Source organism: Cygnus olor, chromosome 16 (assembly GCF_009769625.2).
Source record: "Cygnus olor isolate bCygOlo1 chromosome 16, bCygOlo1.pri.v2, whole genome shotgun sequence".
NCBI classification, from domain to species: Eukaryota; Metazoa; Chordata; class Aves; order Anseriformes; family Anatidae; genus Cygnus; species Cygnus olor.
The window spans coordinates 3,310,778-3,424,296 of record NC_049184.1 but is presented as its reverse complement, the minus strand read 5'-3'; the positions used below and the strand labels follow the sequence as shown (position 1 = coordinate 3,424,296).

At 47.8% G+C, this 113,519-nt stretch overlaps 4 protein-coding genes and 1 long non-coding RNA gene across 28 annotated transcripts; 1 reads left to right on the top strand and 4 right to left on the bottom strand.

Annotated features, from left to right (window-relative positions):
• Positions 1-3,273: 3,273 nt before the first annotated feature.
• On the bottom strand, positions 3,274-9,969 carry SLC32A1 (solute carrier family 32 member 1). 2 transcript variants are annotated; one of them, XM_040576030.1, is made up of 3 exons: positions 9,677-9,969; positions 6,119-6,963; positions 3,274-5,423 (listed from the first exon to the last, which is right to left on the bottom strand). In XM_040576030.1, exons 2-3 carry the CDS (start codon positions 6,494-6,496, stop codon positions 4,236-4,238), a joined length of 1,566 nt encoding a protein of 521 aa, XP_040431964.1. In that variant the 5' UTR covers positions 6,497-6,963; positions 9,677-9,969; the 3' UTR covers positions 3,274-4,235. The 2 variants fall into 2 exon arrangements, with proteins under 2 accessions (XP_040431964.1, XP_040431965.1); XM_040576031.1 differs by lacking the exon at positions 9,677-9,969 and adding an exon at positions 9,534-9,550.
• A 14,279-nt stretch (positions 9,970-24,248) lies between these two features.
• On the bottom strand, positions 24,249-31,554 carry LOC121079182. The gene is made up of 3 exons (XR_005824920.1): positions 31,018-31,554; positions 30,709-30,869; positions 24,249-24,644 (listed from the first exon to the last, which is right to left on the bottom strand). It is a non-coding gene; the product is annotated as an uncharacterized LOC121079182 (long non-coding RNA).
• A 10,924-nt stretch (positions 31,555-42,478) lies between these two features.
• Positions 42,479-83,203, bottom strand: ARHGAP40 (Rho GTPase activating protein 40). 21 transcript variants are annotated; one of them, XM_040575709.1, is made up of 16 exons: positions 83,080-83,106; positions 82,753-82,852; positions 59,302-59,504; positions 54,730-54,950; positions 53,366-53,441; positions 52,612-52,763; positions 51,812-51,977; positions 51,367-51,554; positions 51,162-51,239; positions 50,732-50,891; positions 49,913-49,995; positions 48,909-49,115; positions 48,500-48,640; positions 46,717-46,877; positions 45,652-45,707; positions 42,480-44,960 (listed from the first exon to the last, which is right to left on the bottom strand). In XM_040575709.1, the coding sequence occupies exons 3-16, from the start codon at positions 59,480-59,482 to the stop codon at positions 44,854-44,856; spliced, it is 1,977 nt and encodes a 658-aa protein (XP_040431643.1). In that variant the 5' UTR covers positions 59,483-59,504; positions 82,753-82,852; positions 83,080-83,106; the 3' UTR covers positions 42,480-44,853. The 21 variants fall into 21 exon arrangements, with proteins under 21 accessions (XP_040431626.1, XP_040431643.1, XP_040431639.1 ...); XM_040575705.1 differs by lacking the exon at positions 83,080-83,106 and adding an exon at positions 74,525-75,843 and having other exon boundaries at positions 82,761-82,961; XM_040575706.1 differs by lacking the exons at positions 82,753-82,852; positions 83,080-83,106 and adding exons at positions 74,525-75,843; positions 79,026-79,933.
• A 270-nt stretch (positions 83,204-83,473) lies between these two features.
• Positions 83,474-89,962, bottom strand: ADIG (adipogenin). Of its 3 annotated transcripts, XM_040575715.1 has the most exons (6): positions 89,726-89,962; positions 89,340-89,438; positions 88,127-88,142; positions 86,118-86,252; positions 85,953-86,029; positions 83,474-84,787 (listed from the first exon to the last, which is right to left on the bottom strand). In XM_040575715.1, exons 2-6 carry the CDS (start codon positions 89,406-89,408, stop codon positions 84,473-84,475), a joined length of 612 nt encoding a protein of 203 aa, XP_040431649.1. In that variant the 5' UTR covers positions 89,409-89,438; positions 89,726-89,962; the 3' UTR covers positions 83,474-84,472. The 3 variants fall into 3 exon arrangements, with proteins under 3 accessions (XP_040431649.1, XP_040431650.1, XP_040431648.1); XM_040575716.1 differs by lacking the exons at positions 88,127-88,142; positions 89,340-89,438; positions 89,726-89,962 and adding an exon at positions 88,313-89,019; XM_040575714.1 differs by lacking the exons at positions 89,340-89,438; positions 89,726-89,962 and having other exon boundaries at positions 88,127-89,017.
• ACTR5 (actin related protein 5) lies at positions 89,917-101,750 on the top strand. The gene is made up of 10 exons (XM_040575713.1): positions 89,917-90,012; positions 90,808-91,281; positions 92,094-92,323; positions 93,167-93,336; positions 94,177-94,394; positions 94,719-94,901; positions 97,453-97,575; positions 98,109-98,248; positions 99,640-99,772; positions 101,145-101,750. Exons 1-10 carry the CDS (start codon positions 90,004-90,006, stop codon positions 101,400-101,402), a joined length of 1,938 nt encoding a protein of 645 aa, XP_040431647.1. The 5' UTR covers positions 89,917-90,003; the 3' UTR covers positions 101,403-101,750.
• Positions 101,751-113,519: the final 11,769 nt, after the last annotated feature.

Genomic DNA, 113,519 nt, shown 5'->3' with positions numbered 1-113,519 from the left:
TGTGCCCCCAGTGCTGGTGCTGCCCGAGCCTCCTGTCCTGCTGCAGGCGGTGCGGGGACGCTCGGTCCCCGGCTGCCTCTGCTGAGCTGCCAGCTCCAGAAGCTGGACAGAACCTAAAAACAACCGGGGCTGCTCCTCGCGGGGCCCAGGAGTGAGCTGGCAGGGGGCTGCGGGGGCAGCAGTGCTGGAGGCTCCTTCCCACCCTGTCCCATCATGTCCCTGCCCTGGGGCAGGCACATTTAAAGCAAGAAACCTTTCCACCTGGAGCACTGCTTCTAGGAGTGCCGTGCTCCTCTCTGGAGTTGCTGGGATTCCCCCACAGCTGAAAAATGAGTCCGATTTAGGAAATGCGAGCCCGATTTAGGAAATGCGAGCCCGATTTAGGAAATGCAAGCCCTCCGCTTCCAGCTGCTGCCCTGGGGCCAGAGCCCCTGTGCCCACTGACTTTGTGCCCAGCAGCAGGGGACGACCCCTTCCCAAAACCTCTGCATTTCCCAGAGTGCCTCAAGCCCTGGTGAAAAGAAGGGAAAGCCACAGAGGAAGGAGAAAGGAGCCCGGCGTTACCTGCGGGGAGCGCGGAGCAGGAGTCCTGGCGCGGGGCGGCAGCAGCTGCAGAAGGCAGCACTCGCCTCCCTCCCTCCCCTTGTTTTTGTTTTGGTGATTCGGTCTGAAGGTCGAAGGAGAAATCTGCAGGAGTGGCCTGCGGTAGGAAGTAAATGATTACCCGGCCACGAGGGGACGAGGGGACGGGGGAACCGGGAGCCAGGTGGGAGAGGAAATTCCCTCCCTGGGGGATTAGAGGGCAGCTCGCCCCTGGGAAAGTGCAAAAGGTGAGAACAAGGTGCTCCTGGCTGCAGGCTGTGCCGGGTCACAGCGAGCCCTGTGTCACCTCCGCAAGGCCAGCAGCAGCACCAGGGAGCTGGGAGAACCCCTGGGCATGGGCAGGACCCGCTGCTGGTGCTCCAGCAACACATGGGGCTTGGCAGCAAGGCAGGAGCACAGCAAGGTGGAGCCGCCCTGGAGCCTCGTCTCCATGGGGCAGGGGCAGGGACAGGACGGGGACATCCCTCTGGACAGGAGATCCAAGCCAAAAAATGAAATCAGAGCTATTGCCCTCTATCTGGCCTTCCCCCATTCACTCCCTGTCCCTCTCCCTTTCCCTCTGTGGGTGCCTGGCACTGGGATGTCCCCAGAGGGGTCACCACATCCCTGGGTGGGCACCTAGGTAAGGCTCTGCTGGCTGGGCACACTGCTGGAGTCACTGCTGGCCACTGGCAGAGCCTCCAGCTCCTCACCTGAAAGGCTGAAGCAGCCTGAAACACGTGCCTCGAACCGCTGGAGGTTCAGGGGGTCAGGACAGCACAGGAGAGGTCACCGAGTCTGTGTGATGGGGACACACAGAGCCACGGGTGTCCCTCGCGTGCCCCAGCACCAAAAGCAGCACGAGGCGAGGAGCAGGCGGAGCCCCCGCGCCTCCCCAGCTCCCCCCGATGTTCCTGCCTGGTGGCACGGCCATGAGGACAAGGGGATTTGACACTGCCCTCGTGTCTCGGGAACTATCCCAAACAGAGGTCCCCGTTGTGCTTGAGGAGCTGCGAAGACACGGAGCGATGAGGAAATGCTCCCTCCCGGTGCAGAGCGGCCTTTGTTTCATTCCTTTTCAGAGTGAGAAGGTCCAGAGGGCTGCTGCAGCACACGGCCAGGAGCTGCGGGTCTGCAAACAGAAGCCATTTGGAGCAGTTCGTACTTCCCCATCCCGATGCTTTCCCAGGCGATTCCTCCTTTAAACCCGCTGCTATTTCGGGCTGTGCTTTGCTCGCCCCGCCGCATCCCCTGCGTAAAGGCCGCGTGTCCCCAGCAAGGCCGGCTCCAGGGGAGCTCCCCCGGCACCAGCAGAGCACCGAAGGCCTGCTGCAGCGGGCTGCGGGGGCTGCCCGCGGGCGCACCCCCAGTCAGACGGGCACACCAACAGCCACGGGCACGGTGAGAGGACAAACCTCTGCTTATTGCCTCGGCTCGCTCAGCGGGCTCGTTTTTCCCCGAACTCACCGCACGTCAGCCCTGAGTGCGTGGCAGCACCCGGCAGAGAGACGGAGGAAAGTGCCTGAACCGACAGCAAGACAAAGCCCGGGGGGATCGGGAATAATCCCCGGGCTCCCACAGCTGGAAGCTGCGGCGAGGCAGAGGCTGGGTGGGATTCCCCTGGGACCCGCAGGGCCTGGCGGTGCCTCTGCCGTGCAGGGCTCGGGGTTTGGGGGGGTCCTGGTGGGGTGCTGCCTGCTCGTGCTTCCCTTCTCTGCATCCCAAGGGGCGAGCAGAGCGAGGAGCCCTCAGCTGCTCAGAGCAAAAAATAAAGAAAAAAGGCACAAATCGTCTTACAGCCCCAAATGCACTCAAAGCAGGAGCTGGATTTTTTTTTTTTTTTTTTTGGCTCACAAGTTAAAATATAAATATATGCTGAATTAGGTTTAAAACCTAATTGCAAAGGTAGAACCTCCGCAAAGGTAAAGCTTCCAAAAATGCTTTCCATCCTCCCGTGCCCCTTTGGCCCGTGACGAGGCACAGAGAGGGGCAGGACGGCCCGGGGGCACCCCGGCCACGTCCCGCAGCCTCCCGCAAGGACGGGGCGGCAGCTGCGACCCTAAAAAGGGGGAGGTGGGGAGGAAAGGACCCCAAAAGCACCGCGCGGAGAGCCGCAAGCCGCAGCCGTGCGGCAGCCAGCCCCCGGTACCGCATTGCGGGGCTGCCCTCGGCGGGTGGAGGGGAGGGGGGCACGGCTCGGCTCGGCTCGGATCGGCTCGGATCGGGTTGGATCGGATCGGATCGGGTCGGATCGGATCGGATCGGGTCGGATCGGGTCGGATCGGATCGGATCGGGTCGGGTCGGGTCGGATCGGATCGGATCGGGTCGGGTCGGGTCGGATCGGATCGGATCGGATCGGGTCGGGTCGGATCGGATCGGATCGGATCGGATCGGGTCGGATCGGATCGGGTCGGATCGGCACGGCTCAGCACAGCTCGGCACGGCTCGGCTCGGCTCGGCTCGGGCACGTCTCGGCTCAGCACAGCTCAGCGCGGCTCGGCACGGCCCGCGTGCAGCGCGGAGGCAGCTCGGTTCGAGCCAGGGCTGCTCCGAGCCCCGCATTTCGTTTCGCTGCCTTTATCTGTTTGCAAGGGGCTCGGGCGTGTTGGGGTTTGGCTCCCTGCGCCCCCTTCCCCATCCTCTCAGCCCGCCCTCCCCTGCCCCCTGCTCAGCGAAGCAGGCCAGCCTCTTCGGATAGGTTTTCTCTTTATTGTTCGATATATTTATGTACCACATTATAAGTTAAAGATAGACTTTTTTTTTTTTTTTTCTGATATACATTTTTCATCTTATTTACCACAATTACACCACACGTACATTGGAAACAGCTCCACGGATCTGGTAGATTGCACAGAATGAGTTTTGTCTTAGTTTTGTTTCTGTATCCTGAACGACGTCAAATCCAACAATATATATATTTTTTTTCTTTTCATAATTTAGAAATAACAATTGTTAAAATGAAACAAAACAAAACAAAACAAAATCACCGAGAAATGGACTCCGGGTCTGTGATTTCAACCAGAGGCAAAATGTGATCGATGGGCAGCGCCGTTCCTCGGTGTGAGTCCGGGTGGAAGAATTAAGCAGTCCCGGCATCGCTGCGGCCACGGTGTAAATGCTGCGGTCATCAGCCGGTGCGTGGGCTTGCTGGGCTGGTCACACAATCCAGGGCTCATTTACTTCTCTCTCAACCGGTGTAAAATAAAGGAAGGTCCGTGTTCCCAGCGCCCGCAGCTTGCTAGCTTGCTAGCACAAAGCCCCAGTCCCATTGGATCGGCGCCTGTTTCACCTCCTGAAGCACCGAATTGCAGAGCTGTGAGGAGCAGTAAAGCTGCGATCGGTTCCCGACTGGTCCTTCGCGGGGGGCCAAGCTTCAGGCAACTAGTGAGGATATCGGGATGGGGCACCACGTATTTTCCTTTAAAACATTCTAAATAACAAAAAAATATATTTAACTCTTAGCTTATTTAAAAAGATGGCAGGGCGAACACTGTCTTCTCTTATCTCATTTAATTTGCAGATTTCTATGACATAGAATTTGTTGGATGCACGTAACGAAAATAATGACTCTCTTCATTCAAGGGATGCGGATTTTTTTGGCTATGCGGATGTTCGATGCGATTCTCTTCCTGCAGCCAGCTCTGGCCCTTCCTTAGTCTTCCGCGTTGGTTCTGAAGGCCTCTATGAGGCCTTCCAAAGAGTGGATGAACCCCGAGACGCTGCAGATACCACCTATAACGAAAATGGCGACGTCGAAGAAGACATGGTGCCACAAGAGCTTCCTCCACAAGAGTTTGAGGTGGAAAAGACTGGGGAGCAGGAAGCAGAGCCCGGCACCTGTGAGGCTCCCGGTAAGACCCATCAGGAGGGCAAAATGTGGGACATAGATGGCCATGAGCAGGGTGAAGACTACCAGGGCACATCTGAGGGTGAGTCCCCAGGACTTGAGCCGCCCGTCACCCCCGTAGCAGTTGGGGAAGAACGCCCTGTTTCCATCCTGGAAGAGGGATCGCTCCAGGACTTCCACAGCTGCAAAGAATGGCAGGGGGTAGGAGAGCAAGGCTTTGGCCACCAAGAAGATGTTGACTACTGCCCTAATGGTGGATGGCAAGTTGTCTGTGATGACCTCCTTGGTCTCATCAGCCCAGGTCAGATAGGCGACCAAGGCAAAGAGTCCCTTAAGGATGCAAGCTGCTATGTGAGTCCAGTTCATCATGCAATGGAACTCCTTGGGGTTCTGCATGTTCCCCTCCAAGGAAGGCAGAAAGATCTGAGAGGTGTAGCTGAAGACGATGATGCCAATGGAGATGGGGAATTTCTTCACATCAATGTAAAACTTGACTTTGTCCCACGCCCAGTCGCGTGCCCTGGAGAGGCAGTAGGCGATCACCAGGATGTTGATCACAAAGTGGGCCAACGTGCAGAGCAAGCTGAACTTGGAGACTGCCTTGAGGTTTTTCAAGAACGCACAAGGCAGGAGCACGGCCGTGGCAATGATGGACCACGACTTCTGGGAGACAGGCAGGTTGGGGAAGCTGTTGTACATCAGGTTCCCACTGACCACCACATAGAGGATGCAGGTCATGACCAGTTCAATGATCTGAGCCACGTTCACAATTCTGCCTCCGAGCGTGGGGAAGCGGGGCGCACAGCACGCGTTGGCTATGTCCACGTAGGAGTCTCTCACCCTGACTATCTCCCCATCCTCATTCTCTTCATAAAGACAGGCAATAAGGATTTTCCCAGTGTAGCAGCAAACCACTGCAGCGAAAATTATTAAAAAGAGTCCTAGGTATCCACCATGAAGGATGGCATAGGGCAGGCCCAGAACAAACATCCCCTAGAAAGAGACAAAATGGAGACCGTGTTGCTCGTCTCACCGAGGGGACCAGGTGGGCGCCTGCACCCAGGCACCCGCGGCCACAGGCACACGCGCGTGCACGCACACGCTGCCTTGCTCACACATGGTGACACCAACGCAGCCGTCCCACACGCACACCACACAATCACGGCCATGCACGATCACACACAACCCCTTTTTCTCTCCGCCCACGCAATATCCCACACAGCCACACGTGTGTCCTCGTGCACACCCACATAATCACACCCCGGGGTGCCCAGAGCAAGCAAGCACGGTTGGGCTTTGCCCAGATCTCCACCCTGTCTGTCCCCAGCCCCTCCCGGTGCACCTAGACCCCTTCACCCGCTGGCACTGCCCCAAAGCTGGGGACACACATGGGGGGGTGGCCCGGCCCCCCCAAAGCGCATCCCCCCCACCAGAGCCTCCCGATCCCACCCGCTGCAGGGGAGGTGGGCAACAAGAGGAGATGCGGATTTGGGTTTTTTTTTTTTTTTGGTTGATTGATTTTTTTTTGGTTGGGTAGGTGGGTTTTTCCGTTTCTTTTTTTTTTTTTTTTTTTTTTTTTTTTTTTTTTTTTCCTTTTTTCCCCCAGGGGTGTTGCGGTCACCCCGGTGCGGGGATGCGAGCGGGGGCAGCGCGTCCCGGTGCCGGTGGCAGCGGGTGCCCGGGCGTACCTGGATGGCGTTGGTGACATTCCAGCCCGCCTCCCACGCCGTGATCTTGGGCTTGCCCTGCCCGGAAAGCTCGGAGCAGACCCCCGCGTCCTTGGAGGCGGAGGGCGGCAGGGGGCCGGTGCCGTCCCTCTGGTAGTGGATGTCCCCCTCCAGGGGCTGCTCGCCGCCCTCCTCGCCTCCCTCGCCCTTGAGGATGTCCATCTGCAGCCCCTGCCGGTGCTCCATGTCCAGGTCGTCGCAGTGGGCGAAGCCCACCGCCTCCTCGTCGGTGGCCGCCTGGAAGCCCATCCTGGCGAACATGCCGCTCATCTTCGCCTGGGACTTGTTGGACACGGAGGTGGCCACGTTGGAAAGCTTGCTGCGGAGGAGCGTGGCCATGGCGGCCGCTCCGGACCCGGCGGTCGGACGGACCCGACGGGGAGGGCGGGCGGCGGGGGGCGGCCGGGAGCCGGGCTCCGGGAAAAGGGCGGCGGGGGCGGTGCGGGGGGGCTCTGCCGAGCCGCTACCTCCGCTCCCGGGCGCGGTGCGAGCGGCTGCGCTGCGGGCGGCCCTGGGGCATGCCCCCGCGGCGGGCAGGTGCGGGAGCGCAGCTCCCCGCCCGCTCCGCGCCCCTCCGCCGGTCCCCGCGGCCGGGCTCTGCTGGGGGGCGGCGGCGGGAGGCTGTGGCCGGACGGAGGCTGTGCCCGGACGGAGGCTGTGGCCGGACGGAGGCTGTGCCCGGACGGAGGCTGTCCCCGGACGGCTGCTGTCCCCGGACGGAGGCTGTCACCAGCGGGCGGCTGTCACCAGCCGGGCAGCGCGAGCCCCTGGCAGAGCGCGCCGCGTCTCCATCGCAGTGCGCCCACCTCGCGGGGAGAAGAGAGGGGAGAGGAGTGCTGCAGTTCTGGGGGAGGTACCAGCGGCCCCGGCCAAGCCCAGCCTCCCCCCCGCGGCACGGCGACACCCACGCCCGCCGGGCCCCGCCAGCAGCGCCGCAGCGCGGCCCCCCCCGGCCCCCAGCCCCCGCCGCCGCGCCCCGGACCCTTCCCCGCTCAGGTACGGGGGCGGCCGAGGCAAAAGGGCCCCCCCCGAAGGGGCGGACAAAGGGGCTCCCGACCGCTCCTTAACGGAATTTTCCTCCCCAGAAGCCCTCCCTTTTATTTTCCCTACCCAAAATTACGCGCGGCCCCTTTGGAGGCTGGGGGCAGCTTGGGCAGGGGAGCCCCCAGCAGCTGCGGGGCACGGCGTGCCGGGGGGGGGGGGGGGGGGGGGGGCACCGGCGTGCCAGCGGTGCGCCGACGTGCCAGCGGTGTGCCACCGGCGTGCCGATGTGCCAAAGTGCCACCGGTGTGCCACCGATGTGCCGAAGTGGCACCGGAGTGTCACCGACGCGCCAGCGGGGTGCCGAGCCCCGGCCGGGTTCTCTTTGAGCTCCCCCCGATCTGAGATTCAGAGATCTCAAGGCAGAGATTCCCCTTTCTTCGAACAAACACGCCGGCAGAGCGCGGCATTTTCGTTTCGCCTCCAAACGCCCGCGCTGGTTTGGCACGGAGGAGCCCGGCCGCGGTTCTTTGTTCGCGTGTTTCCGAGGTGCGCAGCCGGCGCGGCGACGGGAGCAAGGAAGGGGGGCCCTTCCCCAAAGGGGGGCGGCTGGCTCGTTTCTTTCTCTTGGAAGGTAAAAAGGAACCTCCGCTTCAGTGGTTTTATTTTTTAATTACGGAAGAAGGGAAAAGCCAGCGCTAAATTATTTCCTAATATCGGGGCAGGGAGAGGGGGGGGATGCGGATGCAGGTGGGATGCGGCATCGAGCAGAGCTTCCAGAAAACGCCCTGAATACCCCCCTTTTTTTCTTTTCTCCCCCCCCCCTTTTTTTTCTTTTTTTTTTTTTTTTTTTTTTTTTTTTTTTTTCTGACGGAAGGAGGAAGAAAATTGGGTGCAAAGCGGCTGAAATGCGTCAGAAAGAAACACCCCCAGTGAGGGTTTCTCACGGGGCTCTCTCGGCCGCTGCTTCCCCCCTGACACCGGACCCCAAATAATACAAAAAATATTTTGTAAAATGTTAAAAAAAAATAATAAAAGCAAGGGAAAAGAAGACGGCGAGGCACGGCGTCTCCCTGCCTTCGCTGTGCGGGGGAATTATCACATATCAGTGCACAAATAGGTCGACAAAGCAAAAGAAAAAAGAAAAACCAAAACCCAAAAAACTCAACGACTGCGACGATGAGCACCTCGGGGGTTAATTCAACGATTTTGTTGTTGTCGTTGCTTCTTTGTTTTGTTTTTCTTGTTTGTTTGTTTTGATTTGATTTTGTTCTTAATTTAGCCTAAGACGAGTTCATTGTAAAAGAGGACGTGAAGGAGACCTATTTCTAGGGGCTGCAGGGGGCATCAGGGAGGGGGGAAAAGATCAAAACGAAAATTCACCCAAATCGCCGTCTGGTGCGTGAATATTCCCTAAAACCGCCCTGGCGCAACCCCCCCACCCCTCCCCTCGGCCCTGCCCTGCTGCAGCCGGGGGGGCTCCGCCGCAGCCCCCCGCAGCCCCCAGCACCGCCAGGTCCCGGGGAGGGGAAGGGGACTCCGGCACCGCGCCTGGTGGGGGAGAGGGGCTTTGGGAGAGGGGATTGGGGAGGGGGGTTTTAGGAGGGGGGCTTTGGGAGGGGGGTTTTAGGAGGGGGGCTTTGGGATGCTCACTGCGTGGTAAGGATGCGTCGGGCTCCGGAGGCACCTTTTTAGAAAAAAACAATTAAAAACGAAAAAAACAAAACCAAAACCAGAGAGAGCCCCCAGAGCTGGGGGAGAAGCCCCGCTCCGTCGGGGGGGGCTGCCCCGGCCGGGCTCTGCGACCCCCCCCGTCGGATCGTGCCTCCGGGGGAGGATGCTTGGGGCGGGGGTGCCGGGGGGGGGAATCTTCACCTGATCCCCCGGCAAATCCCCTGCCGAGCCTTGGACACCGAGACAATGCTGCACGGGGAGGGGGGGGGGGCGGAGATGCAGGGGACGCGCGGGGGTGTAAGCGATGCCGAGGGGACAGGAGGCGCAGGGGACCCGAGGGGTGCTGGAGGTGGCCCCGGGGTGCCCCTGGGTTCAGGCTCCCGCATTTCCCCGCCGGGGGCCCCCCCCCCCCCGTTGTGGGCCCCCCCCCCCAGCCACAAGCCCCGGCCCTGCCGCCCCTCCTGCCCCGGACCCGAAGGAGAAGGGGAAGGAGAATTTCTTCGGCAGCGCCTGGAAAGAAAAAGCAACCCTGAACTTGGAGCAGCGGCCAGAAACGGGGGCAAACCGCACCGGAGGAAGGGGAAATAATAATAATAAATAATAATAACAACAACAACAACAGTAAAATGAAATAAAAAAAGAAAACAAAAGGGGAAAGAGGCAGAGGAAGAGAAGGAGAAGAGAAGCGCGCAGAGGCGGAGGGGAGGGCTGGGGCATTTACCTCTGCTGCTTGCCCCATCGCTGCCCGCGGCTGGAGGGGATGCGGGATGCGGGATGCGGGATGCGGGATGCGGGGATGCGGCCGCGTCACTCCCGGCTCCCCCTAACTCCTAATTACCCCGAGCAGGATAAACCGAGGCAAACGTTATCCAAAGGTTAGCGGGTCTCAGGGGGGCGTTTGAGCTGCGAATCCTTTCAGAGGAAGCGAAAAGGAGAGCGCGCCAACAAGCCGCAGCCCGGAGCCGCCGAGGGCTCCCCGCCGCCCGGCGCTGGGGTTTTCGGGCACCGCTTTCCCTGCAGAGATGGGGCTGGGGGTCCTGACCCTGCTCGGGGGGCTCAGCCCAGCTCCTGGGGGGTGCAGCTCCCCGAGACCCTCCCCACGCTCCGGCAGATCCAGCCGGAGGCGCGCCGCTGCCTTATCTCCCCAGAGCAGGCTCGGGGGCTCGCGGCTGGGATTTCTGATTAACCAAGTGAGGGCAAAAGAGCTATTCACGCTCAAAAAATCGTTTGAGGAGGGCAGGAAAGGCCAAGCTGAGCAGGCTGCCTTCCCGCAGCCCGCACCGCCAGCCCCTCTCCGGGCTGCGGGCAGCAGGGCGCAGCGGGGCGGTGCGGGAGCAGGACGGGCAGCCCCCCGGTCAGGGACCCCCACCCCAAAGGAATCGTTCCTGCACTTTCTGGGGGCTGTGTTCTTCCTCAAACATAGTGTCGCAAATCCTGTCTGAAATTTAGATGCATCCATATGAAAAAGGGGATTTAAGGCAATTCCTGCGTGCTCAGCTTCATCCCCCTCTGCAACAAGCGTGGGTGTCCAAATGCCCCCCGATTCCTGCACAGACTCCATGCTTACACCACAAAATTCCCCCCCCCAACACCCTGTCCCCCCAAACCCTGCTGCTGGGCATCACAGCAGAGCTGCCAGCCGCAGTGCCAAGAAGGCCGGGGGGGGCAGCTTCTCCCCAAAACCCTGCCAAAATCCTCCCCTGGCCCTGCTGCCAAAGAACCAACCCACCTGGCGCAGACCTGGCGCAGGTCAGCCCGGACACGCGGCTTGGAGAAGCGACCCCAACCCCAGACACGTGCCTGGGTACCTACAGAAGTGATGGCAGAGGCCAGAAGAGGCCCACCTCACCTCCAGCTGCCGCTGGAAGCCCCCCCTGCATTTATTGCCCCCCACCCCAGCAGCAGCAGCGAGCTCCATCCCGGCTCCTCCGCCCCGTCCTCCCTCCGGCACCGCGGGGGGAACTCTGACAGGATAATGAAGAGTTGCACGGTGTACTATAAAAAGGCAATTAGACAAACTGCTGGATGGGGACCAGCTCCCATGACCTAGTTAATAGCTCGGGGAATTTCAGGAGGGTAGGGAAGGAAAATGGAGCCGTGGCAGCGCGCTGCGCAGGGCGAGCGGGGCTGGAGGAGGAAGGGCCGCAGCCGGCAGCCCCGCACCCCTGAGCCCCGCCGGGAGAGCAGCCCCATGAGCATGGAGCTGACAGCCCTGCCCCGGGTCACACCTTTCCCTTCTTGCACATTTTCAGACCTTGCTGTCTGGGTATTCAGGGTATGAGGTGAAGATGCTGCACGTGGTATAAACGCTCGCTCACGCTGCTGCCTGCTTCGTATCTGGGGTCTTGGGGAGGCTGAATTCATTCACAGGATGGTTTCCAAGTCAGAGACAATTAATTATAGGCAGAATTATAATTGCAATGGAAATGCATGATGGAATAACATCCAAAAGGAAAATCTCCAGGAGAATGCCCATAATGGATGGGTTGGATTTATTTTTTTTCTTTTACTGAGCACAAAATGGCTGCCTAAACTGCAGAGACATAAAACAAAGAGCAGGCGAGGGGCTGGGATACCATCACCACAGATTAACATGGTTTGTGGCTTAGCCCGGGAGAAAATCCACCTAAAGAATCCGTAAAAACTAAATAAAGGCTTCTTGATCTGACCTCAGTGTTTGCAAACAGGGATCTGTAAGAGGGAGACAACCTGTGCAGGAATTTCTGTGACTGCCACTTCCCAGAAGAGCCGCGATAAACCCTGATCATCTATAGACTAAACATTTATTATCATCTGACCACAACATGTTCTTAATGATACTTCCAATAAATTGGGATTAAATTTAACTCAGAGTTTGGCTTTATTGTTGTCATAAAAATTAAGTGATAGTCATCGGTTACTTGTGATGCCACATTCCCAGGTCTCTACAGGAGCAGTACTGGTCCCATGAGCTTAGCAGCACTTTCACTGACATAATATACAAAGCTCCAACACTGCCCAATTAAATATGCACGTACGTACACGCACTTGTGTTTTACAGAGATGATTACAGACTAGGGAAGAGCATACTTCGTGTGTGCCAAGATTTTCATTTCAACTTTTAAATAAAAAGCCCTCCTCTCCTGCAGCTGTAGGCTCCAAGTGCTGCTTTTCAAAACTGAGTTATCCCGCTCAGCTCTCTTCCCGCAGCACAAAGTTGAGCTTGTCTAGGGACTATTTTGGGTGTGATTTCAAACTGAGTCCCAATGGCTGCAGCCTGTTGTCACAGACCCTGTGGCCGTGGCCACACACGTATCCTTGGCCCCCTGCCTCCTGACCCCAGCCCTGCTGCCCGCAGCAGGCTCAGCTCCTGGCCAGCAGCACCCAGCCCCGGCCTGGATCTGGCCCCGCTGCCCGGTCCTGCACCTGGGAACTGAGGCTTCAAAGCACGGCAGCAAAACTGCTGTAATGGACAGGGGCTGGTCTGCAGAGGCAATTCCTTCCCGTGCAGTCTGTAGTCAGATGATGCCCCAGTAATGAAGAGGTTTTTGTTTGGTTGGTTGGTTTTTTATCCTATATATTTATCATATGATTTAAGATGATTTTTTCTTCATTTTTTAAGGCCGTGCAGGCTCTGATGAAGGGCCTTGCAGAGCAGAGCGGCAGTGCTGGCAGCTTGCTCGCCTTTGGGGCTCAATTTCAGCGAGGTCCATCCCCATCTGCTCCTTTGGCTTCTCCATTTCGTGCCCGGTTCCGACAGAAGCACAACAACCGCACGGGCAGGCACCCGCATCTCCTGCCAGCACCGTCCCGGCACGTCGGGCTCATGGCTCTGAAGCCAGCTCCGCAGCCCCGCACGACCACGCAGCCCACATGCAGAGGTTGCTGTTTCCAAACCCGCAGCCTCCACACGCTGGTGTCAGCAAGTATTTCTTGCTAGAAGCCAAAAATAAAAGCCATGTAAGGGAAGCAGTCAAGGTCAGGGCCGCGCAAGGCGTAAGGAAAAGCAGGGAGCGCAGCGAGGTGCGGCACCGCTCCGTCCGAAGGGAAAGGCAGCTCAGCCCCCCATCAGCGCCACCACGTCCTGCTGCTGGAGGGGACGACCCGAAATGTTAGGCTGTGCTGGAGGTCACCAGTCCGCTGTGGGCCTGCTTCCAGCGGGAGAGATTTGGGTGCTGGTGGGCAAGGGCTGGGGGCTGCACTTGGCTCCTGCAGCGTGGGCAGAGCACCGCTCTTAAAAAATAAAGCAAACATCAGCGTCTCGTTTTGCAGAAAGGTTCCTCACACGTTGTCCTCTTTCATCTCACACGGATCCCTGTGATCTGGGTGATCTGCAGCACTGGGGAACCCGCAGGGCCCCGGGACAGGTCGTTCAGCAGGATTCCTGCAGCAGAAGCAGCCATTTCGGCCCGGATCACCAGGGCACACACAGGTTTTGCCTGATGGCAGCCTCCACACCAACAGGGGCTGAATCCCAGGCCTGTGTCTTTATCATAAGGAGCATCCACGTTATGCTTTAGCCACTGACTGATTCCATTTGAAATGCTCTTTTCTTCCAGCCTGAAAACCATTATTATTATATTTTCTTGGGTGTCAGTTTTTGGTTCTGTTTGTTTTCTTTTTGTGGTTTGTTTTTTTTTTTTGGTTTTCTTCTCTCTCGCATTCATTCTATTTTACCTCTTCAAAAGAGCCAGTACAGCAAGGAGCCTGGCAAGGCAGCACGGAGCCCCACCGTGCTCCCCGTGCATTTCTGCTCCTTCTCGGTGAGAGAAACCCCGGGGCTGATCCCAGCCCCCTACAGCCATTCGGGTCACACTGTAGGTTTCAGAGGGGTTTCACCTTCCCGTGCTGTTGTCCTTCCATCTTATCTCACACCACAAGTTCAAATGAGGGGGAATCCTGCTGCCATCGTTGCTCTTCCCCCACCGCTATCAGCATCGCTTTCTCCCCAGGGGAGCTCTGGGCAGGAGGGGACGCACTGCTCGTGCCCCATGGAAGAGGGGCAGAGACCCCGATGTAACAAAGACCCAGATGTGCAAGTCTGGATCCCAGAGCTGCTTTGAGGTGTCCGTGCGTGCTGCTGTGGCCCGGCTGTGTTATCCCTCCTGCAGGCAGGCGCCTCACAGCGCCAGCACCTCTGTGAAAGCTCCTTCCCTGCCCTGGCACCGGGGCTGCTCTGCGATGGGATCCTCCGAGGCTCCAGGCACTGCTCCTGCCCTGCATGGTGATCTGGGGGTCTTCGAATACAGCAGCCAGTCTTTGAGCCGTATTTATGACCTTCCATTCATTTACACCTTGGTTTAGACCTCTGCAGATGCGTACTGGAATATTCATTGCCCAGGGGAGCCTTAAGAAGGCACAAAGCCCTTCAACTTTGAAAAGACAGCAGCCCATAAACTCGAAGTATTACTATCAAACGGTTGTTAGAGTAAACCTTTTGGCATCATGACAGTATCTTCTTTTAATAGAAAAGTACTTCTTAAGCAATTTAGTTAATTTGATTTATAAAAAAATAATAGGAATTTGGAGAGTGTAAAACCTCAGGAAAAGAACAGCAGGGAAGACAGCTCTGTGATTACTTCCCCCTGCACACACACAAATTATGGCTGGGATAAATTAGCTTTAAAGTTACTGCCACTTCTCCATGGAGCACCTGAGAAAACTGAGTGTGAAGTGCTGCGAGCCTGGGAAAGGAGAGGATGTGCAAACTGAGTGCAACACCGTGGTTTGGGAGCTCCCTCCTGGTACTGAACTCCCTGATGTTTGGGTTAATTCACTGACTAAATGTGGTTGTGCTGGGTGAAGACCCTGCGGACCCGGTCCCTTCCCACCACCACTTCCCCACCCCAGGAGGTACTGCTCAGGACATCCCCTGAAGGTGCTCTCTGACAGGCAACTGCAGAGGAGTCCGAAGCTGCCAGCTCTGATAAATGGACGTTGAATTATTTCTGCCCTTCTCTCTCTCCACTTTCACTCAGGGCTCTGCTCACTGGGTCCTGGTCACTGTGACCTTGCAAGTCCCCATGGCACAGGCAAGCCACTAGGAGAAGCACCTCCTGAGTCAAACCTAACATTGGTTCAGATCATCGCCCTGGTTCTTCAGTTCTGTTTGTACCCATCAGTCAAAGCTTTCTGAGGAAATTCAACCTTAAAATGATTTTTCCCTTAACCTTCCCCATAGGAAGCCACCTGGGAGAACAATAAAGCGGTCACCTTGAAAACAGCTCGGACAGCAGCTGAACAGAGGTTGGGCACCAGCCCAAAGGTGGCATCCAGCTGCGGTGCCAGCCGAGGGGAGAGCAACCAAGGAGCGAACATTGTGGGTAGAAACTTCTGGAAAGCCCAGCTGCCGAGCAGGCTGGGGCTGCAAGCAGGTCGCCCACGTCCCCTGGAGCTCAGGTGGTGCCCGGCAAGGAGACAGAGGTGTCCTCAGAGCTGTCACTGGGGCTGAACGCAGGGAGAGCAGGGAGATAAGTCAATAATTGGGTAATCAGCAGCCTCTTACTTTTCTAATGAACCCGTAGGACAGGGATTTCCCCCGGCGCCCTCCCTCTCCTTTCCTGGAGCTCATCTTTCACTTTGTCGTGCAATTCCCTGCTGGCCAGCCGCAGCCTGCCACGCTCCCTTCCCATTACACACTCGGCTGAGCCGAGGACGAAAGGGCCCCGGATTCCGGCGAGAAGGTAATTAATTGACTTTCCACTCTCGTTGCTATGCGGCAAAGGTGGAAGCCGCAGCAGCTACAGTTCATCTCTAATCCTGGAGGATTAGTCGTGAGCGGCAGCGTTACGGAGGCGATCGGCTGGACGTGGCGAGGGACCAGGAGCCCTGGGTGGCATCAGCCACGTGTGGGTACCTGCAGAGCTCCTCCTGGGTGCCCTTTCTGCCTTAAACCCCCAAGGTGGGCGGAGACCACGGCCCCTGAGCCATCCCTTGGCGTGCTCCAGGCAGAAGCAACACCACTGTCCAAGGCTGTAGGCAAAATCCGCTGTGGCTCTCCGCATCCCCAGCGAGCACCTTCCCTTGTGCGAGCAGAGCGCTGCGCCTCCCAGGGCACGCCAAACCAGCTCCCTGGTGCCATGGAATAGGGAATTCTACCAGAATTCCTTAAACGGTCATTCCTCAGCTTAAAACATTAAAGATAATTCTCTGTAGCAGAGACAGGACGGCTCGCATGTGGAAAATTATTCGTATGTTGGAAATGTGTGTGAATTTCAACTCTAAACATAGTGAAAACAATTGTGCTCTCTTCAGCAGCAGTGATGAGTAGCTGTGCAAAAATAGACCAGTTCTGGTACTGGAAGAGCTATTAACAAAGGAATGCTTTCCTACTAAGCTTTATAAAGCTTGTAGGAAACCTGAGTAAGAGAGCAACTGTTTCATTAATCACGCAAGAGAACTTATTCTCCCAAAGCTATGCATTTCTCTGATGATCTGCAACTCTGCTTTGTCAAACACCTTTGAAGCCCTATTTTAATGGTGTTCAGCCCACCTGCAGCACCCAGTCCTCCCCATCCACTGTGCATCTGGTGCTGCATCCGTCCACATTGCCATTAAACCCTCTTGAGCATATTTGTGGTTGAGATCTAAGGAGACCTGATAAGGAAGGGTTACCTAGGAGGGGAGGTGCCAGCAGACCCAGGGGTCTCCCAGCCGTGCAGGGAGAGGATGTGCTTGCTGGGACAGGTGAGACTCAGAACCCGAGGTGCTATTTGGGCACGTCCATCCACATCGGGGCTTCTCCGCATGCTGGGATTTGGGGAATTCACTGGGGCTCCCCCGAGCAATCAGCGGCTGCCCCCTGATTTCTCACTTCCCTGCAGCGTGATGCCTCTGGCCCGCCAGGACCTGATGCGCTATTTGCCTGAGAAGGTCAGCAGCAGAGCAAATATTTGCCTTTCCTGTGTCTCATTCAGGGCTTTCAAAAAATTAAAGTTGTATTTTATGATCAAATCTGTATCTCTCTCTCTTTTTCAGTTCCTTTTACTGTCAGGCAGTCTCCTTTGATTTTCAACGAGCAACAACGCAGTGTGAGAACACACAAACACAAAATGTGCCAGGTTCCAAATCTGCATCCTAGTGATAGCACCAAAAAGCATCATTTTAACCTAATATTTCTGGATGTCAGCATCATCCTACATGCAGTTGACATGGACTGAAACATAAAGTGACCTGCTTGGGAAGATGCTGCTGCTGCCCCGTGGAGCAGGAGGGCAGCCAAGATGACAGCAGTGTTACCAACGAGGGGCGCGGGGTGTCCGAGCAGATCAAGAAGTCACCGGTCCTGGGGTGAAATCCGCCACCGCGAGCCTGGGGAGATCCCCGTCTGCTTGCAAAGTCAGGGCCAGCCCCAAATCTACGCCGCCTGTAAAAGTGCGAGGCTTGAGCCTGAGTCTCACCCGGCTTCAGTCCTGCACAGACCTGAGCACAGGAGGCACGCACGCGGAGCTGTGAATGCACCTCAGCTGCTGCTGTGCCCCAACAGCGCCAGGAGCAAAAGCACACTGCTAAAGGTGTCCGCTGACCGCGTACGGCCAGGTCAAGGCAGAGATTCATCTTCACTTTTCTGAAATCCCCACAGAGCCTTAAAAGCAACATCCTTCACTATTCTTTGAGCATCGTGAATAACCTTATTCATCCCGATGTGCTGTTTACCCTGAAACCTACTGAAGGTGACTGGCCAGCAGCTGGTTTTTGTGATCCTCACAAACCACGTGGCTGCACAATCGGCGCTACAGCAGCAGAGAAGTGTGCAGGCAGTAACAGCATCCCATGGAGCTATTTTCAGATGTTCCCAGCCGCCCTCTACATCACCACGGATGAGGGATTTCTGCTTGCATCATCAACAACATTAAATATATTTACCTGCATAATAGCTGTGCTTCCCTCTCTCCTCCCCACCAGTTTGCTATCAGGAATGGCAATACGGCTCCGAGATGCACTCCAGAGATACTGAAAAAAATTTAAAGCTAAGGTATTTTGCTGTTTGAACATTTAACACCTCACACAGATTTCAGCAGCTTGGAATTTACAGCCCACTGCAACCCGAGGCTGAGAAGAGGCATTTCTGAATAGGCACACACCCTGCTGCAGGGCACCGTGCTTGGGGGAAGCAGGTTTATTGCCCGAGCCATAACCAAATGAATTGTTCTCTAACATGTGGAGTTGACAAAATGCCTGGGTATGCCCCATATGTACATAAAACTGCTATATATACAAATACAGTGGCTATGGTAGACTTCATTTTATTTTATTTTTCCCCAGGGAGTGAGCTGGTCTGTTATGCCCCTAAATTCTCCCTGGGGCACTTCTCTGTTTGCTACTGGGCAGATAGTGGAGTTGCAGCCATTCAACATCCACCAGCGGCCCCCTTGCTCAGAGGTTCACCCTGCTTTTTTGGGGCCAGTAACACTGAGCAGCAAGCCCCGACTCACGCCGTTCAGCAACTCCAAGCCGAGCAGGTTCGGGGCTCTGAGGCCGGAGCATTTTGCCGTGCTGCTAATACGCCGCGCAGGTGTTGTAGGGACGGAGCACCAGACGCGCGGTGTACACAGAGCAGGGGGCTGCGATGATGTAGATAGCAGGCCCAAAGCAGCAGGAGCCAGTGGGGACTCGTTCCTCGCCTTATCTCCCTCGCCCAGCGGCCGCCGTCGGCTCGGCCGTTCCCCGACGGCAGGTCCCACGAGGACGCGGCCGCCAGCGCTGCCGCCCGATAAGGGACCACGTCCGCGTGTCGCGCGTCTTTCCCTACACGCGTCGCGCAGCCACAGCAGGCGTTGTGCCTTTCTTAGAGGTAAGGAGATGCGGAAGAAAGCAGATGCAAACTAATTCTAATTAAAATGCATGGGTTGGCTCCCGGTGTCACGGCATTCACAGCAGAGACCAGCCGAGGCCGCCTGATATTTGCACGCTACAGTGTAAAGTGCAAGATTGTGCTGAATGCCATGGGGACATTCAGGGAGGAGCAACACAAGAGGTACCCCAGGAAAAAAAAAAAAAGGGGGTCTGCACAGAAAATTCAGTGTATTTTGTTCCCTGTCCCCATATTATAACATCAGGGATGGGGCTTGGCATGGGTGTTTTGAGGCGCTCCGTGTGGAGGAGCCCATCCCCGAGAGCAGCAGCGTTCCTGCCCTGCCTGCAACATGCACCTGCTCTGAGCTGCGGCCTCTGGTTTCCTCCTGCAACTGTATTATGCTGTAAGTAAAAAAGCAAAGCTTTTTAAGGTATTACCCCTGCAGATCCTTATGGCCACAGAGATCTCCATCACCACTGACTCAAACAACAAAAAAACGCAAGGTGAGGAAAGGATGGTCAAGTATTTGTAGCTATGGATGTACAAAACCCACAACCTATGCACATAGAGGCATGGAAACGTTTATCTGCCTACCCAGGGATATTTACTTGCCTAAGGTCATTAGGAGTAAGTTTAAAATATCCCCTGCTATGGGGGATCTGGCAAAGAAGCTCCCAGCAGGTCATGCAACGGCCAGTGTCTGACTGACAGGCGTGGAGCCGGGGTGGAAGCACAGCAGTACTGGGAAGTTGGAGGTGCAGGTCCCAAAGGCGAGCTGATGGCAGGGGAAATGCACACTGTGCACCAGTGGGACATGGTCTGCCTTTCAGGAATCTCCTCTGCATGGGGAACAGACTAAAAGCAAGCTCTGGGCATCAAGTTAAAAACAGGAAAAGCTCTGGACAAATCAGACACGCCTAGGACTTCTATCTGTAAACAAGAAAAGTCTGGATCATTTTTTTTATTTTTTATTTTTTAAAAGGCCATATAAAGCTACATTTTTCTTATGTCTCAGCATGTCTATTGAAAAAATAGGAACAGTAAACCTTATTTTATTCACAGATTTGGGGGAAAGATCATTTAATATATATATATATATATATTTTTTTTTTAATCTCTGCCTTTAAGTCACTGTGCTTTCAGTGTTTCTTTCCATGCACCCGAATCTAATCCCATGGCAAGAGGTGGGAGAATGGCTATAGCTTTTAGTGGGAGCTGGATCAGGCCCATCAGGAATTTCAAACCTTGTTTTTTTTGTGTGTGTTTTTTGTTTTTTGTTTTTTTTTTTCTCCTGCATTTCAGGATTCTGTGTTTAAGAATTGGTTATTTTCCAGCCTGCTAATGTTTTCAATTACACGAAGCCCAATTCAATATCTCTACCTGATTGGGAGACAGCAGGAGCTGGCTTTTTGTGTTCTGTGACCTAGAGCTGACTCCATTTGCTGCCTATCTGACTAACTAGTGAAGCAGAAAATGCACACAATACAGCACAATTAATGACAGTCTGAAAAACACACCAGATCCCAGCGGAGAGGAAGAAATTAGGCTCTTGCACAGTGAAGGAGTTTGTTGATGATGTTTTTCTATTTATAACGTTTTAAAGGGCAGGGGGGTGAGCTAGGCTTAGCGGAAAATCCTTTTTTTTTCCTTCTAAAATTGGCTTAATTTTTTTAAATTGAAGATGATGATTGTAAAATTCACACCAGCTGTGTGGCACTGGAGAGTGCCAAGAGAGGGGAAAGGGTTTCTGTGGCCGTAAACAATCGGTCTCTCTTAGCAAATACAGCAAAATATTTAAATCTACACAAAGGAAAAAAATTAAAAAGAACCTTCAAGTGATGTACCTTGCTATTACAGCATACTACCATTAAACAGGAATTTATTGCAAAGGCAGGGTAGTTTGGCCCCCTTTTTTTCTGTCCCCCTACCTGAAGAGACGAGAGGTGTTGGAGGCAGCAGCACCGACACTACGCTGGTGATCTCTGTTCTCAAAAAGGCCACTGACAAGATGTTTTTTTCCTGCCGGATCTTAACTTGAGCTGGAAATTGTCTTGCATACTAGGCTCCTTCACAGGCACCACGGCAGACCCAGCACCGGCAGCACAAGCTGTGTCCCTGTGACGAGGATAAGGTGAGCAGGACCTGGGTTATCCAAACGAGCGGTAGCAAGGGGAAAGATGCGTGGAGGTATCTCAGTGCTTCACATTTGTAAATCAGGAATTTGGTGCTGATGTCCCTATTTTCACTACCCTTCTATTCCAGGCTGCTTCATACGTTTTTTCTGTTCGTTTTATTTTTACGAAGGGCAAATCCTACCCCTGGGGATGCCAGCAGGACACAAACAGTCCTTACCAACCCTTTTTAAAGGCAGGCTGCCACACTTAGAGAGTCAGTCTAGAGGTCCTCTTGATTTTCTGCCAGAAAGCCGCCACGCACCCTCCTCTCCCTCCCGCACGTGGCCCCTCAGTGCAGCACACGCCGAGCATCTCCCAGCAAAGCCAAAATACAGCCTTCCACCCTACACGCCTCTTGTCCCCACATCCTCCTTCCCTCTGTGCGTGGAGAGGTTAATAGTCAGTGAGAGAATAAACAGCAACGCTTTCCTTTATTTTCGCTGTGCAGCCACAAGCTTCACGCACTGCGCAGAGGCAGGCGCTGCGCTGAACATAGAAGTATTTGTTTCCCCACAGCCTGCTTGTCACAGCCAAGAGAAAAAAAACAAACAGATTTTTCCACCACTAACAAATCTACCTGCAGGACGACTCAGTAGGACACAGCAGCAGCATCCCCACGGTACTTAGAGAACGGGGCATCTTTATGTAGTCAAACCCACAGGATTTTAAATGGAATTCAGCAACTTAGGTTCAAAATCCAAGCTCTCTTGGCTGTAACTGCAGACTTGAGGGACTGAATCACTGAAAAAATCAGGTCTCAAACCGGTTGTGAACCAGGAGAACAGGAGCACCTGTGTGACCACAGGTGGCTTAAGAGCAACTTCCCAGCACTTCATTCAAAGGAAAAGAAGATGCAGAGGGGGGGAAAAAAAGCATCCCATCGCCTGGTTTTGTGTATGATATTAACATAGCCCTGCTTGCGTGCTTGAATAGCTTTTGAAAAATAAATAGTCTCCAGCTTAATACCATTCACTTTAACACAAACAGGTTTTGCTCATCTTTTCTGGCGAGCAGAGGGCAAGCACTCAGCACAGGGCCAGGCCAGGGCTGTGATGAGCAGGAGCACACCTTTTATCCTCCTGGATTTTGACAATTGCACACTTGGGCACTGAATTTCTAATTCTCTCCTCTTTACAGGAACCCTGGAAGTTGTTAATATAGTATTACATTATGTATTTAAATGAAAAAACAACAACAACAGAGAAGGTTTCAGAAATTCCCGTTCCCCCACAGATCACGACTGCTTTTCTGCACTTTCCCCCTGTTTACTAGGGAGACTTCTCCCTGGATCCAAGTGGCAATAAAAGGCCTTGAGAGAGCTTGCAAATGGATTCTAAATTGATGCATAAAAGCTTCTTCCCCCTCCCCTAAATGGGAGAGGCTAATGAGTTTTAATTCCTTGGAAGGTTAGCTACTTTGGTAGAAAAAGGATTTTCCATTAATAGCAAGTCATCTGGTTTGCAGACTGGTTTCCTCTCTCCATGCATGTCCTGACCAAAAAGCATTTGATTAGGACTGCATTTAATCATTCAAGAAATTACATGGAGTACTGCAGGAGCAGGTTTTACTTCATAAATGTTCAAAAGCAAGGACAGGGAAAAGAGAATAAGCATGTTAGCCAGAAGCCAAAATTTGGGCACATGTGCTGGCACTCTGGTACACAAGCAACCTTCATATGCCTGGAGCAGGATGCTAAAAACCAACAAAAGCAGCTTCAGAACCATGAAAAGACAGCCAGGCTCCCACACTGAAGCCAAGAATAATCATTTTTTCAGGAGATAACAGGGATAGCCACAAAGAGCACTGCAAGGGGGCACCGAAACCCATTTTGGCCAAACGTGGCCCACGTAAAGATGGCCCATGCAAAGCATCAAAGCCCTGTCGCTGCCTTTCTCGCTCCATTTCATTCTGTGGGGCATTCACCCCCATGCAGGGACCCCTCGCCCTGCATCCCACGGATGCTGCAGCTCACTGCTGGCCAGAGCAGGATGCTCACAAGAAGATTTGCAAAGGGCAACGTCTGGAATTGGTGAGCTGTGGAGAAGCAACGCGGTGTGGCCCCGACAGATGCTCACCGCTCGGCATCTCTCATGATGCTCTGTGCATGGGGACAAGGCAGCGTGTTGGGTGCCAGCCGCATCCCCGCGTAACCACGGAGCAAGCCAGGGGAGCTGCAGGAGAGAAAACCAAAAAGAGAAACCTCAGGAGTGAGATTTATTGCTTGGTTAATAATATCCTTCCCTTCCCAGTGACCCCAGGGAAGAAAGAAAGGGCTGAGTGGCTTTATCTTTATTCAGTGCCGTGGTCCTTCTGGGACACTTGACCATGATTGCATCATTTTCAGTGTCAGACTCGATAACGCACCGATTGTGTCTTCACATTTTTCCACGGCAGAGAACTCCCCTCGCAGCCGGGATGGTTAATGGGAACTGACGGGCTCCCGCGTCCGCCCGCATGGCTCCCTTCGGCTTCCTGCTGTAGCACATTAACACAACAAATTAACATTGTAATTGCCTTTTAACTATTTACTGCTGTAGAAAAGGGGAAAGGAAAAAAAATAATAAAGAGACCGACCACAGGCAAGGACCCAGGAGAGAGCTTAGGCAAGCAGGTCGCAGTCTGCACCTCTGTTTATTTCTATTTATAGCCAGCCATTAAACTGTGCTAATAAACAGCCAACCACAGGGCATGGCAAGTCCCTTGCTCAGGCACAGAAGAAGCAGCGAGTTAAATATATTCAATGTGCTCAGCTCACAGAACCCGTGTGACTGCTACCAAAATCACAGGGATCTAATAGCAGCCTCAGCGCCTTTCAATTAGGTCCATTCATGCAGCAGCAGTGTCACTGCACGAGCACGCACATTTGGCGTACGTATATGTACGCCCAGCACGCAAATAACAGGATAAATAAAAGAGGGCGCATTCAAAGAAAAATACCCGGTACCGATGACTCAGATTTAATCAATTATTTTGGAAAGGGACAATTCAGAGCAGTTCATAAAGCAATTCATCTGGGAGAGAAGAGCGCTTTTATCCAAACAGTGGCACGACGCATCTGCCACCGATTTCTCCAGAGCAATAGCCTCAAGAAAAGCGTTTATCGTAACTCTCCCTCGCATACAGTCGATTGTGATGCCACTTTCACATATACACAGCAGTTTCTACGGAGGGTTGAATCAAGTCCTCACATAACCTCCATGTTTAATCAGATTATCCGATGAAATAATACAGCCTTAAATGGAAAGTCTGCTACTCCCTCAAGCATTTCTGGAAAAGCTTTCATTGCTTGTTCTTCTGCTTAAAACATACAAGCAACACTGTCTTCTGCCTCTATTTTTAGATACCTAGACATCCGTAAAACACCCATCACTTTGACTTCTAGATGCCAGTACCTTGCACTCCTCATCAGATTACAGCAGCCAGAAGTGTCACGTTAATCTATAACTAATCTATAACTAATCTATAACTATATCTAGATCTATAATCTATAAAGTTGCAGGGCAGGCAAAACAATGACTACAGCTTCTTCTCCGATTGTGAGCAGACACGGGAGGAAGAAGTGACTGCTGATGACAAGGTTTCTCTAAGAAAGAGAGGGAAAGCCCAGCAGGGTGCCAGGCGGGCTGTCCAGAAGCACAGCAGCACGTACCCAGCAGAGAAGCGACTGCGGAGCCTGGGTGAACACCGGGGTTCCCAGTACCTTTCTCACAGCCGAATGACAAGATGCTACACCATAGGCTTGCTTTTGGTCCCTCCTTGCCATGAGACCAACACCAGAACCGAATCCGCCCCTCGTGGTGCTCCATTCCTCCCGGCTGGGGATGCTCCAGGCTCGAGTCTTTCCAGCAAGGACATCCAGGCAGGGAAGGGCCTTTGATGAACCCTGAGCAGAAAGCGTTGGAGTTAGCAAATCTCCGGGTGGATTTCACAGGTGGAAGGTCTCTGCAGAGCTCTGCCACAGGGAGCGCGTTATCGAGCTGCAAACCCTGCAAGGGCTGTAACACCTCTGGTTATTGCACCCCACAGCCCCTTCTCTGGGTAGACACGTTGCCTTGCTATTGATTTACAATTTAATCCAATGTCTCCAAATGAGTTATTTAAGCAACGATCCAATAGGTCACAAAATATGACCAGGAAAATGGCTCGGAGGTGTTACGGCACTGTGGTCTCTGTAGCGGTGAGGGAGCAGCGCAGCGGTCCAGCACCGTGTTTAAGCCCACACAAACACCACGTGTCAAAACACGGCATTTTCCCAAGGGCAAAACTGGGGAAAAGTGACACAATCGGGACAGCGCACCGAGCAGCCTGGTTCATGGCTGTGCTCACATCCCAGGCCAGGACCCTGTGGTGAAGCTCCCGTGGCGCTCAGCGCTGCTGCCCGGAGCTCTCCCACCACACCCAGGCTTGGGCATGTCTGGAAATGCTGGAAAGGGCCCCAAAATGCAGCGCTCAGGCACTGGTTTCCACCAGACCCATACAAACCCAGTTACCTGTATAAGCTGCTACAGAGTAAAACCAACAAACCCCCAGCCACTTTTCCCCATCCCTGGCCACTAAAAGGCAATCACAGATGAATTCATTTAATTAAAATATCTATTCTGTTAATTTTCTCCTCCTTATGACCACACAGCTCAGGTAAAGCAGGTGGGAAGCACCCCCCTGTACCACCACGCTCGGACAGTCCCCAGCTTCCAATGCTTCCTCCAGAGGGCAATTGGGTAGAAAGGGGGACGTTTTGCAGTCATTAAAATTTCATTTCATTTTTAACCGACAAGCTGCCATCTCAAAAGCTCCCTTGCGAGCAGGGGACAAGCAGCCTGCGGGGGAGAAGCAGGGGGGCTGCAGGAGCAGCCGGGATGCTGTTGGAGCCGGGGGGGGCTGGCCCCTTGCCAGCCTGCTCTGCTGCCTGAAAAATAGCAGAGCTAATAACCTCAATTACAGCCCGGCCTCTCCGGGGGTAGGCGACGATGCCTTTGTTTATCTGAATCCCGATGCAAAAGCAAAGATTGTTTTCTGTCTGTGGGGGCATATGGTGTACAGATGCTGGAGAAATAAGCAGCCCGCAGAAGGTCAGTTGTGCTTTCTTCCAAAATTCACCCTAGACGCTAGCAGCCTTAGTATGCCTTCAGTTCTCCCTTGGGCTCCTGTTTTAATTTGGCAGTGAGTTGCCTGGAAGGTGGCTACTGATGTGTCAGCCTCAGCTCCCCCAGCCTTAGCCCCCAGAGCTGGACTCTGACCACATCAAGGGGGGGGCTCTTGGTGACCCAAGGGTGACCACAAAAATAGGTGGAAGGGCTTTGTCAAGAGGCCTGAAGCTATTCTGTAACAGTATGTGGGGCTTGATTATCAACATACTTATTTTGTGACTATATTAGGTGGACATAGATGCCCAGAAGGAACAGGTAGAAAGAAAACAGCCATGACTCTTGAGATACGGCCCAACAGAGCCGCATCTCAATGGATATTCGAGACTTCAGCAGTGTTGGACCTCTTGCAATTTTCCTCCTTATTTACACACCTAGAACTACATGGAGATGTGATCAGGAACATTCCAAAAACCACAAGAGAAATCCAGAAGGATCAGCTAGAGAAACCACCTCCTTCACCATCACATAAAGGACCAGAAAATGGAGCATGCAGCATCCACACAGGGATGAGAAAACACAGCACGCATAGAGGAGAGGTCTGCCTCTGTCACCATGAAGAAAAATCAACTACGCAGAGTCTTCATGGAAGAGGACAGTAGCTATAAAATCCTTTGTCATATTTAAGCACTGTTCCTGCTGATAAAATGAGCTGTGCCTCCATTCACGCACGGCTTCCCTCCGTGTGTCACTGGACACAGGGCCCTGCAGGCTCGGCCAGGCGCTGGGATCTGCCAGATGGTCCATACGGATGGTCCTGCACCGCAGCTGGAAGGTGGTGGTTCACTTTGCTGCATTTTTTTTTTTTTTTTTCAATATAAAAAGCCACATGAAGGGCTATTTCAGTTAGAGGTTCCCCTCAGCAAGCCCAAGCGTGCCATCCACTGTGCTGTTGGCAAAATGCCTTCAGTTTGCATGTGTATAAACCACACTGTGGCTGAATTTATGTAACTGAAGTTACATTTTAGCAATTCCCTTACAAAGCAGAGGCAATCAGTCAGCACTTGTGGACATGTCACATGCCAAGTATACGCCCTACATACACACACATGACACAAAGATTTTGTTTACCTGCAGCAGCATAAATCCAAAGAGACATCTCATAATTCCTGTTCCCACTCGGCAGAGGCAGGCAGACACACGACTTCCTCCTGGTAGAAGTCAGTGAAAACATACAGCGCAGCCTGGGTTTTGGCAGCCCAAAGCTTGATGGAACGTGTTAGCAGGGTGTGGGAGATGTATTTACAGAGATGGACTAAAACCTGCCACTCCTCGCAGCGAGCGGGTACAGCGAGGTCATGCTGCCCACGTGTTTTGTCTATGGAAAGCCAGCACCTAACAAGCAATACAACGGCTCACGCTGGATACCCCTGCCTCAGGCGAAGAGTCAAATCTTTTCCTAGCTAAGAGAGCCTTGCAATTTAACCTTTGCCTGATTTCACACATGACTGGCTCTAAAAAAAATATTAGAGAACAACTGTGAAAAGAGGAGGAGGGAGTTAGGGTACTTCTGACCTTGTCTGCTTGCATTAAAGCAAGGAGACACGATAGGGGGAGGTGGGTGTCTAGCACAGCCACGCTAACCCCTGCCATGGGCACAAGCTAGCCACCCACAGAGGCATGCTGGAAGTTTCACAGACGTACAGGAGGAGCCACGGCCTTGTCTTCCCTGTGGGGCTGACCATCGCCTGAGCACAGGGCTCAGCCACGCCGCTGGAGTCCTCACAGCCCGGCACCTCAGCCTGGGCCTTCTGAATTCAAAGCATTTTTCCTTCTTTAAGGACATTAAAAATGCACAAACGTGGAGCTGGCAGCTTACCCTGCACATATTACTCGATTTTTCAGTAAAATCACATAACCACTGAACAAACGCTTGGGCTCATCGGCCACTCTCCCTCGACAGCTTCTCCAGTCCCAGGGCCCCAAGTCCTCCTCTGCAGGAGGAGCTCACTGTTAGCACTATTCCTGCCACATTTTGGCACTGTGATGACAGCTGCGACATTAACGGCCCGGGCAAAGGCATGCAGAGCAGCAGCAGAAGTTGGAATGGCCCCAGGAACGCAAAAAATACAGCGGTACCAGGGCCAGCTGGAAGCAGCACCACAACGCTGTGGTACAGGTAGGCCCGGCCTTAGCGATGGAGGCTGAGAGGATAACGGTGTGCCCCATAACGCTGAATTTAAGTCGTTGTACATTTAAAAATAAGGTTTGGTTAAATGGCTGTGTTGCAACTCAATTAGCACATTAAATAGTGCTTCGATTTTTAAGCTTTGGGAAAACAGAGACAGTAAAGGATGCTTTCTGCCCCCCGTAAGATGAGAGGGAAAGGCAGCGGGGCCACTGTGGCTGTTTCTGGGGGATCTCTGGGCTGGAGGCCGATGGGCAGCTGGCAGTGTCCTCTGTGTGCCGGGGGAGATGAAGCGGGAGCAGAGCACCTTGTGCAGCTGATGGCAGCAGTCCTCGGATCAAGGCTCACAGGGGCTGAGGACGCGGAGCAGAAAAAGATTTCCCGGACAAAACAGCTCGTGACACTGAGTGGTTCTGAAATTTGTGGAAAGCGCCCTGAGACTACTAAATAAAAACACGTCACCGAGATCATCTCATCCTTACAGAAAACATTTTTGTTCTGAACAGAAAGCAGTATCTCCCAATTTTGAGCTCAGATAAATTTGAAATGTAATTAAGTTTTCCAAATAACTCCTCAGCTACTGCTTACAACCCTAATTATTTAAAAGCATATATTTGTTCTTGAGAACGTCTTTAATCTTGCATGTACACGCCCATACATTACCTTTATCAATAAAGAGACACAGATTTCATTAAAATCAAGAATTAATTTTAAGCTGAAACAATCACTCATGAACTGACTGGAAGTTTATATGGAACAGTAAACGATTGTATGGGCCTATATATATTTCATTTTTAGCCTCTTAAAAAGTTGCTCTACTGTGAAATTTTGAAGTAAAATTAAGCAGTTTATTTGTATATCTGTGCCACTGTACAGGCGTGCACTGCTCAGGCTTGTGGATACCAGATAACCATAAAGAGGCCTCTACCACTTTCTGAGTTTCTTTCCAAGGTTGTTGTACACATTATTATATGTTATTATAGTCCAAAAAAATTAACCAAATTTGATATCTCTTCATATACACACACACTTCTGCTAAAGACCTTATAACCTTCACAGACCAAAATACACCAAAGGAATACTTTTATCCTATTCTACACATGGTATCAGCGATGCTCAGAGGATACTTCCAGGGTTGTAATGACACCTACAACCAGACCAAACAAAGCGCAGCCCCTGCAACTTGCCCGTCCCACCTAAGCACCCACCACCAGGCTCCCCTGCTCCATGCACCAGCACTGCTGGGGGGTGCCCTGGCTCTCAGCTCTCAGCTCCATTTTCTTCCCCTTCATTGGCATTTCCAAGCTTTCCAAGGGAAGCCCCAGCTCTAATAATTCAAGCCCTAGCCCTGCAGAGGCTCCAGCTCAGCACCTACAGAGAACATGGGGAGAAGGGGAATGGCTTTGGCCATTGCTTCTCTTCTGTGTCAGACGAGCCCACCTGCTGTTCACCACTAACAAAAGGACAAAGAAGGAACCCCGCCAGCTCCTCAGCCCTGCAAAGCACTGCAGCCTTTAGCTGTCAAGGAAAGCACGGAGGCAGTCTCCAAGCCCCATGCAGGACCACTTTCCCCCAGCCAGCTGGGCAGCAGAGGGGCTTTGCATTTCAGACGGAGCATCCAGCTCATTTTGTGTAATAGCCCTATGATTTAGATATCAAGGCCAGGCCAATGAGGGCTCAGCAGCAGCAATCACAGTATTTTCAGCCATCTAACCTAGTGCAGAAGCCCTTCTGTAATTCCCTCTTCCTAGCACATTATCTTTAATCATAGGCATAATAGAGGTTCAATTTGAGCCCTCAGCTGCATTTTGTTCCTTATTATTCACAGTGCTGTATTTTCCTCAGCAATAAACAATCTTCCCCCATTTCATTTTGCATTGATCTACCTCAAAGTTCAAAGAGGTTTTTTAAGGTTTTTACAGCCCTACGTGGAAGCTCCCGGCCAGTAATGAAGATAGAAACTCAGGGCTTTTCCCCAGAAAATTGAATTGCACAAAGCAACTGCCAGGAGAGTACCCACTTTCTTTGTTCCTTTTCAGAGAGCAACCCTGGAAATTTGATAATTATTTGCAGCCATTTGCCAACACCTGTTTCCTCCAAAGCCCACCATCAAGGGTTGCTCCAGCATGTACACTGGCTGGTCAGCCTGAAGCCTGCTCCAGCCCAGTCCCAGAGGAGCGGGCCCACCTCCACGCTTTATTACCCTAGATCTGGGATTCACTTCTTTCCTCCAGTACCTCCTCCAGTACTTTCTGAACAAGCAACATCTTTAAGTGATACTAGTAGTCTCAACCATTTAAAAAGAAAGTTGCCAAAACATGAGATTAATCCAGCCTGTGTAAATACACAGTTTTCCCTTAATTGACTCTTTAAATGCACCTGTGTCGATGCAGGCACCACAGCAATGTATCAGCTTGAAAGACTGAAAGGTCTACTCCCCCCTAGAGGCATCTGGGCTAACATTTAATAAATTACAATCATGTTTTCCTTTTCTGTTAATATTTTCATTCCAAAGGTCATTTAACACACAGACACACACACACACACACTCACAAAACACAGGAAGATGAAGGAAGCTGCTTGATTCCCCCGCTTGGAAATCAGTCGCTCCATCAGCGATGCAAATACAAAACCTTTGTATAAAGATAGATCTATCTAGCAGTGAGCACACTCACCTGGAAAAAGCATTTGACCATCCAAGCCACAGGAGCAGGTGGGCCCACTTCTCCAGGGGTACACGAGGTTACCGAAAACATCGGACTGTCTTAGCTAAGCTGGGTGCTTGAGCTCAGCACCTTCATGCTGCCCTTCAGTCACCAGCCTTGGACAGGAGCTCCTGCAGCCACCAAGAGGGACCAAAGCTTACGGGGACCCCGCATCCGCTCTGTTGCCCCAGCTGGTGTCACTAGCAAGGGATGCCTGGTCCCAGCCCCGCCACTGCCTGAGCAGCACTTGGAGAAAGGGAATATTAGTTATACACAGACCTTAAAGCTTTTGATGAGGGATCCATAAATGGTTAATTCGCTGCCTTAAATATGTAAGGAGCATAACGTTATGTCTTACTACCATCATATTAGGCTGAGAAGGTCTGTGTGCTCCCATCCTAGAAGGTGTCAGAAGCTTAATATTAATTAAATAGCAGATTTAAGGTTATTGCTCATAATCACAGCTGTGATCTGAATTATTGCTTGATGATATTCCCCTTTTGCTCGCTTGCTGCTTTTGATTGATTATTTGCATTTGCTGGTTTATAATGGGCATCTATTGCTTTGAACAGAGCCATCCTTTTTGATTCTAACTGCATTACATCCTCTGGTCAGATGATGGATTGGACTTTTGAGCAGACCATAAACACCAGCCCATTCTTGCTAGCGCGATATGTATCTATATTCCATATTCGCTCTTCAGCGTATCCTGTATTCAATCATCCCTATATTCATTTCTCCTGATATTATTATTATTAGCCTTAGGGAACTTGTTTTATAGGCTATTTAGTTTGAATTAAGCATGTATGTCAGTCATTTCTTGTTTCTAAAAACACAGACTATAAATGATAACATTTATGCCCAGATTCAGCTTTGGACTAGTTTCCAATCCTTACCTATATCTAAGGTATTATTATCATTACTATTATTAGTAAAACAACTGCTAGATTCTCAATCAAAGACTTCCACGCACATTTCCACAGGCTTTTTAGTAGATTCATTAGCACAAAAAGGAATTTCCAGCTAACACTTTCTTGTTTAATCAGATGTGGTCTCAAAAGAAAAAGGCTTTTTGCCATTTTTTTCCCCTGTATGGCTCACTGCCACCTCCCAAAAATAAATTCTAGGATTGACCAAGATACTGATATTTCATCCAGGTTCATCTTTGTTTCAAGTACGTAGAGATTCATTGAAATTGCTATTTTTAAGTTAACGAGGTCATCTAGGAAAAAGTGAATATGCAGACACTTACTGTGGTAAGGGACTGACCACACTTTCATCCAGCTTGAACAAGGTCAAATTAGTGCACTGTTGGTGTAAATTGAGTGCACACAACCTCAGACGACCACGTGCACAACTTACAATGAAATGTTCAGATGTATAATCAGACATTCCCCCACCCTTCTTCTGAAGCAGCCTTATTACATTCTAAGGCTTTGTCCCTTCCCACAGGTTTGGTAGCAAAGCACCCCTCGGATGACACGACCCTCAGATTGTTCCCCATCATCCCTGCGCTTTCTTCTCCCACAAATGACTCACAGAAACATCTCTGGGGTTTTCTCAACTCATCGGCATCGTTTGCAAGAGAGGGGAGCGTGCTGTTGCCTGCTGCTCTACACCCCTTTGGAGCAAGGGTGAGTCACCATCTCCTAATTTTGGCTTGAAACCCACAGATCATCTAACACTACTGAAAGCAGAGCAGTCACGTTGCAGGCACAGCCCAGGGAAGTCACTCCCCTGCTCCTGCAGTGGGTACTACTCAGCCTCAGTGATTTCTCTTTACTCTGACTCGCAATTTTTTTCAGGGTGCTATCCACATCTTGTTTGTTTTGGTGGCTTTTTGTTTCAAGTTTCCAACTCATTCAAAATCACAATGCATTTACAGCATACCCACTTCTGGAGGCATTTACTCTAACAGGACAGTCCTTGGACTTCTGCAGCGTGAGCTGGCGTGGTTTTGTCACATACCATGGGACAAAGCCCTGCATTAGTCAGCCGCAGATCTACAGGACAAGCAGCCCAAAGCGCAGCAGCGGATTATGAAACTATTTTGTCACATCTGCACTGGAAGATTAAAAGCTGTCAAATGATTATCATCTTGGAAATAGGTTCTCTAGCAAAGTGAAGATTGAAAACAGCTGGGACTGCATCATCTGAGCCAAGCACTGTTAAAACTGGCAGACTATTTGCTTTCTCTGCTATTTTTAAGTATTATCCAGCTACCTGACCAGATACTCTGGTTTGCAGGGAAGCCTTAAACCAGGTACAATTTTTCAGATAGAGATTTTCTTCAGCCTTTGGTATGCATTAGACAGGATATTTGGGAAGGAAAGACAGACAAAAAAGTCACATCCTCCAAATCTGTATTGAAAGCAAAGCACCTGTGAGCCAAAACATGAGCTAGAAAGAAAAATTTAATCTAGATGACAATTCTTGCTCTCTACGTCTCCATAAGCAGTGGTATCAAAGCAAAATGACCACCCCCCACACATTGGCAGCATGCCTTTAAATCTAAAGAATTAAAATGAAGCCAAAAAATCGTCAGCAACTTGTGCTCCTGGTCACCAGATGCAGCAGCGGGCACCCCTGCACGGCATACCACGATTCAAGCCCTTGCGTATGTGGGGACTTAGTCAGTGCCCTGCAGCCGAGCACATCAAGCGATGACTCAGAAATGGCTTTGAGAGCAGAGGCATCCTGGGGGATAGGACTGCAGAAGTACAAGGCATCATGTTCTCTCCGTTTAATCCTTGCTAATGCAAGCAAGCTACAGGACTCAGTTTATAACGGTAGCTTTAAAAATAATCCTTTAACCACCAAAGCAGCAATATTTGTCACAGCGTATTGCATTTGCATCCTACTGTAGGTATTCACACGTGTATATCTGTACCCAGAGACGGGGCACGCAGAACAGGAAGAAATGGGTGCACTGAGCAGCCGCAGTGGAGGGATGCGAGCTCCAGCTGAATTGTGTTCATCTCATTAACCTGCCAGCTGTAGCACTCTGATGATACAGATATTTCCCCAAGAGTCCTGATTCATTGGGTCATAGAGATCAGAAGCTTTAGGATATTGGGAGAAAACAGGGTGGTAAAGATATTTTTATGCCTGACCTGTCTTAGAAGGTCAGGATTTCAGGGTTTGTTTCTTTAAACATCCAAGTCCTGATCTCAGAAACAGCCTTGCTGAAATGCTACAGCATCAAGAGATCCCATTTTTAGGTACTCATGCTTGTAGGGTAATGATACGCCAAGGGTCACAGGCAGACAGTCCAATATAAAAAGCATTATTTGTGATAACATAAATTAAAGTCATGAACTGGCAGTGATGGACTTAATTAGAACTCCTTATTAGCTCTAATGGACGTATCTGGGGGTTTGCTCGTTCCATTATCTACACAACCATGGAAGAAAGGGCCCCCATAACTCCAGCATCATCCCATCTACCACTGAAGCCTCTGTTTCGTATCAGGAAGTTCACACATTGAGGTCTTTCACCTGGTGATGAACTAGTCTTGGTGCAGCTCGGTCAAGCTGGAGAAGGGGAGGGTCAGCATGGGAAGCCTGGTCAGAAACGTGTCACAGAGCAGAGGGAGCAGGTTCCCAGGCCCTGCACAGTGCCCACACATCACATCTCCCCACAAACACGTCACACCACACAAAGGTGCTTCAAGCTCCGTGGCACTTCATGCAACTCCTGCAGAGCACGTCTGTTCTCAGATCAAGGAGCAGAGTGGTTAACCACAAGGTCCAAACCCACACCACCTCTGGCAATTACTGAATCTTCATTCTCCATTTGTGAACAGCTCCTTCCCAGTGCTACAAGGATCACAGGCTATCATGAGAGAGGATCAGAGCAGAGACTTTGTCCCAGTCTTTGTGTCAAGCCTGTGCGTCCCGGGAGGAACGCGGACGGGAGCATTGCAGATACCTTTACTGGCAGAAGTGACAGCACTGCCATGCTTCCTGGATCTAATTCCTTCAAACTGTGAGGAAATAGATTGTTTCAGGACTCAAACTGCTTGAAGGGAACAGTTGTCACCATGATTTTCAACATGAGGATGTTACAGGAAGACAGAGGATGTCTATTCACAGCCTCCTAGTTGCAGTAATTAGGAGGAACTATCAACTCCACATCTACCTGGGGCCTGCTGCCTGCACTCATGAGCTTTATTGAAGTATACAGACACATAAAACATCTCATGAATACCTGGGGATTCACAGTGTGAGCCTTCTAATAATTGAGCACTCAGAAACATTATGAAAAAAAGTTAGGACTCTTAAATAAATTCCATGCTGGGCACCTGATTTGTAAATGTTGTGTTCAACCAAACAAAAAGCAGAGCCACCCCAGCCTCCTGCCTGCACAGCAAAACCTCTCGGCTGGGTTCAGAACAAGTGACAGACAACTTACCCACTCAATTACTCACAGAAGATATCCAACAGATACGTGCTAAATATTAGGGAGTTAGATAACACTTTAATTAAGCTTAATATTTTGAATAACATGGAACCATTTGTAGTAATTTCATATTCCATAGAGAAAAGAAAAGGGTGTTCTCTACCAAGGAATAATCTGAAAGGAAGCTTCATTAAAAGAAGCCAATTTCCCCATCCCTGTATATTTATGACAAGCTGCCATTTTTTTTATTGTTTTTTAAGTTTTACCTTCTGAAGCTGCTACCCCAAACATGGTAGACACGGAGAAAAAGACCTTCCTGAGCTACAGAGCCCCAAATTTCCATACATGGCGCAGGAGACAAAGCAAAGCAATTCATCTGGGTTCTTCAGCACGCTTTATACCTCAAAGGGAGATGATAAAACTCAAACCCACCAGCATCTGTGCTTAAATATCCATAGAGAGAAGCAAGAGATAGGTGAACGTTGTTACACATTCCAGTTGACCTGCCCAGTGTCCCATATGGCTTGTACAAGGTGTTTTCAACAAACAGCATTAACTCACTTTGTTTCCTACAAGATACCAATTTCCAATATTTTTAACAAGTCCTTTGAAACATACTGTGATGCTTGCATTTATTGCTTGAATAGGTCTGAGGTCTCAGGTGCAAAGCACTGCCTGGGGGCAACATGCCTCTTCACCAGGAACTCGATTACAGGAAAAATCCAGACCGATACGCGGAAGAACTGTACTGTTACAAGAAAGAAAGCTATTTGGACAAGAGATGAGCAGAGTTTTGCCATACACACCTCCAGATTTTCACCTATTGCCAATAGGTCACCAGGGAAATATTGATTTATAATAAGATTCAGCTTCTCAAATGGGCCTTTATTTTGGTGGACCTAAAAGCCCCATTATTCCACGCACTTTGGGCTGAACTTGCATATGTTCTTTTCTTCAAAATGAGCTCTCTTCTATGCCAAACCTGCCATCCTGCCTTATTTATTATTGACCCGTCACAGTTTGGAAATGTAGCTTAAAATAAATGAGCCTGAATGCCACTGGCTCTAGAGTTATTAAACTGCCTGGCATTGAGGAAATTGCTTTTCATAAACATCCTGAGCTCTTCTGCTTTTTTCTTAAAGTGTTTAATACACTGAGAGTCCAAGTTAATCTGAATCAGTCTGCAGACTGAATTACTAATGAGAATGGAAGATGTATTATTGTTCAATATTGAAAGACCCAAGTTAAGGGACGGAGCAGAGAAAAAAAAGTTTCCAATATACAAATAATATTCTTTCTTCTTGCTGTCACTTGACCCACTAGGTAATCCGTAAAAGAAAATGCCTCCATTTTCTCAGTCAGAGGGAGCACGCAGAGGATGGTCATTCCAGGTCTCCTCCATCACAGATCCCAAATCTCACTGCCTACCCCAGCACCTTTCTGCAGAATGGCAATACGGATGTTAAGAGCTGATCACAAAATTAATATGGTGATTTCCACAGTGCCATACACAGCCTTAGACATACAGTAACTGTTCTGCAGCTAATTCCTTCTTTGACATCTTTGGTGGTATTCAGGAGTGCCATTTCTGTGCTAGCACCCTCTGGCACACAGAGAGGGGTGTACAACGGGTGCACAGGCTTGGTTAGAAAGCCTGGTATGTTGTTGGGTGAATGGCAAGGGGAGCACGGGCTTCCCTCTGCCAACTCAGCAGGGGGACACCAAACCCAGGCAGATTCACCAGGAATGCCCACCGGATCCCTCAGCAGCCCCATCCCTCTTTCAGCTCGGAGCTGCTTCTACCCAATATACACCAAAACTGAAGTTTAAAAAAATGAAAGGAGCAATGAAGTTTCCAGTCCTCATTCCCATTTCGAGCCCCGGCAAGACAAAGGGATGAACACCAGCTGAACGCACAAACAAAACCTGGACGTCCCAGCTTCATTCGGCCTGTGAGTTTGCACCTGCGCGATGCTAAACGAGGCCAACACCGCCGCCATCTCATTTACGAGATGTAAAATCTAGCCAAGCTCTCGTCAGTAATGAATTCCTGTTTGTGGTGCCTCTAAATTGAGGGGAACGAGCACTCCTCCTTGCTCGGGGAAGAGCAGAGCCGAGGCCCTGTCGGGGTTGCTACGCAACCGCGGCCTGCACATGGCTGATAACACTCGGGCATTATTTCCCCGCCTGACTGCGCCTCAGAACAAAGCCCGGCTAATGAAGCTTTCAGGCGCTCTTGGCTCTGCCTTTGACGGCTCAGCGCGGGTTTTCCTTGCGCCTGTGTGACAGGCACAGCAGCGACTCGATGTCCCCTCCAGCCACAGACGTCTCCGGAGCTGGACGGAGGAAAGGCCCAATGGAGAGGGCAGGGTTGGAGAAGAGCGGCAAAATGCCCGGCCCATAAAAACCCGCGTCCAAAATGGAGGGCAGCCACACATGCTGTGAAACAAGGCCCTCAGACGATGGGCCATCAGACGGAGGAAACGCCTGATGGAGAGCTTTTGCTGGGTAGGAGAAGAGCAGCAAAATGCCCAGCCCATAAAAACCTGTGTCCAAAATGGAGGGCTGCCAGGCACGCCACAAAACAAGGCCCAGGCCACAAACCAACCAGGCACCCTCTGGTGCCCATGTATCCATCACACCTAACACCCTTATTACACCGCAGTGGGGTACGGATACAGCTCTGTTGCAATACATTTGACCCCAACTTTCTTACGCAGCCTACGTATAACAAATCCCTCTTCTGCTGAACAAGTAGGTGCAGCAGGAACAGCTGTCGCTGTGAGCAGCACCAGCTTGCCCCCACACAAGCAGCCAGCTGATGCCGAAGCAGCCACATTTTGTAACTGGGATGGTTTCACCCTACACCATTGCCAAACCCTCACAGGGACAGCTGCTTCCCACAGAAGGACCTACTTGCGCCCTCCCCATCTTTGTATTGATGGTCAGAGCCACCCTGTACCAGTTTGTTTTACAGCAAAACACAGGGAAACAAGGAGCAGCTCCTTGGCCCTCCAATGTCCTGTCTGCTGTAACAGGACTGCCTGAAATATACTGCAGATGCCAGATGGTCCTGGAGCGACAAGGCAGCGAGGAAGAGCTGACAACACATGCAACGTGAGCCTGCCAACGAACCCAGACATACCTCAAAAGCTTAAAGGGACAAATCCCTGCAGCCGAATGTTTTCTAGACAGCACATGACTCCACACATTGGGTTTCACTAGGAAACAACTGAGAGCTAAGTCAGGGCATGAATTCAAAGCCAGGTCACAATTCTGCACCCTGTACTATTTCAACCCACTCGTGACATGCTAGTGGCAGCTTAAGTGATGCTGGCATGAGGCAGGTGCCTATCCATAAATCCAGAGCAAACCTGCAGCTGCAGAAAAGCTATTTTAATTCTTTTTCTATGTGAGCAACTGCAAGCAGGTACCAGTTACCTAGGAGAAGAGGGGACGAGTTCTTCCCACACGAGGGCACTGTGAGGACGGGTCAGTGCAAGAAGCCCTGGCCAGGGTGTGAAGAAGGTGAGCTGGGATGGGAGCCCCAAACCCTCGGGTTGCAAACCGACACAAAAAGCAATACATTGGCAGGTATATGACAAGCACAAGACCACCTGAGGGATTATTCTTGCTCTCCCCAAAGTCAGTTTCTGCACACAAGCAGGTAAATCGCCCACAGAATCCAGCATACCCCTGCTTGAGGTTTGGGTTTAACAAAACCCACCTGGCTGTTCACCAGCCGCGGCTCTGCCTTGCTGGGCTGAGCAGAAGAGAGCACAGCACCAGTGCTTTTTGTCAGAGACAAAATTATCTAACAAGAGATAATTATGTGACATTACCACTGAAAGCAGCGTGTGAAAAAGCTTTGAGCCTGTGTATCCTGAGGTCTGCAAACCCCTTTTTCTCTACCTTTGTGCTAAATAGGTCTCATTTAGCCCATTTGTTCTGTCCCAGCCAGCAAAGCAAAAGTAGGGTTGATCGATTTGTTAATTACTGTAATTTTATCTTAAATACAGACAGCTGAGTGTTCATCAAGTCACAAATTCGCCTGTTAGTGAGAGACCTCCCCCCAGCTAAACAATTAGGGATAATAGTAAGTGGCTTATAATAAATGCAACCCACAACAACGTGCTCCAAGAGCACAGCGCTGAACCAGGAGGGCTATTAAGGAACCCCTGGGTCTATTTCTCCTTTTGAAGAAAACAATGCAATATCTTTAATTGTCTCTCTTGAAACCCTGAGCCAGCTCTGCTGGTTTGTTATAAGTAAAATGCAATTATTCCACTTTTTGACTGCCTCTTGTGTCCAGAGACTGGCTTACTACAGAGCCATCAGCACAGACAAGAACACGGCTTGCACTGACAAGGCACATACAAATTGCTGAGACAGGAGGTGACACAGGTGGGTTACGTACAACCCCACACCTCGGGACCTTTAAAACTCTGAGAAAGGCTCAAAAGATTCAATTTCAGGTACCTTGGTCTTTGTCCTACATCCAAGAACACTTTCTGATTGCTAACAATAAGACACCCTCCCCTAAATGTCATCTTTCCCCCCAAAAGCACAAATCAGTTGTAATTTCCATACATCTAAGTTGGACCCTGGCTGTGGCTGAGCCTGTGCTTGCACAGTGAGAACTGGCCCCAGAATTTCAAATCTGGGGATATGGCAGCATCTTTTCCCCCTGTAGTAATCACTGTGCTAGCACACGTCTGTCCACAACCATGCTCAGAGCCAGTCTCAGCTGCCAACAGCAGAGGAGCTGCTGTTCCTTACTTGCTGAAGACCTACACCAGGTGCAAGACCGTGCTGCATTAAGGCAACATCAGTCTGGGGACTCCCAGCATCCTGCCCAGACATCCATTGGTGCTGGTGCCCTCCAGTACTGTTCATGCTGCTCCCGTGATCACAAGCAGTCCCTGTACTCTTTAGACTTTGTTCCCAAACTTATGGGGCAACATGAAGCATATGCAGTCCTGAAGGCTCACGTCACCCTGGCCAGCACTGAAAGAGCAGGACAGCAAGAGCTGGAGGCAAGGGAAGCCTGCCTTTAGTTTTGAGCCAGCAAAGGATGGGGAAGCACTGGAGCAGGTTTCTAACGCAACCTGACAAGAACAAGGTTTGGGGCGAGCAAGTAGAGCTCATGTGCATCCACAGAAATTCCAAATCCAGGGATGGGAAGGGAGAAAAAACAAAAACCCAGTTACAAAAAGAACCACACTTACAGACATATGCTTACAGCCTCCATTTCTATTGCTGTTCTTCCTCTTTTCCTCCTTCATCCCCTAGTTGTTGTTCACTCCTTCAACGACACCAGCCAGGCAAGTAGGGACAGTCAAAAACATCGCTTCAGATTTCCTTCCAAGAACTAAGAATAGAAAAATAGATTTTCTTCCCCCACATTCTTTAGACCATGCCTTAGAAAGAGCTATGGAACAAAATAGAGTGGGAAAACTGCTTTAACCCCTTCAAGCCCATTGGGTCCTACTTTGGGCCATGCAATGGAGAGAAGCACTTTGGCAGGCGAGGTTGCCTGCCTGCCCTGGACAACAAGGAACTGGAAAGGGAAAGCCTACCTAGAGCTGCTTCAAGAGTTTGTCACCAGAAAGAAAGGCTACAAGCCTTAGTCCACAGGGGATAGAGATGTCTGGGGAGAACATGGGAGCTGATCCTGCCAGGGATGCCACAGCCATTTCCTGGCTGAACCATCAGCGCTACCAGGCATTTTCTTTTATAATAACTTAAAACATTCAACTATGTCCTCCTCTTTCCTTCCCCATGGGAGAAAGCAGATTAGAATTAGGTAAATCCATCTAGTGAAAAAAGGAGCCGCCTGCAGAGGGGCTCCAGCCACACAAGCTGTGCAGAAGAGTCAGGACACTGATGATCTGCCCAAGAGGAGAGAGCTCCAAGCACACATCCACTCCCCCACTTGGTTAAAAACATGTCGTGATCAAATTAACTTTTTCAAGATTAAGACATGGCTGTGTGCTGCAAGAACCTGAGTTATAGGCATATCGCTATAATCATACACGTGTATATTCACATTGGGCATTACCCTGCACACAGCCCTGGTGTATAATCGGAGCCGGATAGGATTTGGAGAAAACCTGAAAGTTTCTTTCTCACAGACACAAGCCAGCAGACAAACACAGATGCTGTTTGCTTTGTTGTCACAGACAAACAAGGAGCGCACTAAGGGAAAGAAACAGATTTAATCAAATGCTTTTTTTTTTTTTAGGGCGGGGCATTGTTTACAACTACTTGCTGTCATTTACTTACTTTGCTCCAAGAAGACTATTTAGTTGTTCTCCCATGGTGTTTCCCTCCAAGTGCTGAAGCTTCACTTGTTCCTGTAAAGATCCCATAATTCTGCAGAGCTTTTGCCTGAAGCAAATTGCTTATTTTAAAATGTGGTATTTCAGTTCCACTTCACCTACAAATATGGTTAACCAGCATTGGCAAGATTCTTTTATGCTATGCCCTGTTATCTCAGCACACCCGACTAAGTTGCATACAGGATAAATACTGGGCTTTTGTTCTGAGCAGAGGAGATAGCTGTGTAATGATCAATCAAAAAATGCCCTTGGGGATGGGAGAGATTAGCACTTTGATACTACTGAAGATGAATGGGTGAAATGAGTTTGATAAGCTGGTGTTTTCCTCAGATAATTGCTTTGAAAGCTCTCTAAAGCCACTCAGATTCTCTCTTCTTTCCTTTTGTTTCAGGACAGGATAGCAAGTCCTGCTGGCCTATTGGTAATACTGGACAGGCTGCTACTGTTACCACTTTTGAACAGATATAAGTGGATTTATGCCCTATACCGTCACTTAATATCGAACACTAAAGCGTAAGCCATAACCTAACCACACTTTCAGACTAGATTCCTGTCTTGGTGAGCCGGGCCGCTCTTCCAGGCATGCATGTAACTGAACTCAGCTCAACAGAGAAGGGACTGACAGGATTTTGAAGAGGGACTTCCCATGGCACTTGAACATCTTCCCCTCTTTAACAAGAGCATTTCATTCTTCAGAAGGTGCTAATCCTTAGTGCTCATGAAGGGGCCAGCCGTCAACTCATTGTCAAGAGACCAGCTCCAAACATTCCTCTACGCTTTCTGAACCCAAGACTGACTCCTCGTCCTCCTCCTGGATTGCTATTTCACAGCTACCCCACAGGATCATCCAGAGAGGAACTTTATCTGAAGCTGTAACATGAAAGTTGTCTAGCTCATGTAGACTCCAGGTACATCCATCCCTCTTGAGGCACAAGGCAAATTCTGCTGGAGTTCACAGACTGCTGCCATTTGCTGTGCTAACTCATTCCACTAATGAAACTAGAGCCAAGAAGTGTGACTGTATTTTTATTGTCTCATTGATTAAATGAATTTTAAATACAGAATTAAAAATTTGTAAAAAAAAAAAAAAAAAGTTATTAAAAGCCAACATCCAGAAGCAGGTTGCACATCAGTGACTGTTCAAAATTCATACTTGTTCTTTGGTACAAAGTTTGGGAAAAAAAATTAAAAAGTACAGCCATCATCTGGAAAGAGTTTTTTTTTTTTTTTTCAACATTACCTTTCATATTTGAGAACTGGTATTTGTCATGTGAGATCCTCCAAGCCTGTTTTTCACAGCACTTATTCACATTGTTTGGTGTTCAAAAAAAGACAAAAAATTCTCATTCGTAGAAACTGTGATGTAGCATTCTTCGCCCAATACATTAAAAATAATCTAACGCACAACTGGTGGAGAAAAACGCAATGTTTTTTGATTCGTAGAGATGCAATTTAGCTTACAAAGCACCTTTGAACTGGAACAGATTCTTCAGTCTTTCCTACAAACACCTTGGTGAGTTAGGTATTTCTCAGAGAATGAGATCTCTGGTGTTTGCCCTTTGCTAAGCTTCATCACTGCAATAAAGATTTCCAGAAGTGATGAGTGAATAGGTACCTTTGATTTTTAATGCCCAATTTTAAAGCAGCTTGATCTTTTAAGAGACACAGAGCACCCATCCTAAAGGGCAACAATTAGGCCCTGGTAGGCACAATTTAAAGCCCTATAAAAAAGTTATCTCCAGAGGTCTTGATGCTGGGGTTCTGGGTTGATTTTTCCCCCCCACACACCATTATAGGTTCTTAAAAAGATAGCTATGAAGATAACCCCTTGAATCAGTGCATCTGCAACATCTCAACCAAAAAAAGTAGACTAATATATGCATAATTTCACGACTTCAGCATCACTCATACCATATTCACAGCAGGTTAGAAAGAATACAGACTATGGCTCACCTGCTTCTCAAGGATCTTATTTCACCAAGAGAATTTAACCACGCAGACATACTACAGAATGAAGTGCTCGTACAATACAAATAAGGACTTTGAGAAAATGAATAGGAATAGCCAAACAAAGGGGGGTAAGGTGGGCACAACAAGGGAGGGGAAGGAAAGTTCAGACTGCAGTAGAAATGAATTCAGTTAAACATCAGAAATAATACTGGAGAGCTTGTCACTAGTGCAGCTAGGACTTGGCAAATGAAATACTTTGAGTATATGCTTGCAGGGCAGCCCTGCTTCTGCCACATGAATAAATATCCAACAGTGTTTAAAAACAGTATAAAAAATGTCAGGATTTTCAGAAGGTGCATGTTCCACCACCTGTAACTGCATAGTAGGTTCCCTCATGTGAGGTATTTCAGCATCACTGCAAAAGAAAACAATATTTCTGCACTCCTCTTCCACAAGCGAAGTCTCATTTGAACTGAGGTCAGACGATGATTATGTAATAATGCATGGTGCAAGTGCTCCACTCTCCCCTTGACTCTTCATACCACAGCCACCATGCTCTGCAGGATGAAAATGTGTGGTCGGAGTGGTAAAGGGCTCAATTTAGTACCCACTGTAGTGACCAGACAGATATAGGCACAGACCTCTTATTTGAGCCACTGCACATCTTAGGGTTCTTGTTTCGTTTTAACAGTCATGTTCACACAGAGCCTTCCAGGTCAGATTACTAACCTCAAATTCACTTCAGAGTATTTCCTTGGTTAACTGTTGATACGTAGGTTTTCCAGCAAAATAAATGCCTCTGTTTTTTTCTTGTGTTGCATGTATGTTTTTAATTGTAGCTATTAAATACAAGATGTCAGCTTCACATCCCATCTGGCCTTTTTGGAAGCATCCCTTTCCATTCTTCAAAGAAAGTAACAGCATCTTATTACTGAAACCCAGGATCACAGCTTCTTCTGGTAACGTGCAACAGTCAATAGTGGATCTTACCAAGAGGATTAGTACCGCTGTAGCATGTAACTCTCTCTCCTCCAAAATGTGGATGTGATCAAAGAACAGCAAATCCAGAAGAAACAAACGTGTTCTACCAACTTCAAGAGATGTTTCTCGTCTTACATCCCCCATCTTTGTTGTATAATTGCTGTAGCTTTGCAGGGTGTTTTGGGGGGGCTTTTTATTTCATTTAAGAATAATCATATCCCTGCAAATTCGGCTACGTAAGGATAATTGGTGCTGTTTATCAATTCCCCTGTTTACATGTGGGCTATTGTACTCACAGCCAGCTGTCATGGAAGTAGTAAATAAAACTTTTTTCCTTCAAAGACACAAGCATTGTCCAGTCTGTGACTATACTGGGAACATCTCCATGGCTTTCTCTTGCCTTCCAAAAGCTTCAACCAAACTTTGTTTTGTTCATGCTCTCTTAGAACATCCGAGGATATGATGGGTTTTGCTTAATTATCCACTCAGCATGTGGATTGATATGATACAAGTCTAAGAGGTAAGTGTCTGGGTCCAGACAATGTTCACCTATTCAGAACAAGAAATTCAGAAAAAAACATTTCTTATATTCTTAATCCCATAGTTACTACTTTCCCCCTGAAGACTGGTACTTGTCCACATTCATATCAACACTACAACCATTCAGAAGCGGTTAGACAAATCTGAAAGAGTTCTAGTTCTTTATGTTAAAATGAATGTGTATTTCTTAAAACCACATTAAGGCTGAGCTTCAACTGTGGAAAGGCAATCTAACTTTCATACCCAATAACCTTAGCTCTTGAAAAGCATTTCGAAATGCATTTTGAAATATGTTAGCGATCAAATCCAGTAGCTAGACCAAGTTGTATTTGATATGATGGATTTTTCCTTCTACAGATGCCATTATGAGAAATACTGAGAGAAAATTAAATCACTCCAGTAGACAACGATCTTCAGAACCAGTTGTAACAGGACATAAGAATTCCTTTCCATTTTCAGACCCCCCAATCTGCTGTTATATTATTTAGATTTCCTTTCCGTCTGATGGCACCACCCTATTGATAGAGGAAAGCTCTGACAGTTGCTGTTTGCTGTTGGTGCGGTTAACCCACATTTCTTCATTTGCCTTTTAATTTCTGGAGCCCCCTCCAAATCGCCTAATCATTATGACTCCCTCCTATTGTAAGTTAGACATAAAAACTGGGTATCAAAGTTATTTTCAGTTACCACCCAGACTTACCAATATTGCCTCCCACTTCATACAGGAGCAAGTTTGCGCACTCCGTTGAGTTGTTACTATAGAAAGGAAAGACACACTAAAGTTAACATAGCTCCATGAAGGGCAGGTTAGGTAGTTCAGCCATGTTTCTTCCAAAGGAATCGTTCACAGTGCAGAAGTCAGCAATGGTCAAGGAAGCTACAACGCTGCATAGTACAGCAACCTTGCTGATTCTCCTGAACTATGTGGTTGTTGGCAATGACACCCAAAATTGTACAAAGAACAAGGCAGATATTCCTTACTTGTAATGAGAAGTGCACTGTATACAAACACTTCAACAGAAAAAACAAAAGGCATAAATACCAATTCTCACTGTCAGCATTCCTCTACAGTCAACAGCCTGTCCAAGAGAAGCTCATCTGCAGGAAGACTTCAGAGGCTGTAGGAGCTTGACTGAGATACTAGTTCCCAGCTGACCCATACTCAGCCAACTCCCCATCCACCCTCTTGGTCTGGGCATCTCCTGCCCATGGACACAGTCAGGAGATGCACTAACATTTCACCTATTGAATACTGCATACATGCCTGCGGGGTTAGGGAATTGTTTTGTTCATTTTGGGGATTACTTCAGCAATTCATCATTGGAGCATAGGAGGGAACTGTAGAGCTTATTTTAGCAACCCCCTACATGAACCTATGCACATTGGAAATACTGGTTCCATGCAAGTAGCTCACACAGGTGATGCTTTTCTCCAGGAGAGCTAGAGAAGGTTTATTTTGCATGGTCAATGTTATTCCACCACTTCCCTTTCTCTCCAGCAAGGCTTTGCACATACTGTTGTAGTTCATTTGCCTTCCAGCAGATGAGGGGACCACCACCCTCCTGCCAGCCTGAGCACAGTGACGGAATCACCCAGCTGAACTACTATTTGTCTGCCCCACCCAGCACACCATTCCCAAAATCTAGAATGGAAAAGCAGACAGCAGTTTCTAACAGTTCCCTGCTGCACCAGAAGACAGAAAACATAGTAACTAGACCACCTGCCTTTTTTTTTTCCCCCAAATAAGCAGAGAAAAAGCATTTACCACTTGAGGAGGTTGACTGTGTTAACAATATTCCAGCCATTCTGGCACAAGTTCTTCTGAAACTGCCTCAAGACATCAGCAACTCTGGTTGCATTGTTCAAATGCACCTCTAGTGAATCCTTCAGGAGAAGTGAAGCATGGACTTTCACAACCTTGGAAGGCTGAACAAGAAAAGCAGAAGAAAAAAGAATAAAGCACTTCAAGAAAGACTTTGTCATCAGCTAAAACATCAAGTTTCAAACTAGATTGGAGAATGTGAAGAATGAAATTTACCCAGCCAGGTATTCATAGAATTTATTTTTCTTATTCCACATACTAGCAAATGGAAGCTTATAAAAGCATCAAAGTGAGCATTATAAACAAATTATCTGTGCATCAGTGTCGTGATTGGGGAGAAAAACACTGGTCTCGATCGGTGTGTGCTGGTGCTCTCTGCTGTTCAAATACAGTACTGGCACTTGCAGGTTTTGATGAAATTGGGATTTGGCAGAATAAATTCAGAAAAAGTGTTTTTCCACTAGCATGATGGACTTCTCTAGAATTCGTTTAAAAAACAGGAATATGGAATAATATTCCAACAGGAATAATGTTTAGACAACTGAACAGTCTTACACGGACTACTGAATTTTAGAACAAAAGATAATTTCAAAAAAGAAGCACTGAACTATTACAGAAGAGAATCTGAGTGCTGTTTTGTCAACTGTTCTCATTAACGCTTTCATGAGCCAATTTTTCAGAATTTTTATGCAGAACAAAGAACCATTCTAACTGGGTCTAAACCGAAGCATGTTAATTTTGCAATTCTAGTTCTGCAGAAACAGTGCTACACACCACTAGGAAGCACTGTTAGCACAATCCTAAGTATTCAGTCATCTGTTGGGCTGCCTAAATTGTAGTTATCCTTTCTGAAACGCAAGTGCCTTTAAGAGTGACAGGCATACATAACCAGACAAATTTTAGGTGCACATCTCAGTAGCCCAACTGGTACAGAAAGACGGGGGATGTACTGGTTTATGAGAATACAAACTCTTCTTCAGGTATGCAGATTTAAGCTCTCCATGTGTTACTCCTACCTGCAGGCTTCGTTTTGCTCGTGTCCTTAGATTATCCCGGCATCACCACCACTGCTATGTGATACCTAAAATCCAGCATTGTGTAATGTAACCTACCTGCTACAGACCTACATTAATCAATTAACCACGGTAACCAAAAAAGCAGAATGACTGCCGCTTTGATACTCAAATGGGTCCGGTAGCAACATCTGTTTAAAAGTCTCAGCCAGCACCAACACAAGAGGTGAAATTGAGAAGTTTCACCTCTCTCCTTCACTTTGTCCCATACAGATCAGCGGCATTACACTGCAAGATGACTGAAAACGTACTTTCACTTTACTGTAGTAGTCTAAATTTTTTTGCTTTAAGTTTACTAAAAGAATTCTGACTTGATCCTGGTAGACATGTCTGTCAAAACACATGGGACACCTAAAGCTATGTCAATTCTGTTCATGTGAGGTTAAATCCAGCATTTCTGCTCCTGGTCTCTTCCCCCTTCTCCTGTAAACATGCAACATCTTAACAGTATTTTGTAGTTTCAGATTTAATCAATATGCTTGCTGTTAGGGTCTGCTGTTGCCACAATCTGGCTAATAGAGCTTGGGATGCTGCAGATTGTTCTCCCTCTCGCTCTGTAAAAAGCATCACTCTTTAGACTTTTTCAAGTTCTCATGAAAATACTATAATGGGAAAGTATTTGGCACTTGTGAAAGAGACCAGTTCTATCTCACCTCTGCCTGGTTCTTTTCCACCTTGTCTTTATCAGCATGAATCTTCCGCAACAAATTTTTTATCCGTTTGTCACAGAACTGGTACCTTTTACTATTGCTCTCGTTGAGTTTTCTCACTTGAGCTACCAGAAAAGAGGAGACCTGGGCAGGGAAGAAGGGAGAAAATAGGAATTAAAACAAATCAAGCAGAGGTGAGGATACCGTTTAGAATCCTTAACATTGCTTTATGAAGCCCCTTAAGCAGATGAAATATCTATATACCTTCAAAACAGGTAATCTTGGAATTCAGACAGAAGCTTTGCCAACAATCAACTCGTCTGAAATTTCCAAGACTATCCCATTCCCTACCCCAGTTCCATCCAGACCAAGGCACTGCTATACCATACTGCAAAACACCTGTGCAACTTACTGTCCAGAGCAAATCCTGGTAGTGGATCATCATCCGCACAACATCGGCTGCCCCCTCTGCTAGCTGTTTCTCCTTCCCTTCAGGGATCTTGTTTGGCAAGCCTTTGTGCATGAACAGGTTTGGCGCCATGACTGTGGAAACGTTCCAGAGATTCATTTTGTTGTTGTTCTCCCTGGCAACCACTTTGCTGAGAAATTCAAGTAGAGCCTGAAGAGAGGGAAAGAGACTTAAGATATTAATTCCTAATAGTACTTAAGAAACTAGAGTGACAATTGCTGGAGAGATCATCTAATCAGCACCTTTTCTAGATATTCATGAGAAAATCCAACTCTCTAGTCAGGAAGTACAGTGGCCAAGTTCTAATAATAGAATAGCAACAAATAACTACACCAAGCAGGGAGATGGTTTATCCAGCGTTCATGAATCAGAAGAGACAGTATGTGTAGGAAATAGGTAAGTTCTTATTTCTGGACTGGTGGCAATTTACAAACTCCAGTTCTAAAAGTTACAGAATCCAAAGCCAACCCTCTTTTCCCCCAGGATCCCCCAAATCTATTCGCAGATGTCAAAAATGAAACCCTTTGGATCTATTTTGCCTCACACCTTCAACAAAGTTGATGAATTTCTCCCATATATATTGTCTATGGGTGCACTAAGATAAGACCTATACATCTTCCACTCCATAGCGAAGTTCTTTAGTACACTGAAAAGAAAGAACATGTTTCTGAAAATGGTGTAAAAATCCCCCTAGGACCACATATATTCCTACTGCTCTTGCTTTTGTACCCAAAAGGCAAACTGTGCTTACAGCTTACATTCACTTCCCAGCCTGTAGATTTGCTTACTCCCCTCCATCACGCGTTTCTATGCTCAAATCAGTGAAGTAAAACCTCCTAATCATCCATTATTTACACTCCCCTTTACAAAAGCTGATAGAGTTCCTTGAACAACAATGTGGAATGAGACCATGTTTTTCCAGTTAAATCAAGAACAGGTAGACTTACCTTTAGTGTGTTTCTGTTAGGCTCAGGCAGGATCAGGATCAGGAGGTTCAGAGCTTGCAGTCTTTGCTTCAGGTCTGGAATATCTAGAAAGGGAAAGACAGGTTCAGGCTTCTGACACCATTCTTTTTAAGAATGGAAATTGTGTTCTCAAGTCACGTAGATTGAGAGCAGGGCTAAGGCAATTCCTTTTTGTAGCATTTGTCATCTGTAAAACAAGGTCTCAAATCCTAGAAGTAAATCAAGCTCATACAGCCTTTATGAAGTGAATCACTTTTGTTCCAGATGATTGATTTTTTTTTTTGAAGACTTGCTGGTATTACGTGTACTCTAGTAGACCCCACCACCTATTTCTTGTCCAAAAAAAAAGTTGCACACACAGTTGGCTTAAAACATTCAAGTCACCTATTGAGGCACAAACCTCAGAATAAGACGCACTGTCTTACACTGCTGCAGATGGTCCAAGACCATGCACCCTGGCCAGTTGCCACAGCTCAGTCTGCATGTACTTTTCTTTTTTAAATTAGGTTCTCCTAATTCACATAGTAACCTTGCAGCCTCAAATGTAGTAACATAACTTATTCAGGACAGTGTTCCTACACAAAGATTTTGTGTACAACCAAGAACTAGTGACTAAGACATTGAGGCTGTGCATAATAGTATATATAACACCCAGCAAACTGAGTTTGACCATCTATAGCGAGTATCATGCTCTGTATTCCCAGGAAATCCACTTGCTAACAAGAGACCTGACAGGAGAGCCCAGGACTAGAAAAGTACAAACCAGCAAACTGACACTAAACAGCCCAAAGAGGGACTCACTTTGTACAGCAGCAAAAGCAGGAAGATACTCTGCTGTCAGCAGCGGGGCAGGCAGCTCTCTTATGAATCTTTTCAGTAGCCCAGATACATCATTCTGGTGGACTTCATCCCAACGGAAAAGGCCGGTATAGAAGTCCCTTTCTAGCTTCTGTTCCAGACTCTATATAAAAAAAAAAAAAAAAAGATGGAATTTATTACATGCTTCAGTAAGCAAATACAATGGAAATTCTATAGCTGAACACTAGGTCAACCCATCAAGTCAAAAGACCACAGATACCCTCAACGACAGACATTCCCAGATCTCCCAGTAATGGACATTTCTAATTGTACAGGGAAGGGAGACAACTCAAATTAGACCTTATTTCGAGACTTGCTTCAGCAACATGCTCCCTGATCACTACCAATATTTTCAAAGGTAAAGAGCTCATACCTTGATTCTAGTCTGGGACCCAGAAACTCTCAAAATGCCCTCTGTCTCAAGTCCTCTCTTTTCCAAACAAGATAGCAGCTATTAAAAGGGGAAAAAAGAAAGCTCTTAGGTACAGAGGGTGAGAAGTCAGCCCTTCCTTATCACAAGCCTAAAAGGCTTCCCAGCTTCGAGGAGCAGAAGCATGAATGAAATCGAGAAAACTTACTGCCTGGAGTAACAGAGGGACCTTAGTGTTGGGAAGCAGTTTTTGGTCGTTTTCCAGCAGAGTGTTGAGTGGAACTCCAAAGAGTCTTTTCTCTACAACAGAAACATGTTTTAAGTCTGTACCACTGTTAATACAGGTGTCAGGGATACTTCCAGCACTACAGACTAAGATAGCACATTTTATAAGTTCTGGAGAAAAAGAGAAGAACAGGTAATAGGACAAATGTACACGATAGACGTAAAGGTGATAGTAGGTCTTGGTATCATAACCCAGTGATTCCAGAAGAAATAGATAAATGCAAAAACACTTGTCACAAGGTTTCTTATCAAAGACCTTCCTTGTTCTACCACTCGAAAACCAAATTCGTAAGAAGATCTCAACTAAAAAAGGGGGGGCACAAAATGAGGGGAGAGAAAAAAAACAAAAATCAAGAAAACATACTAACCTGTTGTTTTCAGTTTTGCTGCCTTGTTTCTCTTCAGCTCAAAGCCTAGAACATCACAAAGAGCTGTTAGTTCAATAAGGGCCAGCGTGGGGATCTTCTTCATGTCCTGAGCAGATAGATCTCCAACCTTGGTCACTCCCAGTCTGCCCTTGTGGATTTTAAATTTCTAAAGGAAAACACACACACACACACAAGGTTCAGTACAAGCTACTCTACTGATCCTAGTGATTATGAAGTTCTGTTGCATTTTTATCATTCTTTATCATTAACTAAGCATTTATACATTCTCCTATTTTCAACACTAGGCAAATAAACAAAACTACTACTACTACTCAATTCATAGTTCAATATTCCCCTTTTTCAGCATTACTCTCCAAATATATTGGAGATCCCAGTTTTCTAAATTAAAGAAAGCCTGATACCCATCCTAATCTAAGTGAACTTTGGAAGCAGTCCAGTACATTTTCAGAGAAGAAACTGTTAGCATTACAAGCAAGAAAGTCCAGTTATTCTTTTTTTCAGTGGCAACAACCCAGATCCACATCCAAATAGCTACAGATTCACACACAAGTACTATTTCTTTTGACCCCCCACTACACAACAGTTATCCTTGTCCACCCCTGCAACGATAATTGCATTACCCATCCAAAAACCCCTGCCTAGTACAGGCCTGTTACAACACTATCTATGGAGGACGTTTCCAAGAGTTGATCATACAATTGAATCAAATGTCTTGCACCCATCTAGGCAAGAAGAGAAGCTAATTAAGCTCTAACATGAAAAATTCTTCCTATGCTTACAGTTAGGGCATTTCCATCCTTTATTCTCCTGGATTCAGACAGGAATGATCCTTTGAGCAGGACAGCTGCTTGCTCTGAGTAGGCAATGTCCATGTTGAACACCTCCTCTTTTCCAGAGTTTCGAACTGTGCAGGAGTAATCCTGGGTTTCTGCTACAGAGGAGAAAACACCTTGAATTTCAGAAAGCTAAAAGGGTGAAGCTTAGAAAACAAGTGCATTAAAACAGCCATTTAAGACATATTTGGAGTCAACTGCTTTTGGGAAAGAGAAAAAGGATCATATTAGCATTTGAAAAGAGTGCTGTCATAGCACAGTGAGCCTAGCTTAAAGCCTTAACATTACAACTAAGAACACCAGGTCAGTAGTAAGACATGAACATGGCTTTAAATTAAAGGACATACCTGTGGCTAACTTCTCTTTATGCAACTGTGTATAGTGCTTATAGGATTTCACTATATGATCTTTGTTTTTTTAATTGCTTTCTTGAAGATTGAAGGTTACCACTGTGTGCTAATTCCTAACAACAGTAGGCCCTTGAAAAGTTTACTAAATTCAGCAAATTTTGTAAGCTTGCATTTAAAAGAAAAAAAACACACACAAACAAGGCTTTACCTAATAGTAACAGCTAGTATTAGAGATAGAGCTGCTCAAGTTCAGAGTCCAGATTAGCCTAACTTCCCTTTCAGTTCCAGCCCCACTTCAGATCCTACACCCCATTTCCAATCCTACTGTGCATTTGAAAATTCCTTCTTACGTTTCTGAACATTTGAAGTCCGTAGATTGTGCCACAACTGGTCTGGGCTGGACTCCTCTTTCTCTGCTACTGTCTCCTGAAAAGTAAATCAAAACATTCTTACTTACACAAAGCAGAACAGAAGTCATTATGATGACACCCTGATTTTGGTAGAAAAACAAAACAAAACCAAAAAGAACCAAACACAAAGAACACCTGACATTGCTTGCTACTCTGAGAAAATGCTGCTGAAGGTCAGGACTCTAAGACTGTTCTGAAACTAAGAATTATTAAACGAATAACAATTAGGGGATTTGACAAGCAGGTGAAAAACAGACAACTTTCACAGATGGTATTTATGATGAATTTCCACACCATGAAAGCAAGACTTACTTCCTCACGATCAGCAGCCAATTTCTTTTTTGTTTATACATTGAGGGGCTAACAAACAGCGTACCGAGCAAACTGCACAGGATCTAGTCACACACCAGCACCTAAAAGCTTCCCATTGCAACCTTTATGGTAACCTGCCTCTTCAGGTCTAGAAAGAGAAGTGCATCTTTAAAGTATAAAGACACATTTGGCAGTCAATTCCACTAATGAAAACCTTCCTCTTGCTAGAACTAGTCAGAATACAAGAAAGCATATTCTGTTACCAGAAGTTAGCAACTTTCTCAGAACCTGTTCATGACATGGAGTTGTGGACAGATGAATGAAAGCTAAAAGGAACCTGTGCAAAGTCATTGCAGATGGACAGAAGTTAATCTGTACCGAAGATGTACTATATATTTAGAGTAGGCATACAACTGATGAGCTTACCATGAAAGCAGAACCACCCCATTTAACATCTGTAACTAATTCACACCAGAACGTCACTTTATCAGATTGGATTTAGTTGCTCAAATTTTCAAGTGCAAATAGAAGAAACCTAGTGAGTGGGCATTTAAGGTTAAGAGCTAAAAATCTTCATTCCCATATGACAGAGCATACAACAGATTTCTATTTAACATGTAAGTTTAAAAACTTGTTGAATTTCAGTTGAGGAACTTAAGAAGAACTTGCAGTTGGAATAAAATGTCACTGGAATAAAGAAAACACAAGAGGGCTCCAAATGATATCAGAGCTCCATGAGGCTGCAGTGCTGTAGGTGCTACACAAAGTGTTTCTTCCGACAGTCTCTAGGAAGATTATAGAACTGCATGTTCTGTAGTAATTTCTTCTCAGTCCTGCAACCTGGATGCAGAAGTTCTGCAATCTCAGCTTCATTTCAGCTTAAAAGATGAAGCCACCTATTTTGGAAATGGAAGCAGCCCTAGGTGCAGCAAGCTGAGGCTGCTACCACAGTACAACAAAACCTTTTGGGAGATTCCACTCAATCAACATACCCCAGAGCCGACCACTCCAAAAATGTCTCGAACATCACGCACGGGATGCTTGTTCTTCCTCCTCCGAGACCGGGAGTAGGTATCTAACCTTCGCTGCACAGCAGCGGCCTGGGTCTTCGTCAGGGTGGAGAGCAGCACCACGTTGTCGTTTTCTGAGGCATGGTCCGTGATGAGGTCTGACAGGCCCGCGTCCTGGAGCCACTCAGCTTCAGCTTCTCCCTCTGCAAGACAACGGACGAGAAGGGGGAGCAAAAAGAGAAAGAAGAGCAATGTGAGTTCTTGAAACATCAGAAAATCAGAAGCCTGAGCCATTCCCTTTCCGGAGTGGCAATGACTGAGAGTTACATCTTTTGTGAGAAGCCCAGGCCACTCTTGAAGTCCTGTTCCCAGGTTAGCTGGCCGAGTACCAGGCTTGAGCCAGACAAGAGACAGCACTTCAGGCAGCTCTAACTGTCCACACACTCCTTTTTCCTCACCTAGGGTGAGGAGAAAAAGACTATGGAGATGTGTGTGCTACCAGGACCCTGGTAATACACGTGCTGGGCAGAAGGGGCACAATAGTGACTGTATGGCATTAGCACGAGGACTGCAAGAGGAACTGAACCCAGTGGGGGCTTTCACAGGATATGGGAGGAAAGGCAACTGTACTTGCTGAAGTCTGCCTTCACACGGACTATCCATGCAAAGGGGAGCTGTGGCAGCAGGCACAAGTACACCAGTACGGTAAGTCAGAGCAAACAGCACTGCCTCCCTGGGCACAAAGGGTCCTCTGACAGCATACAAAAGGTCTGTGAGAAACCACATAACATCTAACACTGCCCATTTGCCTTTCATACAATTCCCAATCATTTGGCCATTTCTTTTAATTATTATTTATCCATATGCATGCCTCAGTATCAACTTTAAAAAAAATCCAGATACTAGTCTGATAGATTCGAATGTATTTTATTTAATACACTTGCAGAATTATTTGCATGCACTGTCACTGCTCCTTTACTGTATTATGTTTTTAAGTGGATTGCTACCCACACAGACATTAGACAACAGTGTTATTCTTGCTCTGTGCACTCACTTATGGCTGTATCTACTCAAAACACCTCTAAAATTAAAGACCATTCCAGTTCCAAAGTAAAGTGTGACAAGCCTGGAGACAGTAACAGCAGCATTATTCAAACAAGCTCAACTCCATGCTAATCTTCAATATAAAAGTTGCACTTCAAACATGGAAGACAATTTTTCCCTTATAGGATGTGCCTTTTGTGCAAGTGGGAAAGTGCCCTGAGCATGGCAGTTACTTGAAATCCAAGGATAAAAGCAGCAATTTAGCAGCTGGCTTCAACTTTAATAGTGTGAACGCCAGAGAGCCTTTACCTTTTCAGTTTTAAGTACCACAATCATTCACTGCAGGCAACTCCAGCACAGCTCTACCTAAGGTTATACTGGGAAAAGAAATGGGAAAAGAAAAAAAAAATGAAACTGAACTGACTGAAACGGAATAGTTCATCCCTTTTCTTTTCTTTCTGATGCAGACTGGTATTTCTTATCTATCACAGCTGCTTGGGCAAAACTTCATTATTGTTGCATCAATAAAAGCCACACAGATCATCTTATGAGATTACATCATTTAATTTTTCTGGAGAGACTACTGTTTTGTCACAGCACCTAAGAATGGAAGGAGCACGCTCCAAAGGCTGAGGAGTTTACTGGAGTCACAATATCTTTTTGCAAGTTGCATGAAAACAGAACTCTATTCAGCATTACACCAGAGCAAATAGAGCCAGACTTCTAGCAAACTGGCTAGCTCTCCCACACTGATTTTGGGCACTTCTCACGTCCAGTTCTCCAAAAGCTTAGCAGTTAAAAGCATCCCCACTGGCACTGCTCACTTGGTTACAGCTACTCATGCGCGTGTAGGGTTGGGACTCAATCACATTTATGAATTCCCCGTATACAGCTATTTGTCCTACATCCGCGGTTTCACAGAAGCACAGCGTGCAAAAGACTTCTTTATTTTGTCCTTGGGAACTACAGGAAGTTAGTGTATTGCTTGCAAATTTTGAAAATATCCAAATCCAGTCATAACAGGAAACTAATCTAATACACAATACTAAGCAGAAGACCATAAATCGGACATCCGTTTAAGCCTACTGCTCCATCTGATGCCAAAGCACCTCAGATGTTAATTTCTCAATTTAATATTTTTGGCCCAATTATGTTTACCAGTAACACAAAGGGAAAAGAGTAAAATAGGTTATTTATGGGAAGAAGAGGAAAATCAGAGAGGAACAGGCCAGAATTGAGAAGTCCATAGCAGTCTGGCTGCAGATTTAAGCCTGGAGAGTTTTTAACATTCGCCTTGTGAGATCTGGACAAGCAACATTTGGGGAAGGAGGCACAAATGGGAACAGATATGCAGAACTAAAGAACACCAGTTGCAAGAACTTACTTGAAACATGAGCTAACCAAAACTAGTATTCATAATAATTATGTTTAGTTTCCAAAAAATGGAATGACAGCTAAACATCCTACGATATCAGACAAAACATTATGTGCAACTTCCCACTTATTTTTCAGAGGAAGAGAAGAAACAGCCTTTGCAGACGTTTCTCAGAGATGACTGCATGTTACGAGGATACTAACAGATATTTTAGTGCTACCACCACACACAATGCATACATCTGTTGTACCATGGGCCTTGGAGATAGCTGGAGCAAGCAGCTAGGAAAAAACTACACTACTCCTGTTGGAGAAAAAAGCCAGTTTTTGCCCCTTTCAACTGTGGGTGAGGCCGCAAACATCAAACCCCAGCACCTTTCTGCTGACCCAGTTCTTCCCCAGGGTTACAGACTGACCAGTTGTCCGTGGGAGGCCACGAGCAGCCTCCCATTTCGCCACCCCTCACGCGGGGCTCATCACCTTCCAACTGGGTCAGCATTTTTGAGATGCCTTATCTGCACGAAGCGTCCACGCCGTCTCCGGGCCGTGATGGTTATCAGCGCTTCATCACTGGCTCCAGACAGAGCTATTAACTGCTGCCCAAGCCCAGCTTCTCGGCCTTTATGCAAACAACGGCAGTGCCTTTGGCCTGAAGCGGCCCAGCTGCGCGGCCATCTCACCTGGCTCCAGCTGGAGGCTGCAGAGACACGAAGCCAGGAGGCACCAGCCCAGCCTGGCCTCCTGCATTTAGGCCAGCCTCAAGTTTCCCCTCATTACTTACGCTTCGAGCACAAGGCTCGCTGACTGAACTCCTTCCCAGAAGGCACCCAGAGGCTGAGCACACCGCGCTGCCCTCCCTGGCCTGCCAGGAAGGCTTCACTACCAGGAGCGTTACTTCAAGTTTGTCTGGTTACAAGTGCCAATTAAGCAGTTAGCTACGAGATTAACACGCAGCATTACAGGAAACTTTTCTTTATGTCCCTGCTTACACACAGCAATCAAATTGCCTCTAGCATATCAGTATTTCGGATATCCTAGACAGCCTTTCATCTAATGGCATGCCCTCTTTTCCAGTCTCCTCCCCGATGCAGTCAGTTTCTGAGTCACTTTTGTATCTCTTCCAGTTCTAAAACACAAGCTTAAATCTTAGATGCGTGGACACTGACAGTGGGCCTTGATGTTCGGTGTCTTGCCCATTATGGCCAGCACAGATTATCTTCCTGTCCTACTCTCCAGGGCCCCTTTATGAACCCAGCATAGTTATTTACCCTTCCCAAACATAGCATCACACCAGGACTTTCACTCAAACATTTCTTCATTACGCTCATATATCCTTCTCAGTATCAGGCCAAAACAACAGCTGTAGGCTGTGCTGGCTGCAATCCCATCATCCAGAATGGACACAAGAAATGTGTGACCGCCCAACTGTGGAACTGCTTGGTGCTCATCAGTCCTCCAAAACCCCAGGATATTTATTTTAATTCTCATGTCAAAAGGCAATTGGTACAGACTCCAATTATTCCAAAATCCTGGATAAAAATCAATGCTCTAGAAAGTCCAATTGAAACACCCCACATGCATGAAGTGATCTTTAAAAGAAAAGAAAATTAAAAGCAGTATCAGAAAAATCTTGTGTGGATGTACCCTTGTCATTCTCAGTGTTTATTATGATTCCTAGAACAGAGAATCAGAGGGGGAAAGCCTGCCTTCCACAAAGGCAGCTCTTGTAAAAGCCACTATGATAAAGTCTCAGGACCACGTACACAAACAATCCTTCCTAAATGCTGTTAGCTGTCAAAGCATGCTTACCACACAGCTCGTGCACAAGGAATGAGGGCACCCACACTTAGTGGTGGCTGCTTTAAAAAGTCTGGAGCCGTGAATGTACTTCTCACCCATCTTCAGTCAGCTTTTTTTCAGAAGCTGAAACTAGGTGAGGCTAGCACTCCTCTTCTGCGGGGAATTAACCATCATCCAGTGGAAAAAAAAAATCTCTATATAAATATAACTGTGACTTGCCAGGTAACATTCTAACCATATGCCATCATGCTTTTCAACCATTCAGGTGCATAAGAAAATTTTCAGAGATGAACATCTTCCTTCCTCCCCTCACTCCCAACATTTTTGGCAACCTACCCTCTTGTGCTTTGACATCTGCAAGGCTGCATTCCTCTTGCTCGGCTTCAGTGCTCTGTTTAATGTTCTCTACTTCCAGCCAAAAACTGTCCATTGACAAGTTGTCCAAAGAATCTATCCTGGAAGTGATGCCCTCTGACAACGGGGATGCCAAAGGACTCTTCGGAGGAAGCTGGCTCATTTTGCAAGGGCAATGTCTGGCACTGAGAGAGGAAGAGATAAGTAAGAGAGATTAAGCTACACATATTCAGGTATGGCATTCACAATACATCCTTTTTGATTAATGGCTGCAGTAAAAGCCAAACAGAGGTAAGTACTACACTTCCTTTTGTTAGTCTTCGGCAATAACAGACAAGGTTGGGATCAAATCCACCAGAGCAGGGGAAAAAAAACAAAACAAACTACTGTCCAAGCATGTGAGCGGACACAATATCGGCACAAGTCTTCCTATGCTGTTCTTCCAGCAGCCTCTGAGATACCTCCTGCGTTTCCCAGACTTGCTTCCAAGATCCGCCTGTAAGCTTGGTGTTACACTCTCTACATCCACAGACAACCAAGATGTTTCAAACTTTGCAGACACGTGCTCTGCCTATCTGGCAAGCCCGACGACTCCCAGCCACAGCAGATGAACCTCTGTAGGCTTGTCCCCTGTATGCAAAATCTGACACAGCTCTGTGCCCTGCAGCTCGGTTCGTGCAATAAACAACTCAGATGTTTGAGGCCCTCTTTTCCTGCCCAGACCAGATTTTTTGGCTGTGAAACAGTGGAAGCGTCCTGGGAAACCCAAACATACAGAATTTTCTTACCGCCCTGCTGAGTAATTCATGGACAGCCAAAGTCCCAACTGGCGTTGTTCAGCTAAGCTTTCAACCTCCCTAAAGGAAGCTGTGAGTTTCTCATCGTTTCATAAAGAAATGCCTCTCCTAAAATGAATTTGTTCTTCTCTTCAAAGGGTTGTAAGCCCTTTAAATCCTGCTGTGTATCTTTTTAAAGACAAAAAGAAGCAGGCATAAGAGTAGCCGACTTATATAAACACCTCAACAGTTTAGCTTAGGAACACAAAAATCAAGAGACCGCACGCTACGCCAACACGGGATGGTTTGAAAAATGTTCCAAGAATAGCTATGAACAGCCACCACTACAAAACACAGCGCAGAATTGCTTTCTAGTCACACGACAAAAAAAAAAAAACAAAAAAAAACAACAAACAGGTAAGTCTTATGCTTTGACACAACACGACAACGAAACCACCACCAAAATTAAATTAACCTCACAAGTGTACAAGGACTAAGAAAAAGTTACCGATGGCAAAATATCTTGCAAGTTTTAGTTCCCTTCATTCTGGAAACCCATTACTAGCAGTTCTGGCATGAACTGCTATTATAAGAAGCATTTCAAGTCTTAAAATAACAAATTTGAAGATCTAAAAACTAGGAGGCACGTGGTAGAGGATATTTTGCTCTTATATTTACACATGTGCATGCATACTCTGCTTATGCTTTTCTAACATGCAGCCAGCCTCTCTCTTCTAAAGGTCAGAACTAAAGCGATAACCATCACCGCAGAACATCTGGAGGCAGCAACAGAGTGGAGAACATGAATAATAAGTCTTTTGTTTGTTTTACAGGAACACAAAAGTTAAAAATTGAAAAGAGCTATTGCACCACACAGCCCACCTCTGACAAAGGCAGACGTATTCTGCCTGTTTATTAGCCATCTGCATCTTTTTTCCCTTCCCACTTCTGGATGAACAGACCTGCAGCTGAGATTCCACTTCACAGCATGGTGGAGCACTTAAATATTCAATCTAAGATTTTATTATTGTTTTTTAACCTTCATAGTTCACATCCATTTTTCATAGCTCTCATACAGCTACCATCCTAATTCATTATTTTCCCTTTAAACTTTACACTTATGCCTTCACCCGCTAGGATAAAGAGTTAAGAGTTAAAATTAAAACTAAGATTAGGAGTTAAAATTTTAGATGACTTTGCTTACATCAACTCTTCATCTTTAATACTCCTCTACATCTCTGCATCTCCTCGCATTTGGCTGCCAGCCTTCTCATAAGAGGATTAGGTTTAAACAAAGCCACCCTGCTACCATCAAAAAGCCTATTTCAGTACATCATTGCTGTGATGTCCTGTTAGGATGTTATAGGACAGTCAACAGAGATCACGACTTGTGACATGAGTTTAGGAGGAGAATTTCTGACCACTTTGAGGGACGTGGTTTTGGCCAGCATCACTTCCAGAAGCACCGACGCAGCCAAGTTCGCACTGCAGAGCAGTCTCTCAACGCGTAACACCGAACAGGCTGTAGAGCTGCCTTACAAGCTGCCCTAATTGCTCTGCTAAAGGCAATTAGCAGGCACGTAGCTACTCCTCTCACCATAAGCTGCTGCACTACACTGGTGGGATCATGCAGTGCAGCGCATATGTAAGTATACTTCAGAATCTAAGTTACACAGATGAAAGTAACTCTGAAAGGTACCTCTCCTTCGTGTTCAGCCTCGTTTAGAGCAGGCTCATCTGGCATCCCAGAAACGTTTGTGGATTCACACCGGAACAGTATTTACATCCAGGTTGCAGACCCAGCAGCACCTACCCTAGCACATGCTCTGCAGCAAGCCTGTGTCACCCAGAGCTATGGCATAGCCTTCTCCACACTTGCCACAGGCCTGCCTGAAAAAAATTAAAAAATTAAAAAAAAATAAAAAATTAAGGCCATATTTATGGTCTTCAGCTCTTTCAAAGGGTGACTGTTAACTCAGATATTCCACACGACTTATCCAGACACCAGATTCTGAATACAAGCTTTGTCCAAGAGATGCTAGGACCAGGTGAAGAAATGCTCACCTAAAGCGTTAGGGCAGATTCCTGGTGTACGTCTGAGAAGGGTCACAACATTCCTACAATCCAGATCTTCAGGATGCACTTCTGCCACCGGCTTTCGGGTCTACCAGCACCTTCAGCTCCATATCACGACAGCATAACATGGAGCCACGATGTGGCTTTGTCAGACACCATAGAACTGCTGTAAGCACCCACGTCCCACTGCAACTCTTACTTCTGTACCATCCACCGTTACTTTGCCTCCTTCCACTGGAAGGACATTCAGGTAAGCCTGGAGTCCTTGCATCAATGAGCTCCACTGCTAATCACATTGCATGTCTCCTACAGGAGAGCCATATTCAAACTGCTTGTGGGTTGAACAGCTCAAAAGCCACCTGAAATTTTCTTCTCAACATCCCCACGGTGTGACGCACTATGCCTTGTTTCACCAACACACAACCACCCTACACAATGTTAGCAGGATCCAAAGCCCAGCTCTACAAGTCCCGAGCTCCTGCTGTTGTTGTCCTGTGAGATGGGACAACATCAAAGTTGGAGTCAGACCTTAAAATTTAGAAAATGCTTTATTCTCTGGTCTGTTTTTTTCTTGAACACGCTGCACAGTGCTTTACAAATCCAACCAGCCAAGTGGAAGGTTAATTTCAGATTCAGTGCACCTACGAGATTGTTCTTCCTCATTGCATTCCCAAGTCAACAGAGGGCAATCCATGACGTATAAACATAGCAACAGTTTAGATTTCAAGTGTAGATTGTTGGCTTAAAATGTTAATTGCTCAGTTGCAACTGGGCAAAGTGGAATAATCAAGTTCACTCAGATGCACTGTAAGCATTACAAAAAAGCTTAACATCATACAGATTTAAAAATTAACCCAACAGAGAAGCGAGCTGGGTAGAAAGATCTAGCTAAGGGCAACCGCTAAGGAACGACTCTGGGAAGACTGACCATCCTAACGCCATCTCCTCCTCTTGTCTACGAGAGATAATTGCAGTGGGGCTCTAGACTCATCCACCTGGCTCACCTACACATTCAGTCTAGCCTGATTTTACAGGATTAATAGCAGTTATGAGAAACGAAACTAGACTGGCGTGGACCTTATATGGTTCATTTTCCTATTTCTTCTACAAATCCTCTCTGTGTGGAGCATTGGTAGCCCTTAAAGGCTGACTGAGTGGTGGTGGCTCACCAGTCCTGGGCTAGGATATGAAATCTCAGAGTAGTGTTTGATCTGTTCCTAGATACTGCCAACACACAGCAAATATATTGTAAACACTCAAGCAACTCTTGGCCCTCTTGAATATCAAAATAAGATAAACAGCGTTGCTTAGCATTTGTTCATTCCAGGGTTGAATCATTCTCGTCAGAGACTTTCTCAAAGGATCATAGCTGCCTGGACTGCTTCACTGCTTGCTCAACATCCTTTCCTCACAGAAATAACTCCCTAGCAGATGAATAAATGAAGTTCCTTCTTAAGTACTGCAAATAGAACAGAAGGTGACAAGTGTAAATGAAGAAAATGGAATTCCTTTAGCGCTGTTTCCAGAAGAAATAAGATGAAAAAAGGCAACAAGAACAGAACAACTAAGTTATATAAGGCACATGCAAGCACACCCAGTTTAAAGCCATATCCACAAATCTGGAGCAAGCACAAGGAGACACAGGAAACAAAGAAACAGATAGGAAGAGTCTGAGTTAACCTCAAGAGCAAGCTTTGAGCAGCACACCGAGTCGTATCACAGCAATTTAGATCACTAGCACAAAACAAAAGCTCTTTTGAAAGAACAGAGTTGGAAATTATTTTATCTTGTTGCAATTTTTTGACAGATAAAGATGCTAAGTCAGAGAATACAAATATGTTAACATCACAAAACATGTGCATCTCACCAGCAATTTACTTCAAGGTCAAAAACAATCAATGAGTACAAGAACATAAGATTTAGGGAAACAAACCAAGCACGCCTATGCAGGAAAAAAACCCTCTTTAATTTGCTTCCAAGTTTCTATCCTAAGCAAGCAGTTTAAGTCCAGCTGAAGAACCAGGAAGATCAGATCATCAGTTATATAACGTGACAGATTTTCTTGTTTAAGATCAAGTGGTGAGATAAAGGCATCAAGAAATAATAGACAGAAGTCTTTGAAAAAATAGAGAAAATCCTCAAAAGTCATATATAGATATATCTATATACTTATACCTAAATATAAGTATATATGTTTTATTAAAGAATTGGAAGTTTACACCTCAATCATTCTTCGAAATATATCAGTGTTAATGTGGTAACAGATCCCTGTTGAAAGACAACAGTCTACTCATCAAAATCTTAGATGAAGCATAATCTTAGGTGATGCACAATTTGGGATCTCATTCAGACTTGCAGAATTACAAAAAAAAAAAAAAAAAAAAAATCTATTTCCAACGCACAGATAGCAAGTTCAACACAAGAGATGTCGTAGACACAAGTTCCATAACTTTTCTGTGAACAGAACAGAACCAATTCATAGCAAGTCAGCCAAAGGTCTAACTCAAAAGAAAGAGCTATTGCAAATCTTTCAAGTCCTGCTTTAAGGCCTCTTCTTCTTACAATCCCCTAAATTTTGCGCACAGCCTGCCAACTCCCCCTTCCCCTCCACCCGTGGAGCAGAAGAGCAGTGCTGATGTCTCCCTTGGGAGAAAGCGAGAAGCACAGGGCTGTTCAAGCTTCTCGGACGAGACCATAAAGGCGTACTAATTATCAAATTACTGTGGCAAAGAGGAACAATAACTTACCCAATATACCCCTAGCATGCTTTACTTTCCCTGGCTTAACAACCCAAAGTAGTTTAAGAGTCAGAATTACAGCAATCACAGCAGCAGCCTACCACTGCTGACGTATCTTTGCATACCCGTAACCATACGGGGTTTGCTCATACATACACTGCCATACAGACTGTCTCAGGGCATATCCCCTACAAAAAATTACAGTGCCTCTAGCCCTCCCTGCTTTGTGTGGCACTGCTGCCTAACACCACTTCTGTTTGTATGAAGGCATTTTATCAAAGACTTGGCACCTATGGGACAACGCACTTGAAGGTCCGTATCTACAGCACGAGCGAGAAGAGTTAAGACGTCACTTGTGCAGCCTGCTAATAAGATTAGAGCTTGTTTGCAGTAACACTGCAATCACTTCATCAAGATGTGCCATTATGCAAGCAGCTCTGGGAGCAGCGTCACCGAAGGCTGTTGTGAAGAAGCCTGTTCTGCAAGTGATAAAGGGGACACGCCAGATCACTCCGCATACGTGAAGAGCAATGCGGACCAGAGCCAGCTTTCCCCCACTACAACACAGCCACTCCCCAGCTCCTGTCCTGACACCCGCAGTGACACCAGAAAGACAAAACAGTCGTTATCTGTCCAGCACTACGGGGAGAAAAATACTTGAACACGGATGCTCTTGTGTAACACGTGGCGCCTTCACTGTGCCTTGTGCCGGACTTGACCTCTCAAGGTTACCTCTGCCACAGCGCTGCAAGTTTTGGATAAAGCATGGTTTATAACCTACCTGAAACCAAACGTTGATATCAAAGTGTTTAAGGGCAAAGAAACACCATCTCAACACTCCCATCTCAGCCCTTCATCTGGAAGAGACTTATCTCCTCTCCCTTTGGTAAGGGTCTAAATAAGCAAGCAAGACAAGTAATAGCAAAATTTGCCTAAAATCACAGATCTGCCTGGAGGTGTCTAAGACTGAAACCGAGAGCAGAACAAACACGGGACTGATAAACCCATGCAGACACAGCCAAATCAAAAACACTCAAAGCCCTGTTTAGTCTAGTCTGTTAGTTTAGGTGCCTGCCCCATTGCATTAAGGTTTAGGTTGACCTCAGAAGACGTAAGCCATGCCCTCCCTCCATTTGTTTCACTGCAAGGTCGCCATGGAGGAGCCCGGGGCTCACTTTCCCTGCAGCAGCAAGGTAAGCCAAACAGGAAAGGCCTTTCACCGACACGGACATCCTGCTGGAGAAAGGGGCACACGGTCAAAACAAAACACTGAGATTTAATGCGAGTTTGAACTGATCTGCCATATGAACATATGAGAATTATTAATTAAAGGTAGCATTACCAGCCCTGTTTCCATCGTCATACACTCCCAGAACCCGGGCACACCCCAACTCAGAACAGTTTTCCTTTCCAGCAGCTGCAAGGACTTTGTCACGCCAGTTTCTCCTACCAGCAGGGCACCAGCTCGCCAAACCCCACAGACCAGCTAGCACCTCCTGCAGCACACAGGGCTCCTGCACACTTGTTCCTACCCATTGCCTCCCCCACGCAGAGCCAGCCCCGCGTCCCCCCAGGATGCCGTGGGCAGAGCACCCGCACGGGACTCTGACGAGGTGCTGGCACTCGCTCTGCCCGTTAGGGACTTGCCTGTCACATCCCCGCAGCACGCGGTGCCAGGGACTTGAGCAAGGCCAGAATGAGTCAGTGCCTCCCAGTTACTGAACCCATCCTCAAAACACGCTCCTGCTACGAGACACCCTCACCTCCTCACTTTACTTCCACTGCCCGTGACTTCAGGCAGGATGCTCAGTCCCTGTACACCTCAGCGTCCCAGCTGGGGGACAGAGCAGGAGAGTGACCACGTGGCTTTCAGAGGAAAGATTAGGTTAGTGTGTTTGAATCCTTTACAAATAAGTTCAGAGCATTTTTTTACATGTCATTATTCATTAAAACAAAGACTTTTTAGAGAAGCACAGATTCACCCACACTAAACGTCTTACAGCTGCTTCGATGTTGAACTTAAAGTAAGGATGACACGACCTGTTCTCATTTCTTGTTGTAGCCCATTCTACCAGCCATACCTATGTTAGAGCAGAGAATAAGTAATTTTGTGTTGCTCAGATATGTGGGAACAGGCGAGAGACTACAAAGAGGAGACAAGAGGAAGCTGCTGGCCAGCACACAATAAGGAGGGGCCGAGAGATGTGCTGCAGAATGGAGCTATGCTTCGTGCATAAGGGGTCTAGGGACGCTGGAACATGGGAAAGACAGGCGTAAGTTCTTCGCTTGCATTTCTCAGGGGAGAGTTATCACACCTAAGACAAACTGCTCGGCTATTACATCGCCATGAAAAGCCTCCGCTCAGTTAAGCCCTATAAATAGCGCTTCACTCAAGGCCGTGTAGCAAGAGGAAGAAACGCTGGCCTTGCAGAAAGCACGCCTTCCAAGAACAACAGCCAGGCCGGGGAGCTGATCCGAGGCAGCTGCCGAGGGCAGGTTAACCCCACGCACCAGGAAGGAGCTGCCTGCAAAGCCTCCACCTGCCAGCACCCCGTGCAGCACCAGCTCAGAGGAGCAGCACGGGGTGGGGAGAGCTGGGTCAGCACCTGCCTTTGCTCAGGAGCGCTTTGGAGACGTGACACCACCACATGCTCTGCATGGGAATCCAGTGAGCATCCCCGCAGCTACCGCTGGGAAAACAAACAGTCATTAAAGACAATTAATTAGACCACGAGGATGTTCTGCGTATCATTTCCCAACCACCTCACTGCATGGGCACACGCTAGGTGTGAGCTACCACGGAAGTCAGGTATGCACGGGACACATTTCACCTGCTGGTTAGAGCTGGCTGAGCAGCTGCAAACTGCTCCTCGGTAGAGGCTGAATGTTACGGTCACAGCTAGAGAGCCTCTTCAGATCTGACCACAGAAGTTCTGGCACCAGTAAAGACCTTGGAACAAAGCTAACTTGCTTGGCAAAAAAAAAGTTGTTACTGGATATTTGTATTTCTCATCAAAGAAACCCTGCAATAATCTCTAAGCATCCGTCTGGTCCTCTTACACACAGATAAGTTTAAAGTCATTTACCATATTACTCCTGGGTCACTCTCCCTAAGATTTTGTTTTGAATCTCAAATTTTGCCGGGGATCTTTTCAAGACTTCCTTTCTTGCTTCTGCACACAAATCCAAAACAGACTGGGCAAAGTGAGAAGTCGGACAGAAACATCAAAGTGTGCTACGTTCATAAATAAGATGCTTGCAAGCATATTCATACAGAACCGACACACTTAGGTCACCGCAGCAGGGAGACATTTGGAAACTTGGTGCAATTTTTAGGCTGATGCAAACAGGCTTTAAATGCGACCTTGAGTCAGTTAACGTCCTGTTAGCACACAGAGAGGACGGTGTCTGTCGAGCAGGCGTTCAGTTTTCAATTGTACCTTAGACGTGGTTTGCAGAATATTTATAAAGAAGCGGTTCTTACCTTCCTATAGGTTCTGTAAGTAACTGAAAAGCCTTCAAAACACACAAGCTGTGAAGGCATCTTTACTACTGAATTGTGAAGATGCACACAGTGTTCACCAGCTCCCACAGCACTACCCCAAACACACGCACACCTGCGGGTCCAACTTCCAGACTGACACCATTGGAAAAAACCTATTACGTTCACACTAAATAAAAGGAATTTTTAATATGTTTGGTTTTCATAATCGAGGCAGTGAGAGCACAGTTTTAAAGAACAGATTTCCAGAGGCAAGCGAGCTATCATCTCTCTCTTTTGCACCCGTCCTGCCGCGGGTCTCCCTCCAGCCTGCCCTTGGGGGAGGAATGCCCACCCGGCGAAGCCGTGCCCCGCACACCAAGCCCCGTACCTGCAGATGCTGCTGCCCGGCGAGCAGCCAGGCGTCTGGATGGGCTGCAGCACCACCTGGGGCCTGGGGATCCGCGTCCCGGCAACCCCCGAGCCCTGCTTGCCGTGCCTGTCCATGTCCGGCGAGGAAGGGGCGCAGCGGTCAGTCCATCCACGCCGCACCGAGCGCTGCCGCCGAGCCCAGGAGCCTGAAAGCGATTGCCAAGAGCTGCTCCTCGTCACCTGCAAGGTGTCGCTGATTGGTGCTGCACCCAGCCTCTCCTCCCTCCCTGCCTGCCCACCCACGGGACACGGAGCAGAAGGCACCACCGATACACCTGTGACTCCAAGGCAGGCGCACCAGGGGCTGAAGGACAGCACTAAGCCAGCGGCCGGCACTCGGAGGAATCAGGGAGTTGCGAGGAGTTATTTCCAAGCCTGCGCCGAAGCTGAAGCTTGCTAAATATTAACTGGAGTTGCAGCCACGCGAAAAGAGTAACTCCCACAAGCAGCACTGGGAAGGAGGAGTCAAATACTGGATTTGCTCCGCAAAGTTACACTTCTCAGGAGTAAGAGAACATCAAGGGAAAAAAAATCTGCCTGGGTATAGGGTGGAAGGGAGGCAGCAAATAAAAAGCAACACGCCAGCACCAACAAACAGAGCGCTTAGTAAAAAAGCCAAGTCAGCATACCCTGCCGTAGCTCAGCACTGCGTAAATCACAGCTTTGTGAAAGACACTGGTGTTGAAAGAGCAGCACAAACCCAAACCACCTACAGAGGGTATTTCGCAAGATCCAGATCCCTATTTAAGATCTCGTCAACAAGCCATACACAAACGAGCAAAGGGTTAAAGTCCTTTCTCTCTGCTGTGCCCAAAAGGCTTTATTCCTATTTGTTATTCCCACTCTCTCCACCAAACCCCCTTTCACAGCGTTTCTCTAACTTCCCCTTCCTCTGATATTTATCGTTCTCACTCCTGAAGCTAAGGTTACAGCTGACTTATTTGTTTAAAGTTTCCTTAATGAAGGCACGCAAAGCGATTTAGCCCAGGTAATAACCGCGCTCCGTTCCCCATGCTCCCAGTAGGACTGGCTCTATGGGTCACCCTGCTTTGCCTGCCACGGCTTGAAAGGGCAGCAGCAGCTGTTTCAGAGACGGTCCCTCATGAAAGCATGCAAAGAAGCAATCCCTGTTTAATTCCCTACCCATTAATACAGCCCTTATTTCAGCCGCTGCTTTAGTCTAGACGCTTTAACCCCACCTCGCACCACGCAGCCGATCTGCTCCAGCAGTAACACCACCCGGCCGCCCCAATTCGTGTCGGGACCCGCGGGCACACCGCCGGACAGCCTGGTTTTGGGGGAGGATCACCCCAGACAGCTGGGGTTGGAGCTGGCTCCCTCTTCCCAGCACACCCCCAGCTCTTGCACACACCTCCTACATCAAATTTCTTATTCAGCTTGTTCACTACAGGTGGTCCTCGTGAGTATGACAAGGGATCAAATTCACGACGCAGGTTATCCGTATGGCTTCTCCCACATCACTTCCACACCAAGATAAAGCACGGAAGACATCAGCCTGGGAGAACTTCAGCTTGTGAAAGCCCCAGCTGCAACAAAAGCCCATCCACGAGCTGCAGCTTGTACAACAGCACTGAATTACGCGTGGGCAGCACTTGATAACAATACACCCAATGCAAGGACCTCCCTAAGATGCAAAAAGGCAGGAAAATGTTCTCACCCTCCTGCTCAGGCTCACAAGCCAAGGGGTGCTGCGGAGCCACACATGACAGAAGGAGGCACCGCGTGTGAGCACACGCTGCCCGGGTTTCGAGACAGGAGAGCGAGGAGTGGCAAAACCAGACAGATTTACGAGAGGAGAGTTGGCTGCTCTGAGCCTGCTGGTTTTACCACTCGAGGAAGCGCTGGTCCTGCCCTGGGACCACCCAGCCCCTCCAGAAGGCTTCCCACCAAACACACCTTGCCCTAAAACAAGCAGCCAGGCTGCTCCTCGGTTACACAAAAACACACACAGGCTGCCAGAACTGGGGGAAGATGACGACAGCCTGTAACCGTGTTTATTTTATCCCTCAGCTGTTTTCCTTCTCACTACATCTCCTTTAATAACTCCAGCCAGATGCTTTTATTTTTTTGGTAGGTTTTCAGACAGACCGGCTCTGTCAGGCGCGAGGATGAGCCAGCTTCATCGTCACAGGCTTGTTGCAAAATTGGGGAGAATTTAAAGCATACAGAAAGAAAAGAGGATTCTTTAATAGCACGTTTAATTACTCACACAAAGCAGCATGCAAGCATTGCAGAACAATTAAGATCTGATTGACTGAGGCGCGCGCACAGCAGCTGTACCTCCATCTACTGCCTTTCACACCTTCCCTCTCATCTGGACTCCGGCTCTTCGTGGTATTCGAGAGGAATAAGTAGCAAGTTTGTTTCCCACTTCGTGAGAAAGGGGGAAGAATAGGACAGAGGGGCCAGATGAGCCTGCAGCTGAGGATGGACCGGATCAGGATAAATATTCCAATCCTGGTTTTGAGCTTTCATTCACCAGGAAAGACTTCCTGGTGTCATTAAAGATGAGCCAAGCTCACCGGGCCGAGATTGCCTTACTCAAACATGGGAACAAAGAGACGTACCAGTGCTCCCAGCAGGCACAGTTAGTTCCAGTGACTCACTGGTACGAGCCCAGCACTGCCAACGACACGGCTTTAGCGCAGGACTTGGTTCTGCAGGGATCTGTGCACCCTGCCAAACTGACATGACTTGGCTTGCTCAGGAAACCTTTTTTTTTTTTTCCCCTCTCCAGGACCAAAAAAAAAAAAGTGGAAAACATCCCACCCACTTTCGGATAGTCAGGAATTTCAGCTGAGCAAAGCATGTGATGCCTGGAGACCTGAGCCCAGGGCCTGTGAGTCTGGGAGGGCTGCACCAAACCTTTGCCCCAACAGAGCTCGACGGCAGCGCCCGCAGGTCGGTTTCAACACGTGGTCACGAGCTGCTCTGCAAGAACTTAGGGCAGCATTTCATTGGTCAAGCATCCCCAAACCAAACGTAAGTCAAAGGCACTACAACCTGAAGAAGAGCAAAAAGCCTGAATGCAGCTGAAACCCCTTAAACACAATTCCTTTTCCTTGGGGAGGTTCATTTTTATGGAGTCCAGATTACTAGGAAAACCCGAAAATAATTTATCCCCCTCCTCCACTCCATCACGTACCACGAAAACCCTCAAGCAGTGTTACCCACGGGCCACGCAGAGCCATTAAAGTTAGCAGGTTATTAGAGTTTCTGGAGCCACCAGGGCTGTGCCATTATCCAAGCCCCAGCTCGCTCGCAGCCGAGCAGGGAGGCAGCACCCAGGCCGTGCCCCGGGGCAAAGCGTTCGGCCGCAATCGCGGCTGCGCACCAGGCCCCAGCTACCGGCAGGCAGCCGGCACGCAGCCTCACTGCTCTGCCCTCGGCTGCGAGATCAAGCAAGCATCTCCCAGCCAGCAAGAAACACAGCACTCAGCCCCCGGGAGGTGCTCCAGCTAGTGATTTTACTCCGCGGTGCAAGACACAGTTTTGTCATCTCACTGGGAAAGCTCCCCAGCTCCCAGGGGTATTCCTGTATCAACCCAGGGAGTGACGGAGGTCAAGCACCACCTCCCTGGCCGTCCAGCGCTGGCCCTTCACCCTCCCTGCCCCACTGCTCTGAGGATGGCTCAGAGCCCGTAACAAACGGCTCCGACCCCACTCACTGTAAAACAGCCACGAGCTCTGTGTCACCGCACGTAATCTGCTTTACTGCACCGAAGGGTTGCAGCAAACAGAGGATTAGGGCTTCAGGCGGTGGGTGAACAGCAAGAGGGGATGATTCCTACACAGAGCTTGTTTGCACACAAATAGCTGTCAATCTTAAACTAAAAATTAAAAAAAAAAAAACAACACCAATGGGCAAAGGAGGGGCCACGGGTATCAGCGTGGAGGCGATGCTGCAGCGGAGCGGGACGAGTAGGCAGAGGCAGAGCTGCTTCGGCACGCCCCAGGCAGAGGCAGCAGCTCCGAGCAGAGATCCCCACGCTGGCCACGTCGGGATGCACGGCCACCTCCCGCTGCTCCTCCTCTTCTTACCATACGTTGAAACCGTGCACAAGAATGAACGGATTAGTTGCGAGAAACTGCAACGTGGAAGCCATAAAAGTAAGTTAAACAGACTTACTACAGGCACCAGTACCCACAAGATTATTTGCAGGCAGTTTACCACCTTGCCTTGAGGCTCGTGGCCACTGGATAAAGGCAAAAGGCAAGGAGCAGCCAGCGTCCTGCAGCCCAATCCAGCATGTCATGGCTCAGGGTAGTAAAGGAGGAGGAGGAAGCCAGCGCTTTTTACACACGTGTATATTTAGATAAGTGAATTGCGATGTTGTTTAAACCTAATTACTACTGTAAATGTAATTTAAACCACCCAAAACATTTCCACTGTTGAAGGAAGAGCTGTAACAATAGGAGGAAGTGCTAAGACACAGCAGCTATTCTTAATGCACAAAAACACTTATTCTGATGAATAACCAGGACCTATTTACCAACCTAAATTGAACGTGCTTCTGCCTCCTGGGCATTTTCAGACTGTAAAATTAGAAACCTTCGCTGGTTTGTGAGGCTGGCCTTGTTTGCGTCCCCGTTCAAACACATGCCTGACACCTACTGGGTGCCATGCCTTGCAAAAACCCTCTCCTTCCTGCGGGACACCACAGGCAGAGAGGTGACAGACACGACAGGCAGCAGGTTAACAGCCACCCAGATGCTTGTTCACTTCCTTCAAACGCAGGGGCCCGTGCTGACAAAGTGCCACACATCATTCTTAAGGTGTGAAGGAAGAGAGGCGGGAGGACAGCAGGCCAGCAGCCGGTGACCCCGGTGGCTGTAACGAGTAACCAGCACCAAACACAGCCCGGCCGGGTCAGCTCAGCTCTCACGGGACTGGGATCCCTGCTGCAGAGCTCGCCCCAGCACCATCCTCACCTCCTGCACCGAGTGCTCTGCATCTCCTTCACGTTCACAGGAAAAAAAGGTATATGCATGAGCTCAGCCTCCAAAACTAGCGTCCCAGGGCACTTCACACACCTTACTCTGGTTTCTGCAGGTTGGATTTTCTTCCCGTTTGGGGAAAGGGGTGGGGCAACAGCCGCAAACAGAAGGAGCGCCAGAAAGGGGCTCTCTTACTCTGCTGCCCCAGTTCTCAGCCCCAAGACGCGATGTGCTAGGCTCTCATCTTGTTTATTTCCTGCACCAGCACCCCGAGCAGCGGGATGGGCTCCCGGGGCTGAACTCCCCGTGAGTCAGGGTGTTGTCAGGCATCCCACAGGAGTTACTGCCCCAACAGTGCCAGACAGCCACTCTTAAAAGAGAAGACGTGCACATGGCACAGCTCCACGGTCGGCACAGGAGCAAACGCTTCAGAGCTACCAAGGCGATGAGGCACTGAACAACTGACAGCCTGACTCAGGCCAGCCAGAGCTTCCACACGGCTGGTGAGACAATGGGAGGAAAAAAGTAAGTTGTGTAGCAGCAAGCGCGTCACTTCGAGTTATTTAGTAAAAGCAAAATATTTCAAGTCCAAGTCCAGGCAAAAATGAAGTTTGCAAAGCAACGCCTTGCTTGGTTATTTTGCTTGTTTGGACCGATTTTACCGTCTTACAAGATTTAAGTCTCCCCAGAAGTTTTTATAAATAATAAAATATTCATAAATAATGAAAACTGAATCCACTTACCTAGGTGCTCCAAATTCTTTCAAGGTCCAGAGAAGAACAGCTACCACACGGGTCCCTGCGTACTCCTGGATATAGGGTGCTTGCTTCGGAATTGAATGCCCCTTTGCTCACGTGTGGGTCTCTCTGCTATGAGCAAAGAAAAGCTCCCGAAGGCTGTCAGGGGGCTCCTACCTCTCGGGACGCAGTTAGGCTGGAACTTGCAGCCAGCCTGAGCTGCCCACCCTTTTCCACTGGTCTGGGAACCCCTCCCCGTGCTGGTCCCCAGCACGGAAACTTGAGAGCAGAGGCACTGCATTAGCAGGACTGTCCCTGCCAAGGGGCTGTGGGGGACAGCACGATACTCCCCTCTTAGAGGGAGCAGCGTTTTTACAGATCCCTCTTACTCGGTTAGTTCCGAAATAAAAGGAAAATGTAACCCAGCCTAGGAGCAGAAGTTTTTAATTAGCAGGCAGACAATAGCAAGTGTCAATTATTCCACCCATAAACAACAGTTGTGCCGGTACTCAGAAGTGCCAGCATTTGCCCTAACAGGCTTCTGTTCTGCTTTGTCACCCCTTCAACAGGTCCACTAGGAGAAATCCAAACTTGTTTTCTGCGTGGAGAGATGAGAAGCACGCTACGGGCTGTATTTACGGACATTCCCCTCATCTGTCCTCTAGAAGAGAGCTGGGACAGAAACAGAACTGGGATGCTTCTTTAAAGGCTCAGAGGTTAAAAACCAAGCCAGCTGTCACCATGTACGCCGCACTGGAGCCTTGCTGCGCAGCCACCACGCAGAGCTTGCCCGTACTCGCTTCATCTCTAAACGACGCGACAGCTGGAACAAAACTCGTGGGGAATGCAGGAACCGATTTCACAACGCGGCCAGCCGCTCTGACGGAGCTGTTAGCAGTCAGGGCTTCGTTAGCTCATCAGGGGTGGGTTTGTTTTTCCAAAATATTCACGACAAAGTTTAATTACACGAGTCTTTACGAAAACCAGAAGATTGCAGCCGTGATCTAGGACTTGAGGGCCAATGAGGGGAATACAGAGCTTGCTAGACCTTGCCAAACTACTTTGTAGGGCAGGATTCAGAGAACCACCCAGGGCAGGTGAGGTTGGCTGTGAACTGACCGTCCCAGGGCTCAGGGAGAGGCAACAGTGCCTACACATGCCTGCGTGCTGCTTGCTTTGCTCCTGTGAAGACTCACTGCTCTAATCACAGGGCTGGAGGGGAGACTGGTATCGGCGACCTCATGTGTCCAACATCAAGTGACAGCACAGGACAGATCTTCATTCTTCGTTTTACACCCAACACGTAAGCTCAGAGTAACGCAGTGCTATTTTAGAGGCAAAAAGACCACATCATAAAGATCATCCACTGAGTACACGCTGTCAAATCCGTCAACTTCAGGAGTCAGAAATTCAGGCTGGACTCGCAGCTGAGTTGAAAACTAAGAACATTTCATAAAAGTAAGCGTAAAGACATGCACGCAAGCACGTGCACACTGCACCTGTGTTTTAACTCAGCTGCAGCAAGTCCAATGGGCTGTTACAACCAGCCTGACACCGAGAGCCGTGGGTCACACCTCCAGGCTGGGCTAAGCAGCCCCGCTGCTGTACAACGGGCACTTCCTGACGCAGGCATTGCTTTACGGTGGCCATTCACACAGGTTAGGCTGTGGCCCGACACAGCACATGCTGGCCTGTGCTGGAGCAGCACCATGGGGCTAAAGCCAGAGCCTTGCACATGCTGGGCTCGAGGGGCAGCAGGAGAGGAGGCTGACTGCCCTTGCAGCTGTGCAGAAGCAACTGCTGGGCAGTTTCTGGTAAGACCTAACGTCTGCAGAGGGATCTCGAACAGCCACAGGAACGGTAGGGGCCAAGCTTCCACGCTGGGAGCTGTAAGTACGGCAGCTTGCCCAAAAGCCTTTCAGGAGACTCATCAGCACCCACAGGGCCTCGGGCTTCCCGCTGCAGTGCAGGAGGCGCAGGCACCGTAATGCAGGAGAAGGACGAGAGCTCCCAACATCAGCTGGGAAACTGGCTCGCTCATAAGCACGTGAGCTGGTGAGTTTGTTCATTTTCTAATTCATTGCGCCATTAATTCACAAGTTACACCAGTCTCAGTCTGGGGGCTGAGCCCTCGTTGGATTTTACCGAAAGAGCTCATGAAATGATTGATTCGTATGGTACATCGTCCTGTAAACGAGAGGGCTAAACAAACCGTGCCACTTGACTCGGTATTACTGTCAGAAATACTCACGTATGGTTAAACGATATTCGTAGATCCACAGCTAGCAACCACACTTCTGGACCTTCACAAAGACCAGCTTTTCTTTGCCACCTGCTTTGTTTACACCGGCAGTGTAACCCACTACAGAACTGCACAAACCTCCCTAACCGAGCTAACGAAACCCTTGAATTTCCTCGACCTTCGATTTCTCCTCAATCCTAGTTCTTAATTTGACCCTGGCTTGTTTTTGTTTTCCAGCTAACACATCACGGCAGCTAGACTAAGCTTTGCAAAAAGCTTTTTCCCCAACATCCTGGTGTTTAATAAAGCCTTGGGTTCTCCCAACTGACCTTGCAGCTCTGTGCTTGGTCCCAACTCTTCCTGGCCTGCAAACATCCGGCAGCTTCACGCCTGCTCTGCGAAGCCGAGAGCGCGTAGGAAGCGCGAAGTGAATGAACTCCGCAGCTCCTGGAGCAGGGACGGCGCTGGAGCGGGTGCTTGCAGCAGGGATCCTTCCTCTCCTGCTAGTCAAAGGAAACGCTGCATCTAAATACAGCCGGTACCTTTATCTACTTTTACCCTTCTTATGCACGAGCTGGAGCAAGTCCAGGGTTGCAGAGTATTTGACCAAAACAACCGTACCTCGGGTCAGCTGCAGGGATGTATACATCGCAGCCTCATGGCCACCTTCCGCTATGAGGCATGCAAGGATTTCCTTCCACTGTGTTAGCCCGGCAGTTTTCAAACATTAACATTGTCTGAGCTTTACCTTGACCGAGAAAAACAACTTTCATCAGCAAAGCTGTATTTATTTCTTGCCAAAAGAGGATATCCTTCCAGTTCCATTATATATTGGCCACCTGCTGTGGACTTACCAAGAGTTTCAGGCTTCTGTTCACCCAAGAACTGATATTAACTCCTCCTACGCTACAGAGGAGCCTGATCAAGAACAGGCGGCACCTTCATGATGTGTGCAGTCATCTCTCCTCCTGGATCATAAAGGATATTTTTCATTTCAAGTTTCAGATGCATGAGCTCAGCCAGCAGGACGTTTGGTTAGGTATCACACCTGGGCTCCTTCCCCACCACACAAATCAGTAAAACACGTTTCTGTACGTGCTATAACCTCACTCCACACAGCGGTGTAAGGGAACTGACTTCTCACTGCTTGGGAGTGCCCAGCTGCAGGCATTATCCTTTGCCTTAGGCCCAGGGACTAACAGACATTCAAGAAACCCAGACTCTTATTTGCACTGATCCCCCTGGGGTTTAAACCAAGGCACCAGGCCAGCACTGCTGCCCAGCAATCTGACAGCCAGCACAGAACGGGCTAGCCAGGGGAAGCGGACTTTTCAGGCACCAACCTCACAAGCAGGCATGAACTGAACCTACGGCACAATCAGGAGGTCAAAGGAGACAGCTCACACCCAGTGCACGTGCAGCAGGAGCCCTGTTTTTCCTCTAGAATTCAAACCTCAAGATGAGAAATACTGCCTTCATTTCCAGTGATGGTGCCTCGGTGAGGGCTGTTGGGATATGATTAAGCCCTGAAAAATGGGGTCAAGCACTGGCTGCACGCTCAGCTGTGCGCGTACAGAGGTGCTGAGAAATCTGAGACCCCAGGACACCAGCACAGGAGTTCACTGAGAGCAGCAGCTTGGAAAAGTCGGAGCTGACAGCAGCCAGGTGGCAGCCACCCTCAGCAAGACAGTCTCGTGCACAAGCTCCAGAGCTGTCACGTGAAAGTCATCGCCCTGCCCCAAAGCAGCAGCACTACAAAACAGCCCTTCAAACGCCTCGGCGCCCCCCCACAGACCTCCTTCCTATCCTCTCATGTGTGCTCTCCACATCCACAGCACACTGAGTGCGGTGGAGGTTCACCCAGAACTGAAGTCACATCGTGCCACCCCCTCCAAGAAGAGGGCACTTCCCTGACCCCAACTAATTGGCATCAGCTAATTGAGAAGCCTGGCCCTTCGGAGAGAAGACAGCAGATGTGATACAGCCTCTCAGGCGAGGGAGCCATGAGTGCTCCCGGTTTGTGTCATCACACTGTTTCTTCGTTACAAGGTTCTCTCTCTTGGGCTGCGTCAGGTGAGCTGGCAGGGAGAACCCAAATATGAAAAAAAAAAGCAAAACGCTTGCTGAGGAGCTTGCTGCCACGGCTTTACCAAAGCACAGGCTGCCTGCTCTGCTGCTGCTGCACCGCAAGCACGTGCTGGGTGAGCTGCCTCTCGCCGCTGCGCTCCCCACCCCCTTGGCAGCCCCTTCCCAAAAGGCACGTACTGGTAACGCGTGGGCACGACCCTCTGTTGCTAACGAAGTCCCTCATCCTAGGAGATACGTTCTGTAAAAGGGCAAAACGGGACAAAGCGCTAAGCACATTAGCGCTGCAAAACTCAGCAAACAGGAATCCATGTGTCTGGGCCTCGGCCAAGCTGTTTGCTGGAATGCTGAGCTCTCGCTGTGCGATGCATTTGGTACCGCTCCCTGTGCTCAGGCTCCAGCGTACGATGGCAGTGCGTGGGCTCACCAGGCCAGCTCACGGAGAAGAAGCCGCAGTATTCTATACCAGCGGTCTAGGACATCTCCAGGTACAATGGATGGACACGGTTTCACATTGCATAAAAACTAAACAAATAACTCCGACTCGGCAATTAACATCAGCGCTTGCCGGACATGCAAGAAGATTCGTGGGTCCCAAAACTTTTCCCTCTAACCCTTTAAAAGGACGTGACAAGCAGACCAGATTGTTGCTTATTTTCCAAGTTCCCTCCGGTGGGCACTGCCCTCTTTTTTTGCTGTACGGTAACAGCAAAGTTCCCTTCACACGCAGCTAGCACGGAGGGCTTAGTGAAAGACCCTCATTTTAACAAGAGCCCCACATCTCGCACACAGCCCAAAGCCCAGGCACTGATGGAACAAGCTGTGCAGATGGAAACAATTATTTCGGAGGGGAAGAACTCCTGCATGCACAGAGCAACGTCTCACTAAAACTGAAGCCTCCCACCAACACATTCCAGACTCTTGGAGTAATCTGCTTTGGGGAATACGCTTCTAGCTGCATCAGCTTTTGTATTTCTTTCTCCAAACCTCTTTGCAATCACAAAACGCGCTCCCCTGCGAGCTGACCTAACGGTCTTACCGAACAGCAAATACCAGAAAGCATGACAAACACCCCAATCTGAAACCTAGAGCTTTCAGAGATTTCAGATGAGCTTTCTTGCTACACGACACACCTGGAAGGACTCAACCACATCGCTAATGATGCTGTTCTGAATGACCACCTAAAGTCTACAGTATAAATAACCAAACATACGGGTTGTATTCGCTATGTAGATGGGTTTCCTCAGTAATCATTTTCTTGTCCTATTTAACATCTCACAGACCAGTGGAACTCACACTCCTGCCCGGCACTGATTAGCTGGAGGCTAATTTATTAGTTAAGACACCAAGTGGCTTATATAAATCAAAATCACGTTTCTTAGAAAGGAACAGCATTACGGAAAGGAGCACCACAGACTGATTAGAAACATCTAATTAAGGGCAAGCCTTTCAAGTCAGCTACATGAAGAATATTTCATGTAATACGTTGCAGGATTAAAAATAACTCCAGCAGGTTTCAATTAAGAATCAATGCCATATGGAATGTACATTTGCAACAGGAAAGCTCAAACACCATGTCACAACTAAGACATTTTTAGGTCTCCAAACTGAAAGCACTTAAACTGCCTGGAGTTTGGCACATGGGCCAAAACATCCCAAAACGAGCAAAAGTTTTGCTGAACTGAGAGCCTAAAAGACATACAGAGCTAGAATACACTGCATCCTTGGTCGTGCGTTGTGACCTCCAAGCTTTAAAGGATTAAGAAAAGCTAAGAGTGTTCAGCATTTACACTCGTAACCTTTAGCTCCCTCCTCACCCCGCCAGAGCAGCAGAACCCAGCGCAACTCCTGCCATTCTCAAACTATCACAACCACACTTGTGGGGATCCTCAGGTCACCGCCTTACCCAGCCTCCTGCTTATAAGAGGATCAACACTGAGGCAAGACCAGGATGCTGAGCGCTTGGGCCAGCTGGGTCTTGTAAAGGACAGAGGTGCCGTCGTATCTGTGGGATGCGTTTCAGCACTGCTCCCTGTACTCAGAGGAAGCATTATTTTTCCCCACGGCAAGCTGGACCCTTACCTGTTTCGATTTATAATGCTTTGACAAGGATGTGATTGACCAGCCAACTACTCAAAGATGTTGAGAACTGGAAGCCAACATTTATGGGTTTTTCCTTTCAGTGGCAAAAACACCACCTCAAAAAAAGAAAAACGCGCACACAAACTACCACCACCAGCAAAAAAAAACCCTCAGATTTCTTGATTACACCCAGCACTACGCTGCTGCTGCGCCCTCTTGGGGCACAAAGGATGAGGAGCCAGTTCTCAAGCATTGTTTTTCTACACGCAGCTGGACATAAGAACCCCAATTTCTCTTCACTCAAACCAGATGTCAGCCCAGTTAAATCATCCCATGACTCCTCCAGGAGAAGGCTGTAAACAGCCCCAGCGCAGCACGCAGCACCAGCTGGCCCTACGAGAGGCCCCGCTGACAAGATAGATAGCGCAGCATGCTGCAGTGCCTTATCCCAAAGCGCTCTGACATGCTGCTTTTGGGACGTGTTTATCATCTACATCCATCAAAACACATTACTTCACTGCAGTTTGCACTGAGTTAGAGTTTGGGTCTTTTAGCAGTTTCTTCCAGAGTTTTGAGCTCAGCGGAGAGCAAAACCGATTTCTAAGTTGTTCAACTTAGAAACTTGCTAGTGGATGCCTATCCAGTCCCGTTCTATAAAATGCCAGCAAAGTAAATGCTTTACAAATAAGAAGGGAAAAAAATAAAGATTAACTGATGTTCAACACACCTACATTACAGCAGTACAGTTTGGCATACAGAAAGGCAGGCTTCTGTCTCCCAGGAGGCCTAACCCCAGACAAAAGAAACACCAAACTACAGCTGGGAAAGGCAACTCTCGGGCAGAAGAAGCTACCACTACCGCTGCACTCTGAGCTCCTACTCCAGGCTTTGGTAGCAAGATATGTACCTGCTGCAGCACAGAAATGCTCTGGGACAGAGGCTGCTGAGTGCAAATGAGAAATGGTGCTTTGCCCCAGCTGAACAGACCTCACAGGTAAATTAAATCCACAAGTACAGAGAAGCCTTCATTTTTAAGAAGCTTCTATTTGCAATCACCGCAAGAAGCTCCGTAACCACACAGGGGTCTGCAGGCTCTAATGCTACTACTAACACCAAGAAAACAGTTTTGCACGCAGCAACAAAGGGAAACTAAAGCACAAATTCACTGGTGCCGTTCAGGTACTTGCAGACTACTGCCAGGTAGCTGAGAGGGCGCGCTGCATTCACACCTTGGACTCCAAATGCTCCACTTTGACCAGCTCCAGGGCAGCAGTTACAGCCAGACTCTCAGACAGAAAAAAAAAAAAAAAAAAAAAAAGTTTTAACAAAGACAAATGCAAGGTTCAGACCAAGTCCCCACCTTTGTAGGTCTGGGCCCATTCTCCAGCTCAGGTTCATGCATCATTGACCCCGTGCAAAAAGCACGGTCCCAAAACAGAGCCAAAACTGCTTTCCGTATTACTTTTAGCAGAATCCACACACAAAGGCTTTATTTCTAATACCCAAATATTCAATCATGCGGTATTTCCCACAGCTCAGAGAGAGGAAAACCAGGAAAAGCCAGCACTGCCATGGCACAGCTGTGGTACCGGGGAACTCGGCGTGAACTAATAATCCTCAGAGGCGGCTTCCCGGGCAGGTTTCGCACGCTGGCACCAAGCTCCCTGCTATTACAGGGACGCTGCAAGCGACAGCCAGCCCAGCCAGGCTAAACCTATTCCGAGCGTGTTTACACAGACTAAAAACTGCCCTGGACACACACTTTGGTACCACCGGGCTTTAAAACATCACGGTGCCGCGCAAGAAGCAGCGATGTCACCTAGACCTTCATACAGTTTACCCATCCGCCTCGGTTTATCTCCTCCTTCGCTGGGCTGATCGCAGTAAAACACTTTTAACTTGAAGCACGCTGGTTCGGGAACTGCCTGAAGACGAAGACACGAAGGTTTCTCAGCGGACGGCGAGGCAGACAGAAGAGCACGAAGCCCCGCAGGCAGCAGGCACCCCCAGCGAGCCACCCGGGGCGGGGGGGGGGGGCGAGCCCCCGCTGATCCGCCCCCCAGCGGAGGCCAAGCCCCGGGACCACCACCAGCGGCCCCGGAGCCCGAAAGCCGCCGGCTGCGCGCCCGTCCCCGCTTCTCCCGAGCGTTACCCGCAGGCGAGCGGCGTCCCCGCTGCTCCCGGCTCCCGCCGCCCCCGGCAGCCGCCCCGCGGGCCCGGCCCCGCCGCGCCGTCCCCTCAGGCGGCCGCGGCTCCTCCCCGCGCCGGAGCCCGGCCTCGGGCGGCGCCTTCCCCGCCCCGGGGCGGCCCCGCCGGGCCTCGCCGCGGCACCTGCCCGGTCCCCGGTTCCCTCAGAGGGAGAGCCCCGGCCCACAGGGGGCAGGAGGCGGCGGGGGGTTCCTCAGCGCCGGGCCGCCCCCAGAGGGAGAGTCCCGGGCCCTGGGCGGCCCCCGGGAAGAGGAGGTGGTGGCGGTGGGTTCCTCTGAGGAGGGCGGGGGAATGGCTTTTTTTTTTCTCTCTAAATAAAGGAGCCGCTAATATAAAGATAGTGAGCAAACAGCTTTTATTTAAAAGTACGTTGCAGCGGGTAAATACTTGGTGCGTGGACCTCAGGGGACGGAGAGGGAAAGACAAGCAAACATAAGGCATGCTCCATAGTTAGGATGGGTTAGTAAAACAGCCTTCCCATGCAAGACTGTGGAGGGACGTGTTTACATCAGGAGTAGAGACAAATGTTTTCTCAAGGGGCAATGTGTTTTTTTGGGGTATGACTCCCTATTTTTAACTCTTCTTTTGAAAAGAGTCTGTTGAATGTGTGCCTCAACACACGGAGCAAATAGCTGTTCTCTTTATAGACATGGCTGGATAAACCTTCAGGGAACAAAACCATACCTTATCCCACTCCTGCCCATTTACTTGTGGCCCCACCAACTGGTAGAACCGAGCTGTTTCACTGACTACCAATCTAACCTTAAATCTGCTTGTCAGATGCACTGAAAGGGTATACTCTGGATAGAAGCAAAGGAAATGCATGCTCTGCATCCACTAAGGGCTTAATTATTGCTTAAGTGGAGGTAGACTTGCTTCATGTGTTAGAATTGAGCATTTAAGAAGGTGTTTTCTACTCTGAGAACACCCAAGTTGGAGATCAGAAAAGTGCTGATTGCAGTACAAGTAAAATATTCACTGGACTGTATTGCATTTAAGCTCCAGTAAGAACTGCTGCTGAGAGTTATGACCTTGTTCTTACTGGCTTGAAATCAGTTAATGGTGGTGAACAGAAAGTATCAATAGTGCCAGAGGGGAGTTTGGTCATTATAAAAGAGACTCATCCTTCTCTGAAGTGGGAGTGTAGCAGAATACACATTCAAGCACCAGACAAGATGCTACTGGCTATGGTCCATTTAATATACAGCCAGCCAATACTGTTCACTTGGAAAGTAGCTTTTGTGACCTGAACATGCATCAACTTAATATTGACTACCATTTTTTTTTTTTAATTAAAAAGATAATAATAACCTGCCTCTGCCATTCTGTAGTAGCTTTCACTGATGCTGAAAAGGATTCCTGCCAATGGTCACAGGACTACCTTTTTCATTTCCACCCTGAGGTGGTTCTCTGAGCTTCATCACCGTTCCAGTTTTCTTGCATCTCATCCCCAAGACTGAAGTTAACAGCCCTTTGCTTTCAAGCTTCAAGGAGCCCAGGATTTTCACAGCATTGTCACCCAGCAAATCAAAAAGCTGAGCGATAGGGATAATCAGAGAGGATGGCAGCAGTTGAATCCTCAGGACATTAGAGATCTGGAGCAAGTGGCTGAGAAAATTCCAGGTAAGAGAAGAAAGCATGCTGCACAACAGCTGGTGAAGAAAAAGGGAAAGAACTGTCATGACAATGTTGTTTTCATAAGAGGTTCAGTTTTCAGTAGGATATAAATGCTGTGAGACCATAACTGCTTCCTTCTCTTGTCCACCCAACGAACTAACAAGCCCTTTGCTGTATTATGTCATTTAAGGGACAAGTTTAAACTCCAGTTCTTCAAACTGCTCTGCTGAAGTTGATACATGCATTTGTGAAGAGCTGTAAGAGAACCAAATGGTACTCTGACCAAGTCTGGGCTCGTTCTTAGCATTTTTCCCTCTATTTTTTAAGCAACAATAATGGGGAAAAAATCTTACCACACTGATTCTGTATTGTCTTGGTGGTGCTAGTGAAGTCAAAAATACTTTGACTTGAGATATTCCTGATTCCATGCTAGAGGTCAGCTTCAGGGTGTGCTTAGTCAAACAGCTACAGCAATTTAAGATGATCCCAGTCCTTAACTATTCTAGCCTAGTAAAGCAGCCAGCAAAGCTGGTAGAAGTAAATGCGGGTAACTCAGAGGCTGTAATTCAAAAATCCAAGCAACATAAACGAGTAGACAGGACTGAACAGTGACAGCGGAGGCAGAGACCAGGTTTTCCTTCTGAGCCCCTTCTGCAAATGCACATACAGTAAAGGAACAGGGAACGAAGACATACAAGACGCTGATCTCTAACACTCTTTCAGATTATCTTTTGGAATTTGTATGAAGTGTAAAAGGATTAGGACTGCAACATTTACAAGGGGACTTCTGGCTCCAGCTCTTACCAAGGAAGGGAAGAAACAAGTCTAAATTTTGTTACATATTCCTTTTAAGAAATCTGAAGCAGCTTTTAAGAATACATAGTATCAGTGTTCTCAAACCATGCAAATGGAAGGGGAGTTTCTAGATACAGTTGAGCTAAACCCCTAATCTTAGAGAAGGTAGCAATTTTCACTGTTTCAAATGCGATTCTCCAGGAGACTTTGCAAATATGCATATATACCTTTAATAACGTATGTATACACGTTTATATCTGTACAATCTTGTACTACCTTTAGCCTGGTCTATAACAGGATTCATTCTTACTCAAGAGGCAGGGGAGTCAGGCAGAGGGAAAAAAATAAGAACTGAGGCACAAAAGCAGTAGATATGCAAACAGATAGACTGGTCACGCTACTCACCATCATGATGTTACAAAGAGCACTCTTCTCATTGTGAGAGGATCTTATCTTCTGATTCTGAGACCAGCTGTCTGAAACTGCAGGGGAAAAAAAAAGTTTGCTTTTGGCTTTTTCGTTTTGAACTTAGAAAACCAAATCTAGGCCTCATTTTTCCCATAGGCCCACCTGAACATGCATCCTCTTGAAATTCTGTACAGGATGTGTCATTCTGGTTTTCATCCTCTGCAGGTTCATCTTCAAATTTGGAATCAGACTCATCAGAAGATTGTTTCTTTGTTTCTACTGCGGGGGGTATCTGTTCTACAAACAGATTTTAAAATACCATGTAAAGTATCTGTATGTGACATTTTTTGTTCTAGCTACAAGCCTTGTACGTTCTATCTACGAGCTGAACAAGGTTTTCTGAATCCCTTTCACCTGAAATGAAGGACTTCCAAGCCCAACTAGGCAATAAGAGGCCTGTAGAAGTGTTTGATTTTAACCAATTAGATTGTAACCAGCAACTATCTTAAAGGAGGGGCTAATATAATGCACCAGTTGTGTTTTTTTCCACTTATGCCTGATGTAAAGAGGCATAAAATAAGTGGATATGACTTAATTAATCAAGAAGACATTAAAAAGAGCACTGTTTTATTTTGTTCTCTTAAGAGTGATTTAGAAGCACTTCAATGCTCTAGTTCTACAAGCACACAAGTATGTCAAAATTTAGTAATGCAACTAGTCTTACTGATTGAAATGGAATTTAGAGCTTTTATATAAAAGAGGGCCTTAGAGGCCTGGTGCCAATAACAGTCATCCTAGGGCCAGATATTATAAAAGTAAATGCAGTACACACAACCTGAAAATTTCTATTAAGACATGAAAATATTCCAGAGTTGCTGTGTCCAGACAAAAGCTGACGCCCAAGCACAGCATAAGCATGTGGCATAGCTACCCCTTACCCACACAAAATACATACACCATTTGCTTCTGTTTTTCAAAAATCAGAAGTAAGCCATGCCTATACTGCTCAGGGTAGTTTTGTACCATTATCACAGCTTCACATGCCTGCATTCTTTAATTACTGTCGTTGCTTATCCACAAGAGCGCACTTGAGTGTGTGGAGAAACAGGTAGCAGCAAGCAGAGACTTCTATGAGCATCAGCTACAGGTTAAGCCCAAAAAATGGGAGCTGAGAGTAAAAACTGCAACGACCACACACATACAGGACAGGAAAGGAGGAAAAAACATAAGCCTCAGTTGTGGTGAATGCCTTCTGTTCCACTGCTGCCTGTGGGCCCAAAGGAATTGTTTTCTTGTCATTACTCGTATGGGACCTATTATAGGACTGGTTGCCATAATGCTAAGTAAGAACTGACTGCACCAAATAGAAGTAAAAATTTATTTAAAGTTTGTTGAAGTCAAGTTTTGTTCTTATTTCCCTTCCTATAGCTGTCCTGCAAAGGCAGGATTGCTGCTTTTGAACATATGATTTATTCCTCAGCTGCAATTGCTTATGCTCCAGGATTAGCAAAACCAGCAAAGCTTTATCCCCAGGAGTACATCACCAAGCCTATTATTAGCCTAAATCAAAGCCTGTTAGTAGTTACTGACATGTTAGAAATAAGAATCAGCACCAGATCAGAAATAGATGCACAATACACAAATAAATGAAAATGCATGTCCTGTTCCCTTCAAAAACAATTTTAATCTACCTTAACATTACTAAGAGAATCCTTTAACAGCTCCCCTGGTAAAGTCTGCTCCCTCCCCTAACACACAGAGGAGAGCTATATAACACTGGTGTTTGAAAGCATACAAAATTATTGGGTTAGTTTTTTTCTTGTTTTTCTTTGGGGGCAGGGAGGAGGGGATTTTTTAAAATAGAAATATTTACTTGTCCTTTATCTTTCGTACATTAAATTATGTCTGAGAAAAAGGGAAAGGAAGAACAGCTGACAGCATTTAGTTTTCTTATAAGCATTTTTAAGAGAAAGACATAACAATTTGAATTTGATTTTTCCTATGTCACCAGTAGTACTAAAAAAAAAAAAACCTATCTAAAAAACTAGCTCTAGTTTCCTTCTGCAATGAGTGGCGTTAGGCTAAAAATAGCTCCTAGAATGCTTTAGAGATGAAATTAATAGATAAAGTCTTTATGCAAAAGCATTTATGCAGTCAACTGCAGAACTTACCTTCATTAAGTAAAAGCTGTAGCCAGATAATCATTACGATCAATAGCAGTACAAATGGCAAACAAAACCAGAAGAAAAGAAGAGGAAAGGTCAGCTCATTCACCAAAGGAACCAGAGGGTACTTCATTGCTTGCTTCAGGTTATACTAGGTTTAGAACAGCTTGCTTGTTCTACTTCACTAACTACCTTTTAATAACTCTCGTTGCATCACTGTCTTAATCACAAGAGGACCGCTAATATTCTCAGCATAGATAGCAGAATGGACAGCCCTCTAAGAGCAAAGAGGGAGTAAAAAGGATTACGTATGGGTTAAGAAGGAGAAGTGAGAAAACATCTGATTTGATTGTCCTTCCTTCAGCTGGTAATTAAAGGATAGAAAGCCTTGAAGGCTTATGTTAAAACGGCCGTTAAAGGTACGCTTATAATTTCTGATACAGAGGAGATAACCAAGCACTTGAACTGCTGCTTAGAACTGGGTAACGAAGGTGACTTTTGAGAAACCAATAAAACAGACTTGCAGAGCTGTTTAGAAGATAACTACTATCTAGTTAAAAAATACCTACCCCAGGTGCTCTCATTGGACATAGATCACATATATGTCCCACGTTAACATGGACTCTATTTTTAACCTTGTCTGTATCTTTCAATCTGTTAGTGAATCCACCAGGAAAATAAACTTTCATATTTTAATTGACTTTCTATTTCCCTTCATTCCAAGAAAGGCAAGCTAGCATGTCTCATAGGATGTGTCTATATACATGTTTCTTAATAAAGAAGTTTAGTAGTAATTGAAGAAGAAGCAGATATATAGCCTTGGTTACTTGATATCGCTTCTGCAGCAGTAGACAAACCAGTTAACCTGTCTCTGTTTCTCCCTCAATAAAATAAAACCATTATCTATCACTTACCTTACGGGGGGGGGGCGGTTGTTTGGCAAAATTAATTGTTTGTGTAGCTCTCAGAAAACCTTGGATAAGAGCAGCTATGTAAGTGCACATTATGAATGATTGCATGCATTTAATGTTCTTGCTTATGTGCATGTGTTTGTTTTCACATAGTAACAGCCCCTTGAAATGAGCCTTTTAATCCAAAGATCTAAATGAACTTTACAAATTCTTATTAGTTCATGTTAATAACAACCCCATGTGATAAAAGACAGCTATTATACCTACTTTGTGCATTGGGTAAACAAGTGAGAAAAGCCATTAATGACCTGAGCTTCAAGGATGCTAAATATTTGCAGTCCCCATTTCACATAGTAGGAGTTGTAGGTACTTGGCATTTCTGGATGGATGGGATATTAGTGGTTAATCTACAAATACAATGACAAGAGTGACAGCAGAATCCAGGAGTTTTAGTAGTAACGTGTTTCTCCTAGTCATAAGTGCATCTAAACTTCAAATGTGCAGAAAATCCCAATGTAAAAGGAAAATGAAAAAAAAAAAAAGAATTCAAACTTATTGTAGAATATGAAAACATGTGGATGCACAATTTTAAATTAAAAAGGCTGAAAAGGAAAACAATGACAGAAGACTAACCCAGGCACACCCGTTCAACACAGAGAGCTGTTAAAGAAAACCCCTGATTTCTCATGCCTACCTTATTATATCTAGAGTGGTGCTTTCACCAAAGTGAGACACTTGAACCTCTCAAGGTATATCCTGGTTCTTCACTAAGCTAATCACTCACTGCTCCATTTTGGGAGAATGGGGTAGTTTTTCCCATTCAGTTTTGTGGGTGTGTTGCAAGCTTGCCTTTGCAGCAGGACGCTTTCCATTTTGCATGCTTGCCTCTTCCAAGAGGGAACAGGGGCACAAGGTCAGCAGTAGTCAGTGGAAAAGGAGAGGTCATCTCAGCAACAGCTTGCAGCCTTCTAAATGTGGTACCCTGTTTTGGCAGAAAGAGATGAAAGTTGAACTACAAGGCTTTGAGGAAAAGCATGTTACATATGTGTGACTTTCCAAAGGCAGTCTGACATAGGACAGGTAGCACAGGGCAGCTACTGTCACCTAGATCAGAGCAGCTGTTGCTCTTCAACTTGAAAAAGGTCACACAACTACGTGAAAAGTGTGATTAGACCATCTGATGTTGAGCACACAAATTTGGGAAGTAACACCTGCTGGGAGGGGTAACTATTAGTACCTGGCAGGTGAATTTTGAAGCTTGTAAGCTGCTAGTGTTCCTTAACAAAAAGTGATTAATAAAAGCTGAGCTTGAGGGTCCTGCCCTTCAAAGCCTTGAGGTGGCACATGGCCCTCCAAGTGTGGTAATTAGCATATGGATGGACAAATGAGCATCTTGGTGGTAATTAGTGCCATTACACGTGTTTAGAGGCTGCATTCTCTGACGTAATGCTCCTTTTGAAGACAGTTATCAAGCCCTGCTGTTAGTTATTACTGCATTGGGGTGATGCTGCATTGGTGTGAGGGTCAGTCACGCCTCAGCTGCCCCACTGCCAACACTGCAGTTGCTACGAGGGGCACAGGCCCTCGGCCACCCTCCTCAGCTTTGTGATAAGCAGAACGGCTCGGGTTGGAAGGGACCTCAAAAACCATGGGCAGGGACACCACCCACTACATCAGGTTGCTCAGCGCCTCATCCAACCTGGCCTCGAACACCCCCAGGGATGGGGCACCCACAGCCTCTCAGGACAACCCCCCCTCTGAGCGAAAACCCCAGGACCTGCCGCCTCGGGCGCCTTCCCGAGGCAGGCCGGCCCCGGAACGGCAGGCAGGGCCGGCGCTGTCGGCCGGAGGCAGCGGGGAGCGCTCAAAATGGCGGCGGGCCGGGTGTTCGCCTTCCGCGACGCGCGCTGGGCCCCGGACCCGGTGCTGGCGCCGAGCCTGGCCGTGCGGAGCCCGCAGCCGGTGCCGCTGGTGATCGACAACGGCTCCTTCCAGACGCGGGCGGGCTGGGCGGCCGCCGACCCCTCCGTCCCCGCCGAGCCCCTGCTGCGGTTCCGTTCGCTGGCGGCTCGCAGCCGCGGAGCCCGCGGCGGGGCCGGCGCTGAGACTCAGGTGGGCAACGACCTGGGCAGCCCCGAGCCGCTGCGCTGGCTGCTCCGCTCGCCCTTCGACCGCAACGTGCCCGTCCAGCTGGAGCTGCAGGAGCTGCTCCTCGACCACGTCTTCCAGCGCCTCGGCGTCTCCTCGCAGGTACCGCCCGGGGGAGCCCCGCGGAGCCCCCGTCGTGGGGCGAATGGGAGGGGCACGGCCCCGCAGCCTGCACCCTGCTGCTGCCGGTGTCCCCAGGGTGTCCCCCGGGTGCCTTCAGCCCCCCGCGGTCCGAGGGTTTCTCTGCAGCCCCCTGGGGGTTGCGATGAGGTGCTGGGTGTGAAAGGAAAGCGGCGGGGGCCGGCTGCCCGCGGGGAGGTTTGGGCAGCTGCGTCTGGGCAGGGCGTTGGCAAAACCGGCATCCGAGGTCGGTGTGTGAGGTAGGGACTGAAAATGACTGACTTGCCGTGGTGACTTTAGCAGGGGTTGGACTCCGTGAGCACTGTGGGTCCCTTCCAACTCAGATATTCTGGGCGAGTGGTCAGCTCCCATCCACTACTTGGTTTGTGTGCCCAGCAGAACTGAGGCTTGTGCCAGCTCTGTGACACAAAAGCTTTACCTAGGGCTGAACTAAGCCCCCACCAGTTTTCGGTCACCTTTTCCCTACTCGTTCCACGGAGTTTTCTTTATGTGGATCTTTAACAGCTTATATATGCTTCTAACATCCATTTTTCCCTATTTTTAGGAGTCTATTCCTTGGTTGAATTAAAACTGAAAACCCTGCAATAGACTTTTTTTCCCCTATAAGTGCTAGGTGTAATTTAACTTAAGCGTTCAGTAGCTTGCACGTGAAGTGCTTTCTCCTTGCTGTTTTGGAGGAGTTGTTGCTGATCTTTAAAAGGAGAAGGAAGGATAAGTATCTGTGGATTTTCTCATTGTCCTTTCATATGTTTCTTTTCTCTTGTCTTTTACAGGGTTGTGTTGATCATCCCATTGTTTTGACAGAAGCAGTGTGCAATCCGCTATATTCGAGGCAAATGATGTCAGAGCTCCTCTTCGAATGTTATCAGGTTCCGAAAGTGTCCTATGGTGTAGATAGCTTGTATAGTTTTTACCACAACAGAAGCCAGAACTGGCCCTGCAGTGGTTTGGTGATATCTTCAGGTTATCAGTGTACGCATATTTTGCCGGTCTTAGAAGGCAGGTGAGTTCTTGGTGTCTTAAGTACAGTGCAACCTCTTTGTCAGTCATTGATTTTTTTCAGTGATCAAAATACCTGTTCCTCTACCATTCAGTGTTCCAATTCCTGCAGCACATGTTCTTATCAGTCTTTATTTATAGTGAAGAGGAAAAGCTAGGTCTTCAGATTTCGTGAAGTTCTGTTGAATTTTGAATTGAAAAAGCAGTGCTGTCCTTGTACAGAACTTATTTTTAATTATTATTCATGCATAGATCCATACTTTCAAATGCAGACAGGAATATCTGTCTTAAGTAAGATCAGATATTAAAAAGCATAATGAATTTAAAGTAGTGTTGGGACAAAAGAAAGCGTTCTGTGAGATTTCTGCAGTCCTTAAGACTTCTCTCATTCTGACTGCGCGGCGACATTGTTTTTGTGTTTTTATTTTTATAACCCTTCCTGCAGAAAGGGGCTTTATGACATCCAGCGAAGCTTTCAGATTTTCAAAGCTTACACCTGGCCAATTGCAAAGTTTTATAGAGGTTAGAGGGACTACTTACAGTTGCACAGAATCGTAACTTCCCTCCTTAAAATAAAGCAATGTCTTTTGTTGGCGTAACTGAAATTATCGTTGTTCTTAAAGCAGAACTTTTCAGAATGCATCTGCAAACAAAGCACTGCTTATGGTTGTTGCCTGAGAAAAATAATAGATTTTTCAGAGAAATGATTCTTAAAATATTTCCATGTTAATAATAATCTGTACACTTGACCATATTGAAAACGAGTAATGCTGAATGAAGCAGGAGGTCTGTTTTACAGTGAACTTTTAGATCTCTTCAGTTCCAGTTGTTTCCCTTGCATTTTCAGGTTGGATGCTAAAAACTGCAAACGTATTAATATTGGAGGGTGTCAGGCAGCTGTATATCTTCAACGCCTCCTACAGCTGAAATACCCTGGACATTTTGCTGCCATCACTCTCAGTCGCATGGAGGAAATACTTCATGAGCATAGCTACATTGCAGAAGACTATATCGAAGGTAAAAACACTTTATTAATCACAAAATACCCTTCACTGAACCTTAGATCTGAACTCATTGTTCTCAAATTGGCTAGGATTCAGGCACAAGCACTCTGCTTCTATTTTGCTTTCTTTGTAGAGGTCTTTTAGTCTATTACACAGGAAAAGCTTGTCAACAGTTTCAGAGTTCTGTACCATTTCATGAAACAAAATTGAATTTTAGAAATCCTTTCCATATTAGGTCAGACTTCTCTGTGAATGATAATAGATTATTACAGATGGAAATATTTTAAAACAAATGTATAAGGAGTTTTACTCCCCACAAAATGTTCAGTTGGTTAGGATTGTTTCTGCATCTGATGACATTTCTCCTTTTTTTTTTGCATGTCTGCTTTAAGGTTTCCAAAATTATAGAGGACAATTCTCACGACTTTTTGTGAATTAAAGAAGTTTTAAAATCTCCATGATAAATGTTGTCTGAAGTAGTGGCCATAGAATAGCATTTTCTTGAATTTGTCGCTTATGAAAGAGCCTGTAGGTGTTTTAAATGTGTGAGAACTCTCCCTTAAACTGGGAGGAGAGAAGAGACATTAGTGTGCGCTTCCCACTTCTAAGTACTTTGTGTTTACTTCACCCTGGAGAACAGAGTGCTAAGACCCATTTGCACTGAGTGTGCGACTGGAAGGCAGTGATCTGAAGAGGTAGCTAAATAAGGGGGCAGCTTCCAAGAGGTGGGCAGGATCCTAGGCTGGACTATTGTCTTCTTTCTTTGAAGTCTGAACTTAGCATGGAGTGTATACACATGTGAATCACTCTGTTCAACCTGGTAAAACAGTTCCTTTACTCTCAAAATATTCAGAACTACAGAAGTGGCGGTCCCCAGAGTACTATGAGAACAATGTGCACAAGATGCAGCTGCCTTTTTCTAACAAGCTACTGGGAAGCACCCTGACATCCGAGGAAAAGCAGGAGAGGAGACAGCAGCAATTGCGTAGGCTTCAAGAACTCAACGCGCGCCGTAGAGAAGAGAAGCTGCAACTCGACCAAGAGAGGCTGGACAGACTACTGTATGTACAGGTAACGATGGCAGTTCTTTGTGTAGTCATTTGGGAGAAGTGTAGGTTGCTCTCAGAGCTTTACCCGAAGGTTCTGTGTCACTGTAAAGGAGCTGTAACTGTCCTGTGCATTTTCTGATACATAACTTCAAGGTTACTTGCAGCATAAGAAAAGTTGATTGATGCAGGTGATGCTTGCAGGTTCTGAATAGTACTTCTGTGAAGTATTTTGCTTGCTGTACAAGCATGTACATCCATAATTTATCATAATGAAGGCAAAGTTTATGTACATGCATAGTTGATTTCCACGTGGAGTTCATCACAAGCAGCTCTGATCTGTCTGTAGGAGCTTTTAGAAGATGGTCACATGGATCAATTCCACAAAGCTTTGGTGGAGCTGAACATGGACTCTGCAGAAGAACTTCAATCTTATATCAACAAATTGAGCCTGGCCGTTGAACAAACAAAGCAAAAAATCCTACAGGCAGAAGTCAATATTGAAGTGGATGTTGTGGACAGCAAACCAGAGGTATAACGTTTTCACCATTCTTATCTCTGAGAGAATTAAGTTTATGCCTTAAAATGTGCCCTTTCTATAAATAGCCGTGTTATTGATGAGCTAAGCTTTTCCTTTAACACACTCCTTGTTAATTGGGCAACTGCTCCTCATTTCCACCTTTCCTATGCAGTTACAGAAAGGAAGTTTTGGTTGTGCGCCTGAAATCACTAACCTTTCTTGTGCTGCTCTGCACAGTGGTCTGGGACGTACCTTATAGCTTGATTCCATGTAGTTCTAAGCATAATATTTAGGCTTCATGGCACTAGTTTAAAGTGTTACAGCTATGTGAAATCAGTAAGTTTCCTCAAAGATTTCTTGACTAGCTTTAAAAACCTGGGGGTGGAAAAAGGAAAATAGCCCTTAAAAGGTGAGCTCAGTCTGAAGGTACTGCTCCCTTTGTACTTACTGCTGGCAGCATGTACCAGCCGGTGGCCTTACTTCAGGGTGACTTGGTTTGGGGGTTGTAAATGCAGCAGGTAACATACCGATCTTGGTCATACTGCAAAGCAATCTGTCTTTAGTTTTGCATTGCTTCTGGTGAACTAATTTTTAACATACCTTAATGATTCTATGATTCTGACATACCAGGCGTTACTTTTTTCAGTGTGTGAGAATTAATGATGCGGCATTTTGATTATAACGTCTTGAGATTTAAGTACTTACAGGTCAAACAACCATCCTTAAATGTCTGTAGCCTAGTATTAAAGATAGAGAAGAACTATTAAGTTGTGTTTTTTTCAGTGTGCATTTATGTTCTTTGCTTTTGGGTGCAGGGAACTGCATGCTAAACAGCTAACCCTTTGCTTTTGTTTTGGCTATGTTTGGTGCAATTAAGCAGCATGCTTTATTCTTTTTAATTAACAATGAAAGATTAATTGCTAGGCTTGGTTGTTGGAGGTTCCTTGAAGAAGAGAAACTTACTTGTCTGTTTTGCCAGGCTAACACAGGCCCAGAACATACCAGTTCTAAAACATTGTCTAAGACTGCTTGTACGTTTGCTATTAATTGCCTTTCAAGTTGTGTAAAACCTTTTTTAGTTTTATTAGCCTTTGTTCAGGAAAAGGTAGAGAAGGAAACAGAGAAATGAAGGGTAGAGGAGAGTGGTGCCAGATAGAGGAGTTCTCATGTTTTATTTAGCAGTTGAATATAGCCAAAACTAGCAGGTGAGCTGGTTTCTTCTGGGTTCTGCTTCCCCTGCCCTTATCAGGAAAGTTTGTGTCAGAATCAGGAGGACTATAGTTGAGCAGAATGGAGATGGATCATGGGTTTTACACTTCTGTCGAAAGAAAACATAGAAAGAGACTACCAGCTCCTCGTGACTTTGCCAGGTGGTTGTGCCCATGTCCCAACATGTCCATTTTGGATCCGACACTCCTCCTGTTTACTAGGTGTAGTCTCAGACCTTAGAGTTAATTGGCAAGCCTTTTTGATGGTTTCGCGCTTTGTGAAAAAGCGTACTGTTATCACCAAATCCCTTTGTGAAGACAGGCTGTCTCTCCGTGCCTGTATAAAGGAGACTAAAAGCTAATTATGTTGTCCCAGGGTCTGTGCCAACTTTTCAGCTGAATTGTGTTTTTTTTCCTGTTGCTTTTTTTTTGTGGGCAGGGGGTTAGAAGACAAAAATATTGGGGACAACTTCAGGTGACTACTGTTTGCTGTAACAGTCAATACAACTTCAGTTTTGAGGAGCTGCTTGTTTTTTAAATGAGGTAAACTTCAGAAGGCTTAAATGATCCAGCTGTATCCCATGCTGGCATTGCTTGCTAAATGTTGCAACAAATGTTTGTTTAAAAAAAGTAAAATGACAAAACCAAACCCTTAGCAATAAAATCCAAAAGCTATTTCATTAAAATGTAGAAATAAATGAAATAATTAAAGAATTGTCCCCACTTCACTGCAGCGCTCTAGTCGTAAGTGATACTTTTCATTACAGAGGAGCTTTGGGAGCAGCTTCGTGTCTGTGTAAAATGCAGGTTTTTTCAGTATAGCCCATGTGCAAATGCTAGGCAGTTGAAACTAGGCAACTGTCAAAAACCGTGTGCTAGCTTTGTAGCTAGCAAATATTTGTTTTCCAGTCCCACACAAGCAGAGCAGGGAATTAAATGGTAATTAGAGCAGTGAGAGGTGCTGGGAGAGCACCAAGTTTCAACCAACTTAAAGAGCTATTTTAATGCGTTGTTATACTAGGGAGTATGTTGTACTGTACGGCTAGGCTATGGTCCTGGCAGTCAGCCTGTTGACTAAGGCCTTAAATTTCTGAGCTGACCTCAAGATAACTGTTTTTGAAAGTGCTTGATTTTTACGCTTTGAGTGAATGTATTTCTTAACATCTCTTTTCTAGGTTGGTCATCATTTTCGGTTTTTTCTTCACTGCTGAAGAACAGCATATTCAGTTTCAAGTGTGTTAGAGAGTTGAGATTGAAGGGAATCAGGGTTGAGTTTTCCAAGTGTCACCAGAATTGAAGTCGTGTATGTGCCTAGCACATCTGAGCTAACCTACTGTAACCTTCTCTGTTTCCAGACCCCTGATTTGGATCCACTGGGCAGTGAACAGTCACTGGAGGATGTGGAAAGTATTAACGAGTTTGAACCTTTATTTGCTGAGGACCAGCCCGAAGTTGAGAAGCCTGTTGCTACAGTACAGGTTTGAATTCTTTACCTACTTCTCATGTCAGAGGTTACTGCCTACTGGTTGTCTAGCTAGTGTGCTAACATTTCTCCAAATACAGACAATGTCTGCTCTTGGGAGAGATGCTTAACCCTCTGAACAGTACACCAAGCGGAGAAATGCTCGCCATCATAACTGATGGTTTGGGGCATGAATATACCCACTCAGTTATCTCTGCAGGCAGTGCACGTTGTAGCAGTTCCGTGCTCTTAGGGAAAAAGTCCTGCTTAAGTTTTTGTGCGTGTGATCCATAACCCAATATCACGTCGCAGTGAACAAAACTTTCAGTTGGTAAGGGTGAGCCATAGAAATGAGTGGCAACTCATTTGGGGGGGGGGGAGAATAAGAGAATTCCATTTTCCTTAACCTCGTGTAGCCTTTTACAGCGTTGTCCTTTCTCTGAGATCATGATTTTTTTTTGTAAAGCATTGTTTGAAAACTTTAGTTATCCTAGAACGTTACTATTCGTCAGCATAATTTTCTACTACTTTTCAATCTTGTTTTTAAAGCCCGTGTTTAACCTGGCAGAGTACCACCAACTCTTTCTTGGCACTGAAAGAATCAGGGCTCCGGAGATTGTCTTCCAGCCCTCCCTGATAGGAGAAGACCAGGCTGGTATAGCAGAAACTATGCAATATGTCCTTGAGAGGTGAGTTTACAAAGCTAATAGGCGCTTTCTTCAAACAGGCTGGTCTTGTTTTGATATCAGCTTTTGCAATACTGGTGGTTACTTAAAAAGAACTTGAGAAATATGTTTGAATAGTTCTTTTTGGTAGGCTTGAGCATTGCAGGTTAGAGATGCCTTTCTGTTCTGAAGGCCACATGTGAATCTCTAAGTCAGTGGTCCCCAAACCTTTTTGATCATGCACCCAGATAGTTTAAAAAAAAAAAAGGCACAGAGCCCCAATATATGTATGTGTATAAGTTACAGATATGTGATGCTCTGCTAACATTATGTAGATTGTAAAACACGATAGAAATTAAAAAAGGATGAAATGTCTTATTAATGCTACAAAAATTAGTTTTAGGTCCCCTCAGTGCAACAAAGATACTGAGTTGATGGAATGCGTTCAGAGAAGAGCAACAAAGCTGCTGAAGGAACTAGGAAATAAGATGTATAAGGAGTGGCTGAGGGAATGGGGTTAGTCTGGAGAAGCAGAAGCTGAGGGGAGACCTCGTTGCTCTCTAAAACTGCCTGAAAGGAGGTTGTAGGGAGGAGGGTGTTGGTCTCTTTTCTCAGGGGACAACTGATAAGATGGGAGGAAACAACCTCCAGTTGTGCCAGGGTAGGTTTAGACTAGATATTAGGAAGAATTTCCTCATGGAAAGGTAGTGGGCATTGGAACAGGCTGCCTGGGGAAGTGGTCAGTCACCATCCCTGAAGGTATGTAAGAGATGTGTGGATGTGGTGCTCAGGGACATGTTTTGGTGGTGGCCTTGGTAGTGTCTGGTTGATGGTTGGATTTGATGATTTTAAGGATCTTTTCCAACATAAATGATTCGGTGATACTGAGAAAAATAAACACTTTCTTCCCACATACCAATGGATTGTCTTGCACACGTCCCACTTTGGAAACCACTGGTACGAGTTGTAGAGGGAAACAAAGAACCCCCGTAAATATCCATCCCCTGAAACAATAAGCTAGCAGTCTGTCGTTTTGTAAGACCAAAACCGCCTGTGGTGTTTGTAGGGTATGATATAGGCACACTGGCTGGACAACTATTTCCAGCCAACTTAACATTAGCAAATGTAACCCCTCAAACTGTGTGAATGTAAGAGGTTGCATTTTCTGGAAGGCAAGAATTCCAGATCTGCTGAGTTGTTGATTTATGGGGCTTTGGTTCAGAGGGCTTTGAGGGTTTTCTTCTGCCACCCCAGGAATTTTCAGAAACCAAATGAGCACAGGGTTTCATGCTGGTGAAGTGAAGGAAGTTTCTCAAAGCAAATCTTGAAGGCAAGCTATCAGTGTTTTCTCCATAGATGTTCAGTTCATAGGAATATTGTTCTTGGAAAAGGTTAACTTCTTTTGTTCCTTGTAGGTATCCAAAGGAGCAACAAGCTATTCTTGTCCAGAATGTTTTTCTCACTGGTGGAAATGCGATGTACCCTGGACTGAAAGCCAGAGTTCAGAAAGAACTCCTCGAAATGAGGCCGTTCCGGTCATCTTTTCAGGTATGTGTACTGACAGATGAACAGACTGTTCACAAAAACATCATGTGTTGAAAAGTATTCCTGTCTGGGAGAGGTATGGAGTGAGTGCACTTAGAGCATGGGGTGGAGAGTTTCATGCCCAGGCATATGACAGCTTCTTTCTCTTCAGAGAATGATGGCGAAGCAAAGATACAGTTGATGTCTGAATAAGTTAGCAGGAGTGGGGTTGCCTTGGAAAAGGGAAAGTTCCTTTAGCCAAACGACTGTGCATGCTCAAGCAAGTACATTTGGCTGGAAATGTGCAAGTTTGGACAGTTGGTAGCTGGAACAAATGATCTTTGTTAGGAATAGCGGTTGGGATGAACACAGCTCATTTCAAAATGAAGTTAGCTGTTAAACTTGTTAAATGTAACAACTGTCTGGGATAGCAGATAATCGTATGTATCTTACAAACATATCATCCTCTGCTACTTTTTCAATAGCACAATCTGAGCTGGGGAAAACCCAGAGTTTGCCATGCGTTTTGTAAAAGCCTCTCTTGCTGGTCTGAAACTAGCTTATGTACCAAAATCTACTACTGTCTCAAATTGCAAATCACTTTAAGTCGAGGAGGAGAAAAAAAAGAGTAATTCTTGTGGCAATTTGTGGTTCTGTAACACTTGCTTGGTAGAGTGACTTTTTGTAGCTCTGAGCAGGGTGTGACTGACAAACTACCATATACGTGGTAGTTTTAGGAAGGATATCACTAGTTTGGGGTCTGTAGGTTGTCTATGGGAAGAGAATGAGCTGCTTTTAATAGCACTATTTCTAACAGAATAAGGATTTCTTTCCATTAAAATATGTTCCATAGTTTGGTTTTGTCAAAAATCTGTCATTTCAGATATTGCATGTGGTACTTGCATGGTGTCTGGTCTAGCCTGCCTGTAACTGCAGCAGGAAAGCATTTTAGGCAGCAGTGACAGGAATCACTTAAATAGAAATGGGATCTACACCAGTGGAAAGGGCACGTGTGGTCTTTTCCCCACGTACTGTGATTTCTTAGCCTGCAGTATTGCTGAAATTCACGCTGGAGCACTTGATACTTTTTTTGCATTACTACCAGGTCCTCCCGTGTTGGCTTCCGGCTGTGAGGGCCGTTGGTTGTTAATGTGATAATACAGGCTTTGCAGTGTGTAGAAACTGCAGTCTCATGGTGAATTGATCTCAAGGTGAAAACACATCAAATCCTTTCCTAATGCTCCTTTCAGAAGCACTGAATTATCAGCTGAGTCTTCTGAATTTGTGACTTGCATCACATACTATTCTAACCAGCATAAAAAGAACTCTTCTGTGTTTAGCTCTTAAACAACTTGATATTCTCCTACATTTATTGCTGTATTTTCCTTCCATCCAGGTTCACCTTGCCTCCAGCCCTGTTTTAGATGCCTGGTATGGGGCTAGGGACTGGGCAGTGGAACACGTGACCCGTGAGGAAGGCTGGATAACCAGAAAGGACTATGAAGAAAAAGGGGGAGAATATCTCAAGGAACACTGTGCTTCAAATGTTTATGTTCCCATCAGACTTCCGAAGCAGGCCCCACGGACTACAGAGGCATTAGCACCCAGCAGAGCACTGACATCTAGTACGGGCAATCCTTGCGAGCAGGTGTAGCACAGAGCCTTTGCCACAGTCCCCCAGAGGGAGATAAAAGTGCAAAGAGACGAGTTTACTGTGTTTGTGCAGTCTGAGCTGTGTATGGAGCACAGACCTCAGCACAAAGCATCTCATCCAGCCCCTCGAAGGGGGAAACGAGCGAGCTGCTCTGGGGCATCAGCTGGCTCGGTCATAGCACTTGCCACATGCAGTGCTGCTTCTGCATAGCACGGGAGTATGAGTCGGCCAGGAGGGACACAGGAAAAGTGCATTCCGGAGAAAAATACAGTCTTAGGAACTTTCATAGTAAGACTCAGGGGATTTTGCAAATGTTTTACATTTTTTTATTAAAACTTACTGGTTGTATGCCACTTTCGTTGCGTGATTCAGAAGCTTGACTTGTATCACGCAAGGCAGTCCAGCAGGCGTCTCCCTCGCTCGTCACAGCGAGTGCTTGTCAGGCTGTGTCGTGCTGCTGGAGGCCAGAGGGGCTGCTCTCTGCCTCCTCCTGAGGCCCCCTGGCCTTGTCTTGTCTGATGTCCATCCCGCTGCGTGCTTTCCGCTGAAATTCTGCGCAGTCAGTGGGATTCTGGATACTTTCTGAAGTTGTCGGTATTACTGACATTGGTTGAAACTGGAGACCTGACATAAGGTGTGGTCCAACTGTAATGAAAGAGCCCTCCGTAAAGCACAGTCCCGAAGGAAGCTGAGGTGCGTGTAGCCCTCAGGTGATTTTACAGGAGTGGTGGCTGAGCAGGGCAGCTCTTGGTTGGGGGGAGAATCTTCTCTGCTGCTCTTCAAAAGCTGGCTGGAAGCACCTCCACTTTAGCTGCAAAAGGCTTGTTGGTGTTCCATGATAACCCAATCCACTGGCTGCCTCCCCTGGAAGCCTCTTGATAGCATATCCCCTGAAACAATTGGTGTCAGCTTTAGTGTTGCAAGGCTGGGAAATAAGAGGACTGATGCTGTGTCCCCTGCCACGCTTGAGGTGGTCTCACAGTGTTGTGATGAATGCGAACACTGGTGTATCAGGGTTGATCGCAACTTCAGATGGTCAGATTTGGCATAATAAATCCCTTCTAAACTGCAGTCTAAGAGTAGATGATGGTCATCAAAAGTCTCTTTAGCAACAAAGCAAACTTTTTGCTTTACCACTGCTGTATGTGTTTCAGTGATTTGACCTCTAATGACTGCAGGATTTGAGTGATGGTACGTTGTTGAAAAATGCAGGCTTGCGGCCAGGCCCCTGTCCTGCTGCACAGCATGCTTCACCTGAAATTTGACCAGGGATGCAGTTCTCACACTGAACAACTCCCTGGTGCATTCCCAAAAGAATAATCGATGCTGAACCGAAACCCAAGCAGACCGCAGCAGTTTGGCAAGTAAGCCTCTAGTCTGGAAAAGGTAAGACTATGGGGAAAATATCCAGACCGTAATTGGAACAAGGAAAGTAGACAGGTGGTGGCTTACAGTCCCCTAAGAGCTGCAGAGCTCCAAGAGAAGTCATCTGGCAGAGGGAAAACAAAGGACGTGAGGTACTTGGTGCTGAAGCGTGGAGTTTATTGCCACAGGATGCAATACACACGTTGCTGGATTCAGAAAGCATTACTCAGACACCTGACCTTAAGAAAAATCTGCTATCAAACACCGAGGGCACGCCTGTGTGCCGGCAGTCCTGCAGTCACGCATTGCTCAGCAGGGGGAAGAGCTGTCACCTGCTTGCGTGTGGTTCCCAAGGCACACGGAGCTGGTCGCTCTCCATGGCCTGGCCCTAGCTGGATGGGGAAGGGAGCTTGGTGCCTTCAGATGGCCTCAGATTTGGCCTGCCCATCTGTCCCCAGCTGCCTGGAGGCCTGCTGCTTTTCAGGAGTATTAAGGCAATTCTGCAGGTGTTCAAGGAATGTGGCAGAACGTGCTGTGCTGACAGCAGAAATGTTACACCCCAACCAAGTGTCTCTTCTGATCTCAGCTCAGGTGGGTGAGCTGCAGTGCAGGGTTTGATGGCCCGTTGCTGTTTGACCCCTCTGACACATCTGGCGGTCACGGCAGGAGCAATGCTCGCGATGCAGAAACATGTTCTGATGCTGGGAGCTGTGCAGAAAACTTCCAGAATGGAAACCTGAAAGGGTCTCTGCAGCGGATGGTTACGTTGCTTTAAATGGTTGGCCAAATCATTCCAACCACTTTTTTGTAGGAATTCAAGGTCTGAGGAGTAAAGAGATGCCAGATCAGCTGCCTTAAACACTTTCAAGGAAGCATAATTTTATCGTGTCCTAAATATTAGCAGTTAATTTGTTACTTTATCCTTGTAACAGCTGGGGTAATGAATGACCTTGGGCAATACAATTACAGCCGGAAGCTGTGCTAAATGTGCTGGTGGTCATTTAATTGCTTGGAGTAGCAATGTGAAAAGCAGTCATGGCAAAGCAGGATGAATTTTACCTGTTCCAGGTTTGGTTCCCTGGTACGTTTGCTGTGGTGCTACACGAGCACTGGCACAGAAGTGGGACGAGGGTGGGATGCTGAGGGCAGGCAGATGCAGCGGTGTTCTCTTTGACAGCAGTGTTGGCTGAAGTTCTCCTGGAGCTCCACCTCTGGGACACTTCTGTGCAGGGTTTTTTTGTGCCCGTGCCAGGAGCTGGGTGTCTGTTTTCCATGTAACTATCACAGGGTCCACCAAACCCAAAGGGGCTTGGAACATTTCTTCTCTGCAGTGGCTTATGCCACCTTATTCCAGGAAGAGGCCAGGAAAGCACCTCCTTGTCTCTTTTTATCGGGACTTCTGTGGAATTGGAGGAACTGCTACAATGAGAGAACCAGTTATTGAAAAGAAAAGAGTTCTGTGGATGGGAAACTTGAAGTGATGCCGTGAGGGCCTTTGCCAAGCGGATGTAGAGGTGCCATTGAGTGAGCTGCTGTGTAAGCAGCCCTAAAATCTGACGGGTGTTTGTCTTCGCAGGCGTCCTGCATGCCGACAAGTGCAGCTGCCAGGTCAGAGGTGGTCAAGTGGTTCACGGTTGGTCCTCAATACGTGAAGTTAAAGCAAACTGTAACCTTATTATGCAACCGAGTTATCGCCTAATTGAGGTCAAAGAAGGCAAAAGTACAAGCTGCAATTCGTCAGGCTTGGCGAGCTCGTCTATTTAATCGAAACGAGAGCTCAAAATGGGTTCTACCTTTTGCAGGGTCCCTAAGATCTGCTCCGAGTGGAAACACCACGTCAGTGAGGAGCCCTGGAGACCAAACAGAGCACGTGTCTGATGTCCCAGATTTCCATTCAAGCTGCATACAAGGGTTGCTTTTGGTCTTTAAGGCTTCTTACATTTCCTACGCCATAACGACTTCAAACACTAACCATTCCTTGCTACATCTCCGCTAGGACACCAGGATTAGAACTCTTTGCTCCAGTTATTAATCTCCAAAAGAGTTAATGTGCTGTGTAAGACAGCATGTTAGAAGAAAGAGAAGATGCCCATGAACTGTCACTTAAAATTTAGGATTATCCCTCCAGAGGCAGCCTGCAAGGATCCTGTAGCAGCCAGTCGTAAATGAGAAGTTTTGAAGCTTGTGTGGGATGAGCAGGGGAGGGCAGACTGCTGTAATGGATTTAACATTATCCCCCAAGTCAGATGGTGGGATTTCCACCCCGGTTCGACACGTCAGGCACAGAGCAGCTGTTTTAAGTCCCATTATTCACTCCCACTGCTTCGTGCGATAGCGAGCCAGTCCCTGAGCATCAGCTTCAACAAAACTGCTCGCTCTTAAAAGGCTCAGGCTGCTGCTTGGTTTGCCAGGGATTCTTCACGCTGCATTTTGTGCCCTCTTTTCAGACGCTGGGTTTGCTATATTTAGGTGATGCACACCTTCTGCCCCACTTCTTCACACGAGTCCAGCCCTAGCTCTTAGGATGGCAAAGCGCCATAAGTTTCTTATTGTTGTTTGTTTGTTTGTTTGATTTTAATTGTATTGGGTATTCTCCATCCTTAGGGATCTTTTTTTCTTTTTGCTTGCAATTTCCTAATGCAGTAAAGACCATAATGATAGTGCTACATCAGGAGTCGGGAGACGTGCATTCATTTTCATCTCTATTTACTCCTGACAAGCCAGTTCGTGCCCGTTTGCTTCGACCTTGGTTCCCTGTCTCAGCATCTGTAACAGCAGAATTAACCTGGGAGTCGTGCTAGCAGAGGCTTTTCACGTGGTGCAAAACTGCAGGAGACAGTAAGGGTGGTGGGAAGGCTGGAAATGGGGCTGTGGGGAAGGGCAAGGTCAGATGCAAGCGTGGGGAATGGGTCTGTGCTCATTTAATGCACATCTAGGCCAGGTGCAAGTGGAAGGTCTTCCAACCACTCATTGCCTGAAGCCGGATGAGGCAGGCAGTGGGGTAAGAATCACTCTCTATATGTTCTTTTATTCTTAAGCAATTGCTACTGATCGCTGTTGGAATATGGAACAAGCCGGATTTATGATCTGACTCAGAAGCTTTTATGCTCTTAAAATTCCTGGTTTTAGGCAGGACAGGATTTCTTTGCCTATTAATTTATTTCAGTAGGGAGGTAAAGTACAAAGCAGCTTCTCCCTTCACCTGTCAGGGAATAGAAGTGACGTGCTGGTGCAGAAAACATCTTTTATATTGCCAATGGGATTCCTTGTAGGCATCTGGGTTCCTGCATTTCCAAGAGCTGTGAAATCAGGCTGTTAAATCAAGAGGAAGCTCATCCCCAAGGGAAGCTCAGGGCACCAGTTGTGGCAAGTCTGGCTGGGCTTTACAACATTTGGGAAAAAAAACATGGCTTTATTCAAACCTAGGTCACACATATTCCAGAGGAGGGAGACCTTTGGAAAGCATCTGAGCTCCTTGCATTTGGAGGATGTGCACTGGGGTAACAGAGCAGGTGGCCTTTAAACTGGAGCCCTATCACACAGGTTTTAGGGTTCAAAATGCGTCAGACTGCTTGGGAGCAATGAGGTTTGGGCCTCTGACTGCCATCAGGAAGACGGCGGTGTGTTGGGTGCCTTCCTTAGGCAAGGGAGCCTCATGGACCTCCGGGTGGGAGAAGTTCAGGAGGGTGCTGGTGACCTGCAGCCCCAAAAGCCTCGTAGCTGCTATGGTGGCACATGGGGCTGCTGTGTATGGGCTGTCCTGAGTGCCCCTGTGCTCAGAAGGGGCCAGAGGCTGGTGGCTGAGACTGATTTCCCACCTCTCTAAATTATCTCCCTCTTTCTGCACCTCTTCCTGCTGAATCCTCTGGGCCTCTGAGCTGCCCCATGCTCCCAGACGTCACAGGGGAGGCTGTCCCGACAGAGAGGGGAGCCTGAGGGCTCGCTGCCTCTTCTGAGGCTGGCTGGGAGGCCAGGTCGAGTCTGTAACAGCGGTTTTTGGACAGCCACATCTTTCCCCTTAAGAGTTTGACGTGGAGATTTTGTTCTTTGGGGTGTTCTCGCTCTCTTCAAAGGAGAAGGGTAATAAATAAGGAACACAAGCCTGACTCACTGACACTGGTTTCTGCAGTCCAAGCGGCAGCCCAGCCACGTCAGGTGAGAACCAGCCCCGCTGGGCCTGCCCTGGGGGCTGGCAGGGACTCGCAGGGCTCTTCCACACAACTCTAGAAATAACTTTGTTTACTCCTTGATTTTATAACCTGCTGCCAGCACTCCGGAGGCAAAATACCCATAAAATGTCCCCAGCTGTTCCCTCATATGTAGCCACAGTAGCGTGCCCCTGGGATCCGCCTCGGGTTTTTATGGGAGGCCAGGAGGGCTGTTACCAGGTAGATGCCATCTGCTAGCGCTGGCTTTGAGCTGTTGGTAAGCTGCTTGCATACCTCACACAGCTTGTCAAGTATTAGGAAAAGCAGCTCTGGTTTCTGAATGTGGCAGGGTTGGGTTTTTTCCTGTCATCTTTAAACTCAGTTTTACGTCCCCTGGGTTAAGCGTTGTAGCAGGATGCTCCTGGCTGGCACTGCTGCTCAGCGCTGGGAAATGTTTCAAACCCCGGTCCTTAGATCACTATAATTTCTTTTTCCGTGCTGCAGCTTGGTTAAAATATACCCCACTCCTCCTCTCACCCCAGATTCCTGCCACATACCTGGCATTCCTTCATCTTTAATGAGATGAGGGAGTGGGGGATTTCACCCTCCTGGAATTTTAGAGGAATACTAAGTGGATTTCTCATGAAAAGCCCCATTTAGGATACAAATCTCCCTGAAAGATAGTCCTTGCATGGCAGACCTGGCTTTGGCTGGTAATGGCAAACAGTTTTGAGTTCCTCGTTTGATTGTGGCTTTCTGCTTGTGCTGCGGTGTTGGAGCGAGCTCCAGGGCTGGTGGCTGGAGCAGGGCAGGCTGCTGTAAGATGGGGACACGTGTGCCCCTCCTAGGCTGTTGGCACTTGACTTTTCTGTCAGTCGCTGCGATCTGGCCAAATTCTCCATACGGACAAGGCAACGTAAAAGCTGTCAAGGGAGAACAGCTCTGTTCCAGGCTCCGTCAGTTTACCCTAACAGACATAAAGCTGCGGCCTGGACCTGGTGGTGGACCCCGGGAGATGTTGAGGGAGAAGAGCATCACCACCACAGGGCTCTGCCCTCTTCCACCTGTCAGAAAGAGCAGGTTGAGGAACACAAACCACAGAGCTCTGCAAGGGTGTGGGTTTTGGAGTAGCAGCACCACGTGCTGCCATGAGCCTCTGCTTCGGAGACACCATGAGCTGGGCTGTGAACATGTCGGAGCCTACTGAGATGCTGCTGTGGTAGCCCCATGCCACGGTCCGTGCCCTCTTCTCTGCACAGGGGCTTTTCTGCAGCCTCGTGCTGCCAGGAGCTGTGGAGCAGACCCAAAGGCACCGGCCTGCTTTCATCCAGCTCTGCAGTGGCAGAGGGCCACAGGCTGTCCTGGCTGCGGAAGGAACAACGGGGAGGAAAGCTTTGATTTCCCCAGCCATGGACACCTCGGGCGGCGCAGCTGGAAGGAACTGGGGGCTCCTGGTTCGCTTTTATCCTTTGTTAAGCGCTGGTGACTTCTTGTTGTGGAGCCGCTGTGACCTCTCGTTTGGCTTTGTTTATGCACTCGCTGATGTTTGCAGCAGGCCTTTGATATCCAGCTCCCGCCAGGAAGAGCTGAGCCTGGCTGCCCACGGTGCGCTCCAGCCTGGCAGAAGGTGCCACCATGGTGGCACCACACAGAGATGGGTCTCTCCATCTCCTGGGGAAGACAGTTGTGTGTTACTAAGGGCTGTCCCCAGGGTGACGACTTGTGCCCAGCACCTGCCCTTCCCTGCAACCACAGCTTGCCAGGGGAGCAGCGGGCATGGCCAGAGCTTGAGCTCAGGAGGGAGCAGCCAACAGTGTTGCACTGCCAGCAGGTGGAGAGGTAAGACGCAAAGAAGCAGCTGGCTTTTATGGGAATTTGTGGTGTTTTTCTATGAATAAAAGAACTAAGACGTTGCAGAGCTTCTGTGCTGTGGTCAAGCTGCAGAGTCGCACCTGCAGCAGTGGGGAGATGTCCACCACGCGGGATCCACAGCTGCAGGCGTCGGGAGATGCCCACCACCCGTCATCTCTCTGGGCTGTGTCCAGGCCCCTGTCCCCAGCATCCTGCTATCCATGGCGGCCTGGGGACAATGCTGCAAACCTGGAGGAGACAGCTCACGTTCATGATTACTACCTCAACCTCTTCTCTCAAGTGCACTTAAAAGTTCCCAGTGAATGCTGTTTCTTCACAACACAACAGACTCTCCAGGCACCAGACGAGGCAATTCCCAGGAACTGTAAAACCCTGAAGTGTGTTTACACAACTCAAAATGCACTTACAGTATTATATCACCCTTCAATCTCCTCAGCTATTTTGCATGCTGGGATCTGAAATACAAATGCAAGCCCTGGTTGTGCTGTGTGCCTTACGCAGGCCTGAAATGGGTCTTTGATTGCAAATTCAATGAGCTATGAATGGCAGATTCTGCAAACCAACCCCACCTCAGCAGGAGCCAGCCCTCAGGAACGTGTGTTTTTTAAGGGTATCAAAGACAGCCACCTGAGAGGTGGGGTCAGAGCAGGCTTTGCTGCCGGCCACGGGCTTTGTGGGACGGCTCGGTGTGCTGTCCCCGTGTCAGCTGTGGGGTGGCTCGGTGTGCTGTCCCTATAACGAGCAGACCTCTGGCTTTTAGCTTTCTCCCATACCCAGCTGCACAGCCCATCGGCAGCGCTGATGCAGGGCCCTTGGGAAGCAGAGCTGTGTCAAACGTGACTGTCTCTATGCTGCAAGAAGTGGAGATTAAGAAAGAAAAAAAAATACCCCCCCAAAACCACACACACACAAAGAACTAGCACAACAATAACCCCCACAAAATCCCACTGTTCTGATTTCAGTATTTTCCACAGAAAGACCCTCCCAGGCCTTGTTCTCAGCAGAAGACAGGCTGACTGCTTTCTATTTTTATTCTTTGTAGGAGGGTGTTTGAGCTGCCCCAGCTCCTGAATTGAAGGAAGTCCTTTCCTGAAATGTGGACAGAAGTGCTCCAGGGTTTTCTGGCTCAGGAAGTCATTCTTCAGACCTGAGGCCGGCTCCTCTGGGGCCACAGACACCAGAAGTCCCTGTCAGGCTGGTAGAAGCTGAGCGAATGAAGTCCTGCCAAAAGTGACGATTTTGGTAGTTCCTGCTCTGCACACTTCGTGTCCTCTGCAGGTTTTTGCCAGGGTGTCCCTTTCTTTTTAAAGAAGGTGCTGTGTTTCAAATCTAGGCAAAAAAAAAAATAAATCTAGTTTTGTTTCATTGACTTCCTAAGGACTTTCTTGAAATTAAGTTGAAAATATGTTTATTTTGAAAGTGTTTTGCTCCTTCAGATTCGTGTTTCTACTTGAAAATAAAAAGCTTGTAATTCTCTAAATGTGGCATCAGCTTCTTCTGAGATGTATAATTTGAACATTTTGAATGTAAGTGTAAGCCTTTAATGCCATAATTTCTTAATACCATTGCCACAACTGTTTAGACGTATAAGTCATTTGATTATAGCTTTATGTTAAATGAGGAACCATAATTAATATGATCATGTTTAAGTTTCTTCCCTACCGAGCATAAAGATAGAATAATCTCTCCAGAGAAAAGAGAGCTTCCTCACAGGACTAAACCGAAAGATTTTTTAACAATTTAGATTTTGGAAAAAGAAGTTCAAGCTGTTAGTAGATAGGACTGAAGCAGGACAAAACATGCAAAGTGTTTTGCTTCAGAGATGGGGAGCGAATCTCGGTGACCCTTCCTCTGTTCTCCCCTTTCCCAGCTGGGGTCAGGCGCAGCGAGCTGTCCTCTGGAGCCGTCCCTTTTCCTCCTCCCAGCGCCATCCCATGGCGTACCCAGAGTGAAAAGAGCTCTCTGGAAATCCTAATTTTTTCATTTCTGTGTCCCATTTTTGCCTAACGTATGTCTATCAGCCATTTTCTGGAAGCAGCAAATGCATGCAGGAATACCAACCACCCTGCTCTCCTATCCAGCCCCTAGGGACGGTGCCTGACAGCTGGGGCTGAGCGGTGTTGTGCTGCTCACGGGCCTGCGCTGCCCAGCCCTTGCTTCCTGCTTTGACCGCAGTACCTGGCTTTTAACTCAGCCCTGCTCTGTCAAGCTTTGAATCAGTGTGGAGGCTTAGTTTTGGAATAGCTCATAGCTGATGCACCTGCACCGTTTCAGCGGGTGCTTGTGAAACCTGCGAGCCTGCATGCAGGGAGACGTTTCCACATGCCTCCAGGTACGTGCACGTCAGCACCGAGCGTGGCGGTGTGGCCCCCTGTGCTGTCAGGGCATGCTGCTGCACCTTTGTAATGCACACCCCTACAGCACAGGGGCATCCTCCATGCCCCAAGGTGAAGCAACCGCAGCAGGCACCAGCGCTGTGCCCATCCCTGCACTGCTCTGATGCATCCCACAAAGTTCGACATGCCAGCATCCCTGGTAGGCGCCCCGCTATCCCCTGTGCAGCACGTCCTCTGCTGTCCCGTCCAGCCCTTCAGCCTGGGAGCTTTATCTTCTCGTGAAGGTGGTTCAGCGCTGATGGCTTCAGCAGGAGCAGAGCTAGGTGACTGGAGCTTGCTTCACCTGCACTCCAATGCCGTGTGCTGCAGCCTTGTCCTCAGATTGCTGGTCTGCCTCAGGGCACAGCCACGATCCCCAGGTTTTGGTGCAAAGTAAATACACTCACACCCGTTCCCTCTACCCACAGTGATACCCCTTTATCAGCCCAGCCAGGGGAAAAGGCCACTCTTACACTCACATTTCACCCTTGGGAGGATACAGCTGAGCAGGGAGTCATCAAGAGGGTGTTGAAGTAACTTGTGATCTCGAATTTGACCTCCAAATTATTTGTTTAAACTTCTGAATGCAGGGGGAGGAGAGTGTACTTCAGCTAGCTGTTTCTGCAGGGCTGAAAGGAGAAACACACACTTACTTTTGCCTGCAGTACTCCCTTAGTAGTACTTCAACACTAAGTATCCCTCCCAGATCTCTGCTGTCATTATTAGCAGTAATGGTCAATTAGTTGTATGGGGAAGTGAGGAGGTCGGAGTAACAGAGATGTCAATTTTAGCGCTTTGGGACAAAGGAAAATTAATGTTTGCTGAGCAGGAAGGATTTAAGCCCATAGCAGGGAAGGGAGGAGAAGGAAAAACTGTAAGCCTTTAAAGAAAGGACTATAGAAAATATTTAACAATGCTTTTTAGGGCTTGCCAAACAAGCAAAATGCATTTTCACCTGCTGGTTCACATGGATTTGACTTTTGATTCATGATTATATAAAGTGCTCTGCAACACAGGTTTTAAGTAGGGCTTGAAGGTAAGTGGATCCTTGTGCCATTGTATTGTTCAGGAGAGGAATGTGGTTTTGCACTATTGATAGACACAGAAATTTGCAGCAGGTCAGGCCTGGGCTGCTGAGGGATTAGGTCAGTATCAGCTCTTGATGCTGCCTTAAGGCAAATTGAATTTTCCACAGAAGAAGGAGGGGGGAAAAAAATCCTACAACTTAACTAATCACCTGCAATTGAGCAAGGCAGCAGGAATCACTCACCCCTCCACCTTGCTTGGTAACCACAGTAATTAGATGGTCAGCTTGATTGGAGCATCCCTAATCCTTGCAGAGTGAAGGAGATGCTGCCCAGCTGTGCCTGGCTGCCCTTGGGCTGGGGGTGGTGAGCAGGAGGGGAGTTTTGGGTGGGGAAAAGGGGTGTGTGTGTGTGTGTGCTGGGGGCTTGTGGTAGGTGATGTATATGACTTTATAGGGGTTTGGTGCTGATGTCTGGGGTTCCAGAAGCTCTGTGTCTGTTGGCTTTCACTCGCTGAAGTCTGCTTCTAGGGAGGTGTAGGAGGTGGGCTACTGCACGTGGGATGCTACAGGTCCTATTTGTCAGGTGCTGCTTTCCTTCTGTGCTGGGGTTGCTGTGTGATGCAGTACCCAGCTGGGTGTTAACGGGTGCTCTTGTTCCTGTTAAACTCTGCACTGGTTCTTTGCTCAGGCTAAGCCTTGTGGGACCTGCAGCTGCCACAGCGTGGGGCTCAGAAGGTGCTTTTGCCAAGCAGTGTCCCCAGTTGTGGTCTCTGGCCTCACAGAGCTGTGGGGTTCCTGTGGCTGCAGCCTCCCTCTGCCTTGCCTGGAAGAGGCTCGCATTAGGTAATTAAAAAAAATTTGCAGTGCTCCTCCCAGTGCTGTTGTTGTTAACTTTTGCTCTGTGAACCCTGCTGTGGTGTAGCTGTGTGGGTCTGGGCTGAATGCTGGCGGTGGTCAGGGAGGATCAAGGGAAGAAAAGCCAAAAAGCTGCTGCAGCTCTGCTTTCTCCTCCTGTGCTTTGACATGTCTGTGGCAGTACAGACAGCAGCTCTGAGGCCTGGTGGGCCTGCCCACAATGAACGTCCCCACCACAATAGTGTGTGGCTGGTCGAGGGCTGGTGCCAGGCGGTGCAGGCTGGCCTGGGCCCATTCTGCGAGTGGTGCTGGGGCTGTGTGGAGGCTGGGGCAGGGTGCTGGGGCTGGAGGAGCTCAGTCAAGTGTGAGTGAGCCCTTGGCTCCATGGACCTGTGGGGCCTGGCTGAGCTCCAGCCTGGCAGCGGCCATGTTGGCCCTGTGGATGCTGCCAGAGGAAAGGGGCTGTCGTCTTGCA

Excerpts from the sequence above, each read along its gene's own strand:
- SLC32A1 (XM_040576030.1), bottom strand. The coding sequence starts at position 6,496 with ATGGCCACGCTCCTCCGCAGCAAGCTTTCCAACGTGGCCACCTCCGTG. Across the intron at positions 5,424-6,118 it reads ATGTCACCAACGCCATCCAG|GGGATGTTTGTTCTGGGCCT; the intron begins GTACGCCCGGGC and ends GTCTCTTTCTAG.
- ARHGAP40 (XM_040575691.1), bottom strand. The coding sequence starts at position 68,897 with ATGGACAGGCACGGCAAGCAGGGCTCGGGGGTTGCCGGGACGCGGATC. Across the intron at positions 52,764-53,365 it reads GACTTCAAATGTTCAGAAAC|CAGAAACCCAGGATTACTCC; the intron begins GTAAGAAGGAAT and ends TCTCCTCTGTAG. Across the intron at positions 51,555-51,811 it reads AGCAAAACTGAAAACAACAG|AACTTATAAAATGTGCTATC; the intron begins GTTAGTATGTTT and ends CTTTTTCTCCAG.
- ADIG (XM_040575714.1), bottom strand. The coding sequence starts at position 88,253 with ATGAAGTACCCTCTGGTTCCTTTGGTGAATGAGCTGACCTTTCCTCTT. Across the intron at positions 86,253-88,126 it reads ACAGCTTTTACTTAATGAAG|AACAGATACCCCCCGCAGTA; the intron begins GTAAGTTCTGCA and ends ATCTGTTTGTAG. Across the intron at positions 84,788-85,952 it reads CTCTTTGTAACATCATGATG|CTGTTGTGCAGCATGCTTTC; the intron begins GTGAGTAGCGTG and ends TTTCTTCACCAG.
- ACTR5 (XM_040575713.1), top strand. Across the intron at positions 93,337-94,176 it reads TGCAGAAGACTATATCGAAG|AACTACAGAAGTGGCGGTCC; the intron begins GTAAAAACACTT and ends CAAAATATTCAG. Across the intron at positions 99,773-101,144 it reads CGTTCCGGTCATCTTTTCAG|GTTCACCTTGCCTCCAGCCC; the intron begins GTATGTGTACTG and ends CCTTCCATCCAG.